The sequence below is a fragment of the Mobula hypostoma genome, chromosome 14 (assembly GCF_963921235.1).
Source record: "Mobula hypostoma chromosome 14, sMobHyp1.1, whole genome shotgun sequence".
Classification (NCBI taxonomy): domain Eukaryota; kingdom Metazoa; phylum Chordata; class Chondrichthyes; order Myliobatiformes; family Myliobatidae; genus Mobula; species Mobula hypostoma.
In genome coordinates, this window is record NC_086110.1 from 20,808,268 (window position 1) to 20,952,446 (window position 144,179).

At 44.0% G+C, this 144,179-nt stretch overlaps 1 protein-coding gene across 1 annotated transcript; it reads right to left on the minus strand.

The window, feature by feature from the left end:
• Positions 1 to 17,495: 17,495 nt before the first annotated feature.
• On the minus strand, positions 17,496 to 90,502 carry atp6v0d1 (ATPase H+ transporting V0 subunit d1). The gene is made up of 8 exons (XM_063066784.1): positions 90,285 to 90,502; positions 32,709 to 32,880; positions 27,843 to 28,021; positions 25,705 to 25,784; positions 25,182 to 25,259; positions 21,683 to 21,859; positions 21,204 to 21,281; positions 17,496 to 18,732 (listed from the first exon to the last, which is right to left on the minus strand). The coding sequence occupies exons 1-8, from the start codon at positions 90,412 to 90,414 to the stop codon at positions 18,571 to 18,573; spliced, it is 1,056 nt and encodes a 351-aa protein (XP_062922854.1). The 5' UTR covers positions 90,415 to 90,502; the 3' UTR covers positions 17,496 to 18,570.
• Between the last annotated feature and the right edge of the window lie 53,677 nt (positions 90,503 to 144,179).

Below are 144,179 nucleotides of genomic sequence, written 5' to 3' on the forward strand. Positions count from 1 at the left end.
CTAATGTTCCATTGTCTAAGAATAAGTGGGAAACCATTGGCTGGTGAGCCTGACATCAGTAGTGGGTAAGTCATTGGAAGGTATTCTAAGGGTTTGAATGTAGACAGGGACTTATTAAGGATAGTCAACATGGCTTCGTGCATGGCAGGTCATGTCTAACCATTCTCTCTCTGGTGTAATACCCTAACTGTTCCTGCACAACATCCATTAAATGGCTTTTCCTGCTCTCCTTGTTCTGTTGACAATCACCTGATCTGTTCATGTGTTCACACTTATTTAAGTTTAATTATTGACGTCTGTGCATGTGACCATTCTGCTAATTGTTGATTGTTCATGGCTGTCTGCAGAATTGTGTTGTAAATTGTTGGTTGCTATTGCGTAGTCTTTTAATGATACTGTCCCGTGTTTTATCCTTGGCACCAAACCACAATCAGTTCTGGTAGATTTCACACACTGGCAATAAAATGCTTCCGATTCTGATCATAAAAATTTTTTGAGGAAGTTACCAGGAAAGTTGATGAAGGCAATTCAGTGGATGTTGTCTACATTGTCTTTAGCAAGGCATTTTTTCAAGGTCCCCCATGGGAGGTTGGTCAAAAAAGTTCAGTTGCTTGGCTTTCAAGATGAGGCAGTAAACTGGATTAGACATGAGCTTTGAGCAAGAAGCCAGACAGCAGTAGTAGATGGTTGCTGCTTTGACTGGCTGACTGACTGTGACTAGTGGAGTGTCGCAGCGATCAGTGCTGGGTCCATTGCTGTTTGTCATCTATATCAATTATCTGGATGATAATGTGGTAAAGTGTATCAGCACATTTGCAGATGACACCAAGATTGGGGCACACTGGACAGTAAGAAAGGCTATGAAAACTTGCAGCGGGATCTGGACCAGCTGGAAAAATGGGCTGAAAGCTGTCAAATGGAACTTAATGCAGACAAGTATGAGATGTTGCACTTTGGGAGGACCAACTAGGGTAGGTCTTATATGGTGAGTGGCAGGGCATTGAGCAGTGTGTATACAGATCCATAATTCCATGGTGTCACAGGTAGACAGGATTATAAAGAAAACTTTTGGCACATTGGCCTTCAGAAATCAAAGTACTGAGTACAGGAGTTGGGGTGTTATGTTGAAGTTGTATAAGACGTTGGTGAGGCCTAATTTGGAGTATTGCGTGCAGTTCTGATCACCTACTAACAGGAAAGCTATCAATAAGATTGAAAAGAGTACAAAGCAAATTTACAAGGATGTTGCCAGGACTTGAGGACCTGAGTCATAGGGAAATATTGAATGGATTAGGAGTTTATTCCCAGGAGTGTAGGAGAATGAGGGGAGATTTGATAGAGGTATAGAAAATGAGGGGTATAGATAGGATAAATGCAAGCTGGCTTTTTCCACTGAGATTGTGTGAGACGAGAGCTAAAGGTCAACAGTTAAGGGTGAAAGGTGAAATGTTTAAGGCAGGGATCTCTAATTTTTTTTATGCCATGAACTCTTTTCATTAACTGAGGGGTCTGTGGACCCCAGGTTGGGAACTGCTGGTTTAGGGGGAACATGAAGGAGAACTTCTTCACTCAGAAATGGTGAGAATGTGGAATGAGCTGCCAGCAAAAGTGGTGCATGCATGTTCCATTGAAACAGTTAAGAGAAAATTGGTTAGGTGCATGGATGGGAAGTGTATGGAAGGCTATAGTCCAGGTGCAAGTCAATGGGACTATGCAGATTAATATCTTAGTATTGTTACGTACCCTGTAACTGGGTTGCCAAACCAGCAGAAATGGATCACTCAGTTGGAGTCTGGAGTACTAGAACTAAGAAAGTTTTATTAAAGAAACAAGCAACACAGTAATCGAAAGGATAATAAATGCAACAGTTCAACAATGATAACCACACATGTGCACAGAATTAAGATAACAGCATCAATCAAACTCTATCGTTGTCTAGGGGTAAATGACCAAATTTCAAAGTGACTCAAAGTTCAGTACAGTTTAGTAGTTCAGTTCGCAGTAATCGTTGCCATGGCGATGGACAACGTGGGGGGAGAGAGAGAGAGAACAGGAACAACTGATCATTCAGAACGGCTTCACTCACAGACCGGCGATAATTGCTCACAAGCAACTTTTGGGCGGGTCCTTGGTGATGTCACCTGAGGTCACCAACTGTGACCCCCCCTCCAGATGCGGTCGATCCTCTGCAGTGAATCCGGCACCCAGGCAAGGGCGGACACACACCGGGTTCCCGCTGATCGTACCTTTCCATCCTGGCCGTTGTCAGATACTTCTCACCAACTCGTGAGAGGCGCACCGCTTCCAGGGTCTCGTTACCTCGGGTGGCGTGTGTGTGTTGTCTTAGCGAACCGGTCCCTTTTTATCCCCCTGCTGGGGTATCGCCTGTCCATCACTTCAAACAGTTCAAGGTTCAAAGGGGGGAGCCGCTCCAGACAGCTCTCTCTCCCCCACGTCCCTTCATTACACATCTCCAGACGCTGCTCCATTGTTCCTTATCTCTCCTTCCCCTGAGGGCAGGTGGCAGACCACTTGCTGATGTCACTGATGCTAACCCAGGCCAGCAAACATCTTAATTTTATGTGTATTCTCGTCACAGTATGGACTAAATGGGCTGAAGGGCCTATTTCAGTGCTGTAATGTTCTATGACTCTACATTCAAAATACACTTAGCTCAAATTGGGCGATGACCTTAGATTGTCCAAAAAGTAGATACAATGATAATGCCGACACAAGGGTCGCTCAGGAAAGAAACATATTACCTTTGAAACAAATGATGCTCCAGGGTAAAAAGGTCTGCCACATATCACTCAGCATGCCTGCCTCCCTACGCAAGTGAACTTGCCAACCAAATTCCTAAGATATGGTTATACAGTATACGATACCACGGCCAAAAATGCCAGGCATAAGAATGGCATATATTTTGGCAGGCCTCCATGCAATGTAGAGGGTAATGATCAGAGAGACTTTTTTGTTTGTGCTGGGTGCAGCAGTGATTTGTCCAACTGGGGTATCAGGCTAGTGCTAAAAGGATCAACTGTTTATGGGGCGGAGGCATGAGATACAAAAGCTGAAAATTCTTTTATGCGACAACACTTTTTGGCTTAAATCCGAATTCAGTTACTAACTCAACTGGTTTAACACAACACCCAGAAAGCAAACATCATATACTTAATAGGGAAATATTAATGATGCAGTGTTTGCAATTACCAGTGAATGAATAGCTTCATTCATTCCTCATACTCACACAAAGCCAAAGACCCCTTTTGGGAGATAGCACTGAAAGGCAATTATAAACTTGCTTTAGTGTTGCAGCTTCTACAAGGAAACTGAGAAAAGTAAACTGGACAAACAATAGTCCTGCTGAAAAGTGTCAGTCCAAAGTGTTGGATGTTTATTTCTCTCCACAGACACTTCCTGACCTGTTGAGACCTTCCGCATTATGTACGTTGATCTGGATTTCCAGCATCTGCAAAATGTCTTGTGTTGGTGTGTAAGTGATAACAGATGTCCTTAACCAAACAAACTGAAGAAAGCAGGAAACATGGATAATTTCACCATTTTATCTGTAACAATATCATAACTCGTTCAAATAGACCAATGTAGGATGTTATGGTGGTCATTCAATATACAGATCGATGGGAAAATAAGTTTGATGTTGGATCCCAAGAGAAGGAATTTGTAGAATGCCTATCAGATGGCTTTTTAGAGCAGTTTGTGGTTGAGCCCATTAGGGAAAAGGGAACTCTGGATTAGGTGTTGTGTGATGAACCAGGTTTGATTACGGAGCTTAAGGTAAAGGAACCATTAGGAGGCAATGACCCTACAGTTTGAGAGGAAGAAGCTAAGATTGGATGTTATTGGTTTTACAGTTCAGTAAAGGTAACTACAGGGAGCAATTGGCCAAATTTGACTAGAAGGGGATGACAGTAGAGCAGCAATGGCTGGGGTTTCTAGGACTAATTCAGAAGGTGCAGGATCAGTTCATTCCTAAGAAGTAGTGGTGATCTTCTAAGAATCTCTAGGTTCAGGAACAGTTCTGGAGGACTCACAAATCACAAATGTCACTCTACTCTTTACGAAGGGAGGGAGGCTATAGGCAGGAAATTATACACCAATTAACCTGCCTTCAGTGGTTGGCAAGATGTTAGCGTCCATTAAAAATGAGGTTTCAGAGTACTTGGAGGTACATGATAAAATAGGCCAAAATCAGCACGGTTTCCTTGAGGGGAAATATTGTCTGACAAATCTGTTGGAATTCTCCAGGAAAATAGCGGGCAGGATAGACAAAGGAGAGTCAGCAAATATTGTTTACTTGAATTTTCAGAAGGTTTTTGACAAGGAACGACATGTGAGGCTGCTAAATAAGATGAGAGCCCATCGTATGACAGAACAGATACGAGCATTGATAGAAAATTGGCTGACTGGCAGGAGACAATCAGTGAGAATATAAAGGAGGCTTTTGTTTCTGGTTTTCTGGGTGGCTGCCAGTAACTACTAGTGTTCTGCAGGTATCATGTTGGGTCTAATACTTTTCACGTTTTATGTCAATGATCTGGATGATGGAATTGATGGGTTTGTGGCTAGGTTTATGAATGATACAAAGACAGGTGGAGAGGCAGAAAATGTTGACGAAACTTAGTCAACAGAATGACTTGGACAGACTTAGAAACAGGAGGCATGAAGCAACTTGGGATTCTTAGTGCAAGATTCCCTAAAGGTTAACTTGCAGGTTGAGTTGGTGGTAAGGAAGGCAAATGCAATGTTAGCATTCACTTCCAGAGGACTAAAATACAAAAGTAAGGAAGTATTGATGACATTTTAAAAAACATTAATCAGACCAAATTTGGAGTATTGTGAGCAGTTTTGGGCCCCATATCTAAGAATAGATGTGCTGGCATGGGAGAGGAAGAGGAAGATTGCAAGAATGATCCCATGAATGAAACTGTTAATGTATGAGGGGCTTTGATGCCTCAAGGACTGTACTCGCTGAACTTTAGAAGAATGGAGGGGCATCATTTAGATTAGGAAAACATCCCATAAGACATTGGAGCAGAATTAGGCCATTCAGCCCATCGAATCCTCTCTGCCATTTCATCATGGTTGATCCATTTTCCTCTCAACTCCATTCTCCTGCCTTCTCCCCGTAACCTTTCATGCCTTCACTAATCAAGAACCTATCAACTGTCAGCTTAAATGCATCCGATGACCTGCCCTCCAGAGCCACCTGTGGCAATGAATTCCACAGATTCCCCACCCTCTGGCTGAAGAAATTCCTCCTTATCTCTGTTCTAAATGGATGTTCCTCTGTTCTGAGGTTGTGCCCTGTGATCCAATACTCTCCCAACTATAGGAAACATCCTCTCTACATCCATTCTATTGAGGCCTTTCAATATTCAATGGGTTTCAATGAGATCGCCCCTCATTCTTCTAAATCCAGTCAGTACAGGCCCAGAGCCATCAATTCTCCTCATACGATAACCCTTTCATTCATGCAATTATTCTTGTGGGCCTTCTCAGAACACTCTCCAACGTCAGCACATCCTTTCTTAGATAAGGGGTCCAAAACTGCTCGCAATACTCGGTGAGGCCTCACCCGTGCCTTATAAAGCCTCAGCATCACATCCCTCCTCTTATATTCTAGTCCTCTCAAAATGATTGCCAACATTGCATTTGCTTTCCTCACCACCAGTTCAATCTGCAAGTTAACTTTTAGGGAATCCTGCATGAGGAGTCCCAATTCTCTTTGCACCTCAGATTTTTAAAAATTTTCTCCCCGCTTACATAGAACATAGAATAGTACAGCACAGTACAGGCCCTTTGGCCCACAATGTTGTGCTGACCCTTAAACCCTGCCTTCCATATCACCCCACAACTTAAATTCCTCCATATACCTGTCTGGTAGTCTCTTAAATTTCACTAGAGTATCTGCCGCCACCACTGACTCAGGCAGTGCATTCCACGCGCCAATCACTCTCTGAGTAAAAAACCTTCCTCTAATATCCCCCTTGAACTTCCCACCCCTTACCTTAAAACCACGTATACAAGAGTATTGAGCAGTGGTGCCCTGGGGAGGAGGTGCTGGCTGTCCACTCTATCTATTCCTCTAAATATCTTGTATACCTCTATCATGCCTCCTCTCATCCTCCTTCTCTCCAAAGAGTAAAGCCCTAGCTCCCTTAATCTCTGATCATAATGCATACTCTCTAAACCAGGCAGCATCCTGCTAAATCTCCTCTGTACCCTTTCCAATGCTTCCACATCCTTCCTGTAGTGAGGCGACCAGAACTGGACAAAGTACTCCAAGCACAGCCTAACCAGAGTTTTATAGAGCTGCATCATTACCTAGCAACTCTTAAACTCTATCCCTCGACTTATGAAGGCTAATACCCCATAAGCTTTCTTAACTACCCTATCTACCTGTGAGGCAACTTTCAGGGATCTGTGGACATGTACCCCCAGATCCCTCTGCTCCTCCACACTACCAAATATCCTACCATTTACTTTGTACTCTGCCTTGGAGTTTGTCTTTCCAAAGTGTACCACCTCACACTTCTCCGGTTGAACTCCATCTGCCACTTCTCAGCCCACTTCTGCAACCTATCAATGTCTCTCTGTAATCTTCGACAATCCTCTACACTATCTGCAACACCACCAACCTTTGTGTCGTCTGCAAACTCGCCAACCCACCTTCTACCCCCACATCCAGTTTGTTAAGAAAAATCACAAAAAAAGTAGAAGTCCCAGAACAGATCTTTGTGGGACACCACTGGTCACAACCCTCCAATCCGAATGCACTCCCTCCACCACGGCCCTCTGCCTTCTGCAGGCAAGCCAATTCTGAATCCACCTGGCCAAACTTCCCTGGATCCCATGCCTTCTGACTTTCTGGATAAGCCTACCATGTGGAACCTTGTCAAATGTCTTACTAAAATCCATGTAGATCACATCCACTGCACTACCCTCATCTATAAGCCTGGTCACCTCCTCAAAGAAATCTATCAGGCTTGTTAGATACGATCTGCCCTTCACAAAGTCATGCTGACTGTCCCTGTTCAGACCATGTTTCTCTAAATGCCCATAGATCCTATCTCTAAGAATTTTTTCCAACAGCTTTCCCACCACAGACGTAAGACTCACTGGTCTATAATTACCCGGACTGTCCCTACTAGGGATAGGAAAACAGTCTACGCTTTAATTCTTTCTACTAAGATGCATGACCATACACTTCCTGACAGTGTATTCCTTCTGCCACCTCTTTGCCCATTCTCCTAATGTGTCCAATTCCTTCTGCAGCCTCTCTGCTCCCTCAACACGACCTGCCTCTCCACATATCCCCATATCATCTGCAAACTTGGCCACCGAGCCATCAATTCCATCAGCCAGCTCATTCACATACAACATAAAAAGAAGCGGTCCCAAGACCGAGCCCTGCAGAACAACATTCGTCATCAGCAACCAATCAAATAACATCATAACATTACCCCTTTGACATCTCCCTTTAGAAGAGAGATGAGGAGGAATCTCTTTAGCCAGAGAGTGGTGAATCTGAGGAACTCATAGCCACAGTCTGCTGCGGAGGTGAAATCATTCGCTATATTTAAAGCAGAGGTGGTTAAGTTCTTGGCTAGTAAGGTTGTCAAGGCTTACAGGGAGAAGGCAGAGAATAGGGTTGAGAGGGATAAATCAGCCATCACCAAAAGGCAAAGTGGAATCAATGGCCTAATTCTGCTCTTATAGAAACATAGAAACATAGAAAATAGGTGCAGGAGTAGGCCATTCGGCCCTTCGAGCCTGCACCGCCATTTATTATGATCATGGCTGATCATCCAACTCAGAACCCAGCCTTCCCTCCATACCCCGTGACCCCTGTAGCCACAAGGGCCATATCTAACTTCCTTTTAAACATAGCTAATGAACTGGCCTCAACAGTTTGCTGTGGCAGAGAATTCCACAGATTCACCACTCTCTGTGTGAAGAAGTTTTTCCTAACCTCGGTCCTAAAAGGCTTCCCCTCTATCCTCAAACTGTGACCCCTCGTTCTAGACCTCCCCAACATCGGGAACAATCTTCCCGCATCTAGCCTGTCCAATCCCTTTAGGATCTTATACGTTTCAATCAGATCCCCCCTCAATCTTCTAAATTCCAACGAGTACAAGCCCAGTTCATCCAGTCTTTCTTCATATGAAAGACCTGCCATCCCAGGAATATGTTTTTTGGTCTTATATAATTCAATGCCACATGGCAAGAGACAATGTCAAAGATGAATGGAATTGAGAGGGCAAGAAGTTGAAATCTGAAGGAATGAAAGCATGTTAAGGTGAAAATAATTATTACTTTTCCATATCAGTCATTTTACAAGCCCAACATCAATGAATAGGAAGATTAGACGTGCTTTTCAGAAGTACTATTTTTACAGAAATCCTATAAGCAGTAGGTAACCAAGCGGTTAATAGCAGAGATACTAAGAGAGTTGCGTGACTGGAGAATTTTATCCGCAGTTGAAAACTTCTGCTGCAATAGACTGTGGACATTAGACACCAATAGAATGGAATATCTTGGTATTTTCTGAAATGCATATATTGGAGGAAGGGTTGCTGAGACACCAATTACTAATAGTGTTGCGATTACTATTATTATTATCTTCTGGCATTTAGGGCAGCAATGAAGGTCCTCCATCTCCGGCGGTGTTCAGGGCTTCCTTCAGCACGTCGGTAGTTTCCCCTCAGTTTTCACCATCGTCAGAAATGGAAGTCCCAGGTGGAGACTCAGGAATACCATCACACTCAGGTGCAGAAGGATTCTTCATTGCTATTTCCATAACAATTTTGTTTTACCAATCAGGGTTGAGCGCCCTGGGCTGAACCTCCGAACCTGGAGGATTGGTTGACCACTCGTAGTCCAGCCTTTATCCTTTGATCTGTTTGGCATGGGTGACCCTACCAAGAGCCAAAGTATAAAGCCCTGACTCCAGCCAACATAGCTCTCTGGGTCATTGAGGCACACAAGCTCCAAACCCTACGGCAAGGCTGTGGTCCTCTTGGAGGCCCGTGGATGTGTGGTTGGCTATAATTCATTCTGATAGAAGATGATCAAAACAAAAATCATATTTAAAAAATCTGAAATTAATACAAAATGCTTTAATTAATCAGCAGCTAATTGTGGAGAAAGAAACAAAGGTTCTGCAGGTAGATGTTTGGATTCCAAGTATGCATTTTGCACACCACAGTTCCCGAATGGACATTGGATTGCGTAGAAGGGCAGTGAGTGGGGGCAGTCGGCACATTTTGTGCGCCACAGTTCCCAAGGAGACTTTGGATTGCTGAGAGGGAGAGTGAGTATTTTCGGTAGTGGACTCCACCTCACACAGGCCGGGGAGAGAAAGATTTATAAAATAAGCTTTCATGGGGGTTTTGGCTTTTTTCAGCGGTGCTGTTGCAATTCATTAGCCAAGGCAAATAACAATAAGGCAGGGACAAGCAAAGCAGCCATTTTTGGAGTGGCCATTGTGTGAGTGGATCAGGATTAGAGTGGGGAGGCTTTGCTCATCAGGCTTCAATGAGAACAGACTCGGGAGAGTTAAGTGCCTGCTGATCTTTTTCCTCTTCATTCTTTGTCTGTTAGTGCATAGTGCAGTGAGGATGGCTCCAGAGGCTGTGTTGTGTTCTCTGTGTGAGATGTGGGAATTCTGAGAGACCTCCAGCCTCCTTGATAACCACATCTGCACCAGGTGCACCAAACTGCAGCTCCTCAGAGACCGTGTTAAGCAACTGGAGCGGCAGCTCTGTCTTTCAGTTCATGCAGGAAACTGATAGATAGGAGCTACAGGGAAATAGTCACCCCTAAGTTGCAGGAGGCAGGTAAATGGGTACCTGTGAGGAGAGGGAAAGGAAATGGGCAGTCAGTATTTAGTTACCCCTGTGGCTGTACCTCACAATAATAAGTGTACCGTTTTAGATACTGTTGAGGGGGAGTGACCTATCGGGAGGAGCAGGGTCACTGGCACCGAGTCTGGCTCAGAAGGGAATGGGGAAGAAGAGGACTGCAGTACAGGAGCAGACATGAGATTCTGTGGACGTGATAGAGACACCCAGATGGTATATACCCGGGTAAGGGATGTCTTGGATGTTGTCTACAATATTCTAAGGGGGATGATAAGTAGCCAGAAGTCTTTGGTACATAATGGAACCACTGACATAAGTTGGAAAAGCAAAGAGTTCCTGAAAGGAGAATTTAGGGAGCGAGGTAGAAAGCTGAAAAGCAAGACCTCCAAGGTAGTAATCTCTGGATTGCTACCTATGCCACACGCCAGTGAGGGTAAGAATGGGATTATTTGGCAGATGAATGTGTGGCTGAGTAACTGGTATAGGGAGCAGGGTTTTTATGTTTCTGGATCATTTTGTGGAAGGTATAATCTATAGAAAAGAAATGGATTACATCTAATCCTAAGGGGGTCCAATAACTTTGCAGGCAGGTTTGCCAGAGCATTTGGGGAGGGTTTAATCTAATTTGGTAGGGGGTTAGGAACCAGAGTGATAGGGCTGAGGATGGGGCTGTTGGTATACAAGGAGATCCAGTGTGTAGTGGGACTGTCAGGAAGGACAGGCGGATGATAGGGCAAAATTAGAGTCAGTGGGATGAGTTACAGTGTAAAAGGGGGACAAAATCAAAAAGGGTGATGAATACAGGACCAAATATTATATTTGAATGCACACAGTATACAGAATAAGGTAGATAATATTGTAGCACAGTTAGAGATTGGCAGGTATGACTTTGTGGGCATCACTTGAGTCATGACTCAAAGAAGATTATGTTTGGGAGCTTAACATCTAAGGATACACATTGTATTGAAAACACAGGCAGGGAGGCAGAGGGAGTGGTGTGGCTCTGTTGGTAAAAAAAAATCAAATCCTTAGAAAGAGGGGACATACTGTAGTATCAGAATAAGTAAAATCATTGTGAGCAGAGATAAACTGTAAGGATAAAAAGACCTTGTTGGGAGTTATATATAGGTCTCCAAACAGTAGCCAGGATGTGGGCTACAAATTACAATGGGAGATAGAAACGGTATCTCAAAAGGGGAATGTTACAATAGTCATGGGGGATTTCAATCTGCAGGTAGGTTGGGAAAATCAGGTTGGTGCTGGATCCCAAGAGAGAGAATTTGTAGAATGCCTACAAGAGCAGCTTGTGGATGAGCCCTCTAGGGGATCAGCAATTCTAGATTGGGTGTTGGGTAATAAATCAGATTTGATTAGGGAGCTTAAAGTAAAGGAGCACTTAGGAGGAAGTGATCATAATATGCTAGAAATCGCCCTGCAGTTTGATAGGGAGAAGCTAAAGTCAGATGTATCAGTATTACAGTGGGGTACAGAGGCCAAAGTTGACTGCAAGGGTACACTAGCAGGGATGACAGCAGAACTGCAATGACTGGAGTTTCTAGGAGGAGTTTTGAAGGTGCAGGATAGATACATCCCAAAGAAGAAGTATTCTAAGGGCAGGTTGATGTAATCATGGCTGACAAGGGAAGTCAAAGCCAACATAAAAGCAAAAGTTAGTGGGAAGTTAGAGGATTGGGAAACTTAAAAACCAACAAAAGGCAACTAAAATGCATAAAGAAGGAAAAGATAATATCAAAGAGGATACCAAAAGTTTTTACCTATATATAAAATGTAAAAAGAGGTGAGAGTAGATATTGGACCATTGGAAAATGACACTGCAGAGGTAGTAATAGGGGACAAGGAAATGGTGGATGAACTGAATAGGTATTTTGTATCACTTTTCACTGTGGAAGACACCAATAGTATTCCAGAGATTCAAGAATGTCAGGGGACAGAAGTGACAGCAATTGCTATTGCAAAGGAGAATGTGCTTGGGAAATTGCAAGGTCTGAAGATAGGTAAGTCACCTGGACTGGATGGGCTACAATCCAGGGTTCTGAAAGAGGTGGCTGAAGAGATTGTGGAGGCATTAATAATGATCATACAAGAATCAACAGTGAAATATTGCAAACGTCACTCCACTCTTCAGGAAGGGTGGGAGGCAAAAGAATGGAAATTATAGGCCTGCTGGTTTGACTGATTGGGAAGGTGTTGTAGTTGATTGTTAAGGATGTGGTTTCAGGGTACAGGGGTACAGGATAAAATAGGCCAAAGTCAGCATAGTTTCCTTAAGGGAAAAATTTGTCAAACAAATCTGTTGGAATTCTTTGATGCAATAACAAGCAGGATCGACGAAGGAGAATGAGTAGATGTTGCGTACTTGGACTTTCAGAAGGCCTTTGCCAAGGTGCCACGCATGAGGCTACTTAACAAGTTACAGACCCATGGTATTACAAGAAAGAAACTAGCATAGCTGGAAGTTTGGCTTATTGGCAGGACGCAAAGAGTGGCAATAAAGGGGGTCTTTTCTGATTTGGCTGCTCGTGACTAATGATGTTCTGTATGGTGTTGGGACCACTTCTTTTTACATTGCATGTCAATGATTGGGATGACAGAATTAATGGCGTTGTGACCAAGTTTGCAGACGATACGATGATAGGTGGAGCAGGAGGTAGTGTTGAGGAAGCAGGGAGGCTTCAGAAGGGCTTAGACAAATTAGGAGAATGGGCAAAGAACTAGCAAATGCTACAGTGTCAGGAAGTGTATGGTCATGAACTTGGTAGAAGGTATAAAAGCGTAAATAATTTTCTAAATGGGGAGAAATTTCAAAAATCCAAGATGCTAAGGGACTTGGGGGTCCTTGTGCAGGATTACCTTAAGGTTAATTTGCAGGTTGAGTCAGTGGTGAGGAAGGCAAATGCAATGTTAGCTTTCATTTTGAGAGGACTAGAATACGAAAGCAAGGATGTGATACTGAGGCTTTATTAGGCACCTGTGGGCCTCACTTGAAGTATTGTGAGCAGTGTAGAATCCCTCATCTTAGAAAGGATATGCTGACATTGAAGAAGGTTCAGAGGAGATCTATGAGAATAATTGCACAAATTAAAGGGTTATCGCATTAGGGGGAATTGATGGCTCTGGGCCTTCACTCACTGGAATTTAGGAAAAAGGGGAATCTCATTGAAACCAATCGAATGCTGAAAGGCCTAAGTAGAGTGGATGTGGAGAGGATGTTTTCTATGGTGGAGGAGTCCAGGACCAGAGAGCGCAGCCTCAGTCTATTTTGAAATGACATGAGAAAGAATTTCTTTAGCCAGTGGGTGGTGAATCTGTGGAATTTGTTTCCACAGACAATTGTGGAGGCCAGGTCATTAGAGGTTGATAGGTTCTTGATAAGTCAGGGTATGAAAGATTATGGAAGAAGGCAGGAGAACAGTGCTGAGAAGAAAATGGATCAGCCATGATGAAATGCCGGAGCAGTCTCAATGGGCTGTTTGGCCTAATTCTGCTCCTATGTCTTATGGTCTGAAAGAACTTGGGGGGGGGGGCGGGGGGAGGGAATTGGCACAGTTTGTGTGTTACAGTTCCCAAGGGGACATTGAATTGTGCATAATTAGATATTTGGCAAGATCCAATAAAAATAAGTTAGGTTTAAGATTAAACTGAGAAGGCCATTGTGGGAGTGGGCCAGTGTTAGACTGGGGAGTTAAGGGAATTAAGGCTTCAGTGAAGAGAGGAGTAGGCCATGGGAATTTTTTTTGTTATTTAATTACTTATTACACATTTAGAGTAGGGGAAATGCCAGGCAGGACAGTGGAATTCTCAAGAGCTGTGGGAAGGCAGGGAGACCGCCAGTGTCCCTGGCAACTGCACCTGCAAGAAGTGCATCCAGCTGCAGCTTCTACAAACTGTGTTACAGAGTTGGAGCCAGAACTGGATGAACTCTGGATCATTTGGGAGGCTGGGGGTGGGGGGTGGTTGATAGACAGGTAGCTAGATGATTGTCAGGAGGAAGAAAGGAGACAGGCAGCCAGTGCAGAATACCCTCAACAAGTATCCCATTTTGGATATTGTTAGGTGGGAATGACATAGCAGAAGAAAGCCACAGCAATGGGATCTCTGGCAACAAGTATCTCTCTGCAGCTCATAAAGGGGAGAAAAAGCAAGCTGTAGTCATAGGGAATTTGTTGATTAGGGGAACAGAAAGGAGGTTCTGTGATAGAGAACAAGATTCCCAGATATATGTTGCCTCCCAGATGCCAGGGTCGGGGACATCTCGGATCTAGTCCACAGTATTCTTAATTAGGCGGGGTAAGGAGCCAAAGGTTGTGGTCCACGTCGGTAGCAGAGATATGGGTAGGAGGAGTGATGGGATACTGCAAACTGAGTTCAGGGAGTTAGGTGCTAAGTTAAAGGACAGGACCTCCGGGGCTGTGATCTCAGGATTGCCACCCGTACAATGCAAGGCCAGAAAAAGGAAGATCACACAGTTTAACACGTGGCTAAGGAGGGAGGACTTCAAATCTTTGGATCATTGGGCTCTCTTCCAGGGAAAGTAGGACCTGTGCAGAAGGCACCACTTGCACCTGAACTGGAGGGGGAATAATATCCTAGCGGGAAGGTTTGCTATTCCAGCACAGGGGTTGGGTGGGGGGGGGAGAGAGGGTCACGGTTTAAACTAGAGTTGCAGGGGGATGGAAGCAAGAATGCCAGAACAGATAGTGGAATGGTTGTGGAGAAAGAAAGCCCACAGACAAAATCAGCAATCAAAACAGTGGGACCAGTGTTCTGAACTGCGTACATCTCAATGCAAGAAGTAGTGTAGGAAAGGTGGATGAGCTTGGAGCACATAGAATTCTGACATTGTACCATTAGTGAGAATTGGTTACAGGAGGGGCAGGACTGGTAGCTCAATTTGCTGTGGATCCATTGTCTTATATGTGATAGAGTGAGATTGATTAAAGAGGGATGGGTGACATTACTAGCCAGGTAAAATGTTATGGCAGTGTTCAGGCAAGACAGACTGGAAAGCACATAGAGTGAGGCTTTATAGGTAGAATTGAAGAATAAAACATGTATGACCACATTAATGAGACTATATTACAGATCACCCAACTGTCCACAGGATTTAGAGAAGCAAATTTGTAAAGAGATAACATACTCCTGCAAGAAACATAAGATTGTGATAGCAGATGATTTTTAACTTTCCATATATTGACTGTTAAATGGTTGAATGGGAAATAATTTGTCAAGTGTGTTCAGGAAAGTTTCCTTAATCAATATATAGGAGTCCCAGCTCGAGAGTGCGCAATACTGGATAGTCTCTCAGGGACTGAGACAGGGCAGGTGACAGAAGTTTGCGTAGGGGAACACTTGCATCTAGTGATCTTAATGCCATTAGTTCCAAGGTAATTATGGAAAAGGATAGGTCTGGTACTCGGGTTGAGATTCTAAATTGGAAAAAGGCCAGTTATGATGTTATCAGAAAGAATCTGGCAAATGTGGAATTGAGACAGTTTGTTTTCTGGCAAAGGAATATGTAGTAAGTGTGAGGCCTTCAAAAGTGAAAATTTGAGAGTAGAGTTTGTATGTTCCTATTAGAATAAAAGGCAAGGATAGTAGGTTTAGGAAACTTTGGTTTTCAAGAGATATTGAGGCCCCAGTTAAGAAAAAGGAGGTGCATACTAGGTACAGATAGGCAGGAGCAAATGAAGGTACTTGAGGAATAAACTACATGCTAGGGAACACCTAACAAGGAAATCAGGATGGCTGAAGGAAGTCGTGAGGTTGCTCTAGCAGACAAGGTGAAGAAGAATCCTAAGGGCTTCGACAGATATATTAAGTGCAAAAGGAAAGCATAGGACAAAATTGATCCTTTGGAAAATCAGAGTGGAAATCTGTGTGTGGAACCAAAAGAGATGGGGGGAGATCTTGAATTGATTTTTTTTTGCATCTGTATTTACTTGGAAGATGGACAGAGAGTCTTATAGAAGTGAGGCAATGTAGCAGGGGGTGGGGTCATGGACCCTATACAGATTACAGAGGAGGAGGTGTTTACTGTCTTGAGGCAAATTAGGGTGGATAAATCCCCACGCCTAACAATGTGTTTCCTCAGACCCAGTAATGGGCTGGTGCAGAACTTGCAGGAACTGTAGCAGAGATATTTAAAACATTCTTAGCCACAAGTGATATGCCAAAGGATTGCAGGATAGATAATGTTGTTCTGTTGTTTAAGAAAGGCTAAGAATACGCCAGGAAATTGTAGGCTGGTGAGCCTGACATCAGAAGTGGGAAAGTTATTGGAAGGTACTCTAAGGGACCAGCTGTACAATTATTTGGACAGACAGGGACTGACTGGGGATAATTAACATGGCTTTGTGTGGTAGCTCATGTTTAACCAATCTTTAAGAGTTTTTTTGATGTGACCAGAAGAGTTGATTAAGGCAAGGCAGTGGATGTTTCCGACATGCAAAGCCTTTGAAAATATCCCACATGAGATTTTGGTCAAGGTTCAGTCACTTGGTATTCAAGATAAGGTAGTAAATTGGATTAGACATTAGATTCGTTGAAGCCAGAGTGTGATAGTAGATGGTTGCCTCACTGACTGGAGGCCTGTGACTGATGGTGTGCCACGTCCACTATTGTTTGTCATCTAGATCAATTATCTGGATGACAATATGCTGGGTCTTATATGGTGAGTGGCAGGGCACTGCACAGTGTGGTAGAACACAGGGATCTGTGTATACAGATCCATAATTCCTTGAAGTGGTGTCACGGGTAGATAGGGTCACAAAGAAAACTTTTGGCACATTGGCCTTCATAAATCAATGTACTGAATACAGGAGTTGGGATGTTATATTGAAATTGCACAAGATGATGGTGATAACTAATTTGGAATAAGATTGAAAGCATAGAGAAAATTTACAAAGATGTTGCCAGGACTTGAGGATCTGGGTTATAGGGAAAGGTTGAGTAGGTTAGGACTTTATTTCCTAGAACTTGGAAACTGAGAGAAGATTTGATAGGGGTTATACAAAATTGAGTGGTATAGATGGGGTAAATGCAGGATTTTTCCATTGAGGTTGCGTGAGACTACAACTAGAGGTCACGGGTTAGGGGTGAAAGAAGAAATGTCGAAGGTTAACATGAGGGGGAATTTTTTCAGAGAGTGGTGACAGTGTCGAGCAAGCTGCCAGCACTAGCATTGAATGCAGGTTTGATTACCATTTAAGAGAAATTTGGGTATGTACATGGAAGGGTGAGATATGCAAGGCTATGGGCTGGGTGTATGCCAAGAGGATAATGGTTTGGCATGTACTAGATGGGCTGAAGGGCCCGTTTCTGTGCTGCAGTTTTCTATGACTCTGTGAATAAAGGAATAAGCCAATTGGCAGGAAAATAGAGGTCAAGAATCAGCCAGACACAGCAGCTGTGACAATGAGTTTGGCTTACCCCTATTTGTTTTGATATACACATGCAAGGAAAATTCTTCACAATATTCTTGCAGTGAAGTTTACAGAAGGCAAAGAAACAAATTAGAACTTTAATTCCTAAATGATGAACACCTGTAGACAAACCTAATGTTTAACTGAAGGGCTCAGAAATTCAAATCCAGAACATTTACGATAATTAGGAAAGATTTATTGACCTGTCTTCAAAGAAGCACATTTAGAATAAACAAAAAGAAATGAAAAACTAAATCTGGAACTGTTCAATGCATTTTTGAACATCTGGACCAAAATTGGTTTCACAATAAAATATTTAACTAAATACATCTGTTGTTAAAGAACCTGATCAGATATACAATATACAGTTGTCAACAAATCACAGGATTAGCTTTTAGTTTCAGATTAATCAGAATATATCCTAATTATTACACAAATTTATTACACAATACAGTTAGCACATGAATTACCCAACAGCACAGAAATTACAGGTGCATATTCATGTATCTACCATTCTGAAAATTCCCATTTTATATTTCAACATTTCAAGCAAAATTGCTACAGTGAACACGGGTCAAGCAAGCAATCTTCTTCTCAATGTAAACAGTTTAGCGTGAATGCTGGGGTAATGCTAAAATGCCACATGCAGAAATAAATGCTCCAAAATCAATTCTGAAAGAAAAAGATCTGACAATTGGCTTCAACATAAAAGCCAACTTTCATCTCCCCAATGCTACTTGGTGTATTTTGCTGGAAATATAGCACATTGAAATATTTGAAAAGGTAACACTGACCTCCTGATCCAGCTATTCACCTTGACTGTGCTGCAGTTAGGACACAAACAAACCTTCAATAAAGATATCTTTTATGCACTCAGAATAGAAACATTGCCATAAGCTAGTTGCCACACAATTGAAACATCAGGTTTAAAAAACAATCACTACAATTAAATAGAGAAAATAGCAATGGTTTTGAATATAGCAAAACCACTTGCAAATCCCACTGAGATTACCATAATTAGAATTCTTCTGAAGTGTTCACAAGGATTTGGAGTTTCAAGGTCTTAATGTAATTTCAAGAAAGATTACACGTTAGATTGTCAATAATGCCTTTTAAATAAAACTGAAATATGTGGAATACATCCAGGAAACTCAATACACGTTTTACACATGAAAACATTCTTAATTAGAAACAGTGCAGGGAGATCAATGCAATTAATCATATATCAGCAGTCAATCAGGACTTCAGAAGATCGGAATGTAATTATCAATCTTGGCCCTGTGCCTCTGTGCGATACATTCTGCAATCCATACAATATTCCTGCATTCCTGTTCTTTAAGTTTCACGTATGCATAGAAGACACCAAAGTGGAATTGATTCAGGAATGCCAACTTGTTCAGTTTAACCTGAAACATACATGTGATAAATTGATGTCAGTCTTGCTGTCAGGGGTTAGATTCCGTAAATTGATTCTGAATATTTATAATACTTTCGCAGAACTATAGATAGGCCGCATAAGGCAAATGCTTTATCCTTTCCTGACATCCCACTTCAATAAGCTCATATAAGAAGTAGTGTGAGTTTGAGGTTTCATAAACCTTGAGACGTTCTATTACTGCTCTATATTTAAACAGGAATTTTCTGTTATTAAACTCACAATCACAAATCACACATTTTAGTTGTTGCGAATAACGTCAATGTAAAACAGCAGGTTGGCTCTAAAAGCATCCACTCTACCAAGCTCCGAGCAGTCCAGGGGCCAGCTAATTGCACTTATGCCGGCCGGTTTAGCGAGCAGAGCGGTGGACACCCCTGCTGAAACCTGGAGGAAAACACACAGAGGATGCAGAGGGGGAACACAAAGGCGAGGAAAGAGGACCGGGTCGAGACAACAGAGACTTATGGAGAAGAGGAGTTCAGTGGGTAATAAAATGGACCAGTTGACGGCGCTAGCCAGGAGTCAGGGAATATTTTGGGAGAGCAGTGTTATGTGTTTTACTGAAACGGGGCTGCACGGGGACATACCCGACCAAAACTTTTCCATGGAGGACTTCAAGACCGTTCGGGCTGATTGGAAGTGCACTGAGAGCGGTAAGCATAAAGGAGTTGGGGGCTTGCTGTTCTGGTTAACAACGGATGGTGCAATCCTGATCATATTACGATCGAGGAACGTGTTTGTAGACCGGATATTCAACTTTTTGCTGTTGAACTCCGGCCACATTCCACCGAGATACAACACTGGGCGTCACGGGAGGTTGTTCCCGCCTGTGGCCATCGAACTTTGCAGCTCCTCCCGTGGAGGGTCAGACACCCTGAGCCAATAGGCTGCTCCTGGACTTATTTCCATCTGGCATAGTTTGCATATTGTTGTTTGATTGCTTGTGGTTTTTGTATTGCTATATTTATGCTCTATTCTTGGTTAGTGCAGCTGTAATGAAACCTAATTTCCCTCGGGATCAATAAAGTATATCTATCTATCAGTCGCCTGTAGGTTACTGACACTATCTTGTGTGCCTGTGGAAAATCCCATCGCAAGGTTACTGGATTTACTGAAGCTGATTAGAAAATTATTTTAAGAAGCCATTCACTAATTCAGCAAAATTACATTGAAGTTATTAGCAAGAACAAACTGCAATTAAATAACACCAACATAGAAAAGCAACAACATTTTCAAACATTGAAAATGGCAGAAATTATAGCAATAACATTAAGAGCAATGCTAGTGGCTACAAATAGTTTTTTTTAAATATACAGCCATAAACTTGGAAATATCTACATTATTTTCTCCTTTCCAAATTCTGATTGCCTGTAGCATTAAGAGGAAGTCCTGTTCCAACCTTCAACTCGGGCTGCAAGAGGCCCACGTACACAATTTTGATGTCAAACCCCAGGTTACAAAGCACATGCAGGAAGATATAGCTGGCATCAGTTTTGAATTTCAGGCACAGCCATTCAGCATGGAAACATGCCCTTTGATCTCAGTGTCCATGCCTGTTTCTATTCTCTTGATGTGCAGTTCATTGTGGATCAAAGGTCGAGTCTTATCACAAATACCATATTTCCCAGAATCACACATCTCAACAGCACTATAGTGCTGAATATTTTATACAGCTAGAAGCACCCGACAGCATGGATCAGGGGCGCAGGGAGGGTGTGGAGGGCATTCCAGAATTGCCCTCTACATGTAGCTGTGTGCTTTCCCAAAGCAGGTGACAGCAGATTCAACAATAGTCACGTACAAAATCCGAATTACAGTGGAACTATTCACTTAATTCCTGTCCCCTACATTTCTTTGCCAGTGACACCACACAGTATCTGCCAAATATACAAAACGCTTCATGCGCATCTTGCAAAGTGAAAACAGCAGCTGCTACAACACAAGGAGATGCTGAGCATGGGCCATTGTACATTCCCCCACCTATGTTCGTGCTCTATGTACCCGACATCATTTTCTTAATTCTAATGAAAACTTTCTTTACAGCCCCTCAAAGACATCAACATAAGAGGTAAAAACAACCCAAAAACATCCAAGAACTTCTCATTCCTACAGTGACATCTACCATAGCCATTTAAAAAAATCACATACAATCAAAACTCTTTAGGATTTTTTATACAAAGTTGATGAATTTATCAAATGGTTGCCAATCTACTCATCAATTAAAACAGATATTTCATCTAAATGCATCAATGTTTTACTTAATTGGTACTAACTAATCTCATTACTCCAACCTTTGTTTGAGATTATATCAACACTGAAAACAAATGCGCATGAAGTAAATTTTTGGCTCCATGCCAACGTCCACACTTTGGGTGAAGAACATGAGGGAACTTCATGCTGACCCCACTTCTGTCTCTAGCACTTATTAAAATAAAGTACCTCATGTTCAAAAAATCTATCCTCAAGGGTTTTGTCTCCTGGATTGCTGCCAGCTCCTTCAAAAAGTAGCTTGTATTCCTGAGGAAGAGACAGCAGTGCAGTAAGAATCAGATACTTTTCTCCAAATACAGCCAAGTAATTTGTTAACACAGTTGTTTTTAAATAGTGCACCAACAGCATTTGCTAGATAATAATTTTATATCCAATACTATATTCTACACACAATCACTGATTTACACAAGTTTGTAATATCAGAAGAAAATTTAAAGATGAGCAACTCCAATATATTGTGTTTTGAAACTGAAGTACACACACACACTTTTAAGACTTAACAAGCATGAATTTCATTGTACTAGAGAATGTAGAAATCAAAATTACTTTAAACAGGGTTCACAAATTGTATAGAGTTATTTGCAATTTAGCAATTTCCATGTGCATTATTCTAGAATTCTTCACAACAGAACCTTCCCAATACTTACTGGGTAATAGTCTGCCACTGTCTTCACCTGCTCATAGTCATCAGCTCTAGCTAACTGAGCAAGTCCTTCAGGATATAGTTTTCCACAATGAGGGAACAGTTTAGCTCGATCTTCTTTAGACAGTTCCGTCCCAAAAGAGTTTATGGTGATGATGAAAGCTTGCCTGTCTGCTTCAAACTACACAATGCATAAAATAATTCACCAATCAAGTTTTATCTCACAAAGCGACTTGCAAAATTCTGCACATTTTTGTAATGTATATGACCCACATTAATACAGTTACATTAATAGAGTCCTACCATTGACCAAGCTGCAAATGTGATTAATCAACATTTTAAATTACAATAAAACACTTGAGCTTTCAGGGTACTTGGGGGTACACAATATAATAGGTCAAAGTCATCATAGTATCCTTAACGGGAAGTCTTGCCTGACCAATCTGTTGAAATGGTTTGAGGAAAAACAGGGCAGGATAGACAAAGGAGAGGGAGCAAATATTTTTTTTTACCTAGAAACATAGAAAACCAACCGCACAATACAGGTCCTTCTGCCCACAATGCTGTGCCGAGCATGTACTTACCTTAGAAATTACCTAGGGTTACCCATAGCCCTCTATTCTTCTAAGCTCCAGGTACCTATCCAAGAGTCTCTTAAAAGACCCTATTCTATCCGCCTCCACCACCGTCACTGGCAGCCCACTCCACACACTCATCACTCTCTGCGTAAAAAACTTAGCCCCGACATCTCCTCTGTACCTGCTTCCAAGCACCTTAAAACTGTGCCCTCTCGTGCTAGCCATTTCAGCCTTGGAAAAATGCCTGACTATCCACACAATCAATGCCTCTCATCATCTTATGCACCTCTACCAGGTCACCTTTCATCCTCCATCGCTCCAAGGAGAAAAGGCCAAGTTCACTCACCTATTCTCATAAGGCATGCTCCCCAATCCAGGCAACATACTTGTAAATCTCCTCTGCACCCTTTCTATAGTCTCCACATCCTTCCTGTAGTGAGGTGACCAGAACTGAGCACAGTACTCCAAGTGGGGTCTGACCAGGGTCCTATATACCTGTAACATTACCTCTCGGCTCCTAAACTCAATCCCATGGTTGATGAAGGCCAATACACCGTACGCCTTCTTAACCACAGAGTCAACCTGCGCAGCAGCTTTGAATGTCCTATGGACTCGGATCCCAAGATCCCTCTGATCCTCCACACTGCCAAGAGTCTTACCATTAATACTATAGTCTGCCATCATATTTGACCTAACAAAATGAACCACCTCACACTTATCTGGGTTGAACTCCATCTGCCACTTCTCAGCCCAGTTTTGCATCCTATTTGCATCCCGCTGTAACCTCTGACAGCCCTCCACACTATCCACAACACCCCCAACCTTTGTGTCATCAGCAAATTTACTAACCCATCCCTCCGCTTCCTCATGCAGGTTATTTATAAAAATCACAAAGAGAGGCAGTCCCAGAACAGATCCCTGAGGCACACCACTAGTCACCAACCTCCGTGCAGAATATGACCCGTCTACAACCATTCTTTGCCTTCTGTGGGCAAGCCAATTCTGGATCCACAAAGCAATGTCCCCTTGGATCTCATGCCTCCTCACTTTCTCAATAAGCCTTGCATGGGGTACCTTATCAAATGCCTTGACTTGCAAAATTCTGCACGGCTTGGATTTTCGGAAGGCCTTTGACAAGGCTGCTAAACAAGGTAAGAGCCCATAGTATTACAGAAAATACACTAGCATGGACAGAAGATTGGCTGACTGATTGAAGGCAAAGAGTAGGAATAAAGGGTAGCTTTGCTGGTTGGCTGCTGGTGACTAGTGGTGTGCTCCATGGATTGTGTTGGGTTCACAACTTTTCATGCTAAATGTTAATGATCTGGATAGTGGAATTGATGGCTTTGTGGCCAGGTTTTACAAATGATATAAAAATAAGTGGAGGGGCATGTAGTGATGAGGAAGCAGGAAGTCTGCAGAAGGACTTGAACAAATTGGAAGAATGGGCAAAGTGGCAGATGGAATACAGTGCAAGGAAGTGTCTGGTCATGCACTTTGATAGCAGGAATAAAGACTAAATGGGATGCAAATTTAGAAATGGAGGTACAAAGGAACTTGAGAGTCCCAGTGCAAAATTCCCTAAAGGTTAACTTGAAGGTTGAGTCAGTGGTAAGGAAGGCAAATGCAAGATTAGCATTCATTTCCAGAGGACTAAAATACAAAAGCAAGGATGTAATGATAAGGTTTTACAAGACATTGGTTTTGGGCCCCATGTCTAAGAAAGGATGCGCTGGTATTAGAGAGGATCCAGAGGAAGTTTATAAGAATCATCTCAGGAATGAAAGGGTTAACGTATGAGGAGCATCTGATGGCCCTGTGCCTGTACTCACTGCAGTTTGGGAGAATGAAAGAGGAGCATTCGGATTAGGAGGACATCCCTGTAGAACAGATGAGGGCAAAGCAGGGAGCCTGCAGAAGGAGTTAGGCAGATCAGGAGAATTGGCAAAGTGGCAAATAGAATACAGTGTAGGGAAATGTACGGTTGTGCACTTTGGTAGAAGGAATACAGGCATAGACCATTTTCTAAATGGGGCACAAAATTCAGAAATTAGAGGTGCAAAGTGACTTGAGAGTCCTCATATAGGATTCCCTAATGGCAAACTTGCAGGTTGTGTCAGGGGAAAGGAAGGCAAATGCAAGGTTAGCATTCATCCAGAAGACTAGAATATAAAGGTAAGGATGTAATGCTTTTTTTTAATAAGACATTGGTTAGACACACACTTATGAGGAGTTTTGGGTCCCTTATCTAAGCAAGGATGTGCTGCCATTAGACAGGGTCCAGAGGATAGTCACAAGAATGATTCCAAAAATGAAATAGGTCCCAGCTATGAAAGGGTTCATGTATGAGGAGTATTTGATGGCTCTGGCCTACACTCGCTGGAGGTTAGAAGAATGTGGGGATAATCTCATTGAAACCTATTGAATATTGAAAGGCCTGGACAGAATGGATATGGAGATGATATATCCTACAGTGTGGGAGTCTAGGGCCAGAAGGAACAGCTGCAAAAGACAATTTCCCTTAGAAAAGAGATGAAGAATTTCTTTAGCCAATCTATGGAATTCATTGTCACAGAGGCCAAGTCATTGGCTATAGTTAAAGTGAAGGTTGATAGGTTCCTGATTATTAAAGGTGTCGAAGGATACGGGAAGAAGGCAGAAGAATGGCGTTGAGGGGGATAATATATCAGGCAGAGAAGACTGGATGAGCTGCGTGGCCTAACTCTACTCCTAGGTTTTATGACCTAAAACTACAATATTACACAATTTAAGCAGACCTGTATGCAAGGTAATATGTTGATTTTTTATTGACCAGAAAACGACACTTTGTGAGAGGACAATTTATTGAAAAAGCTAGATGCACAAGTGCACAATGAAACTAAAACAATATTTCAGAATCTTGTGCAATGAATTCAAAATTCTCACCTCCAGAATAGGACACATTGCATCAGCAGTTGTACCTCCCAAAGTCTTGCAGAACTTATAAAATGATTCAAGATATGCCTGAAGACAAGAAAACCAATTAAGTCAATTACACATCAAGATGCATCTAAAATTATAAGGAACAGCTCAGCAAAGTTCACCATTAAATTATAACAAGGCTACAAGGCTGGTTAATAATACCGTTATAATCAGATGACATTCCAACAAAATGCAAGTCTCACATCAGAGTCTATACCAGCAATTTTAGTGCCAATAATATTAAATCTTGGGTGGTTTAGTGTATAACTGAATGCCAACTGAGCCTTGGTTTGATATTTATAGAATATTGTTAGTGGTTTTGGGAGTTCTTGAACAATACACATTGAGAGGGATTTTACTGGTTTTATTACAGCCCTGCTACCACTGGCTGCCCAAGATGAGAATGTCTGCCATTTCTTAGCACAGACATTATTTACTGTTGTGCATAGAAGTTTAAAAATTTCAGGAAGGGTTAGTTTGTAGTTACCTTGTATAGTGTATTACGAATAATTTCGATATTCATTTCATCAAGGTCCTGTTCAGATATACAATCCTGGAAAAATGCAGCTGAAATAAAGATAAAGACCCCCTTATTGCACTTATCCTTGTATATTCTAAGCTAGCAGTTCTCAAACAAATGCATTTACTTTAAAAATACTTAAGAAGTATCAAATAGCTATATGCTGCATATGCTTCCAAACACAGAAGCATTTTAACTCTGCAGCATGTTGCTTGTATCCTGTGTTCCTGTCCCTTGCCTCGCTGGAAGATTTATTTAGAAAAGATCAGAGGATGGAAGTAACTGCAGAGCTGTCCCAAAAAGGGAGAACATCTTCAGAAACAGGTTAATGATTAATTACATTTCTAAAGTATTCAGGGAACAAAAGGCTTCTTAAAAAAAGATATTCTAAGCAATCTAGCTTCTATTCTGGCTAACGTCACCCCTTTGGCAACAGAATGGAAATCAACTCAAAGTCCACATTTATGTGGACCCTCACAGCATTAACAGAGCATGCTCCAAAAGCGCTCAGCAATTTGCCAAGAGAAAACTGAGGTGCCTCATGTCGCGGTGCACAGATCTGGGGAAAGAAAACTCTACTCCTCTGGGCTGTCACCATGTGACCATAAAGATTTAATGAATTAAAAAGATGAACATGCTCAAGAACTCAGTAAAGATCTCGTGCAGCACCATTTTAATATATTCTAATTCACACAAAGGGGACACTTAAATACTCTCACTTTGTCATTAGTGTTCAAAGGCTTCTAAGAATATTTTAATAAAACACAGATCAGAATTTCTTGTAGGAGCTATCCTTTTGTTTATCAAGCATTACATTTTTGGACACCTAAACCTGGATCTCAGTTTTATTCCTGAGGGACAAAGGCTGAACCATTCCAGAGAACAATGAAACCTACATAATTTCTTTGTACAGCATTCTGGATACTCAAATTTTGTTTTACTGACAAAGTGCACGTAAACAACTGTAATACAATAGTAAACTCATTTCCAATCTGTGCTGGCTACCTATATACCTAATCCTTCAAAGTAAGTGTGTCATCAATTGAAACATAGCTGTTTCTCTCCAAAATGTTGCTTGACCTGGTAAATATTTCCAGCACTTTTCCTTCTTTTAAAAAGTATACTTAAATTAATCAGAATCAGGTTTATTTCACCGGCATATGTCATGAAACTTGTCTTTGCAGCAGCAGTACAATGCAATACACAATATATAATAATAATAATAATGCACATACACATGTGTACATATTCAGAAATCAGATGGCAGAGAGGAAGAAGCAGTTCCTGAATGGCTGTATGTGTCTAGCTTTTGCAGGGCTGAAAAGGAATAACTGGAGAGAATAGTTGCCAGTCTTTGTGTAGTCTTCTAATTAATGCAGTTTCTTTGAACAGGAAAGGCAAGCTTGTTTTCGTGTGAAGCTGCATTGAAGATTGCTTCTCAACTCATTACAAAAATCAAGATTTAATTCCAGCAAAGCTTATTAAGCATTTGGGAAATACAAAAAAAAGGCTCATCTTTCCTCTTTAAAGGAAAGGGTATAACTTCACTCACCCCATTACTGAACTGTTCCCACTTTCAAGGACTCTTCATCTCATTTTCTTGATATTTATTGCTTATGTTTTTGTAATTTTTGATTTTTTTTCTTTTTTTATTTGCACAATTTGTTGTCTTTTGTACACTGTGTGTTCATCCGGTGTATTAGGTGCGGTCTTTCATTGATTCCATTTTATTTTTTATATTTACTTTGAATGCCCACAAGAATCTCAGGGTTGTATATGGCGATGTTCATGTACTTTAATAATAAATTTACTTTGAACTTTGAAATTAGGTGGCTTACAAACACAGTTCTATTATTATGAGCAATCATCTTATTCTGGTCTGTAATCATCAGCTCTTTCCCCAGTCTCTTAAGAGTGACTAGAAATTGTACGTAGCAAACAAAAATTTGTTGTGTGATCAATCCTAGAAGAATAATAATATCTTTAATGTGGTGGAATAAGTCAGAATCATGAGCAAAATCTCAATAACTAAAGATGCTTAGATTGATCATGTTAGAAATGCTAAACATCTTCTCTGAGATTAAACTCACTGACATGTTTCTTACCCAAAGGAGTGTCAACCAAGATGGCATTATAGAGTTCTGCTGGTGTCTGAGCAATATTTACAGCTTCCAGTTGTTCAAAGCTGCCTAAGGGGTGGCACTTTGGAACCAGTTCAGAAATGGATCGCTGGTGTAATGTTCCAGTAATCAGGAGAATTATGTTGTCGATCATGTAGCTGTACCTATACAAAATAAAATTGCACATTAAGTGCTAAAGTTACTGTTCAGCTCTGTATCGCAATCACATACATTATAACTTAAAATCTGAATGCATCATCTCACACTCAAAGCACCTTTGAACAGCAATACCCTGACACAAACACAGAAAATGCTGGAAATACCAACAGGTTAGGCAGCAACTACAGAGAGAAGTGTGCATCTCTGGTTGACGACCTTCATTCAGAACTGCGAAACTGCTAGGAAACTTGAAGAAAAAAGGGAGAGGCTGTGAGAACAAAGGGAACGGCAGAAACGGAGTGGACACTACGAAATGATGCAGATCAGTATTGTCTGGGAGAGGCTACTAAATACTAGTTCATGGCTACTATTCTGTCTGGAGCTGTGCAATGAGCAGAACAGAGGCAACACAGTGCTGCAGCTAGGAGAGCTGTGGCCTCTCAGCACTGGACAAGTACACTTAATCCAGACCTTGGGTGCTATGTGAAGTTTCCACATTCTCCATTTGACCGAGTTGGTTTCTTCTAAGTGCGTTGGTTTGGTAAATAAATCGGGCACTGTCAATTGTCTCTAGTGTAGGTGATGGATAGAATCTGGAAGTGTGCTGAAGAGACTGTGGAGAGTACAAATAGGATTATTGTAATATTCATGGAAATAGCTGGCTGATGATCGGTGTGGACTCAGTCTGAAAGATTCCACTTCATGCTAACTGATTATGGCACAGGATTGCTAAAATCCAAAATAAAGGAGAGAGAAAAACAATTACACAAGAACTAGCCAAGAATCAAAAGACAAGCAGATGATGATGGAAATCTGAAACAAAAACAAAAAATGTTGGTAACACCCAGCAAGCTTGACAGTAGAAATAGAACTCCAGACTGATTCAATTGACCTTATGTCAAATATCTCCTCAGACCTCTACTGTGAGAAGTCATTGACTTAAGACATCAATCTGGCCCCCACACCATCTTCATATATGCAACCTGACGTTCCCCAACATTCCCTGGTCTTGCTCCCAATCTAATTGAAAGAAAAACACAAAACTGGGAGATGCATGTCTTAATTCTTTTTTACTTAGCGAGGATCGCACTCATGACGTGGTGACGTGATAACGTATGCCATTCATGTACTTTTACATAAAACCCCAAATGAATTATGTAAACAAATGCTTAAACAATATATTTACAATATTATTCAAATATTACTGAAATATTAAATACACAACACAACCTAGCCAATTCTGACAAAAACTATAGAGGATTTATTCCTTGAAATTCCTGTTAGGATTTCCTCAGCATTCTCCTTTAGTTCAGTACCATAAGTTACACCATCAATATTTCTCTCCTCTTATAGCTAACAAGTCTTCAGCACCTTTTCCTCATCAGTACCAATCCATATCATCCAACATCCCTTCATCTTCACGCCAAACACTTTCTTTGCTCTATCCATCCTTTTCCCTTTTCTGCAAGTTTAAATGTGCCCATTTTAGAAATGTAGAAAACGTACAGCACAATACAGGCCCATCAGCCCACGATGCTGTGCCAAACATGTACTTATTTTAGAAATTACCTAGGATTACCCACAGCCCTCTATTTTTTCTAAGCTCCATGTACCTATCCAGGAGTCTCTTAAAAGACCCTATTGCATCCGCCTGCACCACCGTCGCCGGCAGCCCATTCCATGCCATCACCCCCCTCTGCATAAAAAACTTACCCCTGACATCTCCTCTGTACCTGCTTCCAAGCACCTTAAAACTGTGCCCCCTCATGTTAGCCATTTCAGCCCTGGGAGAAAGCCTCTGACTATCCACATGATCAATGCCTCTCATCTTATACACCTCTATCAGGTTACCTCTCATCCTCCATCACTCCAAGAAGAAAAGGCCAAGTTCACTCAACCTATTCTCATAGGGCATGCTCCCCAATCCAGGCAACATCCTTGTAAATCTCCTCTGCACCTTCTTTAAGGTTTCTACATCCTTCCTGTAGTGAGGTGACCAGAACTGGCCACAGTACTCCAAGTGGGGTCTAACCAGGGTCCTATAAAGCTGTAACATTACCTCTCGGCTCTTAAACTCAATCCCACGGTTGATGAAGGCCAACGCACCGTATGCCTTCTTAACCACAGAGTCAACCTGCGCAGTTGCTTTCAGTGTCCTATGGGCTCTGACTCCAAGATCCCTCTGATCCTCCACACTGCCAAGAGTCTTACCATTAATACTATATTCTGCCATCATATTTGACCTACCAAAATGAACCACCTCACACTTATCTGGGTTGAACGCCATCTGCCACTTCTCAACCCAGTTTTGCAACCTATCAATGTCCCGCTATAACCTGACAGCCCTCCACCCTATCCACAACACCCTCAACCTTTGTGTCATCAGCAAATTTACTAACCCATCCCTCCACTTCTTCATCCAGGTCACTTGTAAAAATCATGAAGAGTAAGGGTCCTAGAACAAATCCCTGAGGCACACCACTGGTCACCAACCTCCATGCAGAATATGACCTATCTACAACCACTCTTTGCCATCTGTGGGCAAGCCAGTTCTGGATCCACAAAGCAAAGTCCCTTGGATCTCATGCTTCCTTATTTTCTCAATAAACCTTGCATGGGGTACCTTATCAGATGCCTTGCTGAAACCCATATACACTACATCTACTGCTCTTCCTTCATCAATGTGTTTAGTCATATCCTCAAAAAATTCAATCAGGCTCGTAAGGAATGACCTGCCTTTACAAGGCCATGCTGACCATTCCTAATCATATTATGCCTCTGCAAATGTTCATAAATCCTGCTTCTCAGGATCTTCTCCATCAACTTACCAACCACTGAAGAAAGACTCACTGGTCTATAATTTCCTGGGTTATCTCTACTTCCCTTTCTTGAATAAGGGAACAATATCTGCAACCCTCCAATCCTCTGGAACCTCCCCCATAAATATCATTGCCAGAGGATCAGCAATCTCCTCCCTCGCCTCCCACAGTAGCCTGGGGTACATCTCGTCCAGTCCCGGTAACTTATCCAACTGGATTCTTTCCAAAAGCTCCAGCACATCCTCTTTCTTAATGTCTATATGCTGAAGCATTCAGTCCGCTGTAAGTCATCCCTACAATCGCCAAGATCCTTTTCTGTAGTGAATACTGAAGGAAAGTATTCATTAAGTATCTCCACTATCTCCTCCGGTTCCATACACCTTTCCACTGTCACACTTGATTGGTCCTATTCTCTCACATGTTATCCTCTTGCTCTTCACACACTTGTAGGATGCCTTGGGGTTTTCCTTAATCCTGCTTGCCAAGGCCTTCTCATAGCCCCTTCTGAATATTTTTGAAATATTTCTCAAGTTTGAAGATTACTAAACTAAAATGCAAATTTGACATTTCACTCTCCACAGATGCTGGGTATTTCCAGTTTTCCCTGTTCATATTTCACATTTCTGGCATCTGCAGCTTTTTGCTAAAACTAAGTTTATAAACAGTGCAGTGTTCAAGACTATAAAAACAGTTGACTGCAGCTTCCTCCAATTCTGTTAATCCGATTTGGTCTAGTTTCACCCACGACCAAGATGCTCCTTGCCCATTAGTTGTTTTTAAGAGCACATATTGAAAGAAACACAATGTTGTACAGTAATAGAAATATTACTAGCCTTCAATTAAGAATGCTCTGACTTCAAAACTTAAGTAGCTTCAACAACTGCAAGAGCACACAGTGCAAACAAGAGATTTTGGAAATCCAGAGTAATACACACTAAATGCTGGAGGAACTCAGAAGGTCAGGCAGTATCCATGGAGAGGAATAAACAGTGAACATTTTCAGCCAAGACTCTTCAGCAGAGCAGATGAAGGGTATCAGCCTGAAACATCAACTGTATATTCCTCTCCATAGATGCTGCCTGACCTGTTGAGATCCTCCAACATTTGGTACAGCAAATAACATCCTTTTTAACACATTATTAATTAAATGCAATGTTACTCATATGTAAACAGAGGCATTGGAAATCTGAAATCTGGAGCTGCTCACATCTTTGGGGGAAAAACTTCACAGTTCAGGTCAGCGACGATCCATCAGAACTGATGAAAGGACACTCATCAATTTATGTCAACCACTCTTCATTTTTGATGAAAGGTCACTGACCTGAAACATTAACTGTCTCTCTCCAGGCATGCTGCCTGAACGGCTGAATAGTTCCAGCATTTCTGCATCTTATATTTCAACAAAAATATTCTTTGACTGGGTCTGTTCATAATTTACAACGTGTGTTTTCAGATTCAGTTGGAATATCAGCAAAATAGGAAACTTGGATTGAAAAGAACATTTTTAATAAGAGAAACAGGTGCATTTCATGTTCATACTACTCCTGCCAAGATTGTATTGCAAAATATTGCCAAAGGACTTTCTGTACTCTGATGTACCATAAAAGATTTGAAATTTAAAGAACAACTGAGCATTTTACAGGATATCCCCAAAACATTTCAGAAATAATTGAATGTGTAAAATTCACTATTTATTATTAGCAGCAATGGCTAACCCTGCAGGACCTCAGTAGCAAATGCGCATTTTTGGTGACGGTTAAAAGGAATGCTGGTCAGATCTAAATATGGTACAAATAATATCCTGTAAATCAAAAGTACATCTAACACATTGTTCCCTAGTTCACTTGTTCCACACTTACAATTAGTTACTCACGTAATAAAGTCAAGAAAGCTGGCCAGTGGCTCGTAAGCATGGTTCCTCATGTGCCTGAATTCAACCACCATCTTCTCCTTCAATTTGTCATCAATTACTGACACAGTGAGTGGGGAGGCCTCATTTGCCAGGAAGTTGCCATAGTCGGTGCTCTGGAGATGGAGCTTCAGATCTGCAAGATACAATTTGAGGTACAAAGATAATGGCAGGTATGCGACAAGTTTTTCTACCCTGAAAGCAAAGCTCTGGGCTGGAGGAACTCAGCAATCAGGCAACATCCATGGAGAAGAACGAATAGTCGACATTTCAGGTCAAGAGCCTTCATCCTGATTCGGCGTGAAGTTTTGACTGTATATTTCTCTCCATAAATGCTGCCCAACCTGCCAAGTCCCTCCAGCATTGTGTGTGTTGCTCTGGATATCAAGCAGCTGCAGAAACTTGTGTTTTTGACTTGAAACCATGTAGAGACGGTACTTTTCACATAGTGCCTCTGCTCTTGGAGCCAGTGTTAAGTTAGTGAAAACAGTTGTAAAACAAGTCCCTGCAATGTACATTATTCTTGCCAGTGCAACCTTTCATACTTCACATCATTCTTTAACCACAAATGACTCATTCCTTTATCTAACCAATGAAAGCATTTGAAAGAGTAATTTTTTGAATTATGTTGGGCACTGGATTTAAAAAATAAACAGATTCCAAAGTAGTTTCAGAATGTAGGCACAAAAGAATATTCACTATCCTCTAGTTCAGGGGCTCCCAACCCGGGATCCATGGATCCTTTGTTGAGTGGTATTGGTCCAAGGGAACCTGTGCTCTATTTCTTCTCCATTGTCTCGATTGTGCTGATACCTTATGTTTCAGACTGGGACCCTAGAACCTATATACCCAGCTACAGGGAAACACAGGTACCTACTGTGTACTATAAACACCTTTTTAAAAACTTTATATGTTTCAATGAGAATACTTCATTATTTTAAATCCAAGGCAGTACAGATCTACGCTGTTTGATCTCACCTCATGTCAGAACTGGCACCTCAAGAATTAATCAGGTGAACCTTTTAGCACTTCCTCTGTTGGAAATACATCCTTCCTTAGACAGAGAGATTCACACTATAGATACAATCTCACTGGCACTATGATAATGCAAAGTCATCCTCACCCTTCGAGTTAAATCTCCTTGCAATAAAAGGCAAATATACCATTTGCCTTCTCTCAGCTTGTCAAACCCACTGACTTTCCAGTGATTTAAGTACAAGGAACCAAAGTTCCCAGTGCTGAAGCTTCCTTTTTTTACAATCCACCCAAACTGACAGACGGTTTATGCAACATTTCAAGGGAAAAAAGCCCTCTACATTATACAAATTGATGGTCTAAGCTTTAACCATTGGATTGTAGAGCACATCAAATTCAAATGTCCAAAAATGCATCCAAATCTACTTGCATGTCCTCAAGCTGTTCAGGAAATTTCATACTTGCACAGAGGGCACTAACCAACTTATTGGAATGGGCAACACACATAAAAATTGCTGGTGAACACAGCAGGCCAGGCAGCATCTATAGGAAGAGGTACAGTCGACGTTTCGGGCTGAGACCCTGCGTCAGAACTAACTGAAAGACCCATGAATAGGAGATGGCACTGGACAATAACTTCAAGATAATCTGTGTGTATGGGGAAAGTGGGTGGTGGGCTTTGGGATTCTAACGTTTTTCTGTTATTCTGTTATTGGGGCTTTTTTCTGTTTCGTGGATGTCTGCGAAGAGTGAAGAATTTCAGGTTGTATACTGTGTACATTCTCTGGTACTAAGTGGAACCACTGAACATTTAGAATGGTTACATGCACGCACCAGAAAAAAAATTAATGACAGATACTGAAAATCTGAAATAAAAAATGTTGAAGATATTCAGCAGCTCAGGCAGCATCTATGGAAAAACAATTAATAGTTTGAGTCAAAGGATCTATCACAGCTGGCAACATGCAGACTGTACATTTTGTGTACCTTTAGTATCATTCATTCAGTCTGAGCAATTTACGACTGTAACTAGGACACTCGAAAAACATTGTTTTTCTGTTAAGTTGGGGGGTGGGCGTGCTTTGAAAAGGAAAATGCATTTAATGTTGTACAGGGCTAATAATTTATTCCCAATATTTTGCTAACATCCCGCCCTCAAATTTATTTTGACCATTTCCAACAGCTCTTTTCCCTCTTTCATGGTTCAGTATCATTTTTAAAAATATTTTAGAGATATTGAGTCATAAGCATAGAAACAGGTCACCCTGCCTCCCCCGGCCACCACTCCTGCCGACCATCAAACACTCATTTGCAGTCATTTGACTTACTCTCCACACATTCTTACCCACTCCCCCCAGACAGTACCACTCCCCTACATGTTGGGGCAGCTTAGTTGCCAGTTACCCTACAACCCACATCTTTGGGATATGTGAGGAAACTGGAGCGAACCCACACAATTACAAGAAGACACAAACTCCAGAGACAGCATTGGAGGCCAGGATTTAATCAGCTGTCCCGCTATGCTGCCCCAAATCCAGGCTCAAGAACTGACCACTTTGCTCGTCCTCAATAAGCCTTCATTCATTGGAGCTTGTTCTTTGTGTATTCAGGCCTAAACTGTCTGCACCAATTGTCAAACATGCATTGCACGCTAACAGATTGCTGTTGCAAGCAGCTTCCGTGCACAGGCTTTCTACAAATGCACGCACACATACGCATCTGGAATTCACATTGTGCATCATTTGCACTGGAAAATGCCAATTGCTTTCAGCAATTGATTTTGCACTACTGTTCAGTCATGTAGCACATAAAACTGAATTTCCAGGTCAAACCTCTACCCCACTGAGAACTGCATCCAGTATATGAACAATTCTCACTAGGTACCAGCAGTACAAGTTGCTATCTATACTGTTCAATATTTGAAAGGCCATTTTGCATTGTGTGTGCAGAGCAAAAAGATCTTTTTGGCATAGATATGTTAAAATAGTGTATCAAGACAAAATTAATATTTAAATTTGGATTTTTTTTTAGTTGAATTACAAATTCAGTTCAAGGGAAGATGAGTATATTATAGACACAAAAGATTCTACAGATGCAGAGCGACACACACAAAATGCTGCAGGAGTTCAGCAGGTCGGGCAGCATCTGTAGAGAAAATGAACAGTCAACAATTCAGACCGAGACCCAGATGAGTATATCATCAGGCTGGTGGATTGTGAAACAGAGCTTCAATTAAAGCCTACAACTAAAGAATTTCACAAGGCATTGATACTGAGGATTCCTCAAAAACTGATTTTCCTGATCATGGAGTTCAATTTCCATTATTTTCTTAGTTCCCTCTCTCTATGTAGACATTTTGATTTCTACATAGGTTTTATTACTGGCAGAAGTTGCAGAAGTTAAGTATTTATGATTTCCTTAGCTTCAAAGGGGCAGCATAGTAACATAGTGGTTAGCACAACGTTTTACAGTCCAGGGTTCAATTCCCAGCACTGCCTGGAAGGAGTTTGCACGTTCTCTCGGGATGCTCCGGTTTTCTCCCACATTCCAAAGACGTACTGATCAGTACGTTCATTAGTCATTATAAACTGGCTGGGATTGAAACTGTGGGCCTCGCCAGAAGGGCCCATTCCGCACTGTATCTCAATAAATAACTAACCACCCTCATGCAAACCTCTAGGTTTATCAATTTGTTTTTTTTTCCATTGTTTTGCTTTCCTACTGAAACTAGAGTTTGAGCAGCTTAACCAAGTTCCCACTGTGATCCAAGCTGCACAAATTGATAATGTGTACTGTTCTGCATCACCAATAAGAAATCTTGTCTTTCTCTATTACTAAAAACTACATTTGTATGGATATGGCAGTTTTAATACATTACTATTACAAATCATTTAAAGAAAATGTTACAGTAAATATCATGTAGTAAAAATATCATTCACCATTGCACTGAGCTTCATACACCAAGACCAATGCAGCAATAATTGTTGTTATGGAGCTGGAAATTGCGAGAGGATCTCATGTCCCCAGCCCCATGCTTTTCTCCTTTATTTTATACATTCATTGCTGATATAGAACACAGAACAGTACAGCAGAGGCCCTTTGGCCCATGTTGTTGTGCCGACCTTTTAACCTACTCCAAGATCAATCTAGTGCTTCCCTCCCACAGAGCCCTCTTTCCTTCTTTCATCCATGCACCCATATACCATAAACCATACAATGAAACAGAGAAACAAAGAAATCCTACCACGACAGTTAAGTAATAATTATTTTTAGGTAGATTCCAGGAAATCACAGTCTGTAAGGCAGCTACTTTGTGCTTACGCCAGCACATCTGGAACTCTCACCCCAGTAACATATTTAAGATCAGATTAGGTGCATTGGTGCTTAACACAAAACAAATCACAACACCAGTTCACATGAACTTTCCCTCAATAGTAATTTTAACATGGTCAAACCAAAAGGTGCAGATTGAGTTTAGCTTGAGCACATTTCCTAGGTTAGTTGCCAAGGTGATGTACTGCCTCACTTCCACAGATTTACAAGTTCAGGCATAAAGTCAGTTTATTTAATATGTACGTTTGGAATCTTAAAAGTCTGTGCGATATTATCACAGGAAAGTCTGGATCAGTATTGGAGAAATAGAATTCTATTTACCAGTCTTAATCAATGCATCAACATGGTGCCAGCAGCCAACGCAACTAATAGCAACCAGTTCACAAAACTACTACTTCTCCTTTTAAATAGAATTCTAGTATTAATCTGTGTGTAATAAGAGCCTGCAATTTACAATTTGATAATGTGTTTATGGGCTGCGATCTGTCACTTTTAGTCTCACGAGAACGCAGAATGGTTGACAGCAAGGTTAAGGACACACACACACACACTCACACACACACACACACACACAGACACACACACACAAAATTGTACTTCTTATCAATAAAGCTTACACCATTTAAACAAATCACAGCCTAGGTTTAAAAAAGAGTTTAAGTGAACCTCTGGGGTAATGCCTTCTACAAAAGCTATTTGGAGTCGGGTGTTCCAATGAGATTGGAGGTGTGGGTTGCAGAGGTGCCTTGCCCTATTAAAAAAAACAGTCAGATTACTGACAGAACCTGCTCTTCTCAAGAAAGATCTCTTTGTGTGTACCATGTCTCAATCAAAACAACTTCCATAGGACCTTAGAAACTACATGAAGCTGGAAAAGGCTACTTAGCATTTCTAAACATCTGAGCGTATATTAGTCCACAGTAACAGAAACTGTCTACAAATGGAGGAAACTCAGTACTGTTGCTACACTCCGTAGGAGTGGGCATCCTGCAAAGATCACACAAAGAGCACAATCATGCAATGCTGAAGGTGAAAAAGGGCCCAAAGATAACAGCAAAAGACCTGCAGAAATCTCCAGAATTTGCTAAAGTTTTTGTTCCATTATCGGAAAAACACTAAACAAGAATGGTATTCATCCAAGGACACCACAGAGGAAACCACTGTTCTCCAAAAAGAAAAAACATTGCTGCACATGTCAAGTTTGCAAAAGACCTGTATGTTCCACAAGGCTTCTGGGACAATGTTCTGTGGACAGATGAGACAAAAGTTGAACTTTTTGGCAGAAATGTACACTATGTTTGGAAGGAAAAGGGCACTGTACACCAACACCAAAACCTCATCCCAACTGTGAAGCATTGTGGAAGGAGTTTGGGACTGTTTTGCTGCCTCAGGGCCTAGACAGCTGCAATCATTGAGGGAACAATGAATTCAAAATTGTATCAAGATATTTTACAAATGATATTAGGGTAGCGGTCCATCACCTGAAGCTTAACAGAAGTTGGATGACGCAACAAGACAACGATCCAAAACATAAGAGTAAATCGACAATATAATGGTTTAAAAGAAGAAAGTACATGTTTTGGAATGGCCAAGTCAGAACCTAGACCCAATTGAGATGCTGCGGCATGACCTGAAGAGGGCTGTTCATGCAAGCTATCCCAAAAATATTGAACTCTCTAATCCAGCCAGCAGCTTGCTACATCTCCTCTGCATCCTCTCTAATCCACGTCTTTCCTATAAATGAGGCATTCAGAACTGAACACAATACCCTAAATGTGGTCTAATCAGAGTTTCATAGTGCACAACATTATGTTGTGGCTCTCTAACTAATCCCTCATTAATGAAGCTCCACACCATATACCTTCTTAACCACTCGATTAACTTGAGTGGCAACCTTAAGGGATCTATGGACAGGACCCAAAGATCCACCTGTTCCTCAACACTGCTAAAAGTCCCATCAGTAACCTTGTACTCTGCCCTCAAGTTCGACCTTCTAGCGTACATCATGGTACACCCCTCCAGACGATATAACCCAGGTTACTACAGGAAAAAAGAAGAAATCGCTGAGCCACTGGCACCCTCACAGGCCACAAGTAGTACCAGAAGATTGGACGATGGCAAATGTTATTCCTCTGTTCAAGAAAGGGAGTAGGGATACCCGTGGGGAATTATAAACCTGTGAGTCCTCATTAAGTGGTAGGCAAACTATGAGAGAGGATTCTTCAGAGACAGGTTACAGGCATTTGGCAAAGTACAGGCTGATTAGAGATAATCAGCATGGCTTTATGAAGGGCCGGTCACACCTCATGAGCCTGAGTTAGATTTTGGAGGAAGTGAGGAAGCAAATTGATTAAGGTACAGCAGAGGGTGTAGTGTATAGAAAATTTATTAAGGCATTCGACAAGGTTCTACATAGCAACATACATCAAAGTTGCTGGTGAACGCAGCAGGCCAAGCAGCATCTATAGGAAGAGGCGCAGTCGACGTTTCAGGCCGAGACCCTTCGTCAGGACTAACTGAAGGAAGAGTGAGTAAGGGATTTGAAAGCTGGAGGGGGAGGGGGAGATGCAAAATGATAGGAGAAGACAGGAGGGGGAGGGATAGAGCCAAGAGCTGGACAGGTGATAGGCAAAAGGGGATATGAGAGGATCATGGGACAGGAGGCCTAGGGAGAAAGACGGGGGGGGGGTGACCCAGAGGATGGGCAAGAGGTATATTCAGAGGGACAGAGGGAGAAAAAGGAGAGTGAGAGAAAGAATGTGTGCATAAAAAGGAGTAACAGCTGGGGTACGAGGGGGAGGTGGGGCCTAGCGGAAGTTAGAGAAGTCAATGTTCATGCCATCAGGTTGGAGGCTACCCAGACGGAATATAAGGTGTTGTTCCTCCAACCTGAGTGTGGCTTCATCTTTACAGTAGAGGAGGCCGTGGATAGACATGTCAGAATGGGAATGGGATGTGGAATTAAAATGTGTGGCCACTGGGAGATCCTGCTTTCTCTGGCGGACAGAGCGTAGATGTTCAGCAAAGCGGTCTCCCAGTCTGCGTCGGGTCTCACCAATATATAAAAGGCCACATCAGGAGCACTGGACGCAGTATTTCACCCCAGTCGACTCACAGGTGAAGTGATGCCTCACCTGGAAGGACTGTTTGGGGCCCTGAATGGTGGTAAGGGAGGAAGTGTAAGGGCATGTGTAGCACTTGTTCCGCTTACACGGATAAGTGCCAGGAGGGAGATCAGTGGGGAGGGATGGGGGGGACGAATGGACAAGGGAGTTGTGTAGGGAGCGATCCCTGCGGAATGCAGAGAGAGGGGGGGAGGGAAAGATGTGCTTAGTGGTGGGATCCCGTTGGAGGTGGCGGAAGTTACGGAGAATAATATGTTGGACCTGGAGGCTGGTGGGGTGGTAGGTGAGGACCAGGGGAGCCCTATTCCTAGTGGGGTGGTGGGAGGATGGAGTGAGAGCAGATGTACGTGAAATGGAGGAGATGCGTTTAAGAGCAGAGTTGATAGTGGAGGAAGGGAAGCCCCTTTCTTTAAAAAATGAAGACATCTCCCTCGTCCTAGAATGAAAAGTGAAGACATCTCCCTCGTCCTGAGAGCAGATGCGGCGGAGACGGAGGAATTGCGAGAAGGGGATGGCGTTTTTGCAAGAGACAGGGTGAGAAGAGGAATAGTCCAGATAGCTGTGAGAGTCAGTAGGCTTATAGTAGATATCAGTGGATAAGCTGTCTCCAGAGACAGAGACAGAAAGATCTAGAAAGGGGAGGGAGGTGTCGGAAATAGACCAGGTAAACTTGAGGGCAGGGTGAAAGTTGGAGGCAAAGTTAATAAAGTCAACGAGTTCTGCATGCGTACAGGAAGCAGCGCCAATGCAGTCGTCGATATAGCGAAGGAAAAGTGGGGGACAGATACCAGAATAGGCACGGAACATAGATTGTTCCACAAACCCAACAAAAAGGCAGACATAGCTAGGACCCATACGGGTGCCCATAGCTACACCTTTAGTTTGGAGGAAATGGGAGGAGCAAAAGGAGAAATTATTAAGAGTAAGGACTAATTCCGCTAGATGGAGCAGAGTGGTGGTAGAGGGGAACTGATTAGGTCTGGAATCCAAAAAGAAGCGTAGAGCTTTGAGACCTTCCTGATGGGGGATGGAAGTATATAAGGACTGGACATCCATGGTGAAAATAAAGCGGTGGGGGCCAGGGAACTTAATCAACTTCTACATAGCAAGTTCATTCAGAAAATCAAGTGGCATTGGATCCAGTGAAACTTGGCTGTGTGGATTTGTTTGAGAGATTAACTGTTAAAACAATTAAAATATTTTGTGATGATGCAGCAAACCAGTGGAGCAGACCATTTTCTCATGTGTATGGCTTTAGTTGGACTTATCACTATTCAGCTCTGCATAAGTTTAAAGTGATTGCTTTTTTAAAGATTAGGTTTATTTGTCATGTACATTGAAACATCAAATCATAAAGTGAAATGTGACATTTGCATCAACAACCACCAGTCCGAGGATGTGCTGGAGGCAGGCTGCAAGTGTCTCCATGCTCTAATGCCAGTATAGAATGCCCACAATTTACTGAACCTTACTGACCCGTTAGTCTTTGGAATGTGGGAAGAAACCAGAGCACCCGGAGGAAACCCACACAGTCACGGGGAAAACATACTATCCTTACAGATAGTGGAGGGAATTGAACTCTGAGCACTGGTGCTGTCAAGCATTGCGCTAGCCACTACACCACTGTGTCATTGTGCTCTACGTTCCCATGCCAGTATGCTCTGTGCTACTGTGCCATTGTGTTTAAGCAGTGGCATTGCCTGGCTTTTTGCATTCCATAATTCTGCCTTGTTTGCCAAGAGTCAGTGTAAATGTCTGCAATTTAAAGCAGCTTTCTGGCCAAGAAATACACCCAGTGAGCAATATTCCCTCTAATTTTTCGTAGTCAGTGTGCGCAAAAATCTAATGTGCAAATTTTTTTCCTGTGACAAAAGTATGTGCACACTGAATGCACACATGGGACAGTTTATGTAAGTTTATAAAATACTTGACATAAAACTGCACAGAATAACAAAATAACATACGTATTTAAGTCACTCAGTTATATTTTCTCTCTCCTGTCTTTAGCATTTACCCATTCTTTGTAAACTCTATCTAGACCAATAGAACTTCCATCCAATTGATAGCTTTTGATTCTCATTAACATATCCAAATGACATTCACCTGAACGGTTTCTCAGCTTGTTTTTGAGTTGATTTAATAGGCTAAAGCCTCGGTCACAGTCCACACTAGATGCAAGAAAGGCTCCCCCAATGTCCATCAACTGTGCAAGGTCGCAAAACTGTTCATTTTGAAGTACAAATGCCACCTTTTGAGCAAAGTTTGAGATCAGTTTGGATTTAATTTTTTCCTGCATGGAAAATCTGAAATCATTAAACTGTCTAACTATTACAGTACTTTCAGCTAGAAAGTCATGATATTTTAGACATTAGGCATTAACTTGTTCATCGCCAAATGTGAAGTCACAATCTGCAATTGCGGAGAAATCAAAAGCTGATCATTCTTGTACCTCATCTTCAGGAAACCTTTCTTCTAAATCAACACAAAGACTATTTATAAAAGTCAACTGTGAACTTGTATCTACTGTGACGTTTTCTTCACATTGTTGGCTTAGCAAAACTTTAACTTTGTCACTCCACGAAACATTGTCCCCCAGACAACACACAAAAAAGTTGTTGGTGAACGCAGCAGGCCAGGCAGCATCTCTAGGAAGAGGTACAGTCGACGTTTCCGGCCGAGACCCTTCGTCAGGACTCAGCCTGAAATGTCCTGAAGGGTCTCGGCCCGAAACGTCGACTGTACCTCTTCCTAGAGATGCTGCCTGGGCAACTTTTTGTGTGTTGCTTGAAATTCCAGCATCTGCAGATTTCCTCGTGTTTGTGTTGTCTCCCAGATACTGCTTTCTTATCTTGTTAATTTTGCCTCGCGCAAAATTTGCATCTTTTAACTGCAGATCGAGAAAACATTGTATAGATTGTTCTAATCAAAGTTTCAATGTCTCTGATTAACTTGACTTCTTTCCATGCATCGCAAATCCCCAGATCTTCTCGGTGTGCTACACGATGTGGCTGAATTAAGTGTGCAGTGTCCGGTTTAAGTCTTGCTGCAACACCATGAACTCTGCCCAACATTACTGACGCTCCTTCAGATGTAAACATCACCATTTTATGGAGGTCAAGTTTCTTCTCTTCATAAAACTGCTTGATCGCTGAAACAATAGAGGAAGCATCACACGCCTGCAGCTGAACTACTCTGCCAAAAAAAGTTTTATAAACAGTACCATCTTTAGATCTGACTTTGAAGTACAGAATGAGACATTTGTTGACAGACATGTCTGTGGTTTCATCAACTGCTAACGTGTGAAAATCTGCTGATGCTATTTCTTCAAATTTGTCTTTCTGAAGAAATTCGAAGGCATAATTTTTGCTTCGCCAGCTGTCTGGGAGTTGAACATACTTTTCCATATGTTCATTAATGTGTTGAACTGAATGTAAAGAGTTATTCATTTTAACAGCTAACAACACACTTGATCTCCTCTGGGTTTGATCGTGTTCGCTCTCGCTCATCTGCACTCAACCTTAACATGTGTAACACTCCTGTAATGGGTAGGGACGGGTTCTGTTGCCTGAGCTTTTCTACACCATTCAAATGCGATTTACTTGCCAAATGACACTTCAAAAAGTCAAGTTTCCAAATACCATCCCACTTCTTTCCAAAAGCAAATCCTCCATCAACTTTTTGTGTCACAACAATACAAACAGATAACTCCAGTTTCCGAATCATACATATATATTTCTCTTAGCTGAATGTTCATGACCTCATGAGCTTTCGGTGTAGCAGTTTCTACTATTTTGTTAAGCCATTCAACTTTAACCAAATTTGCAGTTCTTCACGCCCTTCACTTGTTTTGAATTTGACATAGTGAATCAATATTTTTTCAATAAAAACTTAGTAAGCTATCTACAGGATTTGAAACAGATCTTTGTAAACTTTACGTTATGAACACTGTCCGCCAAACATGGCTGCCACCGTGATGCAGCTCTACAAACCGGAACAGGAAAGGTGAGGTGACGTAAATTAGTGACGTGCATTGTGGTATTTGAAAAACGGACTCACTAGTTAACAGAAACAGTTAGCTAAAAATATTATTTTAATTAAGTATAATGCCATTCCTCACACAGACATTTCTCAGTATTTTTCCCTTTTTATTTTACAAGGTGGAGTTGTGATCTCGACACAGATGGGAAGCGTGCTCGGGAGCGGATCTGACTGAGTTCGAACCCGGGAACCTCCGTTCCAGAGTCCGGCACTGATGTCATTGCGCCACCAGCCGCCCCAAGTATAATTATTAATTACTACATTATTTTAGGTAACTAACCTTTTGTGCGCTGGTTGAAAAACATGTGCGCGAGCACAGCTTAGAGCAGTGGTCCCCAAAGCATGGGCTACCGGGCCGTGACGAAACAATATGATTTGGCAATATGAAACGATATGAGTCAGCAGCATCTTTCCTCATTCCCTGTCACGCACTGTTGAACTTTAATGCACGCGAGGTCATCAGTGACCCAAGACGTGCAAAGGAATGGGTCCGTGACCCATTTGTGAATGTCCCCGGTGAATCATCCATGTTAGTGCGGGAAAAAGATCAACTCCTCGAGCTTGCAATGACGACGGGCTGAAAAGTATGTTTGACAGAACATCTCTGCCAGCATTCTGGATCAAAGTCAAGGTTGAATATCCTGAGAAAGCCACGAAAGCACTGAAAACGCTGCTTCCATATCTCTGTGAAGCGGAGTTTTCTGCAATAAATGCAACGAAAACTAAATTGCGGAATAGACTGGACATAAGGAACCCCCTTCGAGTATCGCTGTCTCCCATCACCCCTCTATGGCACCGTCTTGTTGCAGGGAAACAAGCCCAGGGCTCCCACTGATTCAGCGATATTGGTGTGTTGCAATGATTTTACATGTTCATACGAGGAAAATACAGGTTTCCCCCGCCATCCGAAGGTAGAGTGTTCCTATGGAATGGTCCGTAAGCCCAAATGTCATAAAGCGAAGAAGCAATTACCATTTATTTATATGGGAAAATTTTGTGAGCGTTCGCAGACCCAAAAATAACCTACCAAATCATGCCAAATAACACATAAAACCTAAAATAACAGTAACATACAGTAAAAGCAGGAATAATATGATAAATACACAGCCTATATAAAGTAGAAATACTTCCCCACAATCATTACTGCACTGTTCTCCGTAGCGAAAATCTCACGCAAGCACCGTCGGCAGAAAATCTCACGCAAGCGCTGTTGGCAAGAACACGGCGCAAGCGCTGTTGGCAAAAACACGGCGCAAGCGCTCTCCAGTAACCTTTAAGCTATGAAGCTGCCAAATCATACCCAATAACACGTAAAAATACACAGCCCATATAAAGGAGAAATAATGTATGTAACAGTGTAGTATCACTTACCGGAATTGGTTCAGCGCCGAGCACACTGATGGTGGTGTGTTAGACTGAGTCGTCGGAGTTTGGGTGGTGCAGTTGCCCCCCACCCTCCAGGCCGCCGACCGATACTTTGCCGCGAAGCATGCAGTGGTAGCCGGGAGGCACCCAACACATCTTTAAGAAAAAAGCCGAAATAAACATGCTAATTAATTGGGTGCCGCCCAGCACTTAATTGTTGGCCCAGATCAGCACCGATTTCCCATTGCATCGCCTCTGATCTGGGCCGACAATTACGTGCTGGGTGGCACCTAATTAATTAGCATGTTTATTTCAGCTCTTTTCTTAAAGATGTGCTGTGTGCCTCCCGGCTACCGCTGCATTCTCCGCGAATCAGTATCTGTCCGTGGCCTGGGTGTTGGGGTGGTGGGACACTGGGGTGTCATCTCGTCGTCTGTTTCCATTACAGCAGGCAGCTCATCTTCTCCTATGACTGCCCGCCTCGATATCGAAGGTCGATGTTCATTGTCTGCTGTGGCTGATGTGGAAGGCTTGCTTGACTGCTGAGCCTCGCGCATCTTTCTATCATACAGTTCTTCATAAGGGCTCAAACCATCTTGCAAATATCACCTAAACCTACATACCCTTTCAAAATTAATGTTGTACTTTATCATTGCAGCGAAAATCTCACACAGATGCTTCACGTTCAGTTTGCTATTGCATTCAGTTTCAACTGCTATCCTTTTTTCTTCCAATTGCATCATCTATCTTCATCTATCAGTTCTTGGTCATGGGATGCCAAAACCTCTTCAACATCATCTTCGTCAGCTTCCACAAGCCAAACTCACTTTGTCCTTACTTCGTTCACCACGATTGAAACGCTTAATTATATCTAGTTTTACGCTAAGTGTAACACCCTTACGAGCTCTTTTAGGCTTTTCCGATACCATAGAACTCATCTTGCAAACAGCTGCTCACAGGCATGTGTTTAAGCAATGCTGGCTAGAATGCAGTTCCCGGGGAGAGCGGCTGCTCGGGGCATGCGCTGATTTTTTATCGCGCGCTGATTTTTTTTTCATAATAGTGAAAACACCTTCTGAAAGCGAAAACAGGGAACTAATGTAGGTCTTTTGTAACAGTGAGGTTTCGTAAAGCGAACGTTCGAAAAGCGGGGGACACCTGTATGCGCTGTGTTTAACATCCAAACATTACTTAAAATGTTATGATGCTATTGACTTATAAGTGACTTATAATTCAGTGGTCCCCAAGCTCTGGACTGCGAAGACTACAGCAGTAGCCAGAACGCACCCAGCACATGTTTAAGAAAAAAGCCAAAATAAACAAACTAATTAATTAGGTGCCACCCGGCACGTAAATGTTGGCCCAGATCAGAGGTGATTGCCGATTGCGTCGCCTCTGACCTGGGCCGACCTTTGCATGCCAGGCAGTACCTAATCAATTAGCTTGTTTATTTCGGCTTTTTTCTTAAAGGTATGCTGGGTGTGTTCCGGCCACCGCTGCACCCCTGCATTCTTTATGGCCCGGTATCAATCCGTGGCCCGGAAGTTTGGGACCACTGTTATAATTGACTTATCACTATATTCATGCGAGAAAAATATGTGCTGTGTGTTTAATGTTAAATTCGTTAGATAAACCCCTTCAGAAATGAAATTGAGTGTATTAGCCACTTTTAAGTGACTTATAGTTGACTTATCACCTATATTCCAGTCGTGATTAACATCCTCCACCACCGGCCGCCCCCCGCCCCCACCAGGTTGGCCAGTCCACAAGAATATTGTCAATATTAAACCAGTCCGCAGTGCAAAAAAGGTTGGGGACCCCTGGCTTAGAGGGAACATAGCCAGTGAGCCTATCATCTAAACATTCATAGACATCCCATTTGCTTATCCCTCCTTCCTTTCTTTCTTTTCAATCTTTTTATTAATATCAAATTCTTAAACATTACAAAGAATTGATACAAAGCTATTGGGATTACATTGTTAATAATTAGTACATATAGATATAAACACAGTTAATACACAGATATTAACCTCCCAAAATCTTACAGAGTACAAATAGTATATACTGTGTACATACATCTATTGATGCTTCTGTATCAATGCTTTTGTATTGAATACAAAAATATTATGGTAAAGAAAAAAAGAAAAAAATACCCCAATAAGAAAAAAACCCTAATCTAAATCAAACTAATCAACTAAACTAAAAAATAGAAAAAGAAAAAGAAATAGAAATGGGCTTTTATATTACATCAGATAAAACCAATTGTGTCATTAACTCCGCTCCCCTCTACATATATTTAAAAGCAGAATAGAATTGGACAGGGTCAAACTACATCATATGAAAGTATTGAATAAATGGCCTCCAAGTCTCTTCAAATTTAGTAGAAGAATCATAAATGACACTTCTAATTTTTTCTAAGTTTAAACATGACATAGTTTGAGAGAACCATTGAAATATAGTGGGAGGATTAATCTCTTTCCAATTCAATAGTATGGATCTTCTAGCCATTAATGTAACAAATGCAATCATCCAACAAGATGAAGAGGTCAAACGAATTCCCTCTTTCCAGCCTTCCCACGTATTAAAATTCATTTACCCTTCAAGCTTTTCCCAGTCTTGATGAAGTGTCACTGACCCAAACATCAACTTGTCTTTTTCTCCACTTTTGCTACAAAACTGTTATCTAGCTCCAGCATTTTCACTCTACACCTGATTTTCTTCAGATGTGGAGAAATCATGATTCAACTCATCCACATTTCAGGATTTAAGGTAAAAAGGCATGAAACAAAAAGATCTTCAATTTGCACAGCTGCTCATAGCATCACAAACTAATTCTAAAATAACACATTTTTAAATAGTCACTATTACAATACAAAGCAGAAGTTTACAAGGTCCAAATAAGTTTGATAATGTGTGGCTACATGAGAGGAGGGACCTCTCTACTTTTTGAATTGATGCCAGTGGATCCTATAAACATTCCATCTACTTTAACTTTTAATTTGTAAGGCAGTGCTTTCAATATTGAAACAGTCCCTCAAAAATGTATAGGGGTGTCAGTCTCAATTTGGTGCTTAAGTTTTCGGAGTGGAGACTAAAATTAAAATGCAGAGATAAAAATGCTACCAAAGCCATACAGCTAACAAAGATCAAGCAGCGTTAATAAAATGATATTCATTTATAAAGAAATACTAATCACTTTTACTGCAAGACATACAAGCAATTATAGTGCATAAAACAATTATTGCTGTTTGACTTTGATACTGAGCTGCACTACTCCTGACCTCTAGAGGTAGGATAGTGTATCTGCAATTTACATTGGAACTCACTGAATTTTAGTGGCAGAATGCCTATCTTTGAATAATAAAATGCTTCCTCAAATTACCAAAATGATCTACTGCACATCCATTTCATTCATAAGGTCATAGTTAACTTTCAGTGCATCAAAAAACCCTACTTTTCTGGCACCACAATGTTATCCAGATGGACTCCTGATGGAAGTTCTCAGCCTGAAACATCACCTGTTGATTTCCATCCATAGATGCTGCTGATGGAACCCGATTCCAGCATCTTTTGGGTGTTTTTCCCAGGAACAGACATCTGTTTACCTGAACTGTCTTGGATAAATACAGTGTCAACCAAGTAAGAAATCTAAATTGGTTGACATTAATGTAGACCCACAGCACCTGCTCACTAGTCAAGGTGACACAGCAGTTTCTACACTTTGAGGAGGTTGAGTCGTGCAAGGCTCCCCAGCCCCATTCTAACAACTTTCTACAGCAGCACCATCGAGAATGTCCTGTCTGCCTGCAGCATTGTGGGGTACGGAAGCTGCAAGGCATCAGAGGGCAGTAAAAACCACTGAAAGGATCAAAGTTCTCATTGTGACATTTACTGGGAGCGTTGCAGACAAAGGCCCCAAAGCATTGTTGAGAATCCCTACCACCCACCCCACAATCTCTTTGACCCAATACTGTCAGGAAGGAGGTACAGAAGCATCAGGACTAGGACTCCCAGATTGGATAACAGCCTCTTCCCTCAGGTAGTGAGGCTAATGAATACCTGGCCACCGCTGATGTCCCATCACTAGGGCAGCGAGCTGTTTACGGTACTCTTTACGTGTGCTACACTTTACTGCATGCATTTTAAATTATATTTTATGAACTTGTTCGTAGTACATCATTTTGGTTTTGGTGCTGTATGATACATGTTGTATGGGTGCACTGTGGTCCAGAAGAACATTGTTTTGTTTGGTTGTATATACGTACAATCAGATGACAATAACTTGAACTTGAAATATGCAATTTTCCACTATTTGAAACTGTGATGTGAACTTAAGCGTCCACTTGTCCTGCCCGCAATAGTAAACCTGACTGATTCTCAGAATCACATTTCTCCTCCAAGTTTGTAAAGATTAATGATAATAACTGTACATCCAGGGCACTTCCACTTCAATTGATTTCCCTCTTACTTGGCAAATCACAAATCAAACACAGATTTGGGAGAAACTGGATGATCATAAAAATGCTAATTTATTGATGACTGCAGTCAGTCAATGATTTCCAACATGTGCCTGCTAGTTTATTTGTGCTGCACACTTCATCCTCTTTAGGGTGCCTTAATGATTCCAAGAGTCTCATGTAGGATAGCTGAGGGCCACTGGAGAAGCAGGTCATTCCTTCCAAATGCTTCTTCAGAAAGGCATGAGGTGCTCAGTGCCTTTCTGGATGCTCCAGCTCCCTTTTGATTGGAGGGCTTCCTTCAAGGAGACTATTGCAATGGACTTCAAAGTGTTTTTCTTTTGGTGGTGTGTAGATGTGTCATGCCCATACCTAGTTGAGCACAAGGAGTTCCTAAGTGCTGAAGGTGTTAGTCTGGAGACAGTCACTCCTTTTCAATGGATATCACAGAGCATAATAGTCAGCCCATGTCTTTTCCACCAGACTTTGTGCTATTTTATTAACATTGTCTACAGAGTTCTGCATCACTATTCCATTAAAGCATCTCTGTGCCGGTTCCCATTTACTACAAGGAGCTTCATTATGCTCCATAAATCTTCAGAAAGGGACAGTCACTTTGCCTTTGCCCTCTGTGGAAAATGCAATGGGAAACCTGATCTATAAAGCAGAGTCTGATGCAATCTGAAAATTTTGTGAAGTCTTAAAATCTCAGCCTGTGTACAACATTAAAATAGTTATTGATAATGATTTGAAATTAAAGGTACTGAATCAGAATCAGTTTTAATATCACTGGTCATTGTTGTGAAATTGGTTTTGTGACAGTACAGTGCAATAAATAAAAAACTAAATTGCTATATAGAAAAATTAAAATTAGTGCAAAAAGAGAAAAAAAGTGAGGAAGTGTACATGGGTTCATTGTCCATTCAGAAATCTGATGGTGGAGCGGAAGAAGCTGTTCCTAAAACATTGAGTGTGTTTTCAGACTCCTGTACCTCCTCCTTGATAATAGTGTAAGGGGTTTCTTCTTTGATCTTACTGCTGAGGCTAATTAAAATGGCTTCTTCGAAAGTTCTCTCTCTAGCAGCCTGTTTGGGTTATATTACTGATAAGAGCATTGTATTCATTTGCTAACAATTGGGATAGATGTTATTCTTTCTTGTGTGTCTGTAAGCTATTGTTTTGCGGGCTTTGGAGCAGAAGGCGATGGGGACAGAGACAGGAGATGCGATGCTGTAAGCTGGGCGGCGGGACGGACCCCGAGCGGGAGTCCGAGGCCCAGGGTCTTCCGCGAGGAGAGGAGACAAAGACAGACTTGTGTGGAGCGTCTGGTCAACCACTGTGGTTGTCCCAGGCAGCGGGTTGAGGGGGTCGGAGGGGATCAAATGGTGGAAAGACGACTCTGTTCATTGAGCTCCAACTGTTGTGCATGAAGTGGTTGAACTTTGATAAGTTTGGTGCCTTTTACTTTCCTTCTATATTTTATCTCTATTAATTACATAGTTCCAGTAAGATCTATAAAGTGTAGTCATTTAATCGCATATGGTGTATTGTCTGTTAATTGGTGGGTGGGGTACATCACACAGCATCCACACAAACTTGATTACCCAGCCTGGCGGGGCCGAAGGCTGCTCCCCCAGATGGAAGTGAGCTGAGCGAGCCTGAGGCTTACCAGGGGCTACAACCGCAATGAGAATTGGAAGGTTCAATAGGTACATTTAATGTCAGGGAAATGTATACAATATACATCCTGAAATTCTTTTTCTTCGCAAACATCCATGAAAACAGGAGTGCTCCAAAAAATGAATGACAATTAAAACGTTAGAACCACAAAGGCCTCCCCAGCTCCCCTTCTCACACAAGCAGCAGTAAGGCAATGACCTCGCCCCTCAACCCCACCAGCAAAAAAGCATCAGCACCCTATACCAAGCTCTCAAGTGTGCGGCAAAGCCTCAGTAAAGACACAGACTTACAGTACCCCAAAAACTACTTGTTCACCCGGTAAGTTGGCATACCACTGGTTCTCTCTCTAATAAGGGAAAAAGAGGTGTCCTCGTTTCAGTGAGAGGGGAGACATAACAAATAACCCACTGACTTATGATGTTAAAAGTCTATGCGTTGCTTTTTCTGAGCTCTGCGCCCAGAAAGTCTGCACCAAAAAGGCGCAGCTCTCCAGATATGCAACCTCGGGCAGCTAACCTGCTGCTCCTGATGTTCTGTGTTCTGCCGCGACATGTCCTGGGTGATGGGGGTCCTTACTGAAGCATCACCTTTGGAAGATGTCCTCATTGTGGGGGAGGCTAGTGCCCATGATGGAGCTGGCTGCGTACGCAACTTTCTACAGCTTTTTCTGATCCTGTGCAGTGACCCCTCCATACCAGATAATAATGCAACCAGTAAGAATGCTCTCCATTGTACAGTTGCAGAAATTTGCGAGTGTTTTTGGTGACATACCAAATCTCCTCAAACTCCTAATAAAATATAGCCATTGTCATGCCATCTTTGTAATTGCATCAATATGTTGGGCCCAGGGCAGATCCTCCGGGGTGTCCTGACATCCTCTGGGATCCAGGAACTTAAAAATTCTACTGCTGATCTCTTAGTGAGGACCAGTACGTGTTCCCTTGAATTCCCCTGATGTTATAATGTTAGATAGACCAGCAGAGATTAAAATTTGAGCATCTCATCTTAATCTGTAGTAATCATCATTCACAACTTGTTGGGAGTAGATACTTATACACACGCTGAATTGACTTTGTCTTTTGGAATCTATTCTGGCACTAACCTTGCAAAGAATCAGAGAGGGAGAATTAACCAGAGTTATCTCTACAAGACAACTCAAATACCTTTAGACAAGATTACCAAGACCATAACTATAATTAGGCCATTCAATCCATTTAGTCTGTTCCACCATTTGATCATGTCTGACTTATGCTCAACCCCATTCTCCTGCCTTCTCCCCGTACCAATCAAGAATCTAGCAACCTCTGCTTTAAATAACCCAATATCTTGGCCTCCACAACCATCTGTGGCAATGAATTCCACAGATACACCACCAACTAAAGATTCCACCTCATCTCTGCTCTAAAGCAATGTCCTTCTACTCTGAGGCTCTGGTCCTTGATGTTACGAATGAGTTTTTGGGTAGATGATTTACTTACACTTAAATGACTCTAGCCACCAGTCTTCTGTTTGACAAAGTACTGTGCATTGAGTTCAAAATAAAGCTAAAAGCTGTGAATATCGGAATACTAGCCAGACGCTGTGGATGGAAGTGTGAAGTTTACACTTAGTTTCAAAGATAGCCTTATCCATACTTTATAAATATTAATTGTCCTCTATGTTAGCACGTAAAATACCAAATAAATGTATTGTGGATTTGACTTGCACTCCTAAAGGCTGTGAGTACCAACCCAGACATGTTGGCGTCGAGAGGAAAGGATGAAGTCAGAAGGTGTGATATTTTGTATGTAGCTTCAAAAGGAAGCATTGTCTATGCATTGTTTATAACTTGGTAAATAGCGATTGCCCTTTGTGTTTAGCATATAATTATTGAGCCCACATTGGGCTAGCAGACCTTTCCACCAAAAGTGTCTCCGTCTGTATGATGCCTGCTATACCTTGTTGTGTCGAATAAAGAAGCCACTTTGTACCTGCCAGTAACTCTGTCTCTCCGCTGATTTCATCCACGCCACAACACTTGGCTCTCCTACTATTGGAAACATCCTCTCTGCACATCCATTCTACCTAGGCCTACCATTTGCTGGTCCCCTCTTGCTGAAAACTCCTCTACTTAAGTCCAATGTTGAAATGTGAACTCTCTGCAATGCCCCTCAAAAGCTAGCTGATAAAGGGAGGATGCCTTTATTGATTTGGATGTACAGGAATGTGAAGAATTACGGTAATCATAGGGTAATTTAGATTATTTTGGGAACAAATTTTCTTTCTTTTTAAATCTTATTAATTTTTCCAAAATTATAAACAAAATAACAACATTGATACAAAGAGATTGGAATAATCTTACTGTTAATAAACATATACAAAAAAGATTTCCGATAACACAGGTATAATAGACTTCCAAACTCATGATGTAACTGATCATGAAGAAAAAAAAGTAAAAGAAAAAAAACAAAGAAAAACCCCAAAAAAAAAAGAAAAAAAAGAGAACTAAATACTAAACCTAAAAAAGCCAACAGAACAAAACAGGGCTAGACCAAAATATTAAATCAAACACGTTCAGTAATGTCGTCAACTCCGCTCCTCTATTCATATATTTTAAGTTAATAAGGATTGGGAAAGGTCAAATTACATCATATGAAAATGTTGAATAAATGGTTTCCAAGTTTCTTCTAATTTAACCGCAGGATCAAAAATATCACTTCTAATTTTTTCTAAATTTAAACATAATATAGTTTGGGAAAACCATTGGAATGTAGTAGGATTTCCAGTTCAATTAAATAGATCTTCTGGCCATTAAAGTAACAAATGCAATCATCCGACAGGCTGAAGAAGACAAAGATCTATGTTCTACCGTTGGCAATCCAAAAATTGCCGTAATAGGATGGGGTTGTAAGTCAAAACATAGAACTGTTGAGATAATATCAAAAATATCTTTCCAATATTTTTCCAAAAGAGGACAGGACCAAAACATATGAAGCCCCTTCAGAGTGACATCTGTCACAAATAGGGTTTATATGGGAATAAAAACGGGCTAGTTTATCTTTAGACATATGGGCTCCATGCACTACTTTAAATTGTATTAATGTATGTTTAGCACATACAGAGGAAGCACTAATTGAAAAATTTTATCCCATTTCTCTATAGGTAGGCAAAGTTGAAGTTCCCTTTCCCATTCATTTTTAATTTTATCAGCTATATCAGGCTGTAATTTCATAATTATATCATAGATAGATGCTATTAATCCCTTCTGAAGAGGATTTAAACCTAACATTTTAATCGATGATATCAGTAGGGTATGAGGTTGGAAAGGTAGGCAACATAGTATTTAAAAAATTTCTTATTTGTAAATATCTAAAAAAATGGTATCTAGACAAACCAAATTTCTTAGATAACAGTTCAAAAGCCATGAAACAGTTATCCAGAAATAAGTCACGAAAACATGTTATACCTTTCATTTTCCCTATCAAAAAAGCTTGGTCCATAACCGAGGGTTGAAAAAAAAAATTAGATATAATAGGGCTTGATAATATAAATTTGTCCAAACCAAAAAATTTACGAGATTGAAACCATATTCACAATGTATGCTTAACTATTGGATTAACCATTTGTTTATTCAATTTAGATAGTACAAAAGGAAGTGAAGTTCCTAAGATGGAAACTAAAGAGAACCCTTGTACAGAGTAGCCTTCAAGGTTTACGCAATATGGGCTTGGAGTTACATTCCAATCTCGTGTCCAAAATATTAAGTATCAAATATTAATTGCTCAATAATAAAATCTTAGGTTAGGCAGTGTTAAACCACCATCTTTTTTGGACTTCTGTAAATATGTTTTACTCAATCTGGGATTTTTGTTCTGCCATATACAAGAGGAAATTTTAGAATCAATAGTATCAAAAAAGGATTTAGAAATAAAAATTAGTATCGTTTGAAATAAATATAAAAATTTAGGTAAAATAATCATTTTAATAGCGTTAATTCAGCCAATCAGTGATAGGGACAGTGGGGACCACTTAGTAATCAGTTGGTTAATCTAATTAATGGTAAAAGGTTGAAGTTGAATAGATCCTTATGTCTCTTAGTAATTTTAACTCCCAAATAAGTAAAATAGTCAGTAGTCACTCTGCATGGAGAACATCTATAAATCGGCACCTGCATATTGAATGGAAAAAGTTCGCTCTTACCTAGATTCAGTTTATAACCAGAAAAACTACTAAACTGAGCAAGCAAAGTTAATACTGCCGGAATAGATTTTCCCGGGTTAGAAATATATAACAGTAAATCATCTGCATATAGTGATAATTTATGAGTCACATTTCCATGGGTGATGCCAAATATATTAGGGGAGTCATGAATAGCAATAGCTAGTGGTTCCAAGGCAATATCCAATAGTAGTGGATTAAGAGGGCAGCCCTGCCTAGTACCACGAAATAGATGAAAAAGGGGAGATCTTTGATTATTAGTAAATACTGAAGCCAAAGGAATAAGATATATCAGTTTAATCCAAGATATAAATATCGAACTAAAATTAAATTTCTCTAGGGTGTTAAATAAATATGTCCATTCAACTCTGTCAAAGGCTTTCTCAGCGTCCAATAAAATAACACATTCTGGAATTCTGGGTGAAGGAGTATAAACAATGTTCATTAATCTCCTAATATTAAAAAAAAGTAAAGATTTTTAATAAATCCAGTCTGATCAGCAGAAATAATTTGAGGTAATACATTCACCAATCTCACTGCCAATATTTTAAAGAAAATCTTAGAATCCACATTCAGCAAAGATATAGGCCTGTAAGATGCACATTCAGTAGGATCCTTATCTTTTTTGAGAATTAGGGAAATAGAAGCTCCATAAAGGGGAGAAAAAAAACCAGAGGACATGGGTTAAGGGTGAGGGGGGAAAAGTTTAAAGGGAACATTAGGGGGGGGCTTCTTTACACAGAGAGTGGTGGGAGTATGGAATGAGCTGCCAGATGAGGTGGTAAATGTGGGTTCTTTTTTAACATTTAAGAATAAATTGGACAGATACATGGATGGAAGGTGTATGGAGGGATATGGTCCGTGTGCAGGTCAGTGGGACTAGGCAGAAAATGGTTCGGCACAGTCAAGAAGGGCCAGAAGGCCTGTTTCTGTGCTGTAGTTTCTATGGTTTTTCTATGGTTTAAAAAGATTGTGGTAATTTACCTATAGATACTGCATCCGTAAAAACTCTACATAGCCAAGGAGTCCGTGTAATAGAGAAAAATTTTAAAAATTCTACTGTATATTTGTCTGGGCCAGGTGCTTCAACTGAGTTCATCAAAAGAATAGCATTTTATTATTTCCTCTACCGTGATAGGTACATCTAGTTTTAAACGTTCATTAGATGATAATTTTGGAATATTCAATTTCTTTAAAAATTCATGCATTATAGTGGAGTCACCAGGGAATTCTGATTGATATAAGGAGGTATAACATTCTTGAAAGGATTTATTTATCTCGTCATGGTCAACCATCAAAGTGCCATCTTGTTTACAAATCTTAACAATCTGTCGCTTAACCGAGGCCGATTTCAATTGATTAGCCAATCGTTTCCCAGTTTTATCACCATGTATATAGAATTGACTCTTAGTTTTGGTTAATTGACTTTCAATTGAAGATGATAATAATAAATTATGTTCCATTTGAAGTTCAAGTCTGTTTGTAAAGCTCCTGATTAGGGGTTATAGAATATTTCTTGTCAATTTCTTTAATCTTGTCAACCAGTTTAAGTATTTCATTATTAGTTCGCTTTTTTTAATCCAGCAGTATATGAAATAATTTGTCCACTTTAAAAGTATCCCATAGTGTCCCACTGGAAATATCCTCTGTAGAATTCATTGTGAAGAAAAAAATTAATCTGTTCCTCAATAAACCTGACAAAATCCGAGTCTTGAAACAAAGTGGTATTAAATCGCCATTGTCTAGAACTAGTAGATGTATCCCTTGACTTAATAGATACTTTCAACGGCGCATGATCAGAAACAGAAATGGAATCATATTTACAACCAGTATCAAGTGGAATTAATCGAGAATCGATAAGAAAATAATCAATTCTTGAATAGTGATGATATACACGTGAAAAAAATGAGAACTCTTTCTCATTCGGATGCAAGAATCCCCAAATTTCTGAGATTCCAGTGTCAGTCATAAAAGAATTAATAAGGGTAGCCGATTTATTCGGAAGTACTTGATTGGACATGGATCTATCCACCAAAGGATTTAAACAACAATTGAAATCTCCACCCATAATCAACATATCATCATTTAAATTAGGAAGAGATCTAAAGAGATTCTTAAAAACCAGTAATTAACAAAACAAAAATCTGTCATTCGGGTCTGAAACCGTCTCATGATGCAAAAATGAAATTGACGAATCTATAAAAATAGAAAAGCCTTTTACTTTGGCCTGTGAATTCGAGTGGTACTGTTCGTCCTTCCAGAACCTAAAAAAAAACTCTGATTATCCTCTTTTCGGACATGAGTTCTTGTACAAAGATAATGTCAGCATTCATCCTATGGAATACTTAAAAAATCTTCTTCCGTTTAATCGGGTGGTTTAAACCATTTGTATTCCAAGAAACCAAATTAATCCATCATACTGAACTCAAGCATAAGGTATGTAAAGGGTTAACAAGAGTAGAAACTCATGATCCCGGAAGAGGAAAAAAGGTCGAAAGAGGAACTAGAAATTACGACATTTCGGACATTTTGGTAGTTTCAGGTCAGCCCGTTTAGAAAGAAAAAGTAAATTGAAAATAAGAACAAAAATACCTCCCTCCTCCCGCAAAAACCCGGCAAAAAGCCAGAAATGGCCAGTGCTAAATCTGCAGCTAATTCTAACCCCATCTTTCTAGAAGGCAATCCAAAAGAAATACGTTTATCAAAAGAAATACCACCCATATTCAAAGAAGTAAAAAAAAGTTACTATAAAGGAAAAGCTTACAACAATTACAAACATAAAATAGTTATTTCTTACTCATATTTCAAAAAAAATCAAGCACCAGTTCATGTTATTGATTTTTCATATATAAATGATCAGAAGTGACGCAAAAAAAAAAGAATTCCAGGAAGAAGAAAACAATCCACCATCTTAAAATATAAAACTGTGGCGACCCACGAACCGGCTCACGAAACAGCGCGCACAGGCAGAGGGCCGGCAGCAAAAAGGGCGCCAGGCCATCTTCACCAGCAGGGGGAAAATCCCGCGTGGAAAGGGTCTGGGAATATGCATTCCCCACAGCAGTCCCGCCCAGGGAGGGCGGGAACGGGAAGGCTTTAAAGCGGGCCGCGAAGTTTGAATAAATCTCTTTCATCGCAACTCTAACTCACCGACTCTGTGTGGTTAGTCTAACGCTGTGTGTAGCACATCGCTACAATTGGTGACCCCGACGGCCCAAACGATAATTGGACCAGAGATGACCCACGCTGCATCTGTTCACGCAGTTTCGTTAAAACTGCCAAGCTTCTGGACGCTGCGACACCATTTATGGTTCGAACAAGCAGAAGCACAATTCCACATTCGGCAGATAACCTCGGAGTCCACTCGCTACTACTACGTGCTGAGCTCCCTCGACCAGGAGACTGCTGCACAAGTTGAGGAGTTTATACAGTCGCCCCCGGAGGACGGCAAATACACAGCATTCAAAGCCCTGCTCATAGGGACTTTCGGACTCTCACGGCGCGAACGAGCACGCCGCTTAATGCACCTGGATGGTTTGGGAGACAGGCCGCCGTCAGCATTAATGAACGAGATGCTGGCCCTGGCTGAAGGACACAAACCCTGCCTCATGTTTGAGCAGGCGTTCCTAGAGCAACTGCCCGAGGACATATGCCTGCTGCTGTCCGACGCAGATTTCAGCGACCCCCGGGAAGTGGCGGCCCGAGCAGATGTGCTGTGGAATGCCAGGAAAGAGAGAGGGGCGCCCGTCGCACAGATCACCAAGCCGCATGCCCAACGACAGACCAGACCGGGCCCAGCAGCAGAGCCTACAAAACCCGGCGACGGGAGTGAGGAGCCCAACGAACAATGGTGTTTCTACCACCAGCGGTGGGGCACGGAGGCCCGCCGCTGCAGACCGCCCTGCAAATTCCCGGGAAACGCCAGGGCCCAGCCGCCGCTGATGGCTACGGCGGCTGACCATCAGGACAGCCTCCTGTACGTCTGGGACAAGCAGTCGGGACGCAGCTTTTTGGTCGACACCGGAGCGGAGATCAGCGTCTTACCTCCAACGAGTTACTACACCCGCAACAGAGAACCGGGACCCACCCTGAGGACCGCTAATGGCAGCACAATACGAACCTACGGCACCCGCACGGTGCGGCTACAGTTCAGCTCCAGCCGGTTCACGTGTGACTTCACACTGGCCACCGTGGCCCAACCACTCCTGGGGGCAGATTTTCTACGAGCCCACAGCCTGCTGGTCGACCTGCAAGGGAAGCGATTAGTCCACGCCAAGACTTTTCAAACGTTCTCTCTGGGTGAAGCACAGTTGCCAGCCCCACACCTGGACTCCATCACGCTGTCCGACGATGAATTCACCAGGGTCCTGGCGGATTTCCCATCAGTACTGACACCGCAGTTCACGGCAGCCATGCCCAGACACGGAGTACAGCACCACATCCCGACCCAGGGACCACCCCTCCACGCCCGTGCTCGAAGGCTTCCCCCGGACAAGCTCCGACTGGCGAAGGAGGAGTTCAAGAAGATGGAGGAATTAGGGATCATACGACGGTCCGACAGCCCATGGGCCTCCCCCCTTCACATGGTGCCCAAGGCAACGGGGGCCTGGAGACCATGCGGTGACTACCGCAGACTGAACGAGGCTACAACGCCAGACCGCTACCCTGTGCCGCACATTCAAGACTTCGCAGCAAACCTACACGGCGCAAGGATCTTTTCCAAGGTAGACCTCGTCCGGGGATACCATCAAATCCCTGTACATCCGGACGACATCCCCAAAACAGCACTTATCACCCCGTTCGGACTTTTCGAATTCCTCCGAATGCCGTTTGGTCTAAAGAATGCCGCACAGACTTTCCAGCGGCTAATGGACGCTGTGGGACGCGACCTGGACTTTGCATTCATCTATTTGGACGACATCCTCATAGCCAGCAGTAGTCGGCAGGAGCATCTGTCCCACCTCCGCCAGCTCTACTCCCGCCTGAGTGAATTCGGCCTTTCAATCAATCCAGCCAAATGCCAGTTCGGACTCGACACCATCGACTTCCTGGGCCACAGGATTACTAAAGACGGGGCAACCCCGCTGCCCGCCAAGGTAGACGCGGTCCGCCACTTCCCCCGACCCAACACAATCAAAGGCCTACAGGAATTCGTGGGTATGGTGAATTTCTACCACCGTTTCCTCCCCTCAGCAGCCCGAACCATGCGCTCCTTGTTCACTCTAATGTCGGGTAAGGGCAAGGACATTGAACTGAGTGAGTGACGGCGTTGGCGTGGAAGCTCGGTGTGGAGTTTTTGCTGCCGGTTTGGACTGGGTTTGTTGGCGGCTGCTTACTGCGTAGCTCCCAGCTGCGGCCGCTGGCAACTCGCCAGTAAGCCGGTTCGCTCCAAAACCGGAGGCAAACGCCGTCGTTTTCCCCCCATTGACATCGGGGCAACGTTCCTCCTCCATTGTTTTCCTGATTTTTCGTCCGGTGTCGGTGCCGGTGCCGGTGCCGGAGCATCTGGAAGGACGTTTCGGGCTCTCCCGGCCTGGGTCTCTGCAAGTCCGACGGAGCCTTTCCTGGCGCCGAGCCAGCGAGGAACTGTCGACTGCAAACTTTCCCGGCCAGTTATTCGACTCGCTCCAGGACTTCTAACTGGCACCGCCGCAAAATTCTCGGACTGGAAAGAGCGCCAGCATCCCGGACCGGTCTCCAGGGAGTCGCGGGCCTTCGGGGAGTTACGCAAGGGCGGCTGCCTCCCCGGCCTCGGACAACGCCCTGTTTCGGTCGGTGAAGGTGGAACGTGGGGTGCAATGTATTTTGCGCCCTGGAATGACACTAGAAAAGTGTACGGAGGCAATGGAGGACCTTGTGGGGAAAGGTGGTATTCTGGCCACCGAGAAGGAGTTCGGAAAGGCGGTGTTCTATCTGGTGAATGAAGAGCTAGTGCACCGGGCCCTAAGCAGGGGAGTCACGGTGGACACCATCTTTTTACCTATGGAGCTGGTGACGGCCCCCACGCAACGTATCGTGCTTGGGCATGTTAAGCCTTTCATTCCAAATGAGGACTTGCTTCCCCCACTGGCCCGTTTAGGGCAAGTAAGGTCGGAGATTACTGCCATCCGACACAAATTTAAGAGACGCACCCTCCGCACCGTAATCTCTTTCCGGCGTCAGGTTTTCATGCAGCTGGAAAGGGAGGACGATGTTGAGGGCCGCTTTACTGTCCGGCACGAGGGAGTAGATTATCAGGTGTACTGGAGCTCCGAGCGCCCACGGTGCCATGCGTGCAGGGAGGTGGGGCACTTTCGGAGGGACTGTCCTGCCGCCCGGAACCCGAGGGAGCCCACTTCGGGCACCAGTGCCGCAGCTACCTCTGCCCCTGATCCTACTCCTGCGCGTGCGCCTGCACCTGCATCTGACCCTGCCCCCGCCCGTGATCCTGCCCCAGCCCCTCACCCTGCCCCTACTTCTACGGTTGGGTCGGTCCCTGCTCCTCTCCCTGTAGTTCAGGTGGGGGACGGGGTGGAGTCTGTGCGGAGTAAGAAGGCAAAGGGGAAATCTAAACATAGTAAGAAGCGGGCCTTTGAGGCCGCAGAGCTCACACCCATTTCGTCTGAAGTGGAGCGTGGGGCTCGGGGAGGTGCGCAAGCAGACGGGGCGATGGAAACAGAAGGCGCCGCCCCATCGGTGAAGCCTGCACCTGTGTGCTCCTCCAGCGTGAAGGAGAGAAGGGAACGTTCCCGCAAGAGGGCAGGGGATGTAGATGCGGGGGAGTCCCAGGAAGGGGTGGGAATCCGGGTTGGGGTTGGTTCTAAACCTGAGTCCTCAGATGTAGCCACCAGTCCTGGGGTAGATGGTGTGGTTGTGCAAAAGGCTTGTGATAGGCCTGTTTGCACAAATGAGGCAGCCCTGGAGGCCTCCACCCAGGACCTACAAGTCAGCGCCTCTCTGGAGGCCAGTGTACCGAATAGTGTAATAGGAGACGAGGCAAAGCTCTCTCATTCTCAGCACCAGGCGGCTTATGAATCCCTTGGACCAAAGGTGCCGGGTTCCCCTCTATGCCTGCCCCCTAGGGAGGACGATATTCTGTGCACATCGACCCCAGCAATAAATGACTTGCAGGGAGTCCCTGGGGATTGTCTCTCCACTGTCGCAAATGTGGATGAGGCTGATGCGACGGTGGAGAAGGCAGGTAAGAGCGAGGTGCCCGCTGCGCGGTGTGGGTCGCAGGCGCAGCCATCTATTGGAACATGCGGGGAGGCCGATGGGGATTCTGTCTGCAGTGACGGGTTGGAGGGGGACTCTTTCGATAGTGAAACAATGGACATCCTCACCCCTCCTGAGAAATCCCCTTTGATACCTGTAGAGGAAATTAAGCATTTCATTCTCACCTCTGAGGGTGCCAAGCACCGGCCTCAGCTAGCCTCGCTTCGCTGGCCCAGCATGCCGAGGCTGGTGAGGTCCCTGCGAGTCATCCTCAGACGAAAGGGAAAGGGAAAGAGGAATGCGGTGGTGGGGAACGACAGACGGCAACTAAAATCTTTCCTGGATGACCTAGTAAGGGACATCAGAGGGAGAAGCAGCCTCGCTCCTACGGGGGATGGTGGGTCACAGGGTGTTGCTGGTACCGCTCGAGCCCGGAAAGCAAAAGGTATCCTTGCTTTCTTTCCGGACAGTGTGGTGGAAGGCGCCTCCGCTCTCACCGAAATGGGCGCAGCTGCTGAGACCTAGTGTGTTCCCGCCATGAAGCTTACCATAGCTAGTCTCAATGTAAACGGCAGCAGGGGTCCTCTTCGCAGGCATAACAATCTCTCAGTCCTCAGGGATGGGCGGTATACGGTGAGTTTCCTGCAGGAAACCCATACCATCCCTGGGGACGAGTCTGCTTGGCTCCTGGAGTGGCAGGGCGGGGTCTACATGAGCCACCTCAGCTCCATTTCTAGCGGGGTGGCGATCCTGTTGGCCCCGACCTTCCAGCCAGTAATTGAAAGAGTCCAAGACGTTGTGCCCGGCCGTCTGCTCCACCTGGTTGTGCGCCTGGATGGCGTACCATTGCATTTTATCAATGTGTACGCTCCCAGGCGCGGTGTGATGCAGACGCGCCTATTCTGTCAGCTGTCCACCCTGCTGAGCTCCATCGATCCTGGGGACTGCGTAATCCTCGGGGGAGATTTCAATTGTACCCTCGAGGCGGAGGACCGTTCGGGCCTCCAACGCGACCCAGCATCGGCAAAAAAGTTAAAGGAGCTAGTCAGCTCCTTTGACTTGGTGGACAGCTGGCGGAATTTTCACCCCAACTCTAGCGCCTTCTCGAGAAGGTCTAGAGAAGGAGGTTCCAGCATAGACCGCATTTACATCTCTCGGGCCTACGCCTCCCGCGTGTCGGCGTCCTCCATGCGGCCAGTGTCGTGCTCGGATCATCACCTTGTGTGGATGGAATTTATTCCACTACACCCTCGGGTGGGATCCGGGTATTGGCATTTTAACAACCGGCTGCTGGAGGACAGCCGTTTCCGGGATTCGTTCCGAGCGTTCTGGGTCTCCTGGAAGGAGAGGCGGAGAGAGTTCTGCTCCCTACGGCTATGGTGGGATGTGGGCAAAGCCCACATCCGGTTTTTATGTCGGGAGTACACTAGGGGGTCGACCAAAGGGCGGGGCTCTGAGATTGAGCGGCTTGAGAGAGCGTTGCTTGACCTGGAGTCCCACCTCGGTCCGACCACTGGAGACCAGCAGCTGTGGCAGGAATACCAGGAGAAGACGGACGCACTAAGGGACTTGCAGCTTCAGCAGTCCCGAGGTGCGTACGCGAGGTCACGGATCCAAATGCTGCAGGATTTGGACCGTGGCTCACCCTTCTTCTACTCGTTGGAGAGGTGGCGGGGAGTTCAAAAGCAGCTAGTGGAATTGCTGGCTGCCGATGCATCACGGACCCTGATGGAATTAACAACGAGATCCGTTCATTCTATCGGTCCTTATTCTCGCCTGATCCGTCAAATGCGGAGGCGTGCAATGAGGTCTGGAAGGATTTGCCTAAGGTCAGTCCAGAGGATGCAGTGCGTCTGGATGCCCCCCTGACTGGGGAGGAGCTGTCCACTGCCCTTCGGCAACTCCGGAGGGGCAAGTCCCCTGGTTTGGATGGACTGAGTGTTGAGTTTTATCAGGCTTTTTGGGATGTCCTGGGGGATGATTACAGCCTTGTCCTAGGGGAGAGCCTAGCCACCGGAGAAATGCCCCTCTCATGGCGAAGAGCTGTTGTGGTCCTACTGCCCAAGAAGGGAGACCTCCGCCTGCTAAAGAACTGGCGGCCGGTCTCCCTCTTGTGCGCGGACTACAAGATCTTCGCCCGGGCAATGGCCAACCGTCTGGGTTCGGTAATTGGACAGGTGGTCCATCCTGACCAATCTTACACGGTCCCGGGCCGCTCCATCCAGGACAATGTCCACCTAGTACGGGACCTGATCCACCTGCTCCAGGAGACTGGGACCCCGGCGGCGTTTCTTTCTCTTGACCAGGAGAAGGCGTTTGACCGGGTGGACCACAGTTTCCTGCTGGGCACCCTGCAGGCTTTTGGGCTCGGACCACACTTTGTGGCCCGAGTTCGGCTCCTGTACTCTGCCGCAGAGTGCCTAGTTAAGATCAACGGATCACTGACAGGACCTATCCACTTCCGAAGAGGAGTGCGTCAAGGGTGCCCCATGTCCGGTCAACTGTATGCGATCTGTGTCGAGCCATTCCTCGGCCTTCTTCGGCGAAGGCTGACAGGTCTGGTTCTGCGCGAACCGGACATGAGGGTCGTCCTCTCGGCCTACGCCGATGACGTACTCCTCATGATGACAGACCCCTGTGACCTGCGGAGGATGCGCGAGTGCCAAGATATTTTCTCGGCGGCATCCTCCGCCAGGATCAACTGGGCGAAATGTTCCGGACTCTTAGTAGGCCAGTGGCAGGTGGACTCCCTGCCGGAGGAGATGAGAGCTTTTGAGTGGAGCACCAGACGTCTTCTCTATCTGGGAGTCTACCTGAGTCCTTCTGGGGAGACCTGGCTGGCGAACTGGCAGGACCTGGAGACAAAGGTCATGGCCCGGCTAGGGCGCTGGTCAGGCCTTCTCAGGGTGCTTTCCTATCGAGGCAGGGTGGTGGTCATAAACCAGCTGGTGGCCTCCATGTTGTGGTACCGGATGGTCACCTTGGCCCCCCCTGCCCCTTTTGTTGCGAGAATGCAGAGGAAGCTGGTGGACTTCTTCTGGGGAAACAGGAAACACTGGGTCTCTGCAGCGGTTCTGAGTCTCCCAGTAGGAGAGGGCGGACAGTCGCTGGTGTGTGTACGCACACGACTGGCGGCTCTCCGCCTCAGGACTCTGCAGAGATTCCTGTACGCCGAGCGCCCTCCCAGGTGGCACGTGTTGGCGACTTTCTTCCTCCGGAGGGGCTGCTGCCTTCACGAAGATATGCAGCTACCACCGGCAGGCGTCAGCCGTGCTGCTTTGCAGAGGCTGCCCGGCTTCTATCAGGACCTACTGAGAGTCTGGAACATGGTTGCCTCAGGCCGGGAATCCCCTCCTCTGGCAGAGGGCGGGGTCCTGGCCGACCCTTGCCCTGCCTCAGCGGATGTCGGTGCGGCTCAGGTGTGTGGATCGACTCAAGCTGAGCTGCTCGTCGGGCCCAGGCCCCGCAGCCTTACCCGAGAGACGAATCCACACAACTTCAGCCGTCTTTCATCGACACCCACAATCCCATTCAGGGATGCAGGCAGGAGGTACCTTTATGGGCTGCTGCTCCACACCCTCCACTTCCTCGCCTTTGTCCACCGTCCCGACACGCCATGGCGGTCGGTCTTTCCACCTGGAGGTGAGGGGGGTCCCCAATGGAAGTCCCTTTACAAGGGAGTCCTCCCCATGCACCTTGGGGATCTCGGCTGGAGGGTGCTGCATAAAGCGGTGCCCTGCAATAAGTTCTTCAGTCTGTACACGGATCTCCCAGCCGCGTGTCACTTCTGCGGGCTGGAGGAGACCGTGTACCACATGTACGTGGAGTGTGTGAGGCTGCAGCCCCTTTTCGCGTTTTTGCGTGGGCTGCTTCTCGCCTTCTGGTTGCATTTCAGTCCCACCCTATTTATATATGGTCATCCAGTAAGGAGGGGGGCACAGAGGGATGAGGATGTCCTTGTCAACTTGCTCCTGGGGCTGGCGAAAATTGCCATCCGTGGCTCCTGGAAAAGGGTGGCAGGAGGTTCTCCCCGGGCGGACTGCCTGGCTATGTTTAGGGGGTATGTTCGTGCCCGGGTGAACATTGAAAAGGAATACGCACAGTCCACGGCGACCGTAGAGGTGTTCCGGGACCGTTGGGCTCCGCGGGGTGTAAATGCCATCATTGATGAGGATGGCAATATATTGGTTTAAGATGTATTGTCTGTATGTAGTGTAGTAAATATGTTAGTCACTGGGTTTGTAAATATTGTATAGCACCGACATTTGTAATAAAGAATTTTGTAAAAAAATACGTTTATAAAAAAAAGGACATTACCTGGAACGAAGAGGCCGCAACCGCTTTCGTTAAAACCAAAGAAGCCTTGGCAAACGCCGCGATGCTAGTGCACCCCAGAACGGACGTTCCTACTGCCCTCACGGTGGACGCATCCAACACAGTAGTCGGTGGAGTGCTGGAACAACTCATCGAGGGTCGCTGGCAACCCCTGGCGTTCTTCAGCAAACACCTACGACCACCCGAACTCAAATACAGTGCTTTCGACCGGGAGCTATTGGCACTATACCTGGCAATCCGGCATTTCAGGTACTTCTTAGAAGGTAGGCCCTTCACCGCGTTCACAGACCACAAACCGCTTAGCTTTGCGTTCACTAAGGTGTCCGACCCCTGGTCGTCCCGCCAGCAGCGACATCTGTCCTACATCTCCGAGTACACGACGGACATCCGGCATGTCTCTGGAAAGAACAATGTCGTGGCAGACGCACTTTCCAGACCTACCATACAGGCCCTGTCCCAGGGGGTGGACTATGCAGCGCTGGCAGAGGCACAGCAGGCAGACGCTGAGATCCCCAGTTACAGTACTGCAGTCTCCGGTTTGCAGCTCCAAGACCTCCCCGTAGGCCCAGGTGAGAGGACCCTACTGTGTAACGTAACTACCGGCCAACCCCGCCCCGTCGTCCCAGCAGCCTGGCGCCGGCGGGTGTTCGAATCCATTCACAACTTAGCGCACCCCTCCATCAGGACAACTGTCCGGCTGGTCTCCAACAGGTTCGTGTGGCATGGACTTCGTAAACAGGTCAGTGAATGGGCCAAAACGTGTATGCAGTGCCAAACGGCCAAGGTGCAGCGGCACACCAAGGCTCCACCGCAGCGGTTCGAACCCACCCGCAGGAGGTTCGACCACATCCATGTGGATATCGTGGGGCCCCTGCCAGTGTCACGAGGAGCGCGGTACCTCCTAACTATGATAGACCGGTTCACCAGATGGCCAGAGGCAGTCCCGCTCAGCGACACCACCTCCGAATCCTGCGCCCGAGCACTGATCGCAACCTGGGTAGCACGCTTTGGGGTACCGGCCCACATTACCTCCGACAGGGGCGCCCAGTTCACCTCCTGGTCGGCTATGGCCAGACTTTTAGGAACACAGCTACACCACACAACTGCCTACCACCCACAGTCGAACGGACTAGTGGAGCGCTTCCACCGTCACCTGAAATCGACTCTAATGGCCCGCCTGGAGGGGCCTAACTGGGTGGACGAGCTTCCCTGGGTCCTGCTCGGAATTCGCACGGCGCCCAAAGAGGATCTACACACCTCGTCGGCCGAGTTGGTGTACGGCACGCCCCTGGTCGTCCCAGGAGAGTTCATACCTGCCCCAAGGGGGCAAGAGGAAGAACCCACAGCAGTCCTGGACAGACTACGGGAGAGACTCGGTAACCTGCCCCCATACCCACTTCACAGCACGGACAGAGCCCGACCTGCGTACCCAAAGACCTGCAGAACTGTAAGTTTCTTTTTGTACGACGGGGCGGACACCGGGCACCGCTACAGCGGCCCTACGAGGGGCCGTTTAAGGTGATCAGGAACAACGGGTCCACGTTCGTGCTGGACATTGGGGGGAGAGAGGAGGTTTTCACGGTGGACCGACTCAAACCGGCCCATGTGGACTTGGCGCAACCGGTCCAGGCTCAGGCACTGCGGCGCAGGGGCAGACCTCCCAAACAGAGGCCGATCCAGACTGTGGACGTTGGGGGAGGTATCGCCGGTTCTGCGGGGGGGGGGGGTATGTGGCGACCCACTTTCTGACACCCACGAACCGGCTCACGAAACAGCGCGCGTAGGCAGAGGGCCGGCAGCAAAAAGGGCGCCAGGCCATCTTCACCAGCAGGGGGAAAATCCCGCGTGGAAAGGGTCTGGGAATATGCATTCCCCACAGCAGTCCCGCCCAGGGAGGGCGGGAACGGGAAGGTTTTAAAGCGGGCCGCGAAGTTTGAATAAATCTCTTTCATCGCAACTCGAACTCACCGACTCCGTGTGGTTATTCTAGCGCTGTGTGTAGCACATCGCTGCAATACTTCTCCAGTAACATTTCAAAAAAAAGGAAAACAAGCATTAAAATTGTAACTAAATAACTCAAGAAGAAAAAATATTAAAAGTGAGATATACAAAATCACTAACAGAAAAGCATACTATCATTTAACAATACAGAGCGCACCTACACTACGAGATCAAGGCAAAAACCCTCAAAATATAAAGTTCTACTTTTACAAACTAAATATTAACTTTTTTTTAAAAAAGGAAACGAAAAACAGATCAAAGGCGAGGAAGAAAAAAAAACGATGCATTAATTAGTTCTCAGCAGAGGTAGACAGATTGTCAAGAAAGCTTTGAGCTTCGGTCGGAGTTTTGAACAAGCTACGAGAATTGTCCGGCATAGCAACTCTCAAACAGGCTGGGAACGGTAACGCTATTTTATAGCCCTGACGATAAAATTCTGACATCTGTGGTTTAAAAGCCATCTGTTTTTTCAATACATCTTGGCTGTAATCTTCGACAATTTGAAATTTAAAATTTTGAAACTCAATCATGCCTTTCTGCCGAGCCAGCCCGAATCACTCGTTCCTTATCATGAACATAATGAAACCGAACGATGACTGGCCTCGGTCTGGCCAGTTTCTCCGGTTTAAAATGAAAAGAACGGTGTGTGCGGTCTAACAGAGGGGGTTCCTCCAATATACCTGGACCAAACACATCCGCTAACAATTTAGAAAAATATTTAGTAGGATCTCCCGTCTCAACATCTTCAGGAAAACCGATTATTCCCAAATTCTGTCGTCGAGAGTGATTTTCAAGATCAATAGTCTTAACCTGATAACGTTCCAGCTGTTGAGTTACCGAAGTTAAACTTTTTTCAACAACTTCAATTTTTCGATCCCTTTTGCGGCCATCTTCATCTAGTTCCGCGATTCTAATTTGTTGTTGATCGATTTCACGTCTGAACAGTTTAAGATCACCTTGACTCGTCTCCACCACTCCTTTAATTAGGACGAGTCTTTGATTAACTGTATCCTCTAGAAGTTTCTCCATTGCTTCAGCAATTAGTGAGCTTCCTTTGATGTTTCAGGATCACCAATTTTTTTTTCCGTTCCCGCTGAAGTCCTTTCCGTTTTTAACTTCTCATCCTCTGGTAAGCATTTTCAGTAAGTAAAAGTCAAAGTTCAGTGATGTATTTGTAGTATAAATCGTGTAATGTAGGTATAGGTAAAGTAAATAAGAGTGGTTACATGCAAAATAAAGGTTATGGAGCGACGCCAAAATACAGCTCACTCCATAAGCCCCCTGCTGGAAAGTCCGGGAACAAATTTTAAATATTTAAAAAATAGGAACACAGGTAAACAAAATTATTATTTAGAATGTAATAATCTTGCAAATTTAATTATTTCCTAGATTGTTAATGGTTTCTCAACATTCTTGAGCTACTCAGAAGCATCAAAATCCATGACTTGTTAAGACAGTCAGTTAAGCCCAAAGCATGGCTTTGCCTGCTGCTAAGGTTTCTGCAGGTCCACTGGACGGGGGGACTTGCTCCCTGAAGGTGTTCCAACCATTGTGTAACAGAATGTCATCTCGTAAGTGGTTCAGAAGAAGCCCTAGCCATGATTGGTTTATAATTTATAATGCGCAGACTGTGAAGTAAAAAGGAGAGCATGCTTCAGATGAAATCTTTAGTATTAGATAGGTGTAATTCTAGAACAGGGGTTCCCGACCTGGGATCCAGACTCCTCAGTTAATGGTAGAGGTCCATGACATAAAAAAAAGGTTGGAAACCCTTGTTCCAGAAAGTTAATAAACTTGTTGAAGGGCAAAACAATAGTGAGGGCCTCCACTAGTCAGGGTCAACCACGCACATTGCATCCTACGTGTCTACGTGATACACAAGCCACAGCAGTACAATATGGCGAGCAAGGTGTTGCCCAGGCTTCCCTTCTCCATGCATTTGATGAAACCAAAGGAATGGCAGAGACCGACACAGTTTGGTACCAGCAGCATCACAGGAGTTGCCAGTCAGCGTTGAAATCAATGTAGGACTGCCGTAGGGTCTCCAAGCTTCAGATTTTTCTTCGGATTTACTCCTGAAGCTTTCCCCATACATGGGTATAGCTGCAAGCCAGCAGAGGTTTAAGATCAGAGTATTCCTTCTCCTAGATGAGCTGCCAGCCATAGCTGATGAGCCCCATCTGTCCGAAGCAACTGGTTTTTAAGGCTACAGTAACCTGCCTTTGTTCCTTCTCCTGTCAGTAGAAACTGCTCCGCTGGGCTTAGTAGCTAAGCCACATATGAAGGCCAGGAGCCGAATGTGGTTGTCAGAGGCTATTTGAGAGACAAGCCATTGCAGGCATTTAAATAGGTGGTGGGAGCTTATTCCAACTACACCCGGCTAAAATAACCTTAAGAAACCAAAACTTAATGCCACACATAAATACATGCATTCACTTGATTCCTCTCCCTAAATGCACTGATTCATTATCTTGAAGCTGTCACAGACTCCTTTTCTACTTTGCTGGTATGTACTTCCTTCTTTCCAGTTATCTATGTTGGCAAACTTCAACAGTTCTGCAATTCAAGAATTCTCACAGTTTCCCTTCACGTTCTTGGCTCCGTTTTTCTTCCCGTTTGCAACAGAGCTCCCATACAGGCTGTCAGCAGAAATATTCTTCCTCTTATTTCACTGTAACATTTTCTCCCATATACCCACCAACTTCCCATTGATTCTTTCAGCATTTACCTACATTATGGGGCAAATTACTGGAGCCAATTAACCTACCAGCACATTTAGAATGTGGGAGGAATCAAGAGCATCCAGGTGAAACGCAGTCAAAGAAAACATGCAAACTTCACACGGATAGCAGCCAAGGCCAGGATCAAACCTGCATCACTGGAGCTGAGGCAGCTCTACTCTACCGCCCCAATGCTTGGCCTGTTGCGATCATCCAGAAGTATGCTGTTACTACAGATCCCATCATCCACAGTCTTCTTTCCTATTCACTATTCCTTCCGATTGTCGCTCCGATCTTCAAAGAATCTACCTTCAGCAGAACATTTAGCTTTCATGATCACCCCCACGCTTGACCCATATCTCAATGAAATCTAAGCCCAGCACGCCACTGAATCCCTCATCTGGTACCATTTCTTCAGACCCTTTATTCCATCTTCAGAATTCTGATTCACTCATGCCCCTCACCCTCACTGCTATATGCTGGAGCGACGTGGAGCACCTAACAATTTCCACTGCCCCTACTGATGCTCCCCACTTTATCTGCAACCACTAAGGATTAGCTTCAAACACATGAGGAACCTACTACCTCAAAGCCTGAATATCAACATTCTGGACACTTCTTCACATCTCCCTCATGATCCCACCACTAAGTATTAGGCCTTCGTCTCCCAATCTGACCTCATTGAGGTCAGGAGATAGTCACTCCAGACTCAGAGTCTAACAATGGACCACCCAGTTCTAACTAGTGTGTGAAAAGCACAAGCAAAACCATCCAGGTGCAGGGTAACATAACTGGTGGACGTGTACATAATTCACAATCGCCAACACTGAGCAGAGTTTCACTCTTAAGAGGCTGGTCTGACGTGATGCTTTAATTATGTAAAGTGTTTTTACCGCACTTTGTGTTCAGTGTTTGGAGTACAATACACGAGTTGTTACAGCTTTTCTTAAACAGAAAATGCCTCTGGGATTGTCCTAGAGCATCAGGATCACCAATGTAGATGCACCAATGCGGAGTTATTGAACTTGTTGGCCAACGTAGTCACTTTGAAACTGCTGGAGTTTTGGAAGCAAAATGCTGTTGCTTGGTTCACACAGGCAGAGGCCCAATTCACACTGCAAGAGATCATCACCGACAACACCAAATTCTACTACGTTGTAGCATCACTCAGCAGCTCTATGGCTACAAGAGTGGTGAGTCTACTAGAACACCCACATGAACACGATAAATACCAATCACTGAAAACTCACCTTTTATAGACTCTTGGACTATCGGTGTCTGAGCTGGCAAAACAGTTGCTCTCCTTGCCCAGTCTTGGTGGTGCTAAGCCGTCAGAGCTAATGGACCACATGCTATCTCTCCTGGGAAATCACCATCCTTGTTTATTTTTTAAAAGAACACTTCATGCTGTAAATGCCTGATCAAGTTCACATAGCCCGCACTAATCCACCTTTGAAGGACTATACGGAGCTTGCTAAAATGGCTGAGCGTCTACTCTTAGCTAGGCAGTAGAATATCAGTCCTCCTCCTTTATCTACCTCAATAAACCCAGTCAGCAAGGCTCCCAACACAAGGACGCCCGTGGCTTCAGTTGGTGATGTAACACACGTGACTTTGTCCTGTCTAAAGTGGCTAGACATATGCTCAGTGCAGATTTCCTGTGTGCCCAAGGATGTTAAGTCGATCTTAAGAACTGCCGGCTTGTGGATGTCAAAGACTTTGGGTCATTACCCTGCTCCCCCAGTTAAGTTCCCCACAACAACTCTGTCAAGCCAATGCACCACCATGAGTTTATTTGACTGCAGGGCGAATTCCCGAATCTCACCAAGCCCACGTTCTCCACTACAGTAACAATACATGGGATCAAGAACCACATGTCCACAAATGACCAACCAGTCCACGTCCACATGTGTGGACTGGACCCAGGAAAGCTGGCAGCCACGAAGGTTGAGTTTGCCAACGTGGAAAGACACTGAATTGTATGCCGGTCAAATAGCCCCTGGGCTTCGCCCCGCTCTAGGGTCCCCAAATTCCACCCATGTAGCAAGTGATGACACTTAAACAAGGACAACACCCCCCATCATTACCCAGTCCCACACATACAAGACTTTTTGGCATGTTTAGCCAGAAAGTTAATTTTTTCCAAAGTCGATCTAGTTAGGGGCTACCATCAGGAGCCTGTGCTTGGGGGACATTCCCAAAAACAGCTGTGATAACTCTTGTTTGGCCTTGGAGTTTTCGCACATGCCATCTGGGCTGGAAAAAAAAGGCAGCACAGACTTTCCAACACTGATGGATACTGTATTAAAAGACCTAGATTTTGTTTTAGTTCACCTGGATGACGTACTTGCTGCCCAGGGTCCAAATCCGAACACGCATCTCATCTCCACACACCTTGAGCACTTAAGCAAACGCCAATTATTAACCCAGCTAAATGCCAGTTTGGGTTGTCAACCACTGACTTTCTCAGCCATCACATCTCCGCAGAGAATGCAAAACTCCTCCCACCAAAGGTAGAAGCTATTATGGATTTCCCACTGCCCCACACTACTAAAAAAAATTACAGGAGTTCTTAAGCATGGCAAATTTCTATCACTGCTTCATTCCGCGAGCTGCTGAATTTATGCTCCCACCACCCCCCCCCCCGCAAATAGTGCACTTAAAGGCAATACCCCTAATCACATGCTAGACTGGTCTGCCGACATGACCAGGGCATTTGGTGATACCAAACGAGTTCTTTCCAACTCAACCTCAGTCCCCAATGCACCCATAGCCATTACCACTGACGCTTCAGACTATGCTGTGGGTGCTGTGCATGAACAGTTGGATGGAGGCAAGTGGCAGCTGCTCGCCGTCTTCAGCCAGCAGCTCCATCTCACTGAAAGGAAGTACAGTACATTTGCCCATGAACTTCTCAGTCTATCTAGCCTTCTGCCATTTTCAGTTTCTTCTAGCAGGTTGCCATTTCACAGCGTTCATTGACCACAAAACCCTTGTGCACACAATGACCAAAATACCAGACCCTTGGTCTACACGGCAGCAATGCCACCTGGCCTACATATCCGAGTTCACAATGGATATACAATATATCAAAGGGAAAAATAATGCCGTGGCCAACTGCTTCCCATGGCCAGCCATTGAGGTTGTACAGATCAGGGCCGACAATGCCAGCATAGCAGCTGACCAAGCTACTGACCCAGATCATGGGCTTGCAGTTGGCTAATATTTGGGGAAGGTAGGGGTTCCCTCCTGTGTGATGTCTCAACCTGTTGCCCTCGCCCCATAGTGCCTGCAAAATGGAGTTTTTAACTCCATACATAGCCTCTTGCATCCAGGCCAGAAGGCCTCACAGAAACTGGTTGCACTAAAGTTTGTGTGACATGGCCTTAGAAAGGATGAATGTGATCAGACTGCAGCCTGTGTGGAGTGCCAGCAGGCAAAAATTAAACATGTTTAGGACCTTTTGAGGTCCCCTGAGTGATGGTTTGAACATATCAATGTAGACCTTATTGGTCCTCTTCCCCCTTCCCTCAGTTCCACACACCTTCTTACCATGGTGGACCATACCACCAGGTGGCCAGAGATTGTCCCTCTCGCATTGACGATGGCTACAGACCTGGCTCAGGTGTTCATCAGCATCTGGGTTGTGCAGTTTGGCACCCCATCTATTACTTCTTCTGACTGTGGTCCCCAATTTATATCAGACCTCTGGGCTGCAATGGCCCAGAACCTTGATGTTAGGCCACATCACATCACCCACAGTCCAACGGCCCAAACAAGCGACTTCACCACTCCTTAAAGGCTTCCCTGATGGATGAGTGTTGGCATGATCGTCTCCCATGGGTCCTGCTGGGGCTCAGAACAGCTCCAAAAGAGGACATGCGGTCGTCCACAGCTTTTCTTTTTCCAATATTTTTTATTGATTTCTATATAGAAGAATACAGAGTCTAAGAGAATACATATTATAAAACAAAAGAAAAAATATAATACCAGATACAGTATATTGAATCACATTAACAAACTCCTTACTCTATGTTCATATAGATTAGATTAATTCTTGTATTAGAATATAAACAATTAAAAAAAAGATCTACACCCACTACCAAAGTTGAAGCTGTTTGGGAGGAAAAAAACTTATCAGCTAATAAAATATACTATTAACCAACTTCTGTACTTTAACAAGAAGTCAAAGATTATGAAAATAATTTTAAAATGGCCCCACAAATTTTGAAAATCTTGGTTAGATTCAGAAATTGAACAACGAACCTTTTTTAAATTTAGGCATGCTATAATATCCCGTAACCACTGAGCATGATTAGGCAGAACAGCATCCTTCCATTTAAACAAAAGCGCCCTCCTAGCCATAAGAGAGATAAAAGCCAGAATGTGCAGATCAGATGTCTTCAAAATGATATCTTTCCTTCCAACAATACCAAATAGGGCGGTCAAAGGATTAGGCTTAAAATTTACTTTAAAGAGTACAGAAAAAGTTTGGAATACTTCCTTCCAATATTTTCCAAGACTTGGGCATGTCCAAAACATATGAATAAATGAATAAATAAACCTAGTGTATTGTTACACCTATCACAGTAGGGAGATATATCCACATAAAAATGAGATAACTTATCCTTGGTCATAATAAAAGCCCCATGAACCACTCAATTGTAGGAGGGAATGACGAGCACATAACGATGAAGTATTAACCAATTTAAAAATCTCACCCCAAGTTTCTTCAGAAATTGAGGTCTGTAAATCTTGTTCCCCAAGATTTTTAATTTTGTCTAAAGAATCATTTCTCATTCCCAACAACATATCATAAATATTGGATACTGAACCATTATAGAATGATTTCATATTAAGAATTTCATCTAATACATTCTTATCAGGACTATTAGATGTATATAATTGGGATCGCAGAAAATCTCAAATTTGTAAGTACCAAAAAAAATGGGATTTTGGTAAACTACATTTAGTTGACAATTGTTCGAATGAAGAAAGTCCACAGCTGAATTGGTAAACAGTCAGCTTTACGAATGCCAGGTGATTTCATTCCTGGCACCAAGACCACCTGGTCATCCTCTCAGTAGTGTTCTACCCTCAGTAAATTGAATTCCCTTTCAAGTATTCCTACCTCCCATCATGGCGTATATCACCCTTGGGTTCCTGTTGACCTACATTCCGCCTTGTTTGTTTTCCGCCACCATGATGCACACTAATATCCCCTTAGTCACCCTTAAGACAGTCCCATCCATGTTTTGTAACGGGGTGAAAACACTTATCATAGATAAGAGAGGTAAATCTGAACGTATTTCAGTAGATAGTTTTATACCGGCCCACCAAGTGTTGGAGCATTGCACGACCGTGCCCCCGGCATCACGACGTGACCATGAGCGAGTCAACTCTCCTCTTGCCGAGCCGTTACTCCAGCCGTGGAACAGAGGACGAGAGCCAGCTGGCTCGGCCGAGACCTGGACAGGCTCCCAAGCCGGTTTTGATTCTTGGGATGTGGGAGGGAGGAGGGAGGAGAGCATTGTAGGGTAATGTAATCAGTGGAAATGTACATAATTCAGAACGACCGACATTGAGTTGGGTTTCACTTTAACAGGCTAGTCTGACATGATGAGGTATTACGCAAAATCTTCAGTTAACAGAGAGCAAATTTTAATTTGAATAAATAGGGCAGCACTCCACACCCACACGAATATACTAAAATCACTAAGGTACTAACTCACCTCAGGCTTTTTGATTTGCAAAATTTCATCTAATAAAATGTTTCTAGAAAAGTATCCCTTTCATTAATCTAAGAATGGACTACATTAATGGCTGCATTGGCACTTCACCCTGCTCTCAAAGAACGTGAAAGTTTCTTTACCCTTTGCACACTGGACACACTCACACATGATCAGTTGTGATTCCTTACCCTTTTAAATTTCTCTCCCTCAACGCAGGGAAGAGTTAGTGGCCAATATCCGTTTGTGCTCAGACTCCCATACCTACCTTGATTACACTTGCACCTATGCAGCTTCCTGCAAAGACCCCAATCCGTTGGCAGCTTGCCAGCTATCCCAGACATCCCACCCTGCAAAAACTCATTTCAGAGTGGTAGCACCCCGACCACTGCAACCCCATATCACACCCCCGCCCCCCATTCGACCTCCAAGGGTGTATGTAATAATTTGTTTAGTGATTTTGTCTAATCTGTAAGCCAAGTTGGGCATATGCAGAAAATGTGGCATTAAAATATGTACTTATATTATCATGTTTATTCTACTGCAACTTTAAGCAAGTCTACAGGGAGTTTGGCCTCATCACGTAGGACATCAATAGAGTAGCTCCTTAGCAGCCAGCCAGCTAGTTTAAATAACGTTAGCTATGCTAATGAACAAATGACACCTGTTAAACTCACCTCAACATGTCTTTTACATTTTAACCCAACATAGGCAATAGAAAAGTCACTGTTGCAAACGGTGCAGCGAGCAACACTATCATTATTTTTGAGGTCAACTGTAAAGCCCGCCCAAGAGAAAACTGATTGGTCTCTCTTCATGCTAAGTAGACCTATCAGGATGCTCGCTCTCACTCTCCCTCTCAAAAAAAAACCGATTTCCAGGATATTGTACATTATTTCCGGGTGTCAGGGAGCCGCTATCAATATGTGGGAGACTACCGGAACTTCCGGGAGGGGTGGGATGTCTGCTATCCCATCTGTGCAGACAATTTAATTTTCCTTAAATCAGCTTCCCTTCCACCATTGCTGGCAGCGCTCTCAAATGCTTCTGGTCTATATTCTGTATTTCATCACCAAAGCAAGGATATGGCTCCCTTTGCCCCTTACTTTCCACAGGGCTCCACAAAATGCATTATCCTCCACAACCTCTACCACTTTCAACAAGATGACATTTCCAGCCATCTCCTCCTTCCTCGTTGGCATTACAAAGGGATGCGAGCACTGCAACTTCCTAGTTTACTCTCCAATTTCCAAGAACACTGACTCTCCTTCTCACAATAACTTTCCATGTAATTGGAGAGGCAAAACCTATCCTATTTGCGGCAACAAACAGACAGTGTGCTGGAGGAACTGAATGGATCAAGCAGCATCGACAGTCTCTTGTGGCTCCACCTATCCTAATAACCTTTTTTCCCCATCACCCGAGGACCCAAACACTGCTTCCAGGTACAGAAACTATTCACTTGCAGAAATATAGAAAATGGAATGGACTTTAGTTGATGATGCATTAGTCATCTCAAAAGATCGTTGTCAGAAATTGCGCCATTTCCAAGTTTCTGATTCAAGAGATCATAGTTAGGTCAAGGTACTCAGTTACTCCCTTTAAAACTCAGATGAAATCTAGTTTGTCTTGTGGATTTGTGTTAAAGAGTACACAACTATTTTCCCCATTATCAGTCACAGTAATTTATTTTTCAAGTGTCTGCTCCTAACATTGGTGTCACTGGGTGCACTGACATTCATGTCCCTGCCTTTAGGGCAAAGTAATATTCAACATGAATGTCACTCGCTGATTTTCGTTTAGAATATTACCAACATCAGTTTTAAAGGGCTTTCAGTGCTCTCAGCTTAAACTTGATGTAATTGTAAGTGCTACTGCAGTTCTCACTGTTTCTCAACATTGCTATTATCTACACCTCTTCCTGTCAGGTGAACAGGAGCACAAAACATTAAGAAATAGGAGCAGGAGTCGGGCATCTGGCCCGTCGAGCTTGCTCTGCCATTTAATAAGATATTAGCTGATCTGGCCATGGACTCGTCTCCACCTACTTGCCTTTTCCCCATAACCTTTAATTCACCAACTGTGCAAAAATCTATCCAACCTTGTCTTAAACATATTTACTGAGGTAGCCTCTACTGCTTCATTGGGCAGAGAATTCCACAGATTCACCATTCTCTGGGAAAAGCAGTTCCTCCTCATCTCCATCCTAAATCTACTCCCCCGAACCTTGAGGCTATGTCTCCTAGTTTTAGTCTCACCTACCAGTGGAAACAACTCAATACTACTACAGTACAATGAAACTTGATTAGTTCTCAATAGTTATTGGAGGAATTCAGTGTTCTTTTGACTGACTAAATAAACAAAATCAGCAGACATCTAGTGCAGATAATGGACTGCCTTCATTTAATGCTTTCAATGATTGCATCTTCCAAATCTTAATTTTCATTGACAATCATCATGAATATTACAATACCTTCAAATTCTTCGTAGTTCCTCACTTGCAATGAAATCGTCTCATTACCACTCAGCCGTTTCTAGCATCTCCCAGCCGTAATGCTTGAAACCGCAGGGAGCAAAGCAGTTCAGAATTGTCCTACTGCTTATTTGTTGCCAACTATCAGTGACAACAAAATCACTTGTTTTTGAATACAAGCACATGCAACTGATTCTATTTAAAACTGTTTGATCCAAACACAGTATAGTGTCTAATGGCCACACGATGTGCACACATCTAATGCTAGTTAGAAACTGTTCAGCAACAGTCTCCTGCCCCAGTTAACAGGCAACATGTCCCACATAAATGAACCCAGCTACTTTCTGGATTAGTAAGATTTGTCCCAAATAAGCAACTGAACCAATTAACTGGAATCCACTGTACCAGCATTCAAACAGAGGTTCTGGTATTTTAATTAAGTCAGTATAACCTCTCTGCACAATTTCACTTGCACAATGAAAATACTGCATCACAAAGTTTGAAGTAACGTTTACAAAAAGGATCCACATTGCTTTAACTTGGGTTTGTATGGAATTCTTGACCTTTCAAGAATGGCATTTTCAGTTGTTAAGTATCTTAACTAATGTCTGAAAATGTAACTGACAAAACAAAATAAATTCAAGATCACAGCAAAAGTTGATCCTTTGGATGCCAACCACTGATAAATACATTAAAGACCGGTTTCATTGCCATATAGACATCATTCTACTTACTACATTTTGCTTCCATCTTGTGACTGGATACTCCTTCTATTTATCGAGAAGATTTAAAAAAAAACAAGTACACCAATTTTACATTCAAACAGTGCTATATATCCCTCACTCCCAATAATCTTTTATGCTATATAAAAAAAACACAGCAATGAAACACACAAATCCTCTTAAGTTCTGCATTAAGGTAAAGAATTTAAGAATCAATGCACTGTTTAAAAAAATCAAATGGAAGCATACAAGATATTAATTTTATTTTTAGGATATTTAAAAGTTGCCCAGAGAGATGCCATAATGCTCGGTGGGGGGGCGGGGGTTCAATTCTGGCATCCTCTACGAGGAGACTCTGCACGTCCTCCCCCTCCCCGTGGAATGCAGAGACTTGCTCCAGATCCTCCCACACTCCAAATACATACCAGGTAGGTTAACTGGATATTGCAAAATTGTTCCGGGATTAGATACGGGCAGGGGTTTCCGTTAATGGTAAGGGTCCATGGCATAAAAAAGGATGGGAAGTGCTGGGTTAGGGTTAAAACAGGTTTAATTGGGAGTTGTTGGATGGTGCAGTTCAAAGAGCAAGAAGGGCTTATTTCATGCTGCATCTCTAGTAAAAAAAATCTATCAAAATCAAATATTGAATGCTCTCCGAAACACTTAAAGCCGAAAGTTAAAGCCCATTAAAATTGACTTGTTTATTCTACATTTCAATGAGTTACTTACTCACAATTCAGCAATTTCAAATGCTCTATGGCTTATAATAATTAACCGGAAGCACTTGCACTTCAACTTCAGTTTTCTTTTAACACAATCTCCTAACACTGGATTAATCAGCAACTCCTTTATATCATATTCAAGACTAAATGTTCAACATTCTAAACTGTCAAAATCAATGTTTGACCTGCCAAACAAAACAGTAAATTCACCACACACAGTTTGGCAGATGCTGGACGAACTCAGTAGGTCAGGCAGCATCTACGGAGGGAATAAACAGACAACATTTTGGGCTGAGATCCTTCAAGACAGAAGCCAGAATAAGATAGGGAGAGGGGAAGAAGTAGGAAGCTGGGAGGTGATGGGTGGAAGAGGAAAAGGGCTAAAGAGGAAATCTAATAACCATGGAAGAAAGGGAAAGAGGAGGGGAACCAGGCGGCAGTGACAAGCAGGTGAGAAGAGGTCAGAGGGCAAACAAAATGGAGAATGAAGATGGGGGGAGGGAGGAGGAAGAGTAATTGCCAAATTTGAAAAAAAAATCAATTCTTTTCCAAATATCATAAATTGAGTGTAAAACGTTCATTGATTTGCCAACTGATAACTTCTGAACATGGAAATCTTCAGACAATTCAAATGTCCTGTTTAAGCAATAAAAAGGATTTACTGCACTCTTGAAGTTAAATATTGAGGTGATATTGGATAATGATGTACCACAGGCTACGTGTTAATCCCGCCATATGAAAACACCAAATCATTGTACACTGAACCGCCAATCATTCCTTGATCGTCCATGAATTGTAGAAAATCCAGAAAGATTTTCCTCCGCACTAAATCAACCATAGAAACCATAGAAAAACTACAGCACAGAAACAGGCCTTTTGGCCCTTCTTGGCTGTGCCGAACCATTTTCTGCCTAGTCCCACTGACCTGCACACAGACCATATCCCTCCAAACACCTCCCATTCATGTATCTGTCCAAGTTATTCTTAAATGTTAAAAAAGAACCCGCATTTACCACCTCATCTGGCAGCGCATTCCACACTCCCACCACTTTCTGTGTGAAGAAGTCCCCCCTAATGTTCCCTTTAAACTTTTCCCCCCTCTCCCTTAACCCATGTCCTCTGGTTTTTTTCTCCCTTTGCCTCAGTGGAAAAAGCCTGCTTGCATTCACTCTATCTATACCCATCATAATTTTATATACCTCGATCAAATCTCCCCTCATTCTTCTACGCTCCAGGGAATAAAGTCCAAACCTATTCAACCTTTCTCTGTAACTGAGTTTCTCAAGTCCCAGCAATATCCTTGTAAACCTTCTCTGCACTCTTTCAACCTTATTAATATCCTTCCTGTACTTTGGTGACCAAAACTGAACACAATACTTGAGATTCGGCCTCATCAATGCCTTATACAACCTCGTCACAACATTCCAGCTCTTATACTCAATACTTCGATTAATAAAGGCCAATGTACCAAAAGCTCTCTTTACGACCCTATCTACCTGTGACGCCACTTTTAGGGAATTTTGTGTCTGTATTCCCAGATCCCTCTGTTCTACTGCACTCTTCAGTGCCTTACCATTTACCCTGTATGTTCTACCTTGGTTTGTCCTTCCAAAGTGCAATACCTCACACTTGTCTGTATTAAACTCCATCTGCCATTTTTCAACCCATTTTTTAGCTGGTCCAAATCCCTTTGCAAGCTTTGAAAACCTTCCTCACTGTCCACTACACCTCCAATCTTTGTATCATCAAAATATTTGCTGATCCAATTTACCACATTATCATCCAGATCATTGACATAGATGACAAATAACAATGAACCCAGCACTGATCCCTGTGGCACACCACTAATCACAGGCCTCCACTCTGAGAAGCAATCCTCTACTACCACTCTTTGGCTTCTTCCATTGAGCCAATGTCTAATCCAATTTACCACTTCTCCATGTATACCTAGCAACTGAATTTTCCTAACTAACCTCCCATGCGGGACCTTGTCAAAGGCCTTACTGAAGTCCATGTAGACAACATCCACTGCCTTCCCTTCATCCGCTTTCCTGGTAACCTCTTCGAAAAACTCCAATAGATTGGTCAAACATGACCTACCACACACAAAGCCATGTTGACTCTCCCTAATAAGTCCCAGTCTATCCAAATGCTTGTAGATTCTGTCTCTTAGTACTCCCTCCAATAACTTACCCACTACTGACTTCAAACTTACCGACCTATAATTTCCCAAATTACTTTTCGATCCTTTTTTAAACAATGGAACAACATGAGCCATTCTCCAATCCTCCGGCACCTCACCCGTAGACATGGACATTTTAAATATATCTGCCAGGGCCCCTGCAATTTCAACACCAGTCTCAAGGTCTGAGGGAATACCCTGTCATGTCCTGGGGATTTATCCACTTTAATTTGCCTCAAGATAGCAAGCACCTCCTCCTTTTCAATCTGTACAGTTTCCATGATCTCACTACTTGTTTCCCTTAATTCCATAGACTTCATGCCAGTTTCCTTAGTAAATACAGACGCAAAACACCCATTTAAGATCTCCCCCATTTCTTTTGGTTCCGCACATAGCCGACCACTCTCATCTTCAAGAGGACCAATTTTATCCCTTACAATCTTTTTACTCTTAATATACCTGTAAAAGCTCTTTGGATTATCCTTCACTTTGACTGCCAAGGCAACCTCATGTCTTCTTTTAGCCCTCCTGATTTCCTTAAGTATTTTCTTGCACTTTTTATACTCCTCAAGCACCTTATTTACTCCCTGTTTCCTATACATGTCATACAACTCTCTCTTCTTTATCAGAGTTGCAATATCCCTTGAGAACCAAGGTTCCTTATTCCTATTCACTTTGCCTTTGATCCTGACAGGAGCATACAAGCTCTGTACTCTCAAAATTTCTCCTTTGAAGGCTTCCCACTTACCGATCACATCCTTGCCAGAGAACAACCTGTCCCAGTCCACGCTTTTTAGATCCTTTCTCATTTCTTCAAATTTGGCCTTCTTCCAGTTTAGAACCTCAACCCTAGGACCAGATCTATCTTTATCCATGATTAAGTTGACACCAATGGTGTTATGATCACTGGAACCAAAGTGCTCCCCTACACACACTTCCGTCACTTGTCCTAACTCATTTCCTAATAGGAGATGCAATATTGCATCCCCTCTTGTTGGTCCCTCTATATATTGATTTAGAAAACTTCCCTGAACACATTTTACAAACTCTAAACCATCTGGATCCTTAACAGTATGGGGGTCCCAATCAATATATGGAAAATTAAAATCCCCTACCACCACAACTTTATTTCCTGCAGTTGCCTGCTATCTCTCTGCAGATTTGCTCTTCCAATTCTCGCTGACTGTTGGGTAGTCTATAATACAACCCCACTAATGTGGCCATACCTTTCCTGTTTCTCAGCTCCAGCCATAAGGACTCAGTAGACAAGCCCTCTAATCTGTCCTGCCTGAGCACTGCTGTAACATTTTCCCTGACAAGCAATGCTACTCCCCCACCTTTCATTCCTCTGCCTCGATCACATCTGAAACATCGGAACCCTGGAATATTAAGCTGCCAGTCCTGCTCCTCCTGTAGCCAAGTTTCACTAATAACACGTCATAATTCCACGTGTCAATCCACGCCCTCAACTCATCCGCCTTCCCCGTAATACTCCTAGCATTGAAATATATTCACCTCAGAAGATTTTTACCACCACTCACAACCTTTCTATTTGCGACTTTGCTTGAACTTTTAACATCATTTATTTTCACCCCAGCCTCACTGTCAGCTCTGGCACTCTGGTTCCCATCCCCCTGCAAATCTAGTTTAAAGCCTTCCCAATAGCACTAACAAACCTCCCTGAAAGGATATTGGTCCCCTTGTAGTTCAAGTGTAACCCATCTCTCTTGTACAGGTCCCACCTGCCCCAGAAGAGGTCCCAATGATCCTGAAATCCGAAACCCTGCTGCCTACACCAGTTCGTCCTCCAGAGCATCCTATTCTTACTCTCACTGGCACGTAGCACAGGTAGCAATCCTGAGATTACCACCCTCAAGGTCCTGCTTTTCAACTTCCTACCAAGCTCTCTATACTCACTCTCCAGGACCTCCTTACTCTTCCTTGCTATGCCATTGGTACCGATGTGCACCACGACATCTGGCTGATCACCCTCCCACTTCAGAATGTCATGCAAGCGATCAGAGACATCCTTGACCCTGGCGCCACAAGGATGCATGCTTAGCCCACTGCTCTGCACACGACTGAGTGGCAAAGCACAGCTCAAAAATCATTTATAAATTTGCAAATGACATCTCTGCTGCAGGTAAAAATAGCAGATGGTAAGGCAGATCAGCTGATTGAGCGGTGTTGCAACAGTAACCTGACACTCAACGTCAGGAAGACGAAGGAATTAATTAGAGACTTTAGAAGGGGAAGTTGGAAGAGCAGGCACCCATCCTCATTCAGGGGTGGACAGTAGAGAGAGTGTTTCAAGTTCCTAGGTGTCAATATTGCAGAGGATCTGTCCTAGTCCCAACACAATGATGCAACCTCAAAGAAGACAGGTCAGTGGCACTAGCAACACACATCAAAGTTGCTGGTGAACGCAGCAGGCCAGGCAGCATCTCCAGGAAGAGGTACAGTTGATGTTTCGGGCCGAGACCCTTCGTCAGGACTAACTGAAAGAAGAGCTAGTAAGAGATTTGAAAGTGGGAGGGGGAGGGGGAGATCCAAAATGATAGGAGAAGACAGGAGGGGGAGGGATGGAGCCAAGAGCTGGACAGTTGATTGGCAAAAGGGATATGAGAGGATAATGGGACAGGAGGCCCAGGGAGAAAGAAAAGGGGAGGGGGGAAACCCAGAGGATGGGCAAGGGGTATAGTCAGAGGGAGAAAAAGGAAAGAGAGAAAAAGAAAAAGAATGTGTGTATATAAATAAACAACGGATGGGATACGAGGGGGAGGTGGGACATTAGCGGAAGTTAGAGAAATCAATGTTCATGCCATCAGGTTGGAGGCTACCCAGACAGAATATAAGGTGTTGTTCCTCCAACCTGAGTGTGGCTTCATCTTTACAGTAGAGGAGGCCGTGGATAGACATGTCAGAATGGGAATGGGATGTGGAATTAAAATGTGTGGCCACTGGGCAGTCCTGCTTTCTCTGGGACAGAGCGTAGGTGTTCAGCGAAACCATCTCCCAGTCTGCGTCGGGTCTCGCCAATATATAGAAGGCCACATCGGGAGCACCGGACGCAGTATATCACCCCAGCAGACTCACAGGTGAAGTGTCGCCTCACCTGGAAGGACTGTCTGGGGCCCTGAATGGTGGTAAGGGAGGAAGTGTAAGGGCATGTGTAGCACTTGTTCCGCTTACAAGGATAAGTGTCAGAAGGGAAATCGGTGGGGAGGGATGGGGGGGGAAAACGAATGAACAAGGGAGTCGTGTAGGGAGTGATCCCTGCGGAAAGCGGGGGTGGGGGGAGGGAAAGATGTGCTTAGTGGTGGGATCCCATTGGAGGCGGCGGAAGTTACGGAGAATAATATGTTGGACCCGGGGGCTGGTGGGGTGGAAGGTGAGGACCAGGGGAACCCTATTCCTAGTGGGGTGGCAGGAGGATGGAGTGAGAGCAGATGTGCATGAAATGGGGGAGATGCGTTTGAGAGCAGAGTTGATGGTGGAGGAAGGGAAGCCCCTTTCTTTAAAAAAAAAGGAGGACATCTCCCTTGTCCTGGAATGAAAAGCCTCATCCTGAGAGCAGATGCGGTGGAGGTGGAGGAATTGCGAGAAGGGGATGGCATTTTTGCAAGAGACAAGGTGAGAAGAGGAATAGTCCAGATAGCTGTGAGAGTCAGTAGGCTTATAGTAGACATCAGTAGATAAGCTGTCTCCAGAGTTGGAGACAGAAAGATCCAGAAAGGCGAGGGAGGTGTCAGAAATGGACCAGGTAAACTTGAGGGGAGGGTGAAAGTTGGAGGCAAAGTTAATGAAGTCGACGAGCTCAGCATGCGTGCAGGAAGCAGCGCCAATGCAGTCGTTGATGTAGCGAAGGAAAAGTGGGGGACAGATACCAGAATAGGTACGGAACATAGATTGTTCCACAAAGCCAACAAAAAGGCAGGCATAGCTAGGACCCATACGGGTGCCCATAGCTACATCTTTAGTTTGGAGGAAGTGCGAGGAGCCAAAGGAGAAATCATTAAGGGTAAGGACTAATTCCTCTAGACGGAGCAGAGTGGTGGTAGAGGGAAACTGGTTAGGTCTGGAATCCAAAAAGAAGTGGAGAGCTTTGAGACCTTCCTGATAGGGGATGGAAGTATATAGGGACTGGACATCCATGGTGAAAATAAAGTGGTGGGGGCCAGGGAACTTAAAATCATCGAAAAGTTTAAGAGCGTGAGAAGTGAGATTGTGTGTGTTTGGGCCTTTACCAATCTCGGTAGAAACTTGAGTCAGATTGAATCTCCTCTGTTGTTATGAACGTGGAGTAAAGTTTAGAAATTGAAGGCAGACTATACTGTAGTGGATCAGAATTGGGTTTAATATCACTGTCCTGTCAGTGGCACTACATCATTTGGAGTGATGAGATCTGGCATGTTAAAGACTCTTGCAGATTTCTATAGACATACAGTGCAGAGCATTCTGAATGGTTGCATCACATCTGGTCTGGTGGCTCCAGTACAGGGAACACAAGAATCATCATGGACACAACCCTCCCCACCATCGACATCTTCAAGGAGCAGTGTCTCAAGGCAATGGCATCCATCATCAAGGACTCTGAACATCCAGAACTATTACTTCGTATTAGCACCACCAGGGAGGAAGGACAGGAGCCTGAGTAAACACACTCAATGATTCATCCCCTCCACCATTAGATTCCTGAACAGTACACAAACACCTCATTCTTCCTTTTTTGCATTATTTATTTTGTAATTTATAGTAAATTTATGTCTTTTCACTGTGCTGCTTGCACAGAACAAATTCCACATACAGGACAGTGATATTAAACCCAATTCTGATCCACTACAGTATAGTCTGCCTTCAATTTCGAAACTTTACTCCACATTCATAACAATATAGGAGATTCAATCTGACTCAAGTTTCTACTGAGATTGGTAAAGGCCCAAACACACACAATCTCACTTCTTCCCACAATTGCATCAACTCAAGTCCCAACTATTTACCAAAAGTAGGGTGCTACATGGCAAATGAAAAGAGGACAACAAGGTGACAAAACAGTTAGTTTCTCATCACTCACAAAGGAACCATATAGTCTAATCTACGTTTGTATATGACTAACAACAGTGGCCACAGATTTCCTTTCAAACTGCATTAGTTAACATTTCAGATTCAAAACTAATGAGAATTTATATTGACAAAATCCTTTAAATAAAATTAATTGTGCTTAAACATAATAAAATGCACTTAAGCACAACATACAATTTACAAATTCAGTTGCCATTTTCAGAAAAGGAAGAGAGCAAGTTTCACATGGAGAAGGACACATTAGCATTTAACTGTAAAGAGGGGAAATCATTACTGCCATTAAAGATCAGGATTTAACTTACAACTTACACAGCCAGAAAAAGGATTGTCTATTTCAGTTTCAATAAGCAGTACAATTAAAATAGCATCATATTATGGGGCAGAGGGATTTAGGGATAGAATGTTACACCCTCTCCTCATTCCCCAACAAAATGCAAAGCCCAAAAGCAGAAATGACTGTCTCACTTTCCTTGGTCACAATCTGAACCAGGTTCAGTTAGTCACACTGTGACAACATGCCATCTTAAAGCATTTTTTCCATCTCTTCTCTCACCTCATTACAAATCGCTAATAAATCCTGAAACAGTGACTACTCATGTCATTCTGCTTTTATTATTGTGAATCATTTTTAAGAACAAACCTTGATTATATAAGCAAAATAGAAGGTTATTTTCACTTTCATGTCTCCTGCATTTCTAATCGTTGAATCAACTTCTTTCCTTACCTCATTTCCCTCTGCCTATCGCTTCCTAAATCTGTACTATTTGAAAATTAACATTTTTCTTCAAGCCATTCCCGGGTACAATGCACAATAAGCAATCCAACGTTGCTCTACCACTGAGAATACCACTAAAATGAAAATGTTAACAATAGAATAGACTCTAGATGACCGTATTTTGAGCTTTAACACAGTCATACGCCAAACTGGAAACTACGCGTAAATTATGCGGCCTTTTCATCAGACTACAAACACCATTCCCAGTTCCTGGAGTTGACAGATAGCCAGGCCTTCTCAAAGAGGCCGAGGAACGAGGTACAGTTCAACACATAACCGACGCATATGGGGAAATACGTAGGGCTTTACGCGAACTGGACAGAGGAAAGGAGAGATGTGGCAATCGTTCTCGCCGCAATATCACAGAGACGGCGTGCGGGCAGCCCCCATTCTCCAACAGAGTGACAGGCCCAGGAGACAGTCTGACTCTCTCACCTTCCAAGGTCTCACACTGCACCAGGTTCAGGTAGTCGCCCTGCGACAATATGCCAGCCTTGAAACCTCTCACCAACCCCTCCAGGTAACCGTCATCCACATTAAAGTAGAGTTCGTTGAACGAGCCCATGTCTCCGGACCAAAAGGTACCGTGCCGGGAATCGGTGACACAACCACTCCGAACACCACCTGATCAGTCAGCTGATCCCCACCACCGCGGGCATGCGCCGTGGCGCTAAACTGCTCGGAGACAGCCGGCAGGCAGAGCATGCGCAGTGGTAAGATTCGCGTTTGGTCGGACCGGCGTACACTGAGCATGCGCGGCGCCGCCCCCGATTATCCTTCCCCATCCCTCATCCAACTCTCTGTGCCTCCCATTATCCTTCCTTACTCCTCATCCAACTCTCTGTGCCTCCCATTATCCTTCCCCACTCCTCATCCAACTCTCTGTGCCCCCCATTATCCTTGCCAAACTCCTCATCCAACTCTCTGTGCCCCCCCATTATCCTTCCCCACTCCTCATCCAACTCTCTGTGTCCCCCCATTATCCTTCCCCACTCCTCATCCAACTCTCTGTGCCCCCCATTATCCTTCCCCACTCCTCATCCAACTCTCTGTGCCCCCCCATTATCCTTCCCTACTCCTCATCCAACTCTCTGGGCCCCCCCATTATCCTTCCCCACTCCTCATCCAACTCTCTGTGCCCCCCTATTATCCTTCCCCGCTCCTCATCCAACTCTCTGTGCCCCCCATTATCCTTCCTTACTCCTCATCCAACTCTCTGTGCCCCCTATTATCCTTCCCCACTCCTCATCCAACTCTCTGTGCCCCCCTATTATCCTTCCCCGCTCCTCATCCAACTCTCTGTGCCCCCTTATTATCCTTCCCCACTCCTCATCCAACGCTCTGTGCCCCCATTATCCTTCCACACTCCTCATCCATCTCCCTGTGCCCCCATTATCCTTCCACACTCCTCATCCATCTCCCTGTGCCCCCATTATCCTTCCCCACTCCTCATCCAACTCTCTGTACCCCCTATTATCCTTCCCCATTCCTCATCCAACTCTCTGTGCCCCCTATTATCCTTCCTCACCCTCATCATCCAGCTCTGCGCCCCATGTCGTCCTGAATCAGACGCTCCTTCATTTCCTTACGGCAGTTTATGTCCATGGTGATTGGTCTGCTGTTGCAACAAAGTATTTATTTAATTTATGTGTGACCATTTTGTGATCGGAGACAGTTACCTTAAATTAATGAACTGATTTATTGAAAAGCTGCTCGATTCCAACACATTGAGGTAGCACTGAGAAAGTGCAGTGCAGCTTGACAGTATGGTGCATGGCTGTAAGGAGGTAGGTTGAGAGGTAAAGTGTCCACATTATCACGCAAGAGGTCAGTTCATTAGTCTTACAACATCAGGATAGAAGCTGGCCTTGGTTTCAAGCCTTTTATGTTTTCGTCGTGACAGAAAGGCAGAGAAGAAAGTAAGCAACACACACAAAATGCTGGAGGAACTCGGCAGGCCAGGCAGCGTCTGAGGTGGGTGGGGCTCTGACTGATCGGCTGCTTTAACGAGGCAGCGAGAAGTATGGATAGAGTCGATGGAGGGCACTGAATCATGTCCACAACTGCACTTTCTGACAATCTTCTGGGAAAGTGGTTGGCAGGCCAAGCGGTGACACACCCTAAAAGGATTCTTTCACTAACGAGAAAATCTACAGATGCTGGAAATCCGAGCAATGCACACAAAATGCTGCAGGAACTCAGCAGGCCAGGCAGCATCTATAGAAACAAAATAGAGTTGACACTTCTATGCAGACATCCCACCTCTCCCGGAAGTTCCGGGAGTCTCCCTCATATTGATAGCAGCTCCCTGATGCCTGTAAATTATATACGATATCCCAGAAATTGATTTTTTTGAGGGTGAGAGAGAGACAGAGCAAGTGACAGACGTGGCAAGAGGGTGACAGAGGGAGCATCCTGATTGGTTTCTCTTTGTGCTAAGTAGACCTATCAGTTTTCTCTGTGGGCGGGCTTTATGTTCGACCCCTCTCTTTCTTTCATTGTCCATCAGTTCAGTTTTGTGTCCTGCAACACCACGGCAGAGTGTTCCAGAAAAAGAAAATATAAAACGTACTTCACCCCAGACTACATTAAAGTGTACCCCTGCCTAACAGGGGTCAAAAATAATGACAGTGTTGCTCGCTGCACTGTTTGCAACAGTGACTTTTCTATTGCCCGTGGTGGGTTAAATGACTGTAAAAGACACGTTGAGGTGAGTTTAGCAGGTGTCATTCGTTCATTAGCATAATTGTGATGTGGAAAGGGAAGTCAGCATGGTGCGTCACATTAAGACAGAATTCAGAAGTCAGCTGTCTCACAAAACACTCGTGAATCTGATGTCTTGCAAAATTAACAAATGCATTGACACAGACTGCTATGAGGCTGAGACTTCCGGCAAGATGCTCAAATCTGCCAAGCAAGCCACGTCACAGTACAAGGAAAGTTTGCAAAAGAAATAGAAAAGCCACTTGCATTAGCATTTAGCTATTAGCATTGAGACTGCCAACAAAATACTCAACAAGGAATATATATGTCTGTGTGTAAATAGTTTCAATATGTGATCAACTAAATTGTGTTCTTTCATTATCAAATGTCCTGTATACATACCTCCTTGGAGGTCGACCCGGGGGGGGGGGCGTGGGGGGATGTCTCTCTATGGCACATCAAAAAAATTGGGAAGTTTTTTTTAGCCTCCTGAGGAAATAGAGGTGCAAGTCCATTTTCTTCACTGTGGTATGTACGTGGTTGGACCAGAACAGGTTGTTTGTGATATTCACTCCTAAAAGTTTGAAATTTTCAACCCTTTCAACCTCAGCACCACTGATGTAAACAGGCCAATGTGTACTGCCTCTTGCTGAAGTCAACGACCAGCTCTTTCATCTGCTGACATTGAGTGAAAGGTTGCTGTTATACAACTATGTCACCTGGTTCTCTATCTCCTTCCCATATTACAGCTCATCATTATTTGAGATTTGGCTGCTGTGATAGTGTAATCCACAAATTTGTAGATGGAGTTCGAGCAGGATCTGGCCGTGCGGTCCTGAGGGTATACAGAATGGAGTAGAGGGCTGATGATGCAGCTCACGCAGCACTAGTGTTGAGCATAGTAGTGGCAGAGGTGTTGCTGCCTATTGTTACGTACCCCGTAACTGGGTTGCCAAACCAGCAGAAATGGATCACTCAGTTGGAGTCTGGATTACTAGAACTAAGAAAGTTTTATTAAAGAAACGAGCAACACAGTACTCTAATCAAAAGGATAATAAATGCAACAGTTCAGCAATGATAAACACACAGGTACACAGAATTAGGATAACAGGATCAACCAAGCTCTATCGTCGTCTAGGGGTAAATGACCAGTTTCAAAGTGACGCAAAGTTCAGTTCAATTGAATTCAGTTCAGTTCACAGTAATCACTGCCGTGGGAGATGGACGGTGGGGGGAAGGAGAGAGAGAGCAAAAACGAATGCATATTCAAACGGCTTCCACACAGACCTTCGATATTCTTCGCAGTCAGCTTTCGGGTGAGCCCTTTGTGATGTCTTCTGAGGTCACTGACCATGACCCCTCCGTTTCCAGATACGATCATTTCTCTGCGGTGAACCTGGCACCCAGGCAAGGGCGGACACACACCAGGTTCCCGCCGATCGTCCTTTCCACCCTGTGCGTCTATGGCTTGGTCCCGCGACCAGCCCTCCAAAACTTCCCACCGCCTTATGGGAGGCGCACCACTTCCACGGTCTCGTTACCTCGTGGTGTCGTGTGTGTTGCCTTAGCGAACCTGTCCCTTTTTATCCCCCTGCTGGGGTATCGCCTGTCCATCACTTCAAACAGTTCAGGGTTCAAAGGGGGAGCCGATCTTGACAGCTCTCCTTCCGTTAAACTCTCCTGTCCCTTCATTAACATCTCCAAATGCTGCTCCATTGTTTTCCTTATCTCTCTTTCTCCTGAAGACAGGTGGCAGACCAACTGCTGATCCCACTGATGCCAGCACAGGACAGCTAACATCTTAATCTATGTGTATTCCCGTCACACTATCTTTACTGATTGTGGTCTGTTCGTTGGGAAGTCAAGGATCCAATTGCAAAGGGAAGTCCCAATTCTAAGAGTTTGGCGCTGTTTCCTTGGAATGATATTATGGAAGGCAGAGATGCAGTTTATAAACAATAGTCTAACGTGGGTGCTTTTATTTATGTCTAGATGCTCCAGAGATGAGTTGGGACAGAATCTTCCCACAGAGTGAATCCTTAGAAATATCACTAGCTTGTAATGTTAGAAATGAAAGTTTTGTTTCAGTAAAAAAAAGCAAATCAAAGTTCAAAGTAAATTTATTATCGAAGTACATATGTCACCATATACAACCCTGAGATACACGGGCATACTCAATAAATCCAATAACCATAATAGAATCAATGAAAGACCACACCAACAGGGCGGACAGCCAGTGTGCAAAAGACAACAACTGTGCAAATGCAAAAAGAAAGAAAAAAAAGAAATAACGATAAGAAATAAATGTTGAAAACATGAGGTTAAGAATCCTTCAAAGTGAGGCCATAGGCTGTGGGAACAATTCAGTGATGGGGCAAGTGTAGTTGAGTGAATTTATTCTCTTTGGTTCAAGAGCCTGATGGTTGAAGGGGAATAACTGTTCCTGAACCTGGTGGTGTGAGTCCTGAGGTTCCTGTACCACCTTCCTGATGGACTCACACCACCAGGTTCAGGAACAGTTATTATCCCTCAACCATCAGGCTCTTGAACAAGAGGGGATAACTTCACTCAACTTGACTTGCCCATCATCAGTTAAAATGAATTTTTTTTTTGTGAAAAGCAAGTGTTGAAAATCTGGAATATAGTATTTAATGGGCCAGATAGGCTCTGGTGACGGTAGCAGATGGAGTGTATTTTGGCTGGAGGTCCATGACTAGTGGTGTTCTACAGGGATCTGTTCTGGGAGCCCTGCTTTTTGTGATTTTTTAAAAGTAAATTAATTGGATGAGGAAGTAGAAGGGTGGGTTATTAAGTGTGCAGTTGACACAAAGTTTGGTGGTATTGTGGGTAGTGTGAGTCATCATAGATTACAACAGGACGCTAATAGGGTGTAGAGCTGGACTGAGAAGTAGCAGATGGAGTTCAGTTGAGAAAAGTATGAAGTGATGTACTTCATAGTCTTCAATTTTCAGTTTGCGTCAGTCTTCACTGTGGAGGACACTAGCAGTCTGCCTGATGTTGCAGTGTGTGAAGGAAGAGAAGTGGGTTCAGTTACTGTTACAAGAGAGAAGTTGCTTAAAAAGAAGAAAGTCCAAAAGGTACATACAGTAAGTCACCCAGACCAGATAAACTGCACCCTAGGGTTCTGAAAGAGGTAGTGTTAGAGATTGTGCTGGCATTAGAAATGATCTTTCAAAAATCATTGGATTCTGGCATGGTGCCAGAGGACTGAAAAACTGCAAATGGCACTCCACTCTTTAAGAAAGGAGAAAGGGAGCAGAAAGGAAATCATAGACCAGTTAGCCTGACCTCAGTGGTTGGGAAGATGTTAGAGTCAATTGTTAAGGATGAGGTGATGGAGTACTTGGTGACACAGGACAAAATAGTACAAAGTTAGCATGGTTTCCTTCGGGGAAAATCCTGCCTGACGAACCTGCTGGAATTCTTTGAGGAGGTTACAAGTAGGATAGATAAAGGAGATGTAGTGGAATTTGTTTATTTGGACTTTCAGAAGGCCTTTAACAAGGTGCCACACATGAGGCTGCTTACCAAGTTAAGAGCCCATGGTATTACAGGAAAGTTACTAACATGGTTAGAGCATTGGCTGATTGGTAGGAGGCAGTGAGTGGGAATAAAAGTATCCTTTTCTGGTCAGCTGCCAGTGACTAGTGGTGTTCCGTGGGAGTCGGTGTTGGGACCACTTCTTTTTATGCTGTATATAAATGATTTAGATGATGGAATAGATGGCTCTGTTGCCAAGTTTGCAGATGATACAAAGATTGGTGGAGGGGCAGGTAGTGTTGAGGAAACAGGTAAGATGCAGAAGGACTTAGATTAGGAGAATGGGCAAGAAAGTGGTAAATGAAATACACAATGTTAGAAAATGAATGGCCATGCACTTTAATAGTAGAAATAAATGTGCGGGCTATTTTCTAAACGGGGAGAAAATCCAAAAATCTGAGATGCAGAGGGACTTGAGAGTCCTTGTGCAGAACACCTTAAAGGTTAACTTGCAGGTTGAGTCGGTGGTGAGGAAGGCAAATGCCATGTTAGTATTCACTTCAAGAGGTCTAGAATACAAGAGCAAAGGTGTGATCCTGAGGCTTTATTAGGCACTGGTGAGACCTCACCTTGAGTATTGTGAATAGTTTTGGGCCTCTCATCTTAGAAAAGATGTGCTGGCATTGGAGAGGGTTCGGAGGATGTTCACAAGGATGATTCCAGGAATGAAAGGGTTATCGTACGCGGAACGCTTGATGGCTCTGGGTCTGTACTTGCTGGAATTCAGAAGGATGAGGGGGATCTCACTGAAACCTTTCGCATGTTGAAAGCCCTAGACAGAGTAGATGTGGAATGGATGTTTCCCATGGTGGGAGAGTCCAGGACAAGAGGGCACAGCCTCGGGATAGAGGGCACCCTTTCAAAACAGATATGAGGAGAAATTTATTCAGTCAAAGAGTAATGAATTTGTGCAATTTGTTGCCACATGCAGCTGTGGAGGCCAGGTCTTTGGGTGTATTTAAGGCAGAAATTGATAGGTTCTTGATTGGACACAGCATCAAAGGTTACGGGGAGAAGGCCGGGAACTGGGGTTGAGGAGGAGAAAAAAAAGGATCAGCCATGATTGAATGGCAGAGCAGACGATGGGCCAGATGGCCTAATTCTGCTCCCATGTCTTATGATACAGACAAGATTTACTAGGATGCAGTCTGGATTGAGCAAGCTTTTCTCTTTGAAGTGAAGAAGAATGAGAGGCACTCTGATATAAGTATATAAGACGATAAGAGGCAGAGCTGGAGTGGGCAGCCAGTGCCTTCTGTCCAGGGAAGCAATGGGTAATAGGAGAGGGCGTACATTCATGGTGACTGGAGGAATGTCAGCGGCTGGTTTTATATACATAGAGTGGTAAGTATATGGGAAACACTGTCGGGGACAGAGGAAGAGGCAGATACATTAAGGACTTATTTATCCTATTTTGGGATTTAAGAGACTCTTCGGTACATGGATAAAAGAAAAATGGAGGGTTATGTGGGAGTGAAAGGTTGGAATAGGTTTAAAGGTTGACACAACATTGTGAGCTACTGTGCTGTACTATTCTGTGTTCTAAAGCGGGTATTAATTTATTTGAAAACCATTTACCGTAACACAGGGGAGTACTTGATCCATAAAGGACTGAAATATTTAGCAAGTTACACAACCTATGTGAAGAGGGAAATATTTATACAAAAGCTCTGTTTCTTTCTCCACAGCTGCTTCCTGACCTGCTGGATAACCAAAAAAGTCTCTCCCAAAAAAGCCAAGCTTTCAGGTCTGGCAACCAAGTTAAATACAAGAGGGACAGGTATGATCTCCGCAAAGCCATCTCTCATGGCAATTCCAGACTGCAAACTCTAATCACTGAAGGATGCTCAACCCCTGTGGCAGGGCTTGATGCTATCACCTCCTACAACATGAAGCCAAGTGATATCGATGACAACAAGACTTCGCTGGCAGATGAGCTCAATGCCTTTTATGCTTGCTTTGATCATCATAAGATGGAGGCACTTTTACAAACTGCCGGAGCCACCAATGATCCTGTGATTTCAATCTCTGAGGCCGATGTGAGAGCATCTTTCAGGAAGGTGAACCCACGGAAAGCATCCGGCCCAGATGGTGTACCTGGCCGAGTACTAAATGCCTGTGCTGATCAGTTGGCTGGAGTGTTCACCGATATCTTTAACCTCTAGCTTCGGCAGTCCGAGGTACCGATCCTCGTGACTAACCCCGATAAGTGTGTGGTGATGCATTTTAGGACTAATAAGGATAGGATATTGATATTGACTGTCAATGGCTACAGCCTAAGTACTGTTCCCAATGCATCTTCACTAATTACAGCTGGAATGATCTGTTTTCTTTCTTCTCTTCTAACCCATTTCTCAGTCAAGCCTGCACACTGTCCGACTTCCTGTGTGGGATCTTATCAAACGGTTTCTGGAAGTTCAAATATGCCATATCAACTGAGTTGTCTTTATCCATTCTATGGGTCACATCCTCCGCGAGCTTTGCTAGATTATTTAAACATGATTTTCCTTTGATAAATCCACGCTGACTCTGCCCAGTCCTATTATTATTTTGTCATTGCATCCTTCATCTAAGATTCCAGTATTTATGACTGGTGTTAGGCTTACATGTTATATTCCCTGTTTTCTCTCCCTCCTTTCTTAACTAGTGAGGTCACACTTGCTAGCATCCAATCTACAAGAATCATTCCAGAATCGATAAAGAAGTTTGAAAGATGATGTCCAATACATATGTATTGCCAACTCTTTCAAAATTCTGGGATGTAAATTATCATATTCTTGGTGTTTATTGGTTTTCTATTTTATCAGATAGTTTGGTTCTATAACTTTACACATTCCGATTTCTTTCATTTCTCCAATCTCACCTCAACTTTGGTTCTTTAATATATTAGGTAGGTTTTTGAGCCTTCCTCCAAGAAGATAACAGTGAAGTATTTGTTTAATGTATCTGCCAGCTTCTCCAGGAGCCTCGGAGAAGTCACCATCCAGGAAGGAACATGCCAGTGGATTAGCTCCCCATCAACCATCCTAGGTGCAACTCAAGTAGCAGCAGTACTCTCAATGGATACGATTAAATATTCCCATTTCAGCCTGATGCAGCTGAAAAGCACAACTGCTTCCAAGGTCAGTACAGTCAACAAAGATGTATTAATGCATTTGAATGAACTATTGCTGCTTAAAACCGACGGAAACAACACCGATTGTGGTCAGAAGTGCCCACGGAGGACACCTCGGAAGAAGCACGGGTGTAGATCTGGGTTACAAATGCATTTAAGGAAACGAGGTTTTAAACTCCCTATACCGATCATCTTGCTGGCGAACGTACAGTCTCTGGTGAATAAAATCAATGATCTCAGAGCTATGATGCTGAATAAGAGGGACATTAGGACCGCGTGTGTCCTTTGTTTCATGGAATCCTGGTTAACCCCTTCCGTACTGGATGTAGCGATCCAGATCAATGGGTTTACTATACACCATCAGGACAGATCTATAGAGTCTCTCAAAAGCAGAGGTGGAGGAGTATGCCTCATGATCAACTCTTCTTGGTGCTGTCCCAATTCTGCCCACCAGACCTGGACTATCTAGCAATAAAGTGCCGTCCTTTTTAACTACCACGGGAGTTCTCTGGGGTCATTTTGGTAGCAGTTTACATTCTACCTCAGGCCAATGTCAAGCATGATCTGAGTAATGGGATCAACATGCATGGAACAGCACACCCTAGCACCTTCACCATAGTTTTGGGAGATTTTAATCAGGCCAGTCTGAAAAAAAATTACTAAGCAATTACCAACAACAGATCACTTGCAATACCAGAGGAAACAACATACTGGACCATTGCTACAACACCAGTAAGAATGCCTACCGCACTATTCCACGCCCTCACTTTGGGAAGTCTGATCACCTGGCTGTACTTCTACTCCCCGAGTATAGGCAGAGACTGAAGACTGCAGCACCAGTAGTGAGGACCAAGAAGGTATGGACAAGGGAAGCACAAGAGCACCTACAGGACTGCTTTGAATCGGTGGATTGGACTGTATTCAGGGATTCATCTTCGAGCTTGGATGAGTATGCTGCAGTTGTTACCAACTTCATTAAAACCTCTGTGGATGAGTGTGTGCCTACAAAGAGTTACTGTACGTTCCCAAAACAAAAGCCATGGATGAACCAGAGGGTATGTCGTCTGCTGAAGGCTAGCTTTGTGGCAGTCAAGTCTGGCGACCCAGGCCTGTATCAGAAAACCAGGTATGATTTGTGGAGAGCTATTTCAAGAGCAAAGAGACAATTGCGAACAGGGTTGGAGGTGACATCAGGATGCATGGCAACTCTGGCAAGGTCTGCAAGACATTACTTCCTACAAAGCGAAACCCAACAGCATGAATAGCAGTGATGCTTCACTAGCGAATGAACTCAATGCCTTCTATGCATGCTTTGAAAGGGAGAACACAACTAAAGCTGTGAAAATCCCTGCTGCACCTGATGACCCTGTGATCTCCGTATCAGAGGCCAATGTTAGGCTATCTTTAAAGAGAGTGATCCCTCACAAGGCGGAAGGTCCCAATGGAGTACCTGGTAAGGCTCTGAAAACCTGTACCAACCCGTATTCAAGGACATTTTCAACCTCTCACTGTAATGGGCGGAACTTCCCACTTGCTTCAAAAGGCAACAATTATATCAATGCCTAAGAAGAATAATGTGGGCTGCTTTAATGACTATCGCCCAGAAGCACTCGCATCAACAGTGATGAAATGCTTTGAAAGGCTGGTCATGACTAGACCGAACTCCTGCCTCAGCAAGGACCTGCACCCATTGCAATTTGCCTTTCTCCACAATAGGTCAATGGCAAGCGCAATCTCAAAGGCTCTCCACACGGCTTTAGACCACCTGGACAACACAAACACCTATGTCAGGATGCTGTTCATTGACTATAGCTCAGCATTTAATACCATCATTCCCTCAATCCTGATTGAGAAGTTGCAGAACCTGGGCCTCTGTACATCCCTCTGCAATTGGATCCTTGACTTCCTAACCGGTGACCACAACCTGTGCGGATTAGTGATAACATCTCCTCACTGACGATCAACACTGGTGCACCTCAGGGGTGTGTGCTTAGCCCACTGCTCTACTCTCTATATATACATGACTGTGTGGCTAGGCATAGCTCAAATACCACCTATAAATTTGCTGATGATACAACCATCGTTGGTAGAATCTCAGGTGGTGACGAGAGGGTGTACAGGAGTGAGATATGCCAACTAGTGGAATGGTGCTGCAGCAACAACCTGGCACTCAATGCCAGTAAGATGAAAGAGCTGATTGTGGACTTCAGGAAGGGTAAGACGAAGGAAGACATACCAATCTTCATAGAGAGATCAGAAGTGGAGAGAGTGAGCAGCTTCAAGCTCCTGGGTGTCAAGATCTCTGAGGATCTAACCTGGTCCCAACATATCAATGTAGTCATAAAGAAGGCAAGACAGCGGCTATACATTATTAAGAGTTTGAAGAAATTTGGCATGTCAACAAATACACTCAAAAACTATTATAGTTGCACCGTGGAGAGCATTCTGACAGGCTGCATCACTGTCTGGTATGGAGGGGCTACTGCACAGGACGAAAAGAAGCTGCAGAAGGTTGTAAATCTAGTCAGCTCCATCTTGGCTACAAAGTACCCAGGACACCTTTAGGGAGCGATGTCTCAGAAAGGCAGCGTCCATTATTAAGGACCTCCAGCACCCAGGGCATGCCCTTTTCTCACTGTTCCCATCAGGTAGGAGGTACAGAAGCCTGAAGGCACACACTCAGCAATTCAAGAACAGCTTCTTCCCTGCTGCCATCCGATTCCTAAATGGGCATTGAACCTTTGGACACTAGCTCACTTTTTTTTAATATACAGTATTTTTGTTTTTGCACATTTTTAACCTATTCAATATGTAATTGATTTACTTGTTTGTTTATTATTATTTTTATTTTTTTTCTCTCTGCTAGATTATGTACTGCATTGAACTGCTGCTGCTAAGTTAACAAATTTCACATCACATGCCGGTGAGAATGAACCTGATTCTGACCATCCCTCAGGGTGCAAAACCTTCAGTGTCTACAAAATGCACTGCAGATACTCACTTAGAATATGCTGAAAGCTCCGAGCACGTTTATGACCTCTGCCACCAAGACGGACAAGTGCAGTTTGGAACCAGCTCTACCAGTATGTTCCCCTTTAAGCTGCAACCATCCTGCTCAGAGTCAAGCCTATTGTCATATGCACAAGTGTACGTATGCACACCTGCAATGCAAAACCTGTTTGCAGCAGTACCACAGGCACATGGTATCAGAAATACAGCGTTCACAAGAGAACCATAAATTAACATAAATAATACAATAAATAACACAGTTGGAATTTTAAAAAAGTGCATTGCAATTCATTGAATGATCATTTCCATACACACTGAAGGTTCTGTACCTGATAATGGAGGAAATGAATGCTTAGGGTGGTTGGTGGGGCACCAGTCAAATAGTGTGTACCTTCCTAAATAGCACTGAACTGGCTGTGAGAAGCTGGAAGACACATCAATCAGATACTTTATGTGTATCTGCTCAGAAAAAGGCTTGAGAAACTATCAGACGTATCTGAGAATCAAGGATAAGGTGAGATCAAGGAACTGAAGGAAATTAGAATGACTCTTTCATTACTACTGAATCTAAATTCTAGAGTTCCCTCCCTTTCAGTGCAACTGCAATGAACTCAAGTAGATTTGTCAAACATAATTTTCTCTCAAGGAGCCACATTAATTCTTTCCAATATTTTTATTAATTTATATATAAGAATACAGTGTACAGGAAAAAAAACTAAGGACTCCTTACCCTATGTTCATACAAGTCAATTAGTTCGTAACATTGAAAAATACTATATTTTATATAAAAAAATCTAACATACTACCAAAACCGAAGCTGATTGATAGAAAAAAAAGAAAAAAGATTGTTAGTAATCATCTGTGCTTTAACAAAGGAGCCACATTAATTCTAACCAAAAAGTTTCTATTTTCTTGTTACCTTGTTCCTGATTGGACCATTTTTTTCTGGTAATTGGTATGAAATTAATGTGCTCATAGTTAATATTCATTTTTATCTCTCCTTCCTTTCATAAAAGGTGGTGTTGAACGTGCTATCTTCCAGTTTGCTGGAATTTTGAGGAAATCAGAGTTTTAGAAACATAGAAAACCTACAGCACAATACAAGCCCTTTGGCCCACAGAGCTGTGCTGAACACGTCCTTACCTTAGAACTACCTAGACTTACCCATAGCCCTCTATTTTTCTAAGCTCCACGTATGCATCCAGGGGTCTCTTAAAAGACCCTATTTTTTCCACCTCCACCGCCAGCACCGGCAGCCCATTCCATGCACTCACCACTCTCTGCGTAAAAAAACTTACCCCTGACATCTCCTCTGTACCTACATCCAAGCACCTTAGAAATATGCCCTCTCGTGCTAACCATTTCAGCCCTGGGAAAAAGTCTCTTAATATCCACACGATCAATGCCTCTCATTATCTTGTACACCTCTGTCAGGTCACCTCTCATCCTCTGACGCTCCAAGGAGAAAAGGCCAAGTTCACTCAACCTATTCTCATAAAGCATGCACCTCCATCCAGGCAACATCCTTGTAAATCTCCTCTGCACCCTTTCTATGGTTTCCATATCCTTCCTGTAGTGAGATAACCAGAACTGAGTACAGTACTCCAAGAGGGGTCTGACCAAGGTCCTATATAGCTGCAACATTACCTCTTGGCTCTTAAACTCAATCCCATGGTTGATGAAGGCCAATGCACTGTATGCCTTCTGAATGACAGAGTCAACCTGCATAGCAGCTTTGAGTGTCCTATGGACTCAGACCCCAAGATCCCTCTGACCTTCCACACTGGCAAGAGTCTTGCCATTAATACTATATTCTGCCATCATATTTGACCTACCAAAATGAACCACCTCACATTTATCTGGGATGAACTCCATCTGCCACTTCTCAGCCCAGTTTTGCATCCTATCAATGTCCTGCTGTAACCTCTGACAGCCCTCCACAACACCCCAAACCTTTGTGTCATCAGCAAATTTATGAACCTATCCCTCCACTTCCTCATCTAGGTCATTTATAAAATTCACAAAGAGTAGGGGTCCCAGAACAGATCCCTGAGGCACACTACTAGTTACTGACCTCCATGCAGAATATGACCCATCTACAACCACTCTGCCTTCTGTGGGCAAGCCGGTTCTAGATCCACAAAGCAGTGTCCCCTTGGATCCCATGCCTCCTTACTTTCTCAATAAGCCTTCCATGGCGTACCTTATCAAATGCCTTGCTAAAATCCATATACACTACATCTACAGCTCTACCTTCATCAATGTGTTTAGTCACATCCTCAAAAAGTTCAGTCAGGCTTGTAAGGCACTACCTGCCTTTGATAAAGCCATGCTGACTATTTCTAATCATATGATGCCTCTCCAAATGTTCATAAATTCTGCCTATCAGGATCTTCTCCATCAACTTGCCAACCACTGAAGTAAGACTCACTGGTCTATAATTTCCTGGGCTATCTCTACTCCCGTTCTTAAATAAGGGAACAACATCTGCTAGCCTCCAATCCTCCAGAACCTCTCCTATTGTCATTGATGATGCAAAGATCATTGCCAGAGGCTCAGCAATCTCCTCCCTCGCTTTCCACAGTAGCCTAGGGTACATCCCGTCCAGTCCCAGTGACTTATCCAACCTGATCCTTTCCAAAAGCTCCAGCACATCCTCTTCCTTAATATCTACATGCTCAAGCTTTTCAGTCCGCTGCAAATCATCCCTACAATCACCAAAATCCTTTTCCGTAGCGAATACTGAAGCAAAGTATTCATTAAGTACCTCTGCAATCTCCTCCGGTTCCACACACATTTTTCCACTGTCACACTTGATTGGTCATATTTTCTCACGTCTTATCCTCTTGCTCTTCACATACTTGTAGAATGCCTTGGGGTTTTCCTTAATCCTGTCTGCCAAGGCCTTCTCATGGCCCCTTCTGGCTCTCCTAATTTCATCCTTAAGCTCCTTCCTGGGGAGAAGTTCTTGAATTATTCCATAGCATTCAATTTATTTTATTTTATTTTATTTTTAAAGATTCTGAAGTTTCCATTTTTAATGGTATGCAGTACTTTGCCTCTGTTTGGTAAAACAATCTCATTGTTGATATTCCATCTGGTGTAACAACTTACTGTTCCACCTCACCTCAAATAACTCATTCCTTTTCACACTAAAATTCACTCTGGGGTATTGACAAAAAGTACACTTACACTGTTGTCTATTCTCACAATTTCTTCAATAGCTGCCTCCCATAAACCAAGTACATTTAGTCACCTGCATCTTTGAACATTCTCCTGGTCAACTATATCAAGCAGGGCTGATGTTTCTTAAGGGATTATCTTGACCAGTTTCTGTAACTTCAGCAGATGATTTGTGGATTTAAGACCAAGCTAGACTTCTATGATCATCTATTGTGCAAATTATCCCCAAATCCTGCTAATTGTGCAATTCTCAGCTGACATCCCAGATCAACACACAAATGAAAGCGGATTACTTTCATTTCCTGCGTAAATTTAAAACTAAAAAAAAGCCCTAATTTAGCAACATATAGTATTTTGCAATAAATAAAAGCATGAAAACACTCGTTGTTTGTAGTTCTTTTCTGTTACATTTATAAATTAAGGTCTTCCATCTACAGCCAGATACTGTAGTAAAAGGCCCAAGATAATTAATTGCACCAAGGACTCGGTGTTTACTGTGCATTAGCACACTTGTTACATAAAATGTCATCAAATGTTGAATGAAATATTCATTTAGGGTTGAAATGCCAACTGTCCATAATGATTAGCAATGTTCTGGAACTATGAGATTATTGTTAATATACAGGCAATCTGTGATGCAAAGATGCACAAAAAAGAACATCGTGATCTGTTACCAATAAGATCAACTACATGAATTAAGTAAAAAACACTGCTGTGGTTTAAATGTAGTTAGTCTGTCAACATGATTCATGTTTTAATGGATATTGAATAAAGTGCCACATGTTTGAGTCTCGCAAGTAGCTATGTTGCGAAAGAAAAAACTCAGCAATTAGTTCCTGATGAAGTGTTCCAGTCCAAAATGTTGACTGTTTTTTTTTCCTTTCCATAGATGCCTGCCCTGCTGAGTTCCTCCAGCATTTTGCAGACATCCCACCTCTCCTGGAAGTTCCGGGAGTCGCCCGCAAATTAATAGTGGCTCCCTGATGCCCGCAAATTATATACAATGCCCTAGAAATTTTTTTTTTGAGAGTAAGCATGAGAGAATGCGCGAGAGAGAGAGAGAGCGCAAGAGCAAGAAAGTGAGCGCGATTGAGAGTGACCACGAGAGAGAGAGAGCGAGAGAGAGAGTGAGAGCAAGAAAGCAAGCATGAGTGAGAGCGACTACAAGTGAGGGAGTTCCAAAAAAGTCAGAGTGCTCCAAAAAAAGAAAATATAAAATGTATGTCACCCCAGACTACACTAAAGTGCACCCCTGCCTAATAGGGGTCAAAAATAATGACAGTGTTCCTCGCTGCACTGTTTGCAACAGTGACTTTTCTATTGCCCATGGTGGGTTAAGATTGTAAAAGACATGTTGAGGTGAGTTTAACAGGTGTCATTCGTTCATTAGCATAGCTAACGTTATTTAAACTAGCTGACTAGCTGCTAAGGAGCTACTCTATTGCAGACATCCCACCTCTCCCGGAAGTTCCGGGAGTCTCCCGCAAATTGATGGTGCTACCTCCCTGAAATGAGTTTCTGCAGGGTGGGATGTCTGATTTTGTGTAGGGAGTAAATTTGCTTCATTAACAGGTGAAACCACTTGGTTTCCTCGGTTACATTAGTCTAGGGAAAACAACCTCTGACCCCGCCAAACTCGTGAGGTTGAGGCGCTCTCCCACCCCAAACCCCGGTTTGTGTGGATGCTGAGTAATTTGCAAACCTGTAACAAATCAGTGCCACAAAATAACATACAGTACACTGCATATGATTAAAAGATTATGTTTATGAATCTTAATTTAACAAAAGGGTGAGTAAAGAAAAGAACCAAAAAAAAAGAAAAGGACCCATTTTAATGAAACAGTCAAATGTGCACAAGTTGAAGCTCAAAGGTTCTCCATAGTCACCGATCCTCAATTGATCTCGCCCCTGGTTTCGTCGAATCATGGCTGCACTCCGGGTCAAATCCTACAACCTCTGCTCTCCTGCATCTTCCCTCTTCATCTCCCCTTGAACAAAAGCCCCAACTCCAGCCTTGGTGTCTCTCATCAGAGAAACGTCCCCTTAATCCGGCCATCCTAATTTGATGGCACATATTCCTCTTTGTCTCTTATCTTCAACAATAACCCAAACATGCTGAAAGCAGAACAGACTGCTCTTACAGAACTGCTAAATGAAATGCATACAGCATAACAGTAAAAACATGAACCAGGGCATTACACAGGAAACTAGGATTTTTTTAAATATAATTTTTATTAAAATGAATACATAGAAAATAAAATCTACCCTTCCCTCTTCCCTTAACCCTCCCCCGCCCCCCCCCCCATATATAGTCCTACCTAAAAAGAAAAGAAAGAAAAAAAAATGAACCGCCTGGGTATTGGAAGGTTTCCACATGCTCCATGGGATTCAAAATAAATTTAATATACTTATTCGTTAGTTTCCCCAAGGGACCAAGATCTTTATCGGAGCAATTAAATATGCCATCCTATCTTTTGTAAATAAGGGCGCCAGATATTCAAAAATGTTCCATATTTATCTCTTAAATTATAAGTAATTTTTTCGAGTGGAATAGAACTAGCCATTTCATTGTTCCAACGATTCATACTTAAATACGAATCAGATTTCCAAGTAACAACTATAGTCTTCTTAGCTACTGCCAATGCAATTTTTATAAATTCTTTCTGATACTTATTCCATTTAAGTTTTGGCTTCATCCCTTCAATATCACCTAGTAGAAATAATACAGGGTTATGTGGAAGTTGAGTTCCAGTAATTTGCCCCAATAAGACTCTTAAATTTATCCAAAAGGGTTGAATTTTAAAACAAGATCAAGTAGAATGTAAAAAAGTACCAATTTCTTGATTACATTGAAAGCATTTATCAGATAGGTTTGAATTTAATCTATTTATTTTTTGTGGTGTAATATATAATTGGTGTAAAAAGTTATATTATACTAATCTAAGTCGAACATTTATTGTATTTGTCATACTGTCAAGGCACAGTCTTGACCAATTTGTTTCATCAATATTAATATTCAGATCTGTTTCCCATTCTTGTTTTGACTTAAAAATTGCTACTCCCTGCTACAACAACACTACCCACCCAATCTCTCTTTAATTTCTGATGTTCTGTTTCTGTTAAATGTGTTTCCTGTAAAAAGGCTGAATCTATCTTCATTTTCTTAATATGTGTTAAGATTCTTTTTCTTTTCACTGGTCCATTAAGCCCATTAACATTAAAACTCAAAAATTTCAATAAATTAGTCATTATTTTTAACAAAGTTACTCCAATCTAAAACATTACTTAGCTTCTCAACTCTCATAGTTCCTTGGGGAATCTCTTTGAACTTCACCATGTTGCTATGCGTTCCCCCCCCCCCAATCATCCAGGCAAAAAGAAAAAAAAAGATAGATGAGATATAAAAAGAAAGAAAAAACAAAATACCCCCCCACTAATGTTGTGAATGAAAGGATACACAACACTACCCCCCTCCATTTTGCGGGTTGTGGCTAGAGCCACGCTTGCACACATGATTAGCGTAGCAATTGATCAGTGCTTCTTCCAGCTCCCCTGTAACAAAAAAAATTATATGTATATAAAAAAATTAATGTTACTATTCCCAACTAGTATTCCTCAAATTTTAACCTTACTTCCCCTCCCTCATATAATTAGTAATATATTTATATATTCATCCGCCTTCAAAAATCCAACAAGTCCATTCTTTGACCCAGTCTTCTTCTTCAATCCATCTCACTCCCCTGGTTTTGTTCTTGTACCTGGTGAATATTCAGAGAGTCTTGCACAAACCGCTCCACTTTCCGGTAATCATCAAAAAATCTTTTTTCTTCACCAGTCAAAAAAATCTTCAAGGTTGCAGGGTAACGCAACATAAAATGACAACCGTGATCCCATAGGATTTTTTTCACTGGATTAAATTTCTTCCTTCTCTTCAAAAGTTCATAACTTATGTCAGGGTAGAAAAAAATTTTGTTCCCTTGAATCATCAATGGCCCTTTTCTATTCTGGGCAGCTTGGGCAGCTGCCTGTAGAATCCTTTCTTTGTCTTGAAATCTTAAGAATTTTATTAAAATTGCTCGTGGATATTGGTCATCTTGTGGTTTTGGTCTTAGAGCTCTATGTGCCCGCTCAATTTCAATTAATCAGTCCTCCTCTTTCATTTGCAAAACTTCCGGGATCCATCTTTGAAAAAATTTTATTGGATTTCCTCCCTCCATACCTTCTTTAAGACCAACAATTTTAATATTATTACGTCTACTAAAATTTTCCAACATGTCCACTTTCTCCAAGAGTCGATTTCTTTCCGTGTTCCGGACAAGCAGATCATTTTCTGTTTTTTCCACTCTATCATTAATATGCTCCATTTTTCTTTCCATCTCCTGAAGCTTCTTATCCATTTTATCCTGTCTTTTCATAGCTTTATTATAGCACATCTTCATGTCTCTAAGCTCTGCTCTTACTTTTCTTACTTCAGCCGTTAATTGCAATAAAGCCTCTCTTATGTCTCCATCATCTCCTTTAGTTCTAATCTCTTCCAGTTCTTCCTCCTCTTCTTCATCTGTATTCTCTGTGGTATCCGATTCTGACTCTGAGTCACTTTCAGTTGCAGTGGCTGTCGGTTCTTGTAGTTTGAGTTGTACCGATTTGCGCATGCGTTCTTCTTTGCGCATGCACATTTCCGGCACCTTCTTCCGAGAGACCGCTACCGCCACCATTGCTCCCTGTTCTACGGCGGAGATAGAATGCATCTCCTCCAAAAGAGATCTAACCTGAGTCCAAGGCTCCATCGCTGCAGTAGGCCCTTTTTTCTTCCCATCTCGCGGCGGCTTCGCAACAACAGACTTCTTCTGTTGCAGTTTAGGAGGCATATCGTAAAGTAGTCTTGCAAAATTATAAATAGTTTTCGGAAAGTATTTATTAACTTTGTTTTGTTTAAATGGTACTTTGCTAATTTTTTACGGGACAGCTGGATTTACACGTCTCAATCCCACGTCATCATGTGACGCCCCCCAGGAAACTAGGATTAATAATGATCTGTAATTTTTCTTAATTTCTTTCACTTCAATGAAACAGAAAGAAGCCATTCAGCAAACCAGCTCCATGCCAGCACCCAGGGAACTCTAGGGGTTCTCTGCACACAACCCATGTAGTCACAGTGAAGAGATGTAACTCTACACATTCTAATGTGCAAAATCTGGACCAAAGGCACATCCCTGGAGCTGTGAGTCAGCGCTATTTACTGCTGTGGCATCATAATACCCTCTTTCGGCAGATTACTCTTTATTCTTATCAATCTTTTGATCTATTGACTGATCTTCATGGTGGACCAAGAGGTACGGTTTGTGGAGGATAAATATAAGGCTCCTTGGTGTGCAGCAGGAGTGAAATATTGTGCGTGTGGAGCTCCTCTTAGTGGAGACGGATTTTGCAGCAAGTTTTAGAATTGGTAGGAGAGGTTGGCGTTACACTGGGAGATCTTCAGGTTATGGCTGTGGTGGGTCTGTTTCCAAGTACAATATAAATTCTGACCGTCCTACATCTGATATTTGGAAGTCAGATGGTCGGGCACCTGCCTTACTCATTTATCTGGAATGTGAGTTGAGGGTCCAGAGTGTTGGCAGGATACATGAGATTAACATCTTCAAATCCTCTACCTTTCAATCTATTGACTGATCTTCATTCTCAGTGGAAACCATGAATCACATACTGTCATGGTCCAGTCTGTAAAGTCCGCATTCCGGTTCACGGTCCGGTCCATGGACTCAGGACTCCAGGTCTTCCAGCTGTCCCTTGTTTGGCTAAATCAAAGGCACCTGATTCCCATCTTTGGGCTTGGGATTGAGTGTGGGCTGCTGGTTTGTCTTGTCAGTCCCCTTTGGAGCAACCTGCTGATGAAACCATTTGTGATCTCTAGGCCTGGTTGGAGGACCACTGCTTCATGAAGCCTTCTTGCCACTTGTAGGAGTAGTCTTTGCGGTATGGATTCAGCTGTTTCCCGGGCCAGCTGAAGTTGCTGGCTGAACTGAGACTTGGAGCTACCCTGGAGCAGAGATGGAACTGTCTATTGTTCTTTGATGTTTGTCTCTTCTTGTTCTTGCCTCTGTGGGGTAAGTCAGGCTGTCTTGCTGCTGCCCCGCGGGAGGTCATGTCTTGTCCTTGCCTCCGTGGGGTAAGTCAGGCTGTCTTGCCGTTGCCCCGTGGGGGATCATGTCTTGTCTTGCCCTTGTCTCCATGGGGTAAGTCAGGCTGTCTTGCCGTTGCCCTGTGAGGGGACATGTCTTGTCTTTGCCTCTGTTGGGTAAATCTGGCCGTCCTGCCATTACCCAACAGGTGGACCTGTCCCACCTTGGTGTGGAGTTGAAGTTGAGTCCTGGCTTGTCAAAGGATAAGTCCCGGCTCTATGTTGATGTTCAGTTCCCAGTCTGTCTCTCAGCTCCAGCCTCCGAGTTATCAGCCTCCACATTTCAAGACGAGGATCCCGCAGTCAAGCTCCAAGAACCCAAGCCTCGAGGATCCCAAGCCAAGCTCCAAGAACCCTAGCCTCGCCGATCCTGCAGCCAAGCTCTAGACCCAAGACTCCAGCCAGCAGCCAAGTCATGTCCTTGCCTGGTTCTGGGGTCCGAGCCCAAGGCAAGACCCAGGTTCTGGGTCCTTGTCCTATTTCGGGCTCGGAGTCCAAGCTTTGTCTCCTGGTCTATGGTTTCTAGTCCTGGTCCCACTTTCCCTAGCCCTCGTCTGCGTTCTTGTCCCTGCTCCTGGTCTGAATCCTGTCACGTCCCTACTCTAGTCAAGTCCTGTTCCTTGTACTTCAGTGTCTGTGTCTTGCATTTGGGTCCGTTCCCAGCACCCGCAAGTGACACATACATAACAATACCAACTATATAAATATGGTGACTACCAGAACACATTTAATCTGAGTGCCCTGTTGTGACAAAGCTTTTCAAAGTTACAAATAGGAATATGGACTTGCCTGAGTGAGTACTACTCCAAAGGCATTCAAGAAGTTCAAAGCCAATCACAATAGCCTACTTTATTTTCATCAGTCCACATCTTAAAAATCCAATCGGATGTACAGGATGTCTTGCAGCAGCTTGAGAAGTCTTCTTTAACAGTTTCCCCACCCCAACCCAACCCTAAATTTGTGACCTCTAACCCCTTCACTCCATACAGGCTTGGGAATATATTGCTTTTCCTTTATTGGCAAATTGCCAAACTCCTGGAACTCTCCACCAAATAATAGTGTGAATGCATCATTTCCATATGGAATACGGGTTTAAAAAAAAAACAGCTCACCGCTATCTTCTCAGAAACAGTCAGGAATAAGCAATAAACCCTGTCTTTGCTAGTGGTGGTCACTTCCTGTGTACAAGACATAATATTTGAAAGGGTGAATCAGACATACAGCATTTCCATTAATGGATTTTGAATTAGATGGCATGGGAGCTATAAGTACTTTTAAGATTTTCTGTTATTAAACACTCTCTCGCAAATCCATATCTTGCAAGGAAAAATAATTACCTCAGTCACGTGCCAAAGAAAACAAACCCCTTTTTTAATTTCAAATGGATTTCTGATCATTTCAATTTGGTCTTGTTGAACTGTTCAAAAAGCAGGAATAGCGGGATCTCTTATTTCTTTCATACAGCTAATTTTTTATAGATATACTTCCTTTGAATTTATAAAGTGCACTTTAGTCTGCTCAAAATATAGTCATCTCCATAATTGATGACACTTTATACTAAAAATTATGTGGCAGTGGTAAATGAAATGTCACTTAGTTCCCATTTTATTAGGTACACCTGTACACCTGCTCATTAATGCAAATATCCAATCAGCCAATCGTGCGGCAGCAATTCAATGGATAAAAGCATGAAAACATGGTCAAGAGGTTCAGTTATTGTTCAAACCAAACATCAGAATGGGGAAGAAATGTGATCTAAGTGACTTTGACCATGGAATGATTGTTGGTGCCAGATGAGGTGATTTGAATATCTCCTGAGATTTTCGTGCACAACAGTCTCTAGAGGTGACAGAGAGTGGAGCGAGAAACAAGAAAACATCCAGTGAGTGGCAGTGAAACCATCTGAATGAGAGAGGTCAGAGGAGAATGGCCAGACTGGTTCAAGCTGACAGGAAGGCTACAGTAACTCAAATAACCATATGTTACAACAGTAGTGGGCAGAAGACCATCTCTGAATGTACATGTCAAACCTTAAAATGGATGGCTACAGCAGCAGAAGACCAAAAACATACACTCAGCAAGCGTATGACCACACTGACTAGAATAACATGAAGTATTAATTCAGTAAACTCCGTATTGGCTGTGTTGCATACAATTTACAAAATACACTACAGCAAGCCATGACAGTTTCTTTACGAGCACCTTCCTAACCTGTGTAAAACCCTAAGCATGAAGTTGGATGTTTGGACTTAAACTTTTTTAATGTTGGAACACAATTTCTCCATTGATATGTTGTTATCAAGGTAAATAAATAAAATATATTCTGTGAATAAGCAGGTACTGTATTGTGCTTGTTAAAACAGAACTATTCACAAGAAGCATAAGTCTCTTCCCAGTGATAGTGGAACCCACCTAAGGAATGCAAAGGTCAATAGTGACACATTTTCAATCATCTTCACCAACAGAGCTGGGCAAATGATCCTTCTTTGCTGCCCTCTGGAGGTCTCCAGCAGCAGGGAGATTAATCTTCAGCCAATTTGATTCACTCAGCGTCACATCAGGAAATATGCAAGTGCACTCGATACACAAAGTCTTCACGTTCTGACAACGTACTAGCCAAAGATCCATACTCCAGAATCAGCTACAAGCTGTCCTAGTGAAGATACAACACTGGCAATATGACAATTTAACCTGGTAATTCCTCTCCACAAATAAAATGGAGGACACAGAATCTGCCGTACATTTTGCCTCACACCAAGCCCACTTCTCTCCAAACGAGTGGACCAACCTTTAGATTGTGCTGCAGTGCCAAGCTGGTCACTGATCTACAGAGCCTGCTTGTCACCAGTATTGCTACAGAATGGATTGTGTGAGTGCACCTCTGCATCAAAAGAATCAGAGTAATGAACCTCAATGGCAAATATACCTTCTCTCACATGAGACCAAAACTGTATGCAATACTCCAATTGCAGTCTCGATCAGCCTCTACATAATTGCAGTAAGACTGTTACACTCTGTCCAGTACTCAATGTTCACTGCGATACTTACCAACACCCCACTTGCTTTCTTAATTCCTTGCCGCACCTTGTTTACTGTCAATGCCCAGTGTAAAAGACACCCAGATCCATTTATACATCAGTATCTCCCAATATATCTTTACATAAAAATACTTCCCTGTTTCTCTGGAGGAACTCAGCAGGCCAGGCAGCACCAATGGAAAAGGGTACAGTCGACATTTCAGGCTGAGACCCTTCAGCAGGACTGGAGAAAGAAAACTAAGGAGTAGAGTTAAAAAGGTGGGAGGAGGGGATGGAGAAACACAAGGTGATAGATGAAACCAGGAGGGGGAAGGGGTGAAGTACAGAGCTGGGAAGTTGATTGGTGAAAGAGATACAGGGCTGGAGAAGCAGGGAATCTGATAGGAGAGAACAGAAGGCCATGGAAGAAAGAAAAAGGGGGAGGAGCACCAGAGGGAGGTGATGGGCAGAAAAGGTGATAAGGTAAGAGAGGGAAAAAGGGATGGGGAATGGTGAAGGTGGGGGTGGGCCATTTCCAATAGTTTGAGAAATCGATGTTCATGCCTTCAGGTTGGAGGCTACCCAGAAGAAATATAAGGTGTTGTTCCTCCAACCTAAATGTGGCCTCATCACAAAAGTTGTGGAGGCCGTGTATAGACATATTGGAATGGGAATGGGAAGTGGAATTAAAATGGGTGGCCACTGGGAGATCCTGTTTGTTCTGGGGGATGGAGAATAGGTGTTCAGCAAAGTGGTCTCCCAACCTACATTGGGTCTCACTGATATATGGGAGGCCACACTGGGAGCACCGAACACGGTATATGACCCCAACAGACTCACAGTGTTGCCTCACCTGGAAGGACTGTATGAGGCCCTGAATGGTAGTGAGGGAGGAGGTTTAGGGGCAGGTGTAGCACTTGTTCCGCTTGCAAGGATAAGTGCCAGGAGGGTGATTAGTGAGGAGGGATGAATGGACAAGGGAGTCAGGAGACAAGGGAATGGACAAATGGACCAATATATCACCCCAACATGGCAGGGTGGAAGTTGGAAACAAGTGGATAAAGTCGATGAGTTCCACATGGGTGCAGGAAGCAGCACCAATGCAGTCTTCGATGTAGCATAAGAAGTGTGCGGGACAGTCACCAGTGTAGGCTTGGAACATAGACTGTTCCACGTAGCCTACAAACAGGCAGGCATAGCTGGGACCCATGCAAGTACCCATTACTCACCTTTTGTTTGAAGGAAGTGAGAGGAGCCAAAGGAGAAATTACTGAGAGTGAGGACAAGTTCTGCTAGGCGGAGGAGAGTGGTGGTGCAGAGGAACTGGTTAAGTCTGGTGTCCAGAAAGAAACGGAAAGCTTTGAGGCCTTCCTGGTTGGTGATGGAGGTGTATAGGGACTGGACATCCTTAGTAAAAATAAGATGATGGGGGCCAGGGAACCTGAAATCATTGAAAAGGTCAAGAGTGTGTGAAGTGTCACAGATGTAGGTGGGAAGAGTCTGAACTGGGGGGGAATAAAACAGAGTCGAGGTATGCCGATATGAGTTCAGTGGGGCAGGAACAAGCTGAAACAATGGGTCTACCTGGACAAGCAGGTTTGTGGATCCTGTGTAGGAGGTAGAAACAGGAGGTGTGGGGTGTGGGAACTATGAGAATGGTGGCAGTAGATGGGAAATCCCCAGAGCTAATAAGGTCAATGATGGTGTGGGAGACAATGGCCTGGTGTTTCTTAGTGGGGTCCTGTTCGAGGGACAAGTAAGAGGAGGTGTCTGAGAGTTGTCGCTGGGCCTCAGCAAGGTAGAGGTCAGTACGCCAGACTACTACAGCTACTAATGGATTTGTGGCTAAATTTGCCGATGATACAAAGATAGGTGGAGGAGCAGGTACTGTTGAGGAAACAGAGAGCCTGCAGAGAGACTTAGATAGTTTAGGGGAACGGGCAAAGAAGTGGCAAATGAAATACAATGTTGGCAAATGTATGGTCATGCACTTTGGTGGAAGAAATAGACAGGCTATTATTTAGATGGGGAGAGAATTCAAAATACAGAGATGCAAAATGTTTTGGGAGTCCTTGTGCAAGATACCCTAAAGGTTAACCTCTAAGTCGAATTGGTGGTGAAGAAGGCGAATGCAAGGTTGGCCTTCATTTCTAGAGGTATAGAATATAAGAGCAGGGATGTGATGTTGAGGCTCTATAAGGCACTCATGAGACCACACTTGGAGTATTGTGTGCAGTTTTGAGCTCCTTATTTTAGAAAGGATATACTGATATTGGAGACGGTTCAGAGAAGATTCACGAGAATGATTCCAGGAATGAAAGGGTTACTGTATGAGGAATGTCTGACAGTTCTTGGACTGTATTCCCTGGAGTTCAGGAGAATGAGGGGGGATCTCATAGAAACATTCCGAATGTTAAAAGGCCTGAACAGATTAGATATGGCGAAGTTATTTCTCATGGTAGGGGAATCTAGGACAAGAGGGCACGACTTCAGGATTGAAGGATGGCCATTTAGAACAGAGATGCGGAGAAATTACTTTAGTCAAGAGGGTGGTAAATCTATGGAATTTGTTGTCACAAGTGGCTGTGGAGGCCAAGTCATTGGGTGCATTTAAAGCAGAAATAGATAGGTTCTTGATTAGTCCGGGCATCAAAAGGTATGGGGAGAAGGCAGGGGAGTGGGGATGACTGGAAGAATTGGATCAGCCCATAATTGAATGGCAGAGCAGATTCGATGGGCTGAATGGCCTACTTCTGCTCCTATGTCTTATGGTCTTATGGACAAAACGTTCTGCCCCAGAGAGGGGAAGGCTGGAGGGGCTGGTGAAGACCCGACATGGATGAGAGCTGAGATCGGAGGGGGGGGAGAGGGAGGTTTAGGGTGTTCAGGAATGGTGGTGTGAGAGGAAGATGGAGTCTCTGAGGATCCAAGAGCTGGCCGATGGGACCTGAGAGAGACGGAATTGCAGAGTGGTGGTGGGGGAAGAGGAGACAGGGGTTTCAGCAGCAGTGCATGATGACCCGGCCTGGAGGTCAAGGCTGGAGTCTGAGTTGGAGGTTGCGCAATTGGCACTTTGGAGGCGTCTGAGGTTATTGGAGACAAGAACTGTTCAGATGGGAAACATCTTCTTCCCCCATACCATAAGACTACTGAACTTCCTGTTACCACCCAGGTCTCATCATGTATGAAGTGTCAGTATACAGTTATACTGTTTACTTTCTAACTTGTCTCATAAATGCATCTTTTTTCAGCGGCTCAGGCGGGAGGAGTGTGACTGTTGGTGTCAGAGCCCTGCAGAAGTTGGGAGAGGGAGGACAAAATAAGCAGATTTGGCCAAGGCTAATCTTTTGAGGATGCTTAGGGACAGAACGTGTTGGCATCATAGACTTAAACTCAGCTGCAAATAAAAGCTGAGTTTACATGTCACATGCTGTGAGCAGAATTATCTGCAGCTTAATGTGAAAAAGACTAAGGAGCTGGTGGTAGACCTGAGGAGAGCTAAGGTACTGGTGACCCCTGTTTCCATCCAGGGGGTCAGTGTGGACATGGTGGAGGATTACAAATACCTGGGGATACGAATTGACAATAAACTGGACTGGTCGAAGAACACTGAGGCTGTCTACAAGAAGGGTCAGAGCCGACTCTATTTCCTGAGGAGACTGAGGTCTTTAACATCTGCCAGACAATGCTGAGGATGTTCTACAAGTCTGTGGTGGCCAGTGCTATCATGTTTGCTGTTGTGTGCTGGGGCAGCAGGCTGAGGGTAGCAGACACCAACAGAATCAACAAACTCATTCGTAAGGCCAGTGATGTTGTGGGGATGGAACTAGACTCTCTTACGGTGGTGTCTGAAAAGAGGGTGCTGTCTAAGTTGCATGCCATCTTGGACAATGTCTCCCATCCACTACATAATGTACTGGGTGGGTACAGGAGTACATTCAGCCAGAGACTCATTCCTCCGAGATGCAGCACTGAGCGTCATAGGAAGTCATTCCTGCCTGTGGCCATCAAACTTTACAACTCCTCCCTTGGAGGGTCAGACACCCTGAGCCGATAGACTGGTCCTGGACTTATTTCATAATTTACTGGCATAATTTACGTATTACTATTTAATTATTTATGGTTCTATTTCTATTTATTATTTATGGAGCAACTGTAATGAAAACCAATTTCCCCCAGGATTAATAAGGTATGACTATGACTATGAAAAGGAGGGTAGGCTCAAGTGGAGCAGCCATTGTTGGAGTGTGTCAGTGATAGAGTGGGAAGGCTTTGGCTTAACAGGCTTAGACATAAACGGGCAAAGGCATAGTTCAGAAGAGGTAAGCTTTTTTCTTTTTTAGTATAGAGAGGTCAGGATGGAATGCTCCTCCTGTCAGATGTGGGAATTCAGGATACCTAACGGTTTCCCTGATGACTCGGGATCATCAAGGAGAGGGATGTATCAGAGTGACTGCAGGATATTCTCAAGGGGGAGGAGGAACAGCCAGAGGTCGTAGTGCATATTAGCAATCATGACATAGGCAGAAAAGCAGAAGATGTCCTACGCAGTGAGTATCTAGGGTTAGGAAAGAGGCTGGAGAGAAGGACCTCGAAGGTTGTAAACTACAGATTACTCCCAGTGCCATGGGCTTGTGCGGGTAGGAATGGGGTGATAGCATGGATGAGCGAGTGGCTGAGATGTGCAGGAAGCAGGGTTTCAAGTTCTTGGATCATTGGAACCTTTTCTGAGCGACCTGTACTAGAGGGACGGATTACGTCTGAACTGCAGGGGAACCAATATCCTGGCCGGGAGGTTTGCTGATGCTACTCGGGAGAGTTTAAATTAGTTTTGCAAGGGGCTGGGAACCGGATCTCCAGGTCAGTAAGGGAAGGGTCAGACCAGAAGGTTAATGTCAGGGAAAATATTGAAAGGCAAAATTGAATGAACAGGGTTGGGCAGTTTGAAGTGTCTATATTTTAATGCTGGCTGGTCAGTGATGTAGTGGCATCTGTGCCGGACATCAAGGTGAGTGGTCCCTGGTTCGAATCTGGCCAGCTCCTTGCACACTTCACGCCAGTGCTGGGTTGAGCGTCAAGCTGGCAACTTGGCCTCATTAAAAAATCCCAGACAAATGCTAAAGAAACGGTAGGGTTGTTGCCCAACGCACCACAAGGCGTGGAGAGGAACAACAATGATAATATTTTAATGCTAGAGGAATATGGGTAAGGATGATGAACGTAGGGCATGGGTCAGAGCATGGAACTGCAGTGTTATAGCCATTACTGAAACTTGGTTGACAGAAGAGCAAGAATGGGTGATTAATGTACTAGGTTCTCAAAGTTTCAGAAAAGATGGAGAAGGAGATAAATGGGGAGGAGCAGTTGCACTCCTAATCAGGGACAATATCACAGCTTCACTCAGGAGAGACAGACGGCAGGATCAGACACTGAGTCCATTTGGGTAGAACTCAGGAAAAGGAAGGGTGCAATCACTCTGTGGGTTTGTACTACAGACCACCCAATAGCCACCAGGAACCATTGAGGAACAGATATGTAATCAAATTAAAGAAATGTGTATAAATAATAGAGTTGTTGTCATGGTGGATTTCAACTTCCCTAACATAAATTGGGACCTTCTTAGTGCAAAGGGTTTAGATGGGGCAGAATTTGTTAAGTGCATCCAGGAAGGTTTCTGAAATCAATATGTAAACTGCCCAACAACTGACCTTTCAGTGGGTGAACAGTTAGGGAACAGTGACCACAACTCCTTATCTTTCAGGATAGCCATAGATAAGGATAAGTATGGTCCTTGTGGGAGAGTTTTAAATTGGACAAGGGCAAATTACAAGGGCATTAGGCAGGAACTAAGAAGGGTTAATTGGGAAAACCGTTTTTTTCTGGCAAGCCCATACCAGACATGTGGGAGGTGTTTAAAGATCAATTGCACAGAGTACAGGAAAGCTATATTCCTGTTAGAAGGAAGGACAGGGATGGAAAGATAAGAGAACCTTGGATGTCCAGCGAGGTGATGAATTTAGTCAAGAAGAAAAAAGGAAAGGCAAATAAAGCTTTGGAAGTTAGGACCAAATGAAGCACATGAGGATTATAAAGAAGCCAGAAAAGAACTAAAGGGAATTAGGAAAGCCAGGAATGGCCATGAAAAGTCATCGGCATGTAGTGTTATGTAACCGGCAACAATGAATATTAATCGAGACAGGTTTTATGAAAACAACCAAACATTTATTAAACACATATAAGCGATAAGGAAAAAAAAAACAAAAAGGAAAACTTTAACCGGAGGTTAAACAGATACGCAGCCGTTCATCAACTCCACTCGGCTCTGGTTTTTAAAGTGTTAAATGCAAAAACAGTTCTTAAAGCGATACAGTCAGATATAGTTCTTAAAGCGATTAACTTCGAAAGTCCAACAGTTTTACACATTCAATTGAGAGAGACTTCTCTGGAGAAGGATTTCTTCACCGACACACCTTTATTGCCGGTTCTGTCCACAGGATTCCAGATGCCGAAAATAAACAGTTTAAATAAACTGACCTTAAAATTCCTTTTAGAGAGAGAGAGCCTTTGTGCATGAACTCATTGCGCTATTGCAAAAGTTATCTCAATGCAGGTTCTCTTCAACGAAGACTCAATAAGGTCGATCCTTTATTAAACTGCCAACCGATGCAGACTTCTCTCGATCCTTCACTTCGATGAATTCTTCACTCTCCCTTCAAAACTGTCGCAATTGAGTAAATTGGCACTTCCAGCCACAAATTTCCAGTCCAAATGCAATATCCTGTAAGAGAACGCACCTTCCGTTTTAAAAATGAAACTGCGTCACAAAAACAAACACGCAACAGAAACGGAGGCACAACACGTTCTACCTGGAAATCTACAAACTCAAAAACCCACTGCGTCACCTGACTCGACCCTTATATAGTCATGGGGCACATGTCATCACGTGACCTCACATCGGCGGGAAAATCACATCAGGTGACCTCCAAAAGACCATTACATCATTCTCACAAAAAGAACAGATCTCCTTGAGCATGTAACACCTCCCTCCACAAAAAAAAATTTTGGTCTCTTGAAGAACAAAAATTTAACAATTTATACAAAAAAATACAAAGGTATAAAATTTACAAAATACACAATATATACAATCTTATCTTTCAGCCCTTTACAAATGATAAAATACCACTCCAAAAAAAACCAAATTTTCATTGTACATTTAACATCTAGACAAACAGTCAGCGATCACATTATCTTTACCCTTGATATGAGTAATCAAAATATTGTACTCCTGTAACATTAAACTGGATTATTAAATTGGAGTTTAATTTCCTTAACCCTTTTCCTTAACAGTCACAGTGGTAACTTCTCTCTCATAATATGGTTTTATCATATTTATATGACACAACTGTGTTGTCTTTCTCCTATCTGGGGTTTTTACCACATAATCCACCTCATTTACTTTAGATTTAATCTCATAAGGACCATGGAATTTTGCTTCTAATGGGTTTGTTTGCACTGGGGAAAGAACCAACACCTTATCTCCAGGCCTAAATGACCTCATCCTAGCTTCCTTATCATACCACGTCTTCATCTTCTCTTGAGCTAACTTTAAATTTTCCTTGGCCAGACTACAAGCTTTGTACAATCTGTCTTTAAGTTTCAAAACATAATCTAACAAACTAGTGTGTACTTCTTTATTAATCCACTGTTCCTTCAACAAAGCCAAAGGTCCTCGAACTCTGTGTCCAAACACAATTTCAAAAGGACTAAAACCTAATGATTCCTGTACTGCCTCCCTTACTGCAAAAAGTAGTAAATGTATACCTTCATCCCAATCCTTTTCATTTTCTACACAATATGTCCTAATCATAGTTTTTAGAGTAGAATGAAATCTCTCCAAGGCTCCTTGTGATTCTGGATGACAGGCTGAGGAAATAATCTGCTTTGCTCCCAGTTTATAAACTATCTGCTGAAACAACCCAGACATAAGATTACTTCCTTGATCTGATTGTATTTCCTTAGGCAACCCAAATTAAGTGAAGAATTTTATACGAGCTTTTGTCACAGTTTTGGCTGTTATATTCCTAAGAGGTACTGCCTCTGGAAACCTAGATGCTGTGCACATAATAGTTAATAATTATTGATGTCCAGTTTCAGTTTCTGGCAAAGGACCTACACAGTCTACAATGATTTTTGAAAACGGCTCACCAAATGCTGGAATTGGTTGCAGTGGAGCCACTGGAGTAACCTGATTAGGTTTACCAACAATTTGACATGTATGACATGTTCTACAAAATGTTGCCACATCTTGTCTTAAACTAGGTCAATAAAAATGTTTAGAAACTTTGTTCATAGTTTTCTTTACTCCTAAATGACCACCCAAAGGAATACTATGAGCCATAGTCAAAATCTCATTTCGGTAAATTTTAGGAACAACAACCTGATGATTAACTTCCCATTCCTCACTAGCAAGAATTGTAGGCGATCTCCACTTTCTCATTAATACCCCCTTTTCAAAATAATATCCAACTGGTACTTTTCCAATTTCACTATCTGGAAGAGCTTGTTCTTTTAATTTAACTATCTCAGGATCCCTACCATGCTCTGCTATCATCTCCTTCTGAGATAAAGACAAATCTTCCTGATCAGACTTACCACCAAAATCCTGATCAAATAAGGTAGGTAAGAAAGTTTCTGATACATCGTCAAAATTCAAATCTTGATTTGAACTGTCATGGGTAACAACCACATCCTTTACATCAGTCTTTTTAGCCATACCTCTTGTTACAACACAGGAAGAATCTGTGTTAGAATCTCTCTGTGGTTCCTCAGAATTTGAATTTATTGTCAAATGCACTTCAGGAAAAACTTGTCCACCTGCTAAATCATTCCCTAACAAAAGAGAAACATCATTCACAGGTAAACTGGATTGTAGTCCTACCTTAACAACCCCTGTAACTAATCCTGACCTTAAATTTACTCTATGTAAATGTACTGGAATAAGGAAACTCCCAACTCCTCTTATATAATTTACCTCAGCACTGTCAGACTCATCCCTAAACTTTAGCACACTGTCTAATATTAGTGATTGAGAAGCTCCAGTATCTCTAAGTATTCTTATCGGTACTGCATTGGATCCTTCTTTCAAGGATACAAACCCTCCTGTTATAAAAGGCTCATATCCCTTCTTAACTTGGTCAGACTCTGACACATCTTCATTAGTATTTTCTAAACCCTATGGTTTTACAGGTTTTCCAATATGCTGCACACAAGCATCTGGGGCCACTTCTTTCTCTTTCTGTTTCAATCGGAAGCAGTTAGCCACTACATGTCCAAGTTTCTTACAATAATTACAAATAATACCAAAATGTCTTTCCTTCACATGTCTCTCTTCATCCTTACTTTTCTCACTAAATTCAGATTTAATGTCTGATTTACCTTGTCTCTGTGCTAGTTCTCCTTTTAAAAAATTTACCTGGAAAAAATTTATTCTTGTGAATTAAAACATACTCATCAGCCAATTTAGCAATCTCCTGCAATGTAGCAGTGTCCCGTTCATATAAGTATGTTCTCACTTCAACAGGAATGCTTCTTTTAAATTCCTCCTGCAAAATCAGCTCTTTCAATTTATTATACTCCTCATTCACATTTTTAGAGGAAACCCATCCCTCAAAACACACAGATTTCTCATAAGCAAATTCTACATAAGGTTTTTCCACCAATTTCTTTAAACTTCTAAATCTTTCTCTATACGCTTCTGGAACCATCTCGTATGCTTTTAATATATTCTCTTTAACAATATCATAATCCAGTGCTTGCTCAGCATTTAAAGCTGTATAAACTTGTTGTGCCCTGCCTTTAATTACACTTTGTAACATCACTGGCCATTGGAACTTCGGCCACTTTAAACTCAGAGCAATTGTTTCGAAATGTTGAAAATATGCATCCACATCAGCTTCAATTAAATGGAGGAGCCAAAACAACCTCACGACTAGCAATAAATTGTTTTGTAGAACCAGAAGACTGATTCCCAGACCTTATTTTCTCCATCTCTAGCTCGAATTTCCTCTGGTTTTCAGCTTCTCTTTCTCTCATTTCCACCTTAAATCTTTCAAACTTTAACTGTTCAAGATGCAACTGCATTTCCAGATTACTCATTGGAAACTTCTCTAACACCTCCTCCTCAAAACATTCCAAATTAATATAATGTTCAGCAATTTTCCTTTGTATGAAAGCCTTGGTAGAATTTCTCATAATTCCTTTAATATCCAACTTCTTAGCAATCTCCAATACTACAGGTTTTCTCGCATTCTCTAAAAATCCCGAGTCAGGCGTCTTCAAAAACTCGTCAATATCCATTGTTGCTGAATACAACACACACACCAATCAAACCAAAAAAAAAATCGGGTAGTCCCTTTTACCAAATCAAAATGGCAATTACCAGCACTTAAACTCAAAATTGGAACATATCCCGGACGAGCCTCCACAAAATTGTGTTACGTAACCGGCAACAATGAACATTAATCGAAACAGGTTTTATGAAAACAACCAAACATTTATTAAACACATATAAGCGATAAGGGAAAAAAAACAAAAAGGAAAACTTTAACCGGAGGTTAAACAGATACGCAGCCGTTCATCAACTCCACTCGGCTCTGGTTCTTAAAGCATTAAATGCGAAAACAGTTCTTGAAGCGATACAGTCAGATATAGTTCTTAAAGCGATAACTTCGAAAGTCCAACAGTTTTACACATTCAATTGGGAGAGACTTCTCTGGAGAAGGATTTCTTCACCGATGCACCTTTACTGCCGGTTCTGTCCACAGGATTCTTGATGCCGAAAATAAACAGTTTAAATCAACTGACCTTAAAATTCCTTTTAGAGAGAGAGAGCCTTTGTGCATGAACTCATTGCGCTATTGCAAAAGTTATCTCAATGCAGGTTCTCTTCAACGAAGACTCAATAAGGTCGATCCTTTATTAAACTGCCAAACAATGCCGACTTCTCTCGATCCTTCACTTCGATGAATTCTTCACTGTCCCTTCAAAACTGTCACAATTGAGTAAATTGGCACTTCCAGCCACAAATTTCCAGTCCAAATGCAATATCTTGTAAAGAACGCACCTTCCATTTTAAAAATGAAACTGCGTCACAAAAGCAAACACGCAACAGAAACGGAGGCACAACACATTCTACCTGGAAATCTACAAACTCAAAAACCCACTGCGTCACCTGAGTCGACCCTTATATAGTCACGGGGCACATGTCATCATGTGACCTCACATCAACGGGAAAATCACATCAGGTGACCTCCAAAAGACCATCACAGCATTCTCACAAAAAAAAACAGATCTCCTTGAGCATGTAACAGTAGGATTAAGATGAATCCCAAGGCATTCTATACATACCTCAAGAGCAAGAGCAAGAGGGTTAAACTACTCAGGGATAAAGGGGGCAACATTTCCTTGGATGCAGAGAATGTGAGTGAGAGACTTAATGAGTACTTTGCTTCGGTATTTACTAAGGAAAGGGACATGGAGGACCAAGAGATCAGTGCTGAGTCTATAAATACATTAGGGTGCTTAAAGGTCAAGGAGGAGAAAGTGTTGGGTCTCCTAATGAGTATAAAGGTGGATATGTCCCCAGGGCCTGATAGGATTTACCCCAGGCTATTGAAGGAGGCAGGAGATGAGATTGTTGGGCCCTTTACTAGTATTTTTGTGTTCTCTCTAGCCACAGCCAAGGTCCTGGAGGACTGCCAAATGGCTAATATCGTACCTCTATTTAACAAGGGAACCAGGGAAAATCCTGCGAACTATAGACCAATGAGTCTCACATCAGCTGTAGGGAAATTGCTGGAGAAAATTTTTCGGGATATGAGCATTTGGAAACCCATGGCCCAATTAGGGCGAGCCAGAATGGTTGTGTGAGTGGCAGGTTGAATCTTACCAACATGACTGAGTTTTTTTGACAAGGTGACGAGAGAGATTGATGAGGGCAGGGCAGTGGATATTGTCTACATGGATTTTCGCAAGGTGTTTGACAAAGTCCCTCATGGGAGGCTAATCCAGAAGATTAAGTCTGTGGGCAAATTGGCTGTTTGGATTCACAATTGGCTTGCGCAAAGAAGACAAAGGGTAGTGGTCGAAGGGACTTATTCGAACTGGAGACCTGTAATTAGTGGAGTTTCACAAAGATCTGTGCTGGGACCTCTGCTGTTTGTGATATATATAAATGACCAGGATGAAAATGTAGATAGATGGGTAGGTTAATAAATATGTGGATGATATCAAGATTAGTGGAGGGGTGGGTTTTTCAAGGTAGCAGCGCAGTGAAAAGTCTGCTTTGTTGAGCTCAGCACCGCAACACTGATAATTTTGCATATAAACCTATCCGTTTCAACTTTTTTTTAAATGTCCAAGTGTCGGATTTAATGGCATGAACATTGATGAGTATATTTTTGAGCTGCTTCAACACCATGCCATCGAAAGGTACTAGGAAAGCGGCCAGGATGGGCTGCACAGAGTGCTCGCCCGGGGCTGAGGAGCTAGCTACTGCTAGCTATGCTAGCATGTTGGACCCTGCTTTTCATCAAGTAATTCAGGAAATTATGGAGAACATATCCAAAATGATGGACAAGAAGCTGGCTCCACTCTCTCTAACACTCCTAAACCACACATTGGAGCTTAAAAATCTTGATACAAGAACAACTGAAGCCGAGGGCCAAATCTCCACGGTAGAGACTGTAACTAATTAGGCCCAGAGCCACATCTGGGCGCTAGAAAAGCAAGTTCAAAGCCTGTCTGACCATATCGATGATCTTGAGAATAGAAGTAGGAGAAAGAATATGCGAATCATTGGTCTACCTGAAGATACAGAAGACAGCCAACCGGCGAAGTTTTTTGAGGGCTGGCTGCCTAATTCCCTTGATTTGGAAACCAAGGCTGGACGGATTAAAGTGGAAAGAGCTCACCGTACGCTGGTGCCAAAACCAGGCCCAGGCCAACGCCTTCGACCCGTCCTCGTGCGGTTCCATAATTTCGGTGATAAGCAAAGAGTGATGGAAGCTTCCAGGCGCCACGGGACTGATGCCCAGGCTTTAATATATGAGGGATCCAGGCTTATGTTTTTTCAAGATTTTTCAGCAGCTGTTATTCAGAAGCGCAAGGAATTCGACCAAGTGAAGAAACGGCTGAGAGGATCCAGAATCCAGTACTTTATGCTGTACCCAGCGGTGCTGAAAATCACCTACAATGGGACCACCAAGATATTTGATTCTCCTGGCAAAGCTAAAACTTTTGTGGACACGTTGGGCTAAAGAATGCATAAATTATGTAGCCCTGGTTATGGACGATAACATGCTCAATGGTCGCTTTATTTTACCTTTTCATTACTCGACGGCAAGATATCTTATAGGATGGGTAAAATGTTTGTTTTGATTAATACAGTTTCATTATTTGTTTAAATTAGATTTGTTTAAACCTGATGGAGTTTAAACACGACGGTAACAAATCAGTGGGTTGATAAATTATGCCCTGTTTTCATTTTTGATTACGTTAAATGCCATATTGGCAGTGGGGCAGAATATGGGGTGCTAGAAGGTTCAGATATCCCCTTTAAGTGTGGGGTAAGTCCTCTTGTTCAATGCTGTTGGCACTTGGTTTTTTGTGTGTGTGTTTTTTTATTCAGTTATTGCTGCTCAGCTGATCTTAAGTCGAGTTTCTTCTCCGGAGTCACATGATTGTTATAAAGGTTATGACTAGTAATATATGAAAACCATGCACTTGCAACGTTAAGGGGAGTCATTCACCAATCAAGAGAAAGAAAATCCTATTAAACCTGAAAAAGGAAAGAGTGGACATAGCCTTATTGCAGGAGACACATTTAAATGATAAAGAACATCTAAAACTGCAACAGAGTGGATTTGATCAAGCCTATTTTTCATCTTTTAATACCAGGAATAGGGGGTTGGCTATTTTAATTCAGAAGAATTTACCTTTTAAGTTATTAGACTGCATTAAGGATAAGTATGGGAGATTTGTGATTGTTAAGGCTTCAATATATGGAGAGGAATATGGTATTCTCAATGTTTACTGCCCTCCAGCTCATCCTCTCAAATTCCTAACAGATGCTTTTTCCAAACTTACAAGCCTTTCAATACAAAACATTATTGTAGGTGGGGATTTTAATTGTCTCATGGACCCATTGATGGACAGAGTGCCTTATGGTCCCCCATTGCTCTCCTTACAGTCCAAATAAATCATGGGCTTATGTGGAGAACTAGGACTTATAGATGTCTGGAGGTTGTTACATCACTCAGACAAAGACTTCACTTTTTTTTCTAATCCGCACAAGTGTTAAACCAGAATAGACATTTTTCTAACCCCCAAATGCTCCTAGATTTAGTTGTATCCTGCACAATTGGAAATATCGCTGATTCTGACTATGTAGCTGTATATTTAAATATTAAGCCCAAAGATAATTCAGCATGATCTAAACAGTGGAGGCTGAATCCTTTTATTCTAAAAGATAATAAATTAATAGACTACTTCCGAATTCAAAACTTTCCTATCTATTAATTCCAAATCAGCTAGTAGTCCATCGATGCACTGGGAAACCGCTAAGGCCTATGCAAGGGGATTAATTATCTCCTACTCTGCTAGTAAGAAGCGAAAAGCTGCAGAACAGCAGCACCTAGTGGAAGCAAGGCTTGCGGCAGCTGCAAAGGATTACAGGTTTCCCCCGCCATCCAAAGGTAGAGCGTTGCTATGAAACGGTTCATAAACCGAAAAGTCGTAAAGCGAAGAAGCAATTACCATTTATTTATATGGGAAAAATTTGTGAGCGTTCGCAGTCCCAAAAATAACCTACCAAATCATGCCAAATAACACATAAAACCTAAAATAACAGTAATATATAGTAAAAGCAGGAATGATATGATAAATACACAGCCTATATAAAGTAGAAATACTTTTCCACAATCATTACTGACCTGTTCTCCGCAGCAAAAATCTCACGCAAGCGCCATCGGCAGAAAATCTCATGCAAGCGCTGTTGGCAAAAACATGGCGCCAGCGCTCTCCAGTAACCTTTAAGCTATGAAGCTGCCAAATCATACCAAATAACACGTAAAAATACACAGCCTATACAAAGTAAGAATAATGTATGTACAGTGCAGCATCACTTACGGGAATCGGGAAGATAGCTTGCTGAGCACACTTATGATGATGTGTTAGACTGAGTCGTCACAGGTTGGGTGTTGCAGTGGCCCCCACCCTCCAGGCTGCCGAGCGATACATTGCCACGAAGCATGCAGGAATGTAGCGGTAGCCGGGACGTACACAGCACATCTTTAAGAAAAAAGCCGAAATAAACAAACTAATTAATTAGGTGCCGCCCGACACATAATTAATTAGCATGCTTATTTCTGCTTTTTTCTTAAAGATGGGCTGTGTGCCTCCCGGCTACCATTGCATTCTCCGCGAATCGGTATATGTCCGTGGCCTGGGGGTTGGGGTGGTGGGACACTGGGGTGTCATCTCGTCATCGTCTGTTTCCATTAGAGCAGGCAGCTCATGTTCTTCTATCTCTGCCCGCCTCGATGTCAAAGGTCGAGGTTCGTTGTCTGCTGTGGCTGATGTGGAAGGCTTGCTTGACGGCTGAGCCTCGCGCATTTTTCTATCACACAGTTCTTTAATAAGGACTCAAACCATCCTGCAAATATCTCCTAAACCAACATACCCTTTCAAAATTAAAGTCGTACTTTATCATTACTCATTCGGTTTCGATTGTTATCCTTTTTTCTTCCAATTGCATCAGCTCTTCATCTGTCAGTTCTTGGTCATGGGATGCCAAAACCTCTTCAACATCATGTTCGTCAGCTTCCACAAGCCAAACTCACGTTATCTTTACTTCGTTCACCACAATCAAAATACTTAATTTTGTCTAGTTTTACCCTAAGTGTAACACCCTTATGAGCTCTTTTAGGCTTTTCTGATACCATAGAACTCATCTTGCAAACGGCTGCTCACAGGCACGTGTTTAAGCAATGCTGGCGAGAATGCCGTTCCGAATCCGGGGAGAGCGGCTGCTTGGGGCACGCTGCCTTTTATTGCGCGCTGCTTTTTTTTCGTAACAGTGAAAACACCTTCTGTTAGCGAAAACAAGGTACTAATGTAGGTCTTTCGTAACAGCGAGGTTTCGTAAAGTGAACGTTCGAAAAGCGGGGGACACCTGTATATTAATAAGCCTTCTGCAGTCAAGTTGCAGAATATCACAGCCTTACACTGTACATTAAACTCTTTGCTTACTCAAGCAGCCAAAAGAAAATTGACATTTGCTAAACAAAGGTTGTTTGAAAATGGTGAGAAACCTGATAGGTATTTGGCTTATTTAGCTAGAAAGAAAAATGCCTGTCAGACTATTGCTTCAATTAGGGATGGGACAGGAGCCCTCACTAGTAATTCTAAAATGATTAATGTTGTGTTTAAGAATTTTTATTCTAAACTGTATCAATCTGAGCAATGTAATGATGGACAATCTAGGATGAAATCCTTTTTCAGGAATTTAGATCTCCTAGGCATTTCTTCTGAACAAGAATCCCTCTTCAATGCTCCGTTATCTATACATGACATACAGGGAGCTGTGAGACAGCTCCAAAGTGGGAAGGCCCCTGGTCCTGAATTCTATAAAGAGTTCACAGGATTATTATCAGAGCCTATGCCAAACATGTTCAATCATGCATTTAATTGTGGTCTCCTCCCACCATCATTGAGAGAAGCTAATATCTCCCTAACTCTTAAGAAAGGAAAGAGCCCTGAAGATTGTGTCTCCTTGTGGCAAACCATGTATATATGTTGTAACTGGGTTAACTGTCTGGAAACGCCCCTCTGCTGACTGCCCCTGTGGCTTCTCCCACAGAGTCCTGTATAAAGGTGTCTCGCCTTGCCCCTCCCCCTCAGTCCGGGGGCAGACACTCACCGTGGAGGTCGTATTGTACAGCGAATAAAAGCCTCTCAGTATTTTACCAAACCTCAGTCTTTTGGCGTTATTGAAGGTGCTTCAATTTCATTTGCTGTACATTTTAAAGCATGGAACATGCACTGGAACCAGACAAATTAGACCACCATCCGCAAACACCTGAAGCTGGAAACGCTTTCGAACTCTGGCTGGCCTGCTTCGAAGCGTACCTACTGCAGATTAAAGCAACCGACCCCACAGCGAAGCACAGAGTTCTACTCTCCAGGGTCAGTCCACGGGTCTATTCGCTGATCAGAGACCAGCCGAGCTACGATGGCACAATACCTGCGGCCTATAAACGCTGTCTATGTGCGGCACCAGTTAGCGACTCGGCACCAGCGGCCTGGGGAATCGAGTACTGAGTTTGTCCAGAAACTACAAACGCTCATACGGGCCTGCAATTGCCAGGAGCTGACGGCGGCGCAGCATGCAGAACTCCTAGTGAGGGACGCCTTCGTCACGGGGACCAGGTCAGTGTACATGCGCCAGCGGCTGCTGGAAAAAGCCAATCTTACCTTAAGTTCGGCGATCGAGCTGGCCGACATGCTGGAGGCCACTCTGCATAACTCCGAGGCTCTCCGGGCACGCGATCCCCCGATGGCCTTGTGGGCGCCGCAGACCCCGCAACCCGCCAGCGAATCGACTTTGGCTGCCACCAGTCGCAAGTCCCCACAACCCGCCGGCAAATCGACCACGGCTGCTGCCAGTTGTGAGTCCGCGATGTGCTACTTCTGCGGACTGGAGAAGCACCCCCGGAAACGCTGTCCAGCCCAACAAGCTACCTGTTCCAGCTGTGGAAAGAAGGGCCACTTCGCCAAGGTCTGTAAGTCAAAACCGCGAGCGGCACTGTGTGCGAAACATGGGGGTCGCCATCTTCCCTGCATGCCACCACCACGTGCGAGACATGGGGGCGGCCATCTTGGTCGGTGCCACCTCCCACCGCCTACGACCAACGGGTGCTCACGGGGCGCCCCACCACACCAGACCAAGACAGCGACTCAACCCTGGCCTCCGTGACCCTCAATTAAAGCGCTCCCCACCAGCTCGCAAGGTCAATGATGGACATCCTGGTGGAGGGGCGCAGGACAAGCTGCCTGTTTGACACGGGCAGCTCGGAGAGTTTTATCCACCCGGCCACGGTGCAGCATTGTGGACTCATGATACTGCCGGTAAGTCAAAGAGTCACCATGGCTTCCCGGTCGCATACAACAGACATCCGGGGGGGGGTTGTGTAGCGACACTAGTGGTGCAGGGCACAGAATATCGGGACTTTAAGTTACTGGTCTTGCCTCAACTGTGTGCCCCTGTGCTGTTGGGGTTGGACTTCCAGAGCCACCTGAAAAGCGTGACAATGAAGTATGATGGGCCCCTCCCACCAGTTACTGTCATAAATCCCCTGTTTTGTAGAGATAGGTCACGTACCCCACTACTGACCACACACACACACCGACCCGTGCATCCCACTCAACACCATGCCAACTGCCGCACTACCGACACCACTTGCAGCCTCTCCACCCTCAGGATCCCTCCCCCACCGCTGTTCGCCAACCTGACCCCCGACTGTGAACCTGTGGCAACTAAAAGCAGGAGGTACAGCGTGGGGGACAGAGCTTTCATTAAGTCGGAGGTGCAGCGGCTGCTCAGGGAGGGGGTCACTGAGGCAAGCACAAGTCCTTGGAGGGCGCAGGTGGTGGTTGTTCGGAATGGGGAGAAGAATAGGATGGTCGTGGACTATAGCCAGACCATCAATAGGTTCACGCAGCTCGACGCGTACCCTCTACCCCGCATCGCGGATATGGTCAATCAGATAGAACAGTACAAGGTGTACTCAACCATAGACCTAAAATCCGCTTACCATCAGCTCCCCATCCACTGGGAGGACCGCCCTTACACTGCAGGCTTTATCAATTCCTGCGTGTCCCCTTTGGTGTCACGAATGGTGTATCTGTCTTCCAGAGGGCAATGGACCGGATGGTGGACCAGTGCCAACTAAAGGCCATGTTCCCATATCTGGATAACATCACCACCTGCGGTCACGACCAGCAGGATCACGACAACAACCTCCAAAATTTTCTCCAAGCGGCCAAAGCTTTCAACCTCACCTATAACAAGGACAAGTGTGTATTTGGGACCACCCGACTTGCTATCCTTGGGTGTGTCATGGAGAATGGAGTCATTGGCCCTGATCCCGACCGTATGCACCCACTGTTGGAACTCCCTCTTCCCAATACCCTCAGAGCCCTCAAAAGGTGCCTGGGCTTCTTTTCATATTATGCCCAATGGGTCTCTAACTGCGCAGACAAGGCCCGACCCCTGGTCAAGTCCACCACATTCCCCCTCTCAGCCGAGGCCCGCATGGCCTTCAGCTGCATTAAAGGGGACATTGCCAAAGCAGCAATGCATGCGGTGGACGAGGCCATTCCCTTCCAAGTAGAGAGTGACACCTCCGACTTTGCACTGGCTGCTACCCTCAACCAGGCGGGAAGACCAGTGGCGTTCTTCTCCTGTACCCTTCAAGGCCCTGAAATTCAGCACTCTGCGGCAGAGAAAGAGGCCCAGGCCATAGTGGAAGCTATAAGGCACTGGAGGCACTATCTTGCTGGCAAAAGGTTCACCCTGCTAACTGACCAGCGCTCAGTCACATTCATGTTTAATAACCAACAGCGAGGCAAAATCAAAAATGATAAAATTCTGAGGTGGAGAATCGAACTCTCCACCTACAACTATGACATCATGTACAGGCCTGGGAAGCTCAACGAGCCCTCCGATGCCCTATCCCGGGGAACGTGCGCCAGCGCGCAGATCGACCGGCTATATGACCTACATGTAGACCTTTGCCACCCAGGGGATCACCCGGCTTTTCCACTTCGTGAAAGCCCGGAACCTGCCTTACTCCCTTGAGGAGATCAGGATGATGACCAGGGACTGCCAAGTCTGTGCAGAGTGCAAACCGCACTTCTACCAACCCGAAAAGGCACCACTCATCAAGGCCACCCGCTCCTTTGAACAACTGAGTGTTGACTTTAAGGGCCCCCTTCACTCCACCGACCGCAATGTGTACTTTCTTAACATTATCGACGAGTACTCGCGGTTCCCCTTCACCATCCCCTGCCCCGACACCACTACCACGTCAGTTATAAAAGCCCTGCGCAAGCTCTTCACTCTGTTCAGATACCCATGCTATATCCACAGCGACAGAGGGTCCTCGTTTATGAGTGACGAGCTGCGCCAATACCTGCTGGCTCGGGGAATTGCAACCAGTAGGACCACGAGCTATAATCCCCGGGGGAATGGACAGGTAGAGAAGGAGAATGGCACAGTGTGGAAAGCCACACTCTTAGCCCTCAGGTCAAAGGGACTGCCGATCTCCCGCTGGCAGGAGGTCCTTCCCGAGGCACTCCACTCCATCCGCTCCCTGTTATGCACGGCCACCAATGCCACCCCCCATGAGCGGCTCTTTTCATTTCCCAGAAAGTTGACCACTGGTACCACCCTACCAACTTGGCTGACATCCCCGGGGCCAGTGCTGCTCCGGAAACATGCGAGGAGCAATAAATACTCCCCGATGGTGGAGAGGGTTCACTTACTTCATGCGAACCCTCAGCATGCCTATGTGGTTTTACCTGATGGGCGGGAGGACACAGTCTCCATCCGCGACCTGGTGCCCGCAGGAGCACCGGGCCCCTACCCTGAACACTCCGTGGTGTCTATTGACCCCGTATCCACTGATATACGTACCCATGAGACACCGCGCACTCCAAACCCTACACAGACACCACACCACACTCCCATACCAGGCGTGACGCACACGCACGAGGGATTAACAACGCCTAACGTGCTGGCACCTGAAGTCAGGCCGGAGCCAGCACAACCACCATCGCCGGTGCAATCACCGCCGGCGCTACGTAGATCACAGCGACGGACTCGACCGCCTGATAGACTTAACCTGTAAATATACTTGTTTTAAATATTGTCAGTCACTTCACCTGCGGGACTCTTTTTAAAAAAGGGAGGGGTGAATGTGGTAAACCATGTATATATGTTGTATCTGGGTTAACTGTCTGGAAACGCCCCTCTGCTGACTGCCCCTGTGACTCCTCCCACAGAGTCCTGTATAAAGGTGTCTCGCCTTGCCCCTCCCCCTCAGTCCGGGGGCAGATACTCACCGTGGAGGTCGTATTGTACAGCGAATAAAAGCATTTCAGTATTTTACCAAACCTCAGTCTTTTGGAGTTATTGAAGGTGCTTCACTCCTACAGGCCTATTTCATTGTTAAATGTTGACTTTAAAATCTTATCTAAAATGTTAGCGTTGAGATTAGAAACTGTGTTACCTTTTATCATAAAAGAGGATCAAACAGGTTTTGTAAAAGGCCGTAGATCATCTAACAATATCAGAAGATTACTTAATGTGATTCAGGCATGTCAGCAACAGGCAGTGGACGGCTTGGTAGTTTCCTTAGATGCAGAAAAGGCCTTTGATCGTGTCAAATGGCTGTAGCTTTTTTTCACTTTAGAACGATTTGGTTTGGGCAATAATTTTATTAAGTGGGTGAAGGTTCTTTATAATGACCCTTTGGCTGTGAATCTCACTAATGGTATTAGGTCGGATAATTTTAGTATTCTGAGGGGCTGCCGGCAGGGCTGCCCTTTATCTCCACTACTTTTCACACTATTGATCAAGCCACTGGCTGAGGCTGTTCTGCGAGACCCCAAAGTATCTGCTCCAGACGTAGGATTAAAGTCACATAAAACTACATGGTATGCGGATGATGTTCTAATTTTCTTATCAAACCCTGCTATATCAGTACACTACCTTACCAATGCATCAATTCATTTAGTGCCTTTTCAGGTTATAAAATCAACTTTACTAAATCAGAGGCTATGCCTCTGGGGAATCTGCAGCAGGTACCTGACACTCAGGGTGTTTTTCCCCTTTAAATGGTCACAGACAGGTTTTGTTTACTTAGGCATATTTATCACACCTACGTTTGATCAATTGTTCAAAGCTAACTTTACACAGTTATTTGACAAAATCAAACAGGATCTTGAACGATGGAGCACTCTTCCCATTTCTTGGCTTGGCCGAATATCCATGCTCAAAATGACCATTCTTCCTCATCTGCTCTACCCAATACGAATGATTCCAGTCATTTTTACCCAACAAACACTTAAAAAAATAAATGGCTGGTTTGTTTCTTTCATTTGGAACAAAAAAAGACCCTGTATTAAAATGTCTAAGTTACAGCTTCCCAGTAGTCTAGGGGGTCTGGATTTTCCAGACATCAAAAAATAACAATTAAGTTCCTTATCTTATGTGGTTGACTGGGTTTGCAGGGACCCCTCCTCAATTTAGCTAGACATTGAAGCTTCACAAGCAAAATGCCCTCTTATTAATTTGCTTTTCCTCAATAAGATGAAATTAGTTAAGGAATATTGTCGCAATCCAATAACAATGAATACAGTCAGGGCTTGGAGGGCGGTGTGACAAATTGAGGGCAACACAGCAAAAATATCACCCTTCGCTTCAATAACCGGCAGTCCAGATTTTCAGCAGGCATAGTGGATCCTGGATTGAAACTTTGGATTTCTAAGGATAGTTTCCATCTAGGAGATTTGTTTGATGAGGGAATGATGATGTCTTTTAGTCAAATAGTACAGAAATTCAACATACCCAGCAAAGCTCTTTTTCGTTTCTTTCAGATAAGAAATTATGTACAGGAAAAAAACATCATTGTTAACTGATTTCTATAGTTCTGACATAGAAATGAGGGCGTTTTATTCTAAGGGTGAAGTTTCCATCAGTACTTCTTACAGCATCCTGAGGGAATGTTCTTGTGGAGAGGCAGAGCAGCTGGGAAGGGTCTGGGAGGAAGAGCTGGGAGTAGAAATTACAGCTGAAACATGGGAAGACATCTGTGATAATGCAAAGAAAATTTCAGTCTGTAATAGAACTAAAGCATTGCAACTCAAAATTCTGCATAGAGCCGATCTGACTCCAAATCGTCTCTCGAAATTTGAGACGGGGGTTTCTCCAATGCGTTCTAAATGGAAAGTAAATGCTGGAACTCTCACCCATTGTTTTTGGACTTGTCCCAAACTGGAGTGATATTTTGGGTGAACTGGAAAAGATACTGAAGATAGAGCTTGAAATGGACTACTGCTGGCTATGAGGATGTCGTCCAAATAGACGAATGCAAAATCCAGGTCGCGTTCCACCACGTCCATTAGCCACTGGAACGTCTGTGTGGCATTCTTTAGACCGAACGGCATTCGGAGGAATTCAAAAAGTCCAAACGGAGTGATGAGTGCTGTTTTGGGGATGTCGTCCGGATGAGGTCTACCTTTGAAAAGATCCTTGTGCTGTGTAGGTTTGCTGCAAAGTCTTGAATGTGCGGCACAGGGTAGCGGTCTGGCGTTGTAGCCTCGTTCAGTCTGTGGTAATCACTGCATGGTCTCCAGCACCCCCCCCCTCCGTTACCTTGGGCACCATGTGCAGGAGGGAGGCCCATGGGCTGTCGGACCATCGTATGATCCCCAATTCCTCCATCTTCTTGAACTCCTCCTTCGCCAGTCGGAGCTTGTCCAGGGGAAGCCTTCAAGCACGGACGTGGAGGGGTGGTCCCTGGGTCGGGATGTGGTGCTATACTCTGTGTCTGGGCATGGCTGCCATGAACTGCGGTGTCAGAACTGATGGGAAATCCGCCAGGACCCTGGTGAATTCATCATCAGACAGCGTATGGGGCTGGCAACTTTGCTTCACCCAGGGAGAACGTTTGAAAAGTCTTGGCGTGGACTAATCGCTTCCCTTGCAGGTCGACCAGCAGGCTGTGGGCTCGCAGAAAATCCGCCCCCAGGAGTGGTTGGGCCACGGCGGCCAGTGTGAAGTCCCACGTGATCCAGCTGGAGCTGAACTGTAGCCGCACCGTGCGGGTGCCGTAGGTTCGTATTGTGCTGCCATTAGCGGCCCTCAGGGTGGGTCCCGGTTCTCTGTTGCAGGTGTAGTAACTAGTTGGAGGTAAAACGCTGATCTCCGCTCCGGTGTCAACCAAAAATCGGCGTCCTGACTGCTTGTCCCAGACGTACAGGAGGCTGTCCTGATGGCCAGCCGCCGTAGCAATCAGCGGCGGCTGGCCCTGGCATTTCCCAGGAATTTGCAGGGTGGTCTACAGCAGCGGGCCTCTGTGCCCCACCGCTGGTGGTAGAAGCACCATTGTTCGTTAGACTCCTCACTCCCATCACCGGGTTTTGTAGGCTCTGCTGCCAGGCCTGGTCTGGTCTGCCATTGGGCACACGGTTTGGTGATCTGTGCGACGGACGCCCCTCTCTCCTTCCTGGCATTCCACAACGCATCTGCCTGGGCTGCCACCTCCCGGGGGTTGCTGAAATCTGTGTCGGACAGCAGCAGGCATATGTCCTCAGGCAGTTGCTCTAGGAACGCCTGCTCAAACATGAGGCAGGGTTTGTGTCCTTCAGCCAGGACCAGCATCTCGTTCATTAATGCTGACGGCGGCCTGTCTCCCAAACCATCCAGGTGCAGTAAGCGGCGTGCTCGTTCGCGCCGTGAGAGTCCGAAAGTCCTTAAGAGCAGGGCTTTGAATGCTGTGTATTTGCCGTCCTCCGGGGGCGACTGTATAAACTCCTCAACTTGTGCAGCTGTCTCCTGGTCGAGGGAGCTCAGCACGTAGTAGTAACGAGTGGACTCCGAGGTTATCTGCCGAATGTGGAATTGTGCTTCTACTTGTTCAAACCACAGACGAGATCTCAGCGGCCAAAAGCTTGGCAGTAACGAAACTGCGTGAACAGATGCGGCGTCGGTCATCTCTGGCCCAAATATCGTTTCGACCGTCGGGGTCACCAAATGTAGCGATGTGCTACACACAGCGCTAGAATAACGACATGGAGTCGGTGAGTTGGAGTTGCGATAAAAAAGATTTATTCAAACTTCGCGGCCTGCTTTAAAACCTTCCTGTTCCCGCCCTCCCTGGGCGGGACTGCTGTGGGGAATGCATATTCCCAGACCCTTTCCGCGCGCAGGATTTTCCCCCTGCTGGTGAAGATGGCCTGGCGCCCTTTTTGAGGCTGGCCTCTCTGTCGGTGCGCGCCCGTTCGTGTGTGCTAGAAAGTGGGTCGCCACAATACCAGCCAATATATCCTTGGGATATGAGATGATAACGTGGAAGTGTCACACACTGAGTGCAAGCTGAGAGAGGAAAAGTCTGAAAGGAGATATATGAGGCAAGTAGTAGTAGGTGTCACACAGAGGATGTACAGATTTCACATAAACACCACTCAAAGTCAGGATTGAACCCGGGTCGCTGGAGGTATGAGGCAGTTCCGTTCCGGGTTGCTGGAGGTATGAGGCAGCTCCGTCCCGGGTTGCTGGAGGTATGAGGCAGCTCCGTCCCGGGTCGCTGGAGGTATGAGGCAGCTCCGTCCCGGGTCGCTGGAGGTATGAGGCAGCTCCGTCCCGGGTCGCTGGAGGTATGAGGCAGCTCCGTTCCGGGTCGCTGGAGGTATGAGGCAGCTCCGTCCCGGGTCGCTGGAGATATGAGGCAGCTCCGTCCCGGGTCGCTGGAGGTATGAGGCAGCTCCGTCCCGGGTCGCTGGAGGTATGAGGCAGCTCCGTCCCGGGTCGCTGGAGGTATGAGGCAGCTCCATTCCGAGTCGCTGGAGATATGAGGCAGCTCCGTCCCGGGTCGCTGGAGGTATGAGGCAGCTCCGTTCCGGGTCGCTGGAGGTATGAGGCAGCTCCGTCCCGGGTCGCTGGAGGTATGAGGCAGCTCGGTTCCGGGTCGCTGGAGGTATGAGGCAGCTCCGTCCTGGGTTGCTGGAGGTATGAGGCAGCTCCGTCCCGGGTCGCTGGAGGTATGAGGCAGCTCCGTCCCGGGTTGCTGGAGATATGAGGCAGCTCCGTCCCGGGTCGCTGGAGGTATGAGGCAGCTCCGTCCCGGGTCGCTGGAGGTATGAGGCAGCTCCGTCCCGGGTCGCTGGAGGTATGAGGCAGCTCCGTTCCGGGTCGCTGGAGATATGAGGCAGCTCCGTCCCGGGTCGCTGGAGGTATGAGGCAGCTCCGTTCCGGGTCGCTGGAGGTATGAGGCAGCTCCGTCCCGGGTCGCTGGAGGTATGAGGCAGCTCCGTTCCGGGTCGCTGGAGGTATGAGGCAGCTCCGTCCCGGGTTGCTGGAGGTATGAGGCAGCTCCGTCCCGGGTTGCTGGAGGTATGAGGCAGCTCCGTCCCGGGTTGCTGGAGGTATGAGGCAGCTCCGTCCCGGGTTGCTGGAGGTATGAGGCAGCTCCGTTCCGGGTCGCTGGAGGTATGAGGCAGCTCCGTCCCGGGTCGCTGGAGGTATGAGGCAGCTCCGTCCCGGGTCGCTGGAGATATGAGGCAGCTCCGTCCCGGGTCGCTGGAGGTATGAGGCAGCTCCGTTCCGGGTCGCTGGAGGCAGCTCCGTTCCGGGTCGCTGGAGATATGAGGCAGCTCCGTCCCGGGTCGCTGGAGGTATGAGGCAGCTCCGTCCCGGGTCGCTGGAGATATGAGGCAGCTCCGTTCCGGGTCGCTGGAGGTATGAGGCAGCTCCGTTCCGGGTTGCTGGAGGTATGAGGCAGCTCCGTCCCGGGTTGCTGGAGGTATGAGGCAGCTCCGTCCCGGGTCGCTGGAGGTATGAGGCAGCTCCGTCCCGGGTCGCTGGAGGTATGAGGCAGCTCCGTTCCGGGTTGCTGGAGGTATGAGGCAGCTCCGTTCCGGGTTGCTGGAGGTATGAGGCAGCTCCGTTCCAGGTTGCTGGAGGTATGGTAGTGTGGAGGAGCAGAGGGGTCTCGGGACACATGTCCACAGATCCCTGAAAGTTGCCTCACAGGTGGATAGGGTAGTTAAGAAAGCTTATGGGGTGTTAGCTTTCATAAATTGAGGGATAGAGTTTAAGAGTGGCGATGTAATGATGCAGCTCTATAAAACTCTGGTTAGGCCACACTTGGAGTACTGTGTCCTGTTCTGGTCACCTCACTACAGGAAGGATGTAGAAGCATTGGAAAGGGTACAGAGGAGATTTACTACGATGCTGCCTGGTTTAGAGAGTATGGATTATGATCAGAGATTAAGGGAGCTAGAGCTTTGCTCTTTGGAGAGAAGGAGGATGAGAGGAGACATGATAGAGGTGTACAAGATAATAAGAGGAATGGATAGAGTGGATAGCCAGCGCCTCTTCCCCAGGGCACCACTGCTCAATACAAGAGGACATGCCTTTAAGGTAAGGGGTGAGAAGTTCAAGGGGGATATTAGAGGAAGGTTTTTTACTCAGAGAGTGGTTGGTGCGTGGAATGCACTGCCTGAGTCAGTGGTGGAGGCAGATACACTAGTGAAGTTTAAGAGACTACTAGACAGGTATATGGAGGAATTTAAGGTGGGGGCTTATATGGGAGTCAGGGTTTGAGGGTCGGCACAACGTTGTGGGCCGAAGGGCCTGTACTGTGCTGTACTATTCTATGTTCTATGTTCCATCCCGGGTCGCTGGAGGTATGAGGCAGCTCCGTCTGCTGCACTGTCATGCCACCCATCGGGATGCCCTTAAGCATGACTTTATCAAGGACTTCCAAAAATCCAAGAACACTACATCCAGGGATTCTATTCTATCTAGGCTACCTATTACAGCTTCTAAACTCCTGCAGCATAACATGAATAAATGTGATGCCATCCACTGTTAGATCACTTTCCCTTTTCATACTGAGCTCAGATAATATCAGATTTTTGTTCTGAGAATGCTGTTTTAACACCTCTACCTTGAAAGACCTTACATGCCTTTAAGCTTGCATGTGGCCCCAGACTACTACAGCCTATAAAATTGTCTGGATTATCTTCCTTGTTAGAGACATAGAGTCAAAGGTTCATGTATTATCAAAGTATACAACTCTGAAATCTTTCTTCTCCCGATAGCCACAAAACCAAGAAAGCAGCACGAGCATCAAACCCCAAATCCCTCCTCCCCACACAAAGCAAATGAATAAAAATGGAACAGGCACATCGACCTCCAAGTCCCTCCTCCCCGCACAAAGCAAATGAATAAAAATGGAACAGGCACATCAACCTCTAAATCCCCCTCCCCCACACACAAAAAAATGGAGAGAAACCGGGTGAAAAATACAGAATACAGAATACAAAAAAAATGTAAGCCTGAAAAAAAAAGTCCATAGTCCAAGTCCACATCCAAAACACAGAAAACCTGGGCAACATTCTCCCTATCCGTAGCGGAGCGATCTCACCAGTGATCAAAGGGCAGTTATAGAGCACTAGAGCACAGAAACAGCCCTTGCAGACTATCTAGTCCATAATGATCTATAATTCTCCCCAGGCCCATCGATATGCACCTGAATCATAGCCCCATCCATGTACTGTACTTATCTAAATTTCTCTCAAGTGTTGAAATCAAACCGGCATCCACCAGTCCCGCTGGCAGTTCATTCCACACTCTCACCGCCCTCTGTGCGAAAGAGTGCCGCCTTATGTTCCCCTTAAATATTTCACCTTTCTCCCTTAACCTATGACCTCTAGTTCTGGTCTCACCCAACTTCAGTGGGAAAAGCCTGCTTCCATTTACCCTGTCTATACCCCTCTTAACTTTGTTTGCCTCTATCAAATCTCCCCTCGTTATCTACCTCTGGGAAATAAAATCCTAACCTACTCAACCTTTCCCTATAACTCAGGTCGTCATCTCCTGAGAATTTGTGGCTTTTTGTTTAAATCAGCATGACCTACTGGAAGATCTGCTTGTCTAAAGCATACTCATGACCAAGATGAGCTCTAATGATCATCCACTAGTTTCCTGATCACCAACGTTTCTGGTATAATTGGGTCTTTCTTGTTCCATTTTTGCTTATTTAACTAAATTTAAGTCTCCACCTCTGGGGTGGGATGTGGATTCCTCGCCAGGTCATCTAGGCATTCTGGATTGCCAGTCCTAAAACTTCTTCTCCAATAATGTTACGATTACATTCCCCGCACAGAACGCGATACTCCTCTCCCCGTCACCTCAACGTGGCAATGCAGCCGAGCATGAGCAATAAATCTGTCCTGGCCTATTAAGTCCTTTTGATAATTGGTTACAATAGAGTCTCGGGGCAGCAAGGTGGCATAGTGGTTGGTGCAATCCTTTGCAGGGCCAGTGGTCGGCCATCGTGGTCCAATTTCTGTCACTGTCCGCAAGGCATTTGTACCTTCTCTCCACGAGTGTGTGGGTTTCCTCTGGGTGCTCCGGTTTCCTCCCACAGTCCAATGACATGTAGGTTAGGGTCAATAACTTGTGGGCATGCTACGTTGGCGCCGGAAGCGTGGTGACATTTGTGGACTACCCCCAGCACATCCTCAGACTGTGATGGTCGTTGGCACAAGTGATGCATTTCACTGTACGTTTTGATGTACTTGTGACAAATAAAGCTAATTTTTAATCTAGAATAATAGAACAAGGATACACATCCTTTGGCCCAGTTGATCCATGCCAACCAAGATTCACATCTAAACTTGCTATGAGCCCTGCAGCTTGCCGTAGGACG

What these genes read in the sequence shown, in the direction of transcription:
- atp6v0d1 (XM_063066784.1), bottom strand. Translation starts at nt 90,414, where the DNA reads ATGGGCTCGTTCAACGAACTCTACTTTAATGTGGATGACGGTTACCTG. An exon ending in TTCGTAATACACTATACAAG is followed by an intron (nt 25,260 to 25,704) that starts GTAACTACAAAC and finishes TCTTGTCTTCAG; the next exon opens with GCATATCTTGAATCATTTTA. An exon ending in ATAGATTTTTTGAACATGAG is followed by an intron (nt 18,733 to 21,203) that starts GTACTTTATTTT and finishes TGTATGTTTCAG; the next exon opens with GTTAAACTGAACAAGTTGGC.